The sequence below is a fragment of the Siniperca chuatsi genome, linkage group LG21 (assembly GCF_020085105.1).
Source record: "Siniperca chuatsi isolate FFG_IHB_CAS linkage group LG21, ASM2008510v1, whole genome shotgun sequence".
NCBI classification, from domain to species: domain Eukaryota; kingdom Metazoa; phylum Chordata; class Actinopteri; order Centrarchiformes; family Sinipercidae; genus Siniperca; species Siniperca chuatsi.
This window is the reverse complement of record NC_058062.1, coordinates 21,169,767-21,313,945: the sequence shown is the minus strand read 5'-3', so window position 1 is coordinate 21,313,945 and position 144,179 is coordinate 21,169,767. Positions and strand designations below refer to the sequence as shown.

The following is a 144,179-nucleotide window of genomic DNA, read 5'->3' as shown; positions in this document are numbered from 1 at the left end:
ACTTGAAGAGTAACTCCAAACTTTGTTTTGGAAGGAGGTAAAATATAGCTGCATTGGTCGCTATAGGTTTAAAGGTAGCCTGTAAGTCTGTTGCACCTCTGACCACACCCAACATGTCACCTGACTGTGGTCAGGCGTGGTCTATTATACTTGTGACCACACTATAGTGCAAATGCTTCACGAATTTGCATGCCATCCTTTTCAAAAGGGCCATGCTAATCTTCTCTGTATCGATTCCAATTTTTCAAATGTGCTGCCTGACCAAGCAGTACTATAGTGTCACACTACAGCACTGCTGCATACAACAAGTCCTCCAATTAAACGTCAAAAAACGACACATGGAAATGATATGCAGTGACACATAGAAGCATTTTTTGATCTGACGCCAGTATCGGTTAAGGTTACAATAAACATTAAGGTTAATGTTGAACAATCATGGTCGTGCTTTGAAAAAAAAACATTGACTGATGGTTGGAAATGGGAAATGAACAGAGATCTCCAGTGTTAAAATCCAGTGCTCATCCATCCGACCCAGACCTCCTCCCTCTGCGGACTTTATCACTCTATATTAACGTCAAGTGATTTCATTATTTTCTCTCGTCATAATTCCTATCACCGCTGGAGCGCTTTGTCACTTAAACCTAAACATGTCTTTTTAAGATTATTTTTGGGGCTTTTTGCCTTAATTTGATAACAGCTGAAGAGAGAAAGAAAATTTGGGAGAGAGGGAGGATGACATGCAGCAAAGGGCACCCCACATATTTTGTTTTGAGGCACTTGCTAAAGAGACTGATGTACAGGGTGTAGAAAAAACATGTCACTACTAGTTGGCAGCACAAGCCAGATTAAAAGACTGTGTGCAGTTACTCTTTTACAATTCTGCACAAGCCTAAAACTGAGACCTGAACCTGGCCCGTATCTTAAAGACCCAACCTGACTGAACTCAATGTCAGTGCATAGCAACTACAGTTACTACTACTAGCTACTAAAACACTTGGTTAGGGAAAGATCATGGTTACTGTTAATAAAATGGCAAGCGTTAATTGCAGGTCTGCAAGGGGACCTGAAGTGCAGTCTTCTGCATCATACGGATCATTAATATGGCCCTAACTTGATACTGGGCCTGACATGGCATAGCTACATGCAGCACATGACACACAGACACATGCAATTAGCACAGTCAGAAAGAAAAAGAGAGACTTTTTTTTATAAATTACATTTGAAAATACTGAAACCCAAACCCAACCAGAGATCGAAGCTTAATGCAACAAAACTGCTAGAACCCAACCCAATACTTGCACTCACTGTTGTAGCATTGTTTGTCCGGTCATGCTTATGAAAGAGATTTTTAATCTAATGATACATGATTAAACATGGTTAAATAAAAATTTGACTCCACAATAAAAGCCCCAACCTTTTTTTGTTTTGTTTTTTGGATTGACAGCACTGCTTCACCCCTTACTGCTCCAGCGCCCTATGTGTCCTGCCAGCTGTCTATCACATCATTTACCACCTTTCCCATAACCCCTTCCTCCTACACACACACAGAGAGAGAGAGAGAGAGAGAGAGAGAGAGAGAGAGAGAGAGAGAGGGAGATAGAAAGAGAGGGAGAGAGACTATTACTAAAATGGTGTCAGTGTTAGAAGTATCAATCAAAATGACAGAAAGACAGACAGGAATTACACAAATAACCACACACACACACACACACACACACACACACACACACACACACATAACTACACACACAGCTACACACTCTGTCTCTGTCTCTCTCTGTCATGCTCCCATGCAGACATATAATCACTCCCACCACCAAATACACAAAACGCACACACACACACACACACACACACACACACACACACACACACACACACACACAGACAGAGAGAGAGAAGCAGCCAGTGTGAGTATGAGTGATGGTTGCAGTTCGTGTCTATCCATTACAGCGGTCTGGCTGCAGACAGGTGAGCAGGCTGATACATGAGCAGGGCTTTATCTGCACTCACCGACTCCCCACGCCATTTCATTCAGCGGCTTGCAGCATTAACATCCCCCCACCCCTTCCCCCAACACACACCCCAACACCACCTTCATCTCTACAAAGAAAGATTTTAAAAATGCAGCTACAATTTAAATATAATTTCATTATCAGAATTTCATATTAATGGTAACTGAGGGAGAAACATGAGGTGGGTGTTATCTGCGCTCCACACTGGCCTGATCACTCACTGTTTTCTTTAATGACAATTATACACACACAGCAGGTGAAAAAATATATTTACGTGTGCAATTTGAGAAAAATAAATTAATTACCTTAAGTTCATAATTCAAGTTAAAGTATAGAGCACTTTCAAATACAGTGCTTGCAGGCAGGATGAAAAAGTTATTTGTTGGGTGTCACCTTTTTAAATGATCTACATGTCATACTAAAACCAGACTTTTCATTTATAATTTTTAATAAACTGGACCAAATGAACTGAACTAAACGTGTGAAAGTGCCCCAAGTGAAACTGGTTCTATTGGTTTTTCAAAACTTGATAATGTGAACATTATATGGAGGATATAACATTAAAGATTACAGTTTTACAGGGGTTTACTGTATGTGCCAGACTATTTCTTGGCTATAAGATATAGTCCAGCACATAACCCCATTAAACACACAAGATATAACATGTTAATTAATGATCTTTAGGTGCTTGTAGGCAAATTTTGTTACCTTTGGATAGAGCCAGGCTAGCTGTTTCCTCCTGTTTCCAGTCTTGGAAACCATCTCCTAACGGGGGCTTCATATTTACTGTACAGACACGAGAGTGGTATCTATCTTCTCATCCAACTCTCGGCAAGAAGGTGAATAAGAGTGTTTCCCAAAATATTGAACAAGTCCTTCAATGTTTTTTTTCCCCACAATGCATAAATTAATGCCCATTTACAATTTGTTGTTGTCAATTGAAATAATACAGCAGTGCGCTTGGTTATAAAGTATCTAATTGCTGAAAGCTTTTCAATATGCTCCTGTAAACATGTTCTGTCAGGCCAATTTAAAGGAATAAATATACATATTATTTTTATTAAATTTTGGAGGTAATTGTAATTTTAGATGTCATTGCAATCTATTATTAGAGTTGTGAGAAAAATTGCTTTTTTTATTAATAAATAATTAAATAATCGATTGGTTTTATTTTTGTCCCATTCCAAAATGACTCTGTGATCAATTCAATCAAAGCAGAATAGTATTTACAGTCTCAGAGAGACGAGGGAAAGAGACATAGAGAGGAGAGAATCAATAATCAAAGTATATATAAAGTAAGGGATAAAAGTGTGTGACAGAGCAACATACACTCTGCATGACTTTCAAACTAATGTGTTTCAATTGTAAGTATCTTTTGTGCCTGCACCACGTTTTTTTTTTTACCCAGTCAAGTTAGCAATAATAAATATGCAACGTCCTGTTAGACTTTCAAACTAAAGCTTGCTGAGTAACATTTCAGGTGACGGTCACAGTTCGGTTAGAGTTAAGGCACTGGAACTACTTGGTTATACATGTTTAGGAAAATATCATGGTTTGGGCTAAAACAAATACTTCCCTAAAACAATCAGCGTTGACTAATTTGGTTAGGTTTAGGCACCAAAACTACTTGTTTGGGTTAGAATATATAAACCATCAACGCTGACTATTAGTTTCACACGTTAATCGTTAACCTTCTCCATGGGAAGGTCCTGTGTTTGACTCATCCATCCACCTCAACGTCCTCCCTGTGCGGACTTTGCCAAAAAAAAAAAGGAAAATTCATGTCCACACAAATCTATAGATTAAATTTTCATGACTTTTTCACAACCTGCCCTGAGACTGGGTTGGACGGAGGGAGGGAGGGAGACCAAGGATCAGAAAGAGAAAGGGGGGATGAAGGGGAGGTGAGGTGGAGAGCAAGTAAAGTGACAAAAATAAAATGTTAATACACATATGACGCATGTACACACACACAGGGTCTGTGCAGTGTCAGGTTTTGGCACACACACTCTTGTTTTAGTGTAATGGATGGCAGTGTCACACACCAAGCACTGTTTAACTTCAACCACTCTGTACAGCACAGCAAGAGTGTGTGTGTGTGTGTGTGTGTGTGTGTGTGTGTGTGTGTGTGTTTACAAGCACTGTGCAGGTGTGTGTTTGTGCTTGAAGATTTATGAAAGATTGGTGAAGCTATATGTTTGTGTGTGTGTGTGTGTGTGTCATATCCATCCATCACACCTGAATGGCGCTAATTGCCAACGGGAAGTGGCCATGGCCCTCCTGCTTCCTGACTGGCCAGTCCCTGTGGGGCTACCAGCATGCACTGGGGTTAAATGGTAAGACTAAAAATCAGTAGGTGAAATGAAACACTACATATGAAAACAGTGTTTAAAACTGAAAAAAATATAGTCCTCAAAAGTCAAACGGCTACCAATTGCTGCTACTTGGGGACATCTATGTGAGAAGATATCTTGTAGATATTAACATTTTAAATTAATATAATGAGGCATCATAAGAGCTCTGGACATTCTAGGAGTTAAAAAAATCCTCCACCGATTTAGCATTATACTCCTACTAACCTTATGCGCCCGCCCCTTTGTTTTTTGTTTGTTCCATGTCTGGTTTTGTCTCGTAACTGCTGGCTATAGTTAACATAAGTTCAAAGTCGCTGTCCTGATTGTATTCACTCAGCCTGCTATATGTTTGTATTTATAAAGTTAAGAACACATGTCATATGACCTGACATCACCACATCCACCACAGATATCAGACTGAAAAAGAGGATCTTTGGCGCATTGGTTGGGGCTGAAGACTACACATTTGAAAAGGAAAGAAATCTGAGTGTGTGGAGTTGAAAGTGGTGAGATCTGCTGCTTGTGACCAGCCTGCACCTGTATTTTAGCAAATATTTGACCATGATAAGATCAGTTCTATGTTACTGATATAATAGTCATGGTGACTGGTCAGAATGTGTTGGTATTTGTGTCTTATTTTGTTTTTATAACAATATAATATCACAACGCAAGTTGTCTGAGTGTGGCCGTTTAAAATGAGTGTTAATACAATATTTCTCAGGACACATCTCAGGATCAACATACCAGAGCACTGACAACATTTGTCTCCTAAAAGTAACATTTTGTCACTCATTACACAATGACCTAAAAAAAATTCTTTGAGGTAGCTTTTATTTTATTTTTTCAGAAACCAAAATTCGATTACAACACAAAGAATGGCACCTCTTTACTGCATGGATTGTACTACCTTATAGTATTTGTTACAGAAATGAATCAGAAATGCTGCAATATGCTTCAGTAGGCTTTATTTTCTTGTGTTTCCCATGTGATACAAAACTAGACATTTTCACTTTTCATACTTGTATATGATTGCTACAGATATAGGAATACAATAGTGCTAGTCAGCCCTGTATTCTGCATTTTGTTACATGTAGATGTAGCAGAATGTAGCAAATTGCAGTCTAATGTACTGTAATTCTGTTTTATGTTATGTAAATTTACAGTATTTTACATTTGCTCACATTCATTTCTCTATACTGAGTTCACTTTTTCTTCACACAGTCAGCACAACAGAAGTCAATGTGGACTAAATTGTGGTGCACTTTTCATTTATTTCACACAAAATGCATTCAATAACCATCTTTCAAATTTTATGGTCTGTTCTCTCACTCAAACTCAACCACCCCTCGTAACTGAGCGCCTTTTTACATTCCTTGATGACCTTTATGAAAGACTTGTGCCAGGTGAAGAAAGTGGGCAAGCGAGGCAGACTCCAGGACGTTTTGTAATTGTATAGGACGATGTGGCATTTCACCGTTGCCTTCCAGGTAGCTAGTGGTTTACACTTATACTACTTTTCCTTCCACCTTACTTTTCATTCTGGAAGAGTATGTGCCTGGACATATCTGCAGAAGATTGCCAGGGATGGATCAGACATGCAAAACGATTCTTTCCCAGGTGTATTGCAAGAGAGGACACATAAGGTGTGATGTGGATGAGAACTTGTGGCCAAATGCAGAACGCAGGGTTGAGTAGCACTGTTGTATTTCTATACTGTATCTGTAGCTATTCTATACAAATATGTATAGTGAATATGTATAGTTTTATATTGCATTACTGGAATTACTTTAGTTTCATTTTGTCCACTTGGAATTACTCTATGCAAAAATGGCCTTTAAAAAAAGCCTACTGAAGCATATTACTGATTCATTTCTGTAACATATACTGTGACCTAAGGTAGCAAGCACATGTAATAAAGAAGTGACCGTATTTCTGTTGTAATAGAATTTTGGCTTTTGCTAAATAGATAAATAAAAGATACTTTTACAGAGACAATAGTGACACTAATTGTTATGTGACCTGTTGTTAGTGGTTTTTATGGTCTTTATATAATGAATGACAAAGTATTACTATTGGCAGACAATGTGTGTGTGTGTGTGTGTGTGTGTGTGTGTGTGTATCTCACTGACTCAACTCGCAAGCCGCTAAACCAGTGCCATAAAGGCTAGAAAAGCTGCTCCAGTTAAAATAGAAACGCTCTGTCAAAATTTAATAATTCTCAACAATTTATCAATTTATTCTCTACAGCAGACAGGGGAAAGCACGACAGAGGCCGGGTCAGAAATAAACAGAGTTTTGACCAAAAGTGCCTTTGAATGCTCATAAAGTTGCTTTTTTTTTTTTTTTTTTTTTGTTTCTGACTTGTTATTTTTTCAAATAAAACAAATCGAGTGTTTATTTGACAATATAACGTAATAATTATACATTATTTTAGAGTAAGAAAGTTAGAAAATGCCCCTAAAAATCAGTTCAAGGGGCAAAAATAAGGCTACCTTCTGAAAAAATATTGTATTGAAAAATGTGTTTTAACAATTGTAAGCCACAAGACTCAAACTCATGATCATATATTATTCACTAATTAAATGTGGTAACTATACATTTTTTGGTGGTTTGACATCAAACTGATCTATGATAATAAGAGCTTTTTTTAACAAAAATATTTTTATTCTATTCTATATTTATATTCTCTGCATCTATAGCAACTATATAAAGGTTTTCAGAAAAAGAAAAAGAGTGTTACGTGTCTTTCTGATCAGAATGCATCAAATTGAAAATGAAATACATGAAACATTGAGCACAAAGGGGTTAATTATTTTTAACAATACACAACATACTGACTTGCGATGCAAAGTGAAAGCATGAAAAATCACATTCATTAGGAACAAGCACACACACACACATTGACCTGGACCATATTGTTGCCTGGACAAACTACATAAATGTTTTATTGCATGATAGAGCCTGAAGCAATCCTCATTACCATAACAATTCATGGTGGTAATTTTCAGTGTTTTTCCATACATTTTCACTTTCAGTGTTAAGATTCTGCAAGAGAGACTACAGACACTCCTTGTAGTCATCCTCTGCATTTATCCTAATGTCCTCTCTCTGCTCTATGATTATTCTTTGTGTCAGGCACTGTGACCTTTGACCTTTAAAATCCATACAAAGCTGAAAGGTTATTTACTAAGTGATTTAATTACTACACTTGCAGAATTTCTGGTTTAATTTTGTGAAAGGATTGTTATTATTAATGACAATAACAATTTTTTACAATTGGTTCCTCACAGTTCACTTTTTCAAATCTCTCTCACAGTTAATCTCACATCCAAAATTCTCGCATAAACCAAGATTCCATTACAGCAAAAAAAGAGGCGCCTCCTCTCTGCATTAGTATACGCTGAGAAATGAATCAGTAATCCCAGTGAAGCTAAACTAAACAAATGTGTATATATTTACTATACATGCATGTAAAGGATAGCTACAGATATAGATATACAGCAGTCTGTCCTGTCTTCTCATCCACATCACACCTTATGTCCTCCCTATGTCCTCATGTCCTTTCTTGCCCCCTTTCTTCACCTGTCACAAGTTTTTCATGTAGGTCAGGAAATGAGGTGCTAAGTGTTGTGTGGCCCAATTAGCAGTTTATGTACTTTTGACGTAGATTTGGCAGAATGTAGCAAATTGCAGTCTTATTTACAGTAATTTCGTGTTATGTTTTGTCAAGTTAGCGTTATGTTAAGGGATTGAACATAAAGTTAACATACAGTTTTTATAATAGTATGTAATGTGGAAAATGGACTGTAAATATACAGTTTTGGTGGTGGTTGAGTTTGAGTGATCCACAGTTCAGTCAGCACAACACTGACTGCTGTGGTGCTGACTGTGTCAAAAAAAAAAAATGATGTAAATGTAGGCCATCAAATATTTTTTATGATTTTCTGTTGTGTTTTTCTTGGGCTAACCTGCACAGCTGATTAAAAGACCCTGCTGCAGCTGTTGACATTGTGAATGTGTGTGCTTTACCTGCCGGAAAACAACAAATCCCTTATTCTTAAGGAATGAAATCTTATTCATTCTTGAGAGGTATGGACCAAAATTCATTAAATGTATGAGCTGTCACCATATGTACTGAGATAGTATTCATTGTGGCATATTCCTGCTGTCTGTACTTGAAAAACCACTGTATACTGGTTATATACTAAAGGTTAAGCACGTTTCTAGAAATATTTAGAAATAACATTAAGGTTCAGTAACTTCACAGACAACCACATTGGGGATTATGTGGATACAATTTATAAATTGTAGCATTTTTCTAAATGTTGCACATGTGTTGTCCAGTTGGTGAAGATGTTTTCTTAATTTGCTTGTGTTTTGACTATTTGCATGTGTTTTTTTTTTAAATTGCAGTGTGTTGAGGTCTCAGGACCACCATACTTTTCATTTTACAATTGCTAAGTCACATTTCTCTATAGAAGTTCACTGTTTCACACAGTTCTCTTTAGCAACATGCAGCTCAGCACAACAGTTAATCTTACATCCAAAATGCACTAGTGCAACCAAAACACTTCATACACATCTCAGGATCAACTTGTGTACCCGAACACTGACAACATTTGTCTGTAGTAACACTTTGTCATTCATTATATAGAAAAATCGCTAACAACAGGTAGCATTACAATTAGTGTCACTATTGTGTCTGTAAAAGTATCTTTTATTTATTTATTTATTAGCTACAGATATAGAAATATATGCAATACAGTGCATATTGTGTTCTCATCCACATCACACCTTATGTCCTCTCTTGCAATACACCTGACCAGACATCCAGTATCATTGCATCCAAGAGGGACATCTGATCGTGTGATTGGTGGTGATAAACCTGCCATCTCCATGAGAAAAATAACTCCTCTATAGGGTTGAGGAATGGTAGAGTAAGGTGGAAGGAAAAGTGACACCATCCTGGGATGGGCTGTAAACCACTCTGTGACTGAAAGAGAAGGGTGAAACGCCACGTCATCCCATACAATTACAAAATGTTCTGGATTCTGCCTCACTTGCCCCCTTTCCTTACTCGAGACACATCTTTCATAGAGGTCATTATTTAGAGGTGGGATGGGACTTCCCTCTGGGACCTTTTTTGGACTTGTATAAAAGCAGACGGATTGGCTGTTTATATTTCAAGCATAGCTTAGAAACCTCTGTGTAAATTAGAGATTTTCTTTTATTGTGGACAGGGTGTCTCACTTCTGTATATTCTACTTATTTTTATTTATTTAAATAATTTTGTATATCCTACACCATGTCTTGTCTACTCCTGTAATCCTGAAATAATGTAAGATCTACTTGCTGCCATTTACTAACCCTTTCTTTAAAATCAATAAAAACTGTCAACAAAAGAGAAAACAAACAAAGAAATTACCCATAGACATATTATATTTTATTATCCATGTCCAACATTGAGCCAAAGCTGGTCTATTATTATGCAAATCACATCAAGTGAGCATGTGTGTGTGTGTTGTGTGTTTTATGTGTATGTGTGTTCTCACGCACGTGTTTGTCAGATAGCATGTAATGAATTCATTAGCCAGAATTTATTAACTGTTCATTTGCATAAGGCTACAAAGACAAAGCTGGGCAGCCAACCGAGATTTGATTTACATAAGAGTGGACCTCCACAGTGTGTGTGTGTGTGTGTGCGTGTGTGCATGCGTGCACATGATTTTATGCATGCATGCTGGCGCCTCTGCGTGCATGCATGAGAAACAGAGAGAGAGAGAAATCAGGAAAGAGTCCAAGGGAGAGAGAGATCTACATCTCAATCTGCTGCACCTCTTTAAGATGTATTATGTCTTGCGTGGTTCTAGTGTGTGTGTGTGTGTGTGTGTGTGTGTGTGTGTGTGTGTGTGTGTGTGTGTGTGTGCATGCTTGCCCAGGAAAAATCTGCTGTTTTTCCTTGTATGTAGATGAACCTATCCACTACGTGTGTATGTGTGTGTGCTTACAGAGGTAGGTGTGTCTGGACTAGTAAGTGTATGTGAACACTTAAAAAAAGCAGAATGTGTGTTGCTGAAGTCGAGTGAGGCATAACAATGGCCTGGATCTCACCCCATAAACAGATTTTTAAAAAAACATTTTAACCTCAACACTATGTTAATGTATCCATACTAAATTTTATATTATTATTATATAAAGTAAACAAAATGTTCCAATGTTGACAGTGCTTTAGCAGAAAATGTTACAATGTGTCCAACTGTGAGGCCCCACACTATTAAATGAATAAATAGGTAATCATAAAAAAAATGTTCATATTAATAAATTAAGCTATGGCTTAAAAGCTAGCTGAAGTAAAACCTGAAATGAAATAATAGTGTCATTGGAAAAAAATGCCAATATGAAATAAAAACAGACTTTTGAAAAGGAGCATTTTGAAATAAAAATGTCTAAAACAATATAAAAATGATATAAACGCTATTATTATGAAAAGAAATGTTGAAATAACATTTCATAATAATGAGTAGAGTTTTAACTTCTGTTATTCCACAAGGTTCAGTTCATTTATATATTTAATTTTTTATAATGTATTTTTTATTTAACATAGAACACTTTGGGGTTCCATATACTGTACACCTAGTAAAGTAAGTCAGTGCATTTCAAACTATAACCATGGAATACTACTACCAATTTCAAAATTTTGACTTACTAAGTTAGAGTTATGAGATAGTAAGTCAAAACATTTGACTTATTTTTATCATGACTAACTTTTAATCTATTTTTAAATTGTTATTATTTTCCTCGTAAAAATGGGCTTCCATTCCATTAACATCATAATCCAACTGACATTTTGAAGTAAACTTCATTTTGTTCATTTTTTCAACTGTGATAACATTACATCATGAGCATAAAGTATGCCTTTGGTAGAAAGTATATTTAAAGGGTGAGCTCACCCAATCATAAAAACATTTTTATCTTACACCTAAAGTATTCGAACCATGCAGATATGAATATGTTTTGATATTTCTGCCACTGAACCTTCTGCCACCACCCCACTACAATGGAGGACTAAATGGAATTTTAAAAAAGGAAGACACAAAAAATCATGGCAACCAAAAGAAAACAGAATATGTGGTCACTGTTCGACAGGTTAAGACAGAGATGCACTTTCTCCTACAATGTACAACATTCAATGAAATAAGGAACATTTACTTTAAACAGTTCAACTCTGTAATCTTAGATTTCAAACAGTTAAATGAGCTCTCAAAATCAAAAACACTCCTAGGAGAAGGACAGGGCATATCTTGCTGCCCAGTATGTATCAACGATACATATTGGGCAGCAACGACCTAGACGCACACACACACACAGACACACACACACACACATTCATTCATTCATTAAAAAAAATGTTGCAGTGTTTATATAGTTTTCACTTATTTGTATTTGTTTACTTTAACTGCAAGTCTACAATTATTATTAATTAATAATAATTATTATTATTATTATATTTTCATTTCACACTTGCTTTGGTAATGTTAACATATGTTTCCCATGCCAATAAAGCCCCATTGAATTGAATTTACTTTAATTTAATTTTGATTATGCTGCTTAAAGCATTGAAAAATTACATTTGAAAAACTAAAAAACAATGTCAAGAGTTAAGCTCTGAGGCTTTGTTAATTTGTCCTCTGATATCCACATGATATCACGTAAATGGTAAATGGACTGTACTTGTATAGCACCTTTCTAGTCTTCTGACCACTCAAAGCGCTTCACACTACATATCACATTCACCCCATTCATACACCGATGGCACGTGCCAACTGCTCATCAGTTCAAAGAAACGAACTAATGTGTTTATAAAATCTAACTAGTGACAAAACAGCGCTAGACAACTATAGCGCTGTAATAGTGCTTCACAAGAAATACAGCACTGTAGGGTCTGTCTAAAGACAGAAATAAAAGTCTGATGGACAGGTGTTTTGGTTGCCAGTGTACTTGAATATAATGAGCAAAACATACAAAATACCACAAAAATAACTTTTATGCTTTTATTAATATGTATTAATTAGAATAATACATGTAAAAGAGAAAAAAAAACATGGGCCATATTTTACAGAGCTATATTGACCTCTATGCAATGCCCTGATAACAGACTGAAGTTGTGGGCTTCTGGGATTCTGGGATTCACAAACATAAAGCTATGTGTAGAAAGTACAAAAACTATGGATCTGTATATAATGTCTCTAAGATCTCTGCAACCAGATTGTATTCAATATGTTTCAGCCATGCAGGTGGTGTGGCCCTATGGATGGCAATCTCTGTGGTAGACCACTTTTCTTCCAGACTAAAATGACAGCTATTGGATAGATTGCCATTAAAGGTAGGGTATGCAATTCTGGAGAAATCCAATACCATGACAAATACCATGATGATGATAGCTCGAACAACGACACAGCAAGTAATGTAACTGACTTTAGCTAGGTTGTGACTTAGCTTAGCTAGGTTGTGGGTTAGCAAACTGTCTCTACAGTTGCTGCTGCGAAGCTAACAGCCAGAGAGGACGAGATGGTTTCCCAGAGCCAGCACACCAGCTCCACACAGCGATACAACTCTCCTGCTACTACAGCAAACATCACAACAACAGCATATCTTGGCAAACTATAAAGTAAGCTGAATGCAAGTAATTTAACGTTACCTGACACACAGTAGTAGTAGTGTTGTGTGGCTCAGACGGTTTGTTTGTTTCCCATTTAGAGCCAGGGCTGTGTACAAACACCAGACTTTTTATCAGCGCACACACAGAACGGACAGCTAGCAGACCATGAGGAGATATTTGCTGAATTTGACAAAAAGACGTGTATTGGATTAGAGTCGCATACCCCACCTTTAAGTTTGGCACCAATCAGCGTCCGATGATGAAGTACTGGTAGTTACCTATGAGTGTGCCCTAACACTAGCTGTGCGTTACACCGTGTGTGAGAAGTGACTGTCGAAAACAACAATGCTAAAGAGGTTAGCGTATATGCTGCTAGCATCGGTTATATCAGTAGTGGAAAATATTTCATCAAGAAGCTTTTCTTGATGGAAAAGATGTTTTCGATCTTCTCCCGGCTGGCTTTGGTAAGAGTTTGTCTATGTTATGCTTTGTTGATCTGATTAGTTGAAATTAGCCCGTGACAGATGGTGATGATTCCAATGACGACTTCCCAGATAGTTCTGGCATCCCAGTGCCAGGAGCCCCGGCTAGAGGGAGCTGCTGCGGTTGCTAGCAGAAGGGGGCGCTGGCATCCTAGTGCCGGGTTCCCCTGCTAAGGCTGGCTGAAGTGATTGCTGGAGCAGGATGACAGGAGGTGTTGATGTCCTGGTGTAAATTGCCCTGGATGATGTGGATTACTGGTAGAGCAGGTCGTCCACTAATTGGAAGGTTGGCGGTTTGATCCCGTCTTCCCCAGCCCACATGTCGAAGTGTCCTTGGGCAATACCCCGAGGGCTGTGCCTTCGGTTCAATCCCGGCGTGTTGCTAGCAGTTATCATCTGCCATTAGTGTATGAATGTGTAGTGTAGCTAGTACAGTCCATTTACCATTTACCATGTAGGTGAACATTCGTGGAGACGCTGCAACCGGGCCACATATGTGAGGCCGTAGTGGTCAAGATGATGGCAGGGACTGGCGTGATTGAGGTGCGGCCCTGCTCCTGAAACGCTGCTAAATAGCTCCAAATCATGAACATTCCAGAGAGACACTGGAGTCAGAAATCATTGGGATACGCGTAATTTTTTTCTGCTAGTGCTAAAACAAAAACTCGCCTAGACACATCTTGGCGTCGGTTCTTGCCACCAAGAGCAAATTTCTTCTTCTACTCTTTGCATATCTTGGCGCCCCTGCAGTCAGTGAAATTTGTCACTTTGAGAAATGCACACAGTTATGATTAGCTACATTGACTTACAACAACGTTTTTGAACTTGAACTTGGAATGTCTTGGATCTCCCTCTTTTTTAAGAGATCACTTGATTTGTTTGATGAGAGGCGTTTTGAGCGTCTTTCCAAAGTGCTGGAATCTCTTAGTCCAATACAGAGGGGGTGGAAAGGGTTAAGACGAACAGGCACTCTTCACTTTAATCTTCATAATGGAAGCTAAAGAGGACTAATGATACCTTCTTTCTCCTCCTCCCATGCCTCCCTCTATCCCTTCTCTCCTTCCCTATTTCCACACCTCCATCCTTAACCCCCTGACTCTCCCTTCCTTACTGCTTCTGTGACTCTCTCTCTCTCTACCGCTCTTTTTCTCTTAGTTTCTTTTTCCTTTACCCAGCCATCCCTCTCTCTCTCTGTCCTTCATTACTCCACCCTTCCCTCCATTCTTGCCTCACTTCTCTCGTTTCTCCACCTTTCCATTAGCATCCCTCCATCCCTTCTCTTCTCTGACACAGCCAGGCTTTACTACAGTGACAAATGGATCCTTGCACGCCGCAGTGTTGCTTTGTGTGTGTGTGTGTGTGTGTGTGTGTGTGTGTGTGTGTGGTGTAAGGTGTGGATTTCTAGCTAAGCATTGTGTGTACCCGTGTGGTACCCATTTGTTTGTGTATCTATATCTATCTAGGCATGTGTGCACATGAGTACATGTATGGTCTTTGTGTGTGTGTGTGTGTGTGTGTGTGTGTGTGTGTGTGTGTGTGTGTGTGTGTGTGTGTGTGTGAGGGCTGTAGCTCTATGACAGTGACTGATAGCCAGTCATGGTAAACGATGCAGAACTTTCTTTAGTAGGAGATACAAGAGCTGGTTAAAAAATCCTGCTTAATGGAGAAATATGACAGAGAAGGGGATGCAGGAAGATGGGGGTGTAGATAAAGAGAGAGAGCAAAAGAAATTATATGGACGTAAGGAAAGATGCAGCAAAGGAAAGGAGTGGAGAGAGGCGAAAGGGATGATGGGACAAGATCAGAAAAGAATAGAAGGGTATAAAAGCAGAGGGAAAGGAAAAGGAGAGGTGGAGGACATGTGTTCTTGAATCAAACTTGTGTTTGATGCCAGAGTATGTACAAAGTGGAACTGTGACACTTGCTAAGTAGCACTAAACACAAAGTACAGCTGAGGCTGATAGGAATGCCATTAGTTTTGGCAGTATTTGGTCATAAACCAAAGTATTGGACAAATTAAAATTTTGGTGATGGCACAATTCAAGTAATCACCATAGTTATTTAATTTGAACATGAATAGACGTGAATGTGTGTACCAAATTTCATGTCTAACCATCCAATAGTTTAAATTTCACTCAAAACCACAAATGGTAACCTCATGGTGATGCTACAAGAGTAGTAAGAGGATCACCAAAATCAGTAGTATTCATCTTCTCAGAACCATGACTATGTACGAAATTTCGATCCATTGATTAGATGTTGAGATATTTCACAGGATATGTGAAAACTCTGACCTGGTGGTGGCACAAGATGAAATGTCAGAGAATCACCAAAGTCATTAAAGTTCATTCTCTGGGGACCATAAATATCAAAATGTCATGGCAATCCGTCCAATAGTTGTTGAGACATTTCAGTTTGAACTAGTGTTGGACTGGCAGATTGACATTGCAATCACTAGCATGTTGATATTGCTAACATTTTAGCGAATAATTACCTATCTGCACATCCAGCAGACGCAGCTCAACATTAGCTTTGATTTGGAGTTGTGTTTCTGATAACCTGATGAATGTAAGTCCAATTGTCACTCTCTTTTGATCTTTACCAACTCCTGAGAAGACCAGGAGCTGCTGAATGCTTGTTCACCAGCTAGTTGGTAAATGGACTGTACTTGTATAGCGCCTTTCTAGTAATCCGACTACTCAAAGCGCTTTACACTACATCACATTCACACACAGTCTCATCAGTCCAAAGAAAGTAACTAATCAGTCCAAAGAAAGTAACTAATCATTCACACACCGAAGGCACAGCCCTCAGGAGCAATTTGGGGTTCAGTGTCTTGCCCAAGGACACTTCGACACGTGGTGCCGGGATCAAACTGCCAACCTTCCAATTGGTGGACGACCACTCTGCCACTAAGCCACCCAAACTTTAGTTGGGTTTAGGTTTGTCACTACTAGTGACCCCCTTCACATAGCCTACAAGTACTCATGTGATCCATTGTTAATATAAAAATATTGAATATAGCAGCTTTAATGTAAAATCTGAATTTTAAAATGCTCCCCATTCAAAATCAACAATTAAAGTTAATCCTTCACCATTCAGATCCCAATAAAGCTCTTCACTGACTTGTTAAAGAAGCCATAGAGTCACATGACTGTCCACACTCTTCCCAGGCCAGCAGTGGGAGTTAAGACCTCAGTATGCTTCAAACGTTAGGTCGTACGACGTGACATGTTAAAAGGCAAAAATGTTTAGACTTTTTCTTAATGCCCACTCTTGACGGCAGTACAAAAAGCCTGCCTCCTCCTCGTCGCATCACATTGCCTTACCAATCATTGTCTTATCTCTCCAAGAATTCTGCACCTTTTATGTGTCTTTGTAGTCATGACAAGATGAATCATACAATGGGGATAACAGTGCATACTTTTGTACTGTTTCTTCTTGAAGGCATTCATGGTGTTACACTTACTTTATACACAAAAAGGGACAGAAATACTTTTGTGAAGAATGGAAAAAGAAAGCCTGAGAGAGAAGTTCAAATCCAGCCTACTTTCACACATCTGTACATCTGGCCAATAGCAGCATTCCGGGGGTGCAATTGAGAGACCTTTAATAGTGACAAACATTTTTACCGGTACACTTTGATACATTACATAGTTGTACTTTTGTTGGTACAAAAACAGACTTTCAAGAAAGGGTACTTGTATACTTCCCAGAAAAAAAAATTTGTTCTTCAAAAGTCACAATTCTTTGAGTCCAAGTGTGCAATACCTGGATGAACCATTGACTGTATATAAAGATGGACGACATGACAGCTCCCCAAAAGTGAAGCCAGAACATCTCGATCGCCCCCTGGTGGCTGGCTGCAGTATAGGTCATAAAACTCACCCCCTCCATGTTAGTGGAAGGGACATGGGTCAAACTAAAAACTCAAAGTACACGTCAAACAAATTTATACCCAAAGATGGTTTCTGTTATTTTAGGTAGTTCTTATCACACTGATGTATGTTCAAGTGTTAATTTTTCTGATAAGTTTGGTTCTAATTAGTTATTTGATGCTATAAAAAGGGGGTTTCAGGTCATGATTGACAGCTGAAGCTGAGGCCGGCTCGCGATTGAGTCGGCCGGGTGTATGAGCTGGACCTCGATACCGCAGCTCCAACCCCGATCGCTACTGTGCAGACTCTGGCTCCAAATGACGTCACCAGCGCAAGATGGCTGAGCCTGTATCTGGGATATTTTGGCTTCATTCTTGTACAGTGGGAGGAAGGGGAGAGGCATCGTCCATCTTTTTATACAGTCTATGGGATGAACTGACAGCTAAGAGCAGTCTACTTTCTACTTTTCTTTCATTACATTTTGGGAATTCAAGCTTATGCAGGCATAGAGGGGTGATGTACAGGTTTTAACTGGTCTATCTGTGTTGTATAGCCTAGAAGGGTTTTGTTGGATTATTGAGGTCTGGTTTGAATTGACCTGAGCTCACAACTCGATGAATAGATGTGAGAAATTGCAGTGATGGCCTAATTTTGCAGTTATATTCTTCTGATTTCAAACATTCATTCAAAAATTGGGGACTGAAAAATGTGTAAGACTCCATGATTGATCAGGACTGGTTCAATTTGCATTCAATTTGACTGGACAGTAACAATGTAGGCTATATACTGCTTATTTCAAATCGGTCTATGTATAAATATTCAGACAGTATGAAGTCAGAGGAAGAAGTGTGTGTCGTGCTGTCGTTATACAGTCCATTACATGTTTGAACCTATGTCTCTTTGTGTGTGTGTCTGCCTGTGTGTGTGTGTGTGTATGTTGATGGATAGCTCTCGTCACTGGTCCCCTCCCCTCACCACCTTCAGTAATGAGGGGAGGGATGCACAAGGGTGGAGTATTACAAGAGAAAGAGACAGAGGGAAGGCCACGAGTCCACTGTGAACATCATCAAACATTTTTAAAGCTGAAAGTCAGTACTTTAACCTCATAGTCACACTTCCATTTCAAATCCATTATGTACACATTCACACTGTCTGACTTACAAGGTTCAAATACAAAGGATAAGGCTTGTGTGGCAGTTTTAAATGTAATTGAAACCTGCAATAACTGATTTTTGGCCACTTGGGAGCAGTTGAACCTATAAACACTACACTGACATATTTTCATCTTTTAGGTTAATTTGGCTAACTTGTTGGCAAACAGTTGTCCATTTACACATCGAGCAAATATGGAGCAAAATTTGCATTAATATGAAGTCATGTTTGTGTCCACCTGGTGAATGTAAGTCCAATATTCATTGTCCTTTTAGCTCTGTTTTGATCCTGACCTGTTCACCAGCTAGTCTCTAACTGTGTCTGCCATTTTTTAGTGCTGGGCAGGTATAGTGTACAGTGGGTTTATCTGTAGCTGAAAACGATGCTGAGAGCGGTGAGAGTGAACCAAAACAATAAAGTTGTGGGCCAGAAAATCAAAACAAGTAGCTGAAAGAGGCTATAAAGCGCCATAGAGCCGAGGGGTACTGCAAAGTTGGTGATAATAAGTGGTTTCGTCACTACGAGTGACACCTTTCACATACAAGTGGTCATGTGATCAATTGTAATATATAAATATTGATTGTAGCCACTTTAAACATGCACTGCATTTCATTTCAAACTTAAGTTAGAATCAGGTAAAAATCTCTCTGGTCTGAGTATATGTTTGACCTGACTGCTGTGGATGTTAACATTTGTGAATGAGCTTTAATGACTCAAGGATGCACATGAACATACTGTATGTGTATGCATGCTAGAATGAGACGGTGTAGTCCCTCATTCGTCCAGGAGTGTTCTATCGTAGAAAAGGTTTCAGTCGTAGTCATCTGGACACTGTTTTCAGAATCAAGACGTTTCGGCTCCCATCTGGAAGTCATTCTCAATTGCTAGAATGAGTTGATTTCTTTCACTGAAACACGATGTAATGTCTTAGTTTATTCAGAGATCATGGTGTTTAATTCATTACATAAAATTATGGGTTTGCCATATGGCATTTTTCCCCAGGTGCAAACCCATTTTGTAATGTACTTTTTGCATCTTGCCCCAGATGTGATTTTTTCAAATTTTTATAATTGTTGGATTACCAAAATATTGCTCTGTTTCTGACTTGGACATTAACAAGATGGCACACTGGGCTCTTCCACCAGCCCCGCGGGGCTGCGGGGGGTATACGCCCAGCTGGTAGGTTATCTAGCATTACCAGTCAGTAAAACAGCCGAAGCACACTTGGGGCCACTGTTCACAGAACGTTATCGTTCATCAGTGTTAATTCTCACATTGCTATCATTATAGTTATTGTTATAGTTATCGTTCTTGGTGTGGACGGCCTTAGTGGGCATCTTCCTTTGGCAGTTTATGCAGGTTCCACACTTAAAATTGTCTTGAAGAGGTTCAGTTGTGAGCCTACTATTGAATACTTCTTGAAGTTGGCACGCTCTGTGTTGTGTTCAGTAATTGTTCTATTCTACATTACACCAATAGGTGGTGCTGTGGGCTACTGCACTACAGGAAGAAGGCAGGAAGTGATGTGGGTTGTTGTTATGCCTGTAGGCTATGATGGAGCTGGTTCCTAGTTTCCGTTATTAAAAATCAGTAACCATCCTACCTGATCTTGACTTCTACAATTCAACATTACACACTCTGACCACTCTATTTCTAATATTTCTTTCCTTTCTGAAACACTTGTACCGGTCCAGCAGGTGGTGGAGATGCACTTCACCAAATACACCACAAGATGGCAGTGTTTGAACTAAGCATGTGCACAACCCTTTACTGACCTGTATACATGAAAGGTGAACTGTGAAAGTGAAGATAATAGATTTGACTAATTTTATCTTTCTTTCTTTCTCCCTTTCCTTCTCCCCTTCATCCTTTTTTTTCTTTCTTCTCATCATCAGTCTATTGAAGGTGTCTTTATCAATCTCCATATGTCAGCATTATTAGAGGAAGTTGAGTTAGTTTGAATAGATTTGACTATTGGTGTGTGTAGTTTGTAGTGTGTAGTTTGCAGAAGAGATGGAAGCCACCTGACTCTCAGGTAGGATACTCTAATATGCCACAGAGGTCAGAATACTTCTCCTATTGCTATAATATGTGATTCAGTGATGGTAGGTGTATTTATTCCAACATATCTGAAATTCACTGATCTTAATAATGAAATGCTCCAACTGTTATCAGTATGGGTGATAAACTATCTGTGATTGCGTGTTCCTTTGTGGGCATATCTTGTATACATCTGTGAATACTTTACCAGCCTTATTTTAATACAGGAAATCAAAGACAAAGGAGCCAAGAGTAGCCTATTCTCTCATGAAAAACAGTTTAGTGGCCGCCACAGTGATGTGGATAAAGAGATGAGGGCATATGGATTAGGATCACAGCAGTGCTATTGTTCCTGATTTGCATGAAGCACTGCTGACGGAAACTAATGCATTTTTCTATCAGCATGTTCATCAGCTTCACCTCCAGTGGAGATTCAGTATCAGAATCAGAATCAGAAATACTTTATTGATCCCCGAGGGGAAACTCTTTTGTTACAGCAGCTCACTATCACGTCAGTGCACACAGGAATAGAAGTACTAAGCAAAAAATATAATACACTATAATGCAGGTCAGAAAATAAATTAAGTACCTAGTGGGTATAAGTATAAAACTAAAAGTGTGAAGTACAAAGTGGGTTTACCGGTTGATGATAATAATACGGTATAAAGTAATAGTGCATGAACTGTCAAGTATTAAGATTATAATGAGACAGAGGATATTGCACAGCAGGAATAGAGGTATGAATAAATATCAATAAATAGGGAATTTTAAACTGAAAAGAGTATATTGCACAGGAGTATTAACACAGAATATTGCACAATTATGTCAAGTATTGCAGAGATGTAATGATCAATGTCCAGTTTAGTGACTTTGGGTCATATAGACTTACAGGGAGGAGTTTTAGAGTTTGATGGCCACAGGCAGGAATGACTTCCTGTGGCGCTCTGTGGTGCTTTTTGGAATGAGTCTTCCGCTGAAGGTACTCCTTTGTTTGACCAGCACGTCATGGAGTGGGTGGAAGTCCAGCTCCACCCCCACAATGTCACTGGCCTTACGGATCAGTTTGTTGAGTCTGTTAGCGCCCGCTACCCTCAACCTGCTGCCCCAGCATGCAACAGCATACAGGATAGCACTGGCCACCATAGACTCATAAAACATCTTCAGCATTGTCCAGCAGATGTTGAAGGACCTCAGCCTCCACAGAAAATAGAGGCGGCTCTGGCCCTTCCTGTAAAGCGCTTGAGTGTTCTTAGCCCAGTCCAGTTTATTGTCCATGTGTACTCCCAGGTACTTGTAATCCTCTACAATGTCCACACAGACCCCCCTGGATGGAAACTGGGGTCACTTGGCCCTTCATAGATCTATAACCAGCTGATACTTCCCACCACAGCAGAGTCATCAGAAAACTTCTGAAGGTGGCAGGACTCTGTGTGGTAGCTGAAGTCTGTGGTGTAGATGGTGAAGAGGAAGGGAGAGAGGACAGTCCCCTGAGGGGCCCCAGTGTTGCTGACCATGCTGTCTGACACACAGTGCTGCAGACGCACGTGCTGTGGTCTGCCAGTCAGGTAGTCAACAATACAGGACACGGGGGGGCATCCACCTGCATCGCTGCCAGCTTCTCCCCCAGCAGGGCTGGCCGGATGGTGTTGAAAGCACTGGAGAAGTCAAAAACATGATACTCACTGTACTTTCCGGCTTGTCCAGGTGGGTGTGGATGCGGTTCGGCAGGAAGATGATGGCATCCTCAACTCCCAGCCGGGGCTGGTATGTGATCTGAAGGGGGTCCAGGAGGGGTCTGAACATGGGCCGCAGCTGTTCCAGCACCAGTCTCTCCAGGGTCTTCATTATGTGGGAGGTCAGTGCCACCAGTCTGTAGTCCTTGGAGCCACTGGGAGGCGCCGTCTTCGTGTCTTCACTGGCAAGATGTCTTCCACAGAACAGGGACACTTTGAAGACTCAGGCTCAGGTTGAAGACATGTTGAAGGACTCCACATAGCTGGGGGGCACAGGCTTTTAGCACCCAGGGGATAACTTCATCGGGGCCTGCAGCCTTGTTTGAGTGGAGTTTCATCAGCTATCCTCTCACCTGGTGAGTAGTCAGGCACACAGAGCAGCCAACGAAAGACCCCTGTGTTTAAAGGGGTACTGCAGTGATTTAGTGCTGGACTCCCAAGACACAAATTAAACAAAGAATGGTCCAAATCAAAGCAACAGAGGAAGAGATAAAATAGGTCTACCTCCAAAAACACTGGATCCAACACCTCCCATTTTGCAACAAATGGCATCTTTTCATTAGACCCTCCCTTCCCGGTAAATGCCCACATCTTTCAAATTCTATGCACTCAGTTTGTAGCATAGGCTTCCTATTAAAAATTTGAAGTCTCAAGTCCAATTCGAGATAATCCTCCTGAGGGTCTGGGGGCAGTTGCCTGCTTTGCACAGTTGGTAATCCTTGTTAACAGTAAAGATATACTATAGATATACTAAAGACTATAACACTGGCAGGAGCCATTCTGGTGCAAAATGAGTACTTTTACTTTAGATAAGAACATAAGAACATTTTGCTGATAATACTTCTGTACACCGACTTAAACCTGCAATAACTATTTGTTTTGTTTTTTCGGGGGAGATTAAGTTGATATGGCGTACTTGTTGTACTTGTGTTTCTGGCCACCTGGTGATTGTTAAATCCAATATTCACTCCCTTTTAGCTCTGTTTTTGGTCTCTACCAACTCCTGAGGGATATATCTGGCTCTTTAGCTGCTTGATGCTCCACTATGTTCACCAGCTAGTCTCTTACTATGTCTGTCTTCTGTTTGGTGCTGAGCAGGTAGTGTACAGTGGGTTTTTAGATATTTTTCACTAAAAACAGCTGCCTACTGTGGCCAAAACGACACACTGAGAGCGGTGCGAGTGAACCAAAACAGTCAAGTTGTGGGCCGGACAGATAAACAATGATTTCACATTGTCATTTGATTTTGTTATTATACAAATATTGAGTATAGCCGCGTAAGTAAAAGTTTGGAATGCAGGAGTACCTTTACATTGCAGTTGTGTGTTTTGAGATGTCAACCCTGTTTAATGTTTGCACCAAGTTCCCCTGGGTTTTGAACGCAGGACCTTCTGCATGTAAAGCAAATGTGATAATCACTACACTATGAAACCTGTGTGTGCAGTACAGCAATCAGGGAAACAGATACAACTTGTTGAAGAACTTTTTAAAAATTGGAATACAGTTTCTTGATGAGTCATGCATGTAAATGTCAGAGGTCTAGCTTTGAGATTGCTTTATTTGCTTAAGTTTCTACAGACTTTGACAGACAGAATTTACCTGTGTGACATGAAGATACTCTCAAAAACACAAGTGACCGTGCAGAACCTTGCTGTGTGTGTGTGTGTGTGTGTGTGTGTGTGTGTGTGTGTGTGTGTGTGTGTGTGTGTGTGTGTGTGTGTGTGTGTGTGTGTGTGTGTGTGCATGCTGTTGTGTATGACAAGGGCAGACGTACAGATAAAAGTAAGCACATCCCAGATTTAAAGATATAAAGCCACAATGTGTGTGTGTTCATTCGTAGTTTTTGTGACCATGCTGAAGATTATAACAGGTTACTTATTAACTCCTGTTCTACTTTCTGAAGCAGTCACAGCAGATATGATTACATACTCTTCAGGGGGCAGTTAATTCTGCAACATGGTCATTCATTCACAGCTGGAAAATCCCATGTGGAATCCATTTAGCAAAAGATGATCAATGTTAAGCCAAACAATGTGCTGTAGAGTTCTAAAATATGCCTAAATACCTTAAAAGTCAAACTTATCTGGGACTAAGACTATGTCTACAACAAGCCAAAACAATTTGCATCCACTCCAGAACACCTGAACAAAATGAAAACAGCTGCAACTCATCTTCTTTGCCCTCTTTTCAGTTAGTAAACAACAAAACTGTGCATCTGTGCCAATTTCTGGTAAGTGGTGGGACTGGCAGCCCAGATGACTAAATCATTATTTCATGGTTGGAACATCGTCTGACAAAATCAACATAAATACAGGTTAATGACAACAGCTGAGCTGTATGATTGGTTTTAGAAATGTTTAAAATGTGTGATCACAGAGAAAGTTAGAGAAAACAAAAAGTTGTCTTGTTAACTTCTCTGTCACACAGCTCCCGCCTGTGACTAGGCTACAGATGCAGCCAGTTAGTCTGCGGAGTGCAGCCTGCTACACCTCCGTTCAGTCTCCTCCTGCTCTCTGTGATCAACTTTACTGTGTTTTAAAGGCGGGGTATGCAATTCTAATCCAATACATGTCTTTTGGTCAAATTCAGTGAACATCTCCTCACAGTCCGCTAGCTGTCCGTTCTGTGTGCGCGCTGAAAAAAAATCTGGTGTTTGTACACAGCCCTGGCTTTGTAAATGCTAAACAAACAAAGTGGCTCGGACCGAGCCACACAGCACTATTCCACCCATGATTTGTGTGTCAGGTAACATTAAATTACTTGCCCATGGACATTCAGCTTACTTGCTAGTTTTCCAAGATATGTTGTTGTTGTGATGTTAGCTATAGTAGCAGGAGAGTTGTGAGCGTCGCTGTCTGGAGCTGCTGTGCTGGCTTTGGGAAACCGTCTCGTCCTCTCTGGCTGTTAGCTTCGCAGCAGCAACTGTAGCCACAATTTGCTAACCCACAACCTAGCTAACATTAGTTATATTACTTGCTGTGTTGTTATTGGTTCTATATCAAGGCTTTTGTCATGGTATTTGATTTCTCCAGAGTCACATACCCCACCTTTAATGCAGCCAAATTGATGATATATTTGTTCTCATTTGAATATTTTACTGTTTCTGTTGTCAGACAAGTCAACAAGTATGAACTGAAAACTGATCCGCAAGGCCAGTCACATTGTGGGGGTGGAGCTGGACTCTCTGGCAGTGGTGTCAGAGAGGAGGATGCTGGCCAAACTACATGCCATCTTGGACAGTGTCTCCCACCCGCTCCATGACGTGCTGGTCAAGCAAAGGAGCACCTTCAGCGGAAGACTCATCCCAACAAAAAGCACCACAGAGCGCCACAGGAAGTCATTCCTGCCTGTGGCCATCAAACTCTAAAACTCCTCCCTCTAAGGGTTGGTCTGTTTGACCCTAGGTCACTAAACTGGACATTGAGCATTACATCTCCGCCATAATTAATAATAATTGTGCAATATTCTGTGTACTACTTCCGTGCAATATTAGTTTTCCCTTGTTAGTTTTTTCTTATTTATTGCTACTGATACTATATACCTCAATTACTCTTCGACAGTACATGCACCTCCGCTTATTAATATTATTTATTACATAATTAGTTACATTGTATTTTATACTGTACCTTCATCATCAACCAGTAAACCCACTTGGTACTCGACACTTAGTTTATCTTATACTTATACCGACATGATACTTAATTTATTTCTGACCTGTTTTATAGTGTTTATAGTGTATCATATCGTTTTCTAGTACTTTCTCCTGTGTGCACTGACGTAAAGACGAGCTACTGTAACAAAGAGTTTCCCTACGGGGATCAATAAAGTATTTCTGATTCTGATTCTGATGAAATAGTTATTTAATCGCAACCCATAAACACTACATGTTAACCAGCAGTCATTCCGAAGCTGCTGCGCTGTGGTGATAGAACCCTTATTTTACAATCCATCATAAATCAATTATAAATCCAGGTTAATGACAACAACTCCTCTGTGTATTCGGTTATACAGAAAAAGTTAGAGGCAACTAAAGTTGCACTAAAAATACTTGGTTACGGTGAGGGAGAGATCATGGTTTTGGTTAAAAACAACTACTTCGGGGTTAAAAGAAACGCAGTTCTGCGTTGGCCAGTCACATTCCTGGTGGATTACTTTGTACATGAAACGCTGTATTTAGATTAAACTTTATTGTCAGTGCACACAGTAAGTACCAGTACAACAAAATGTGGTTTAGCATCTAACCAGATAGTGTAGCATAGGTAGAAATATATAAAGATAAATGGCTACTAAAACGCAAAATTTAGGGTTATACATGCACTGCCTTGTTGGAATAAGTTGCACTTCATTAACAATTTCTATTGTTCACTGTCAATCGTCATGACAAAAGATAAAATAATTGCTGCTGTGATAACTTTCCAGAGTTGTAAATTCTTGTCTGTGAGTACTACAAACCATTGTGCAGTGTTTTGGCATTTGATAAGCCTTTAAATTCATTAATCTGTTACTTCTACTAGACTTCCTGGACAAGATTACATTGTCTCACCGGTACCTGAAGCAACATGCCTCCACCAGCGCAGCCCCCTGTATTGTTTTAACTCAGGGCTGTTTTCAGTCTATTTCTGTTTTTGGTCTAACAACCATCTTGAGCACCTTAGCAACTGTCTATTGGCACCTCTACAAACCACCCTGAACACCGTAGCAACCAGCTACTAGCTACAGTACTTTACAAATGTGAGTGCAACATTTCATTAGAATTTAAGATCTATTGTAGAATACAGAAGTTCCCTCAAAAAACTGTGCCTTTTCTAGCCACACAGTAAGAAATCTAACTAAGGTGCAAACATGCCCTGTTATGCTTGAGTTGTGCTTTCTCTGCCTTCAAGGTTATTAACATTAATGAGTAAGATAACCTGGTTAATGTGTTGACATGACTGTTGAAATAATCAAAATGCCTCATTTTGACAATAATCAAGTTATCAGAGTGCCTTTTAACATGCTGAATGAAAATTATTAATAGGTTTGGATCATTATTTGTTCAGGGTGGGTTTGATGACGTACTGTAGCAACTGTCAAAGTTTCATATACAACCTTCAGCAACACTGTGAACAGCCAGGTTTATATTAGATTAAGTCAGGGATGGAGTTAGGGGTTAAGGTGGAGGTTACAGTAGTTTAGCGTTAGGGAATTAATTGGAGTCAGTATTGTGAGTTCAGCCAAAGTCCTCACAAGTATAGTACGGTTTGTATGTGTGTGTTTGTATGTGTCAGTGGGAAGGGCCAACCACAGTACCTGTAACTCAGCACCTCGGAGAAGACAGAGAGAGGAGTGAATGTGAACAGGAAAGAAGGAGGAAATATGGAGATGTAAGGATGTACTGGACAAAAATAAATGGCAAACCAGAGGGACAGTAACCGTGCTGTGGATTACCAACAACTCATCTTAGCTCTCAATTCTCAATCATGCAATAAGGTAGACGATACCAAGCATTTTACTACTTCTAGTAACCTGATTCTCTTTCAAACATACTCACCTTACTGCACTCTAAAAATGCCAGATGCAACTTCACTTCCACTTTAGTGTAGTTGTGGAAGAAGACAATGGATTATGGACTCTCCTCTGTGAAGAAACAGGGATTAAAAACTGTCAGGTGAGACTTAAGTTTTAGTTTTCCACTTTGCTGAGACAGCTTATTATTAACTGACCCCATGTAAGCACAGACCTTTCCAAGTGCTACTTTAACATAAACACATTTCCCGTCTCTGATAGAAGAATAACAGAGGTCAACAGGACAGTGAAAGTTGAATGCAGTTTCACCAAGCAGTTTTGTTGCTAGAAGGCTAAATTCAGGAGTTAAACAAGCTTTGGACTGGAGAGGCTGGAAATAGATCCTGAAACCTGCTGAAGTCAACCACAGCTGGAAAGAGACAACATCCGTTTCAAACAAGTGAGTCTATAGCATTGTAAATTAACTAAGTAACTAAGTTACATTTACATTTAAATTAAGTACATTTACTCAAGTGTTGTTCTGAAATAAAATTTGAGTTAAAGGTAGGGTATGCAATTCTAATCCAATACACGTCTTTTTGTCGAGCCGAGCCACATAACACTATTCCAGCCATGATTTGTGTCAGGTAACATTAAATGACTTGCCCACGGACATTCAGCTTACTTTCTAGTTTGCCAAGATATGTTGTTGTTGTGACGTTAGCTATAGCAGCAGGAGAGTTGTGAGCGTCGCTGTCTGGAGCTGCTGTGCTGTCTCTGGGAAACGTCTCGTCCTCTCCGGCTGTTAGCTTCGCAGCAGCAACTGTAGCGACAGTTAGCTAACCCACAACCTAGCTAAGCTAAACCACAACCTAGCTAATGTTAGTTAAATTACTTGCTGTGTCGTTGTTCGCTCTATATCATGGTATTTGTCATGATATTGGATTTCACATACCCCACCTTTAATTGTACTTGAGTATTTCCATTGCTACTTTACTGCTACATTTATTTGACAGCTATAGATACTAGTTTCTTTTCAGACTGAGATTTAGATTTGAATGTCTGTGAGTTGTTGTTGTGTAGCAGGTCCACCAAAGTGACATTGCCTCTCTAAACTTCTTTGATGTTTTCATTTAGTTCACAAATGAATGAGGTAGAATTATCCAATATTTTAAAAAAAAGCAAAGATTAGAGCAAAATCCAAAATATTTATATGAATTTGTGTATCAGAACTTTGTTTTTTCTTCTTTCCTCTCCCACTAATCATCTCACAACCCCTCAGATTGATCTGGTGACCCTTTGGAGGGGCCCAGCCCCTAGTTGAACCACTGGACTGAACTGTATATAAAGCTAAAGCTAAGCTAACTGTATATAAAGTAGTTAAAACTAGCTCCACCTTGACCAGCTAAAACAGTAAAATGCTGCTTACACATTGATGCATCAGTATTAATAATTTAAAAGTATATTGCTGCTTGTACTTTTACTTAAGTTGGATTTTGAATGCATCTTGTAAATTAGTATTTTTACATTGTTGTACTTTTGTACATTTGTACTTTGACCTAAGGAACAGAATACTTCTTCCACCACTACATTAATCTACATGGACAAAATACAAGTCGACGGTTTGGTTAGAAACATATATCTGCCACACAATTTTAGTTCCAATCATTGGTGTGGTGTGTGTGTAGACTCAGTAGGTATGTTTTTGGGATGGGGGTCATATCAAGTTGGCTGTACAATTGAGGACTGATACTGTAAGTCCTCTCCTTTGCCGACATATCAAATGATTCATTCACTGAACACTGTCATTGCCTCGAAAGCTGTTGTGGAGTTTTTTTTTTCCCAAAACACAAAATCAGTTCCTGAATACATTTGAGGCAGTAAGTGTGGCCATACAGTTACATAATCAACAATTGTGCTTAATTTTATATTTACAATCCCTGATTTGAGTAGATATTTGTGGCATATGAGACTTTAAAGAGGCAATCCATTTTCTCTCCCAGATCACAGTTCAAAGAATCACCATCATCTCTGGCTTCCCTGAGGGGACGGATGATGAAATAGAAATAGATGAAATGCAGAATATGAAAAATGGTACTAATTACCAGGCCCCTCATTTTTTATTTGATGGGCTTTTTATGAATCATCAAGAAATTATTTCCTGAGCTCCTGATATTTTCTCAATCTGCCTTCAATTGTAACACTAACTAGCCAACGCATAAACTCCACACTTTTTTACAACATATTTTTCATTGGTTTCATGGCTTTTGGTCCACTTGCGACAGGAAATTTGTTTTGATGGTTAATCAGTCTCTACAGACTACTGGTCAAAATTTCAATTACATTTGCTGTGTGTATTACAGCTCAGTATCCCTAGGATTTCAAGGTCCTTGTCTGGTAACATGGTTTGGATATTGATAGTCTTCAGATGGGTATTTGGTGATATCATGACCTCTTGCACCATCATCAGGACATACTGTATATCACCTGATATACAAAAATATTAACACCTAATGAGCAGGTTGCCATGTAATTTACTGGCCACATTTCCAGAGGAAGAACCTTTTCCATTTGGAAGAGCCTTTTCCATTTGGGCATTCTTTCTCCCTCAGAACAAATTTTCCATGGCAGAGCCACACTGGTAAGGACCTAACAGGCTGCCATCACACAATGCGTTTCAGCCATGATTTTCAGTCATTTTATGTGCAAGTGAAGGAACATATACAGTCCAGTTTTAATCAATACAGCTATCTACAACAGTCGTGTAGTGGCTATAGTTTTACCTAATCATCATTTTAGGCTTCAAGTTTCTTCCATCTAAAGGTCCAGTAACAATAGCATTTAAAACGGCTAAATTTCACAGCTAAATCAGTTCATTCTAATGGAATCGCCAAGATTAGCAGGGTTCACTCGAACCGGCAAGTACATTTGCATACATTTTTTGCATCAAGGTCAACTTTGGTGAACTTTGACCCACAAATTTGCTTTGTTGACCAATAGCACACTTTCTTGACATTGCTGTCCTTTGAGGGAATGGAGGGCCAGAAAGTCTGAAATGGAGGAAGCTATAGTAACTTATTAGCTGTGTTGCACCATCCACTTTTATTTAACCTCCTTTGTCAGAGTATAAAATGCTCCACAACAGAGACATAGAGACGTGGGTTGCAGGCAGTTATGAGACAGGAGTTGATGGTACAAATAACTTTTTTTGAATAAACTGTTAACTTATTGACCAGTAAGTGACAGAGCTAACAAGCTTGCTAACTGACAGCTACAGTAGTTCACCAACTTACCCTGCAAGTAGTCCCTGCGTCACCAGGCTTCTAGAATCAAATATTTCCTGCAGATGAATTTAACTGTGCCACTACTGGTGTGACAAAGTCTTTACTTATGCAACAACAGTTATTGTGTATTGTGTACAGCTCTGAGTGCTGGTAAAACAAGTCTGAGTCTACAGCAGTACGCTTCCTGAACACCTGTTTTATACTGTCCGATGCTTTCTTAATGCTGGAATATTGTATCCTCCGGGGTACATTAACAGAACTTTTGAGGTTTTGTCTTGATACTTAACATGACCGCATTTCTCTAAAGGCAAAACATTTCATTTTATCAGTGTTATAAATGCATATGTAAAAAAAAAAAAAATTATGGCCAGTAGGCTATCCAGGTGGCAGGAGGGAGTTTCCTGTACCCAAAAGTCCACAGGTTAGAGTCCTGGTACCCTCAAGCAGGGCACTGAATCCCAACCAGGTTCAGAAGTGGCTAATTGTAAAATCTGACCTTTGCATGTAGGGAGAAGACAGGAGAAAGTGGTCAATGTTTCGTCACTGAATAAAAGCAAACACACATTCACCTTCAAGTCAGTGAAGAATTCACACTGCTGGTTGTTTGGTCCAGTATTCTCCTACCTGCCAGACATAACCTTTTAACACTCCTGCCCCTCATTCACACACACACACACATACATTGAAATGTATTGATTATTTGTTTTAAGGCACCACCAACATATATTCTACTGGATTACAGCTATAATCCACCAAATTTCACATCAGAATATTTAGCATTTATACAATACTATAGTGATTCAAGCTGCATCCAGTTCATTAAATCTTTTGTATTTCCTTATGTAAGCATTCAGGCTCTTTACTGGGAAAATCCTATGATGTACAAATGTTTGATGTTTTGATGTTTTACTGAATCAATCTCTCTCTCTATCTCTCTCTCTCTCTCTCTCTCTCTCTCTCTCTCATTTCCTGTGTCACTTCCTTTTTTAAATAAATAACTTTGTGGTGGTGCTAGAGGAAGAGTAAGGTGATCACCAACATCAGTAGGATCCATGAATGTCTGTACAAAAATTCACACAGTTATGTGTGCCCTGCTGCACAGTCACCTTAAGTTGTTCCTGAAAATTGTCAGACTGTCTAACTTTGGACATGCTAAAGACTAATGTAATGATAAAATGTTAGTAATGTTGACTAATCATGAAAGACTTCTATTCACAGTCACAACAAAGACATGCAGCCATCTCAACAGTTTTTTCTTACTCTGCAGGTGCCCTATGCTTACATAGCACCACAAAAGGAACACTGATCTTAAAATGCTGTTTTCAAAATGTTCTTTTCAGTTGGATTGTTGGATTGTTTTCTTCACCACAAGCAACAAAATGGCTGCTCCCCCACATTCCTCCCACTGAAAGGCAGTCAAACACAGAGCGGCTAGGAAGTCGATACTCGGCATCACTTCAAAGTTATATAGAATCTACATCAAAAGGGACAAAGGGAGCCAAACAACAATCAGTTAGCTGGGCGTATCACGTCTTCATGAAATAGAGAAACAGAGAGAGCGAGAGAGAGAGAGAGAGAGAGAGAGAGAGAAAAGACACAATAAAACAATGTGCTTTAGTTTCTGTTTGCTCAGCTGCTATAAAAACTTGCCCCGGGGCCAGAAGGCAATCAGGAGCTGACCTGCAGCCAGTTTGCATGCCAGCTGGGACAGTTAACTGAAGCTGATCTTTTTAAAGCCCAAATAATGGAACAGTTAACCAAAGTGCAAGTTGATCTCACAAGATCAAGAGGTCAGATCTTAGTATTGGTGGATCATTTACACAATTTTGACACTGAATTTCCTTGTTGTTTGTTACTTATAATGTTAATATCCTAGTAGCAAACATACAACTTAGACACTATATGGTATGGTATACTATAAAGTAAGTGCATACCTCTGCATACTTTTGGGTAGTTTTGGTCTGTGGTTGTTTTTCATGGTTTGGACTTGACGAATTTGTTCCAATTAAAGGAATAGTTCGACATTTTGGGAAATATGCTAATTTGGTTTCCTGCCGAGACTTAGATGACAGGACCACTCTCATATCTATATACTAAACATGAAGCTAGAGCCAGCAGGTAATCAGCTTAGCTTACCATAAAGACCGGAAGCAAGGGGAAACTAGCATTGTTCTGTCCAAAGTTAAACAAGACAAAGAGTCTGCAGCCATGCTAATGGCTCTATGAGACTGCATTTAGTGGTGCTTTGACCTAAATGCTAACATCAGCATGCTAAAATGCTCACAGTTACAATATTAATATGCAGATGTCTAGCAGGTATAATGTTTACCACGTTCACAAGCTTAGTTTAGCATGTTAGCAAATATTTTCTAATTAGCACAAAACACAAAGTGGAATTGAGGCTGATGGGAATGTCATTATCCATCTCATAGGTGTTGAGATATTTCACAGAACAAATGAAAGCGTTGACCTGCTGGTGGCACTACAGGAAGTGTCAAAGGATCACCAAAGTCACAAGAATTCATCCTATGTGAACCATGGATACTTGTACCAAATTTCATGGCAATCCATCCAATAGCTGTGATATTTCAGTCTGGACCAAAGTGGTAGACGAACCAACCAACAGAACAACATAGAGCGCCACTTCCATGGACCAGCACCTCTAAACTCACCAATTAACATGTTATATCTCGTTTGTTTAATCCGTACAAAAACTGAAGTGTAAAAATAACAAGTTATGGTTTTACATACTGGAACTATTTCTCACCAGACAAAATCATAATGGCTCAGCATGGTCCCCACGTCAAAACCCTGCAACATCTCGCATTGTCCGCAACAATTCATGTCCACATGCTCACATTCTCATCCTTGCTGGAGTTGCGGCTCTAAGACACTGTAGTGGGCGCTTTGGGCAAATCTACAGCAAGCACACAGGAAGGCCGCTCTTGAAGTTGACAAAAGTAGGAAAAGCCACTCATGACTGTTTAAATTTTCACAATGGCTACATGTTGCCATTGTATATATAGTATATATAATAATAGTATATATAATATATTTTATTCCACTTGCTTCTCCATTTGTCTCATCTTTAAAAATATGTAGTAGAGGAAGTGATTCATCAAATTTTAGAGAACAGTGTGCCTCCAACTTTGTCTCAACAATTTGTTTTTGTCCCTTTCCTGTTTCAACATGAAAATGCCCTCGTGCACAAAGCCATAAAGAAATTGTTTTCCCAGTTTGCTGTTGAAGAACTTGACTGTCCTTCACAGAACACTGACCTCAACCCCATCCAACACCTTTGGGATGAACTGGAACACTGACTGTGAGCCAGGCCTTATCGCCCAACAGTGTTGGACCTCACTAGGGTGAATGGGAGCAACTCCCTGCTGCCAGGTTCCAACATCTGGTGGAAAGCCTGAAACCAGAAGAGTGGAGGCTGTCATAGTAGCACTTTAATGCCCATGGTGTGTAGCAATCATATGTTACACTATCACATATGGCTGCAATATCGGGTCTCCACATACATTTGGCCATATAGTGCAGCGTATTCTTCTGCTGTTGTAACTGTCGCTGTGATCCCTCTGGACAAGATTATTAGATGACAAAATGTCTTTTTCATTGCCTGATAATCTCTCAGAAGCTGATTTACCTGCCAAGACAGATCAGCTCTGTAAAATGTGATCTAACACCAACACACACACATACATACATACATATATAATGTACATACATACACTCACATATCCATTAGCCTGACCTCCTATGGGCTTCTCTTTCTATCTAACACAAATACACTGACACACACACACGGTAACCCGAGCATGTGTGCATCGCATTCACAGCATATGGAGATTATTGAATTACACTGAAATATTAAGAGTGTCATGGGTGGATAGATAGGTGCTCAGACACACAGGTGCTCAGACACACACACACACACACACACACACTATACCAAATACATAGAAACACTTAGATACTCACATAAAGACAGAGGCAGGTGCACCTACATTTATTGCATACATGCAGTGTTTGTGTGTTGCAGATTAATCTTTTTTAATCCAAACACTTTAACAATCTTCTATTTTTTCTCTTACCAAGCCTCCTCCTTTTTTTATTTTAACCTTTTTATCCCTTGTTTCCCTCTCCTCAGCCCTCCATCCATCCCACCATTCATCCATCATGGCGGAGCCATCACCAGGCTGGTGGAAGTTGACTTTCCTGAGGAGAAAAAAATCCCAGCCCAAGGTTCTGTATGAAATCCCTGCGGAGGTTGTTTCCAACACCACCACTGGCCAGCAAGGGCCCGGAGCAGCCACTGGAGCCGCCACCCACCCAGAGGACATGGTGCACGACTCTCAGCTGGACGCCCGACTGGAGAGGATCGTGGATAAAACAGCCAACAAGGGGCGCCACGTCAAGGTGTCTCACTCTGGGAGGTTTAAGGAGAAGAAGAAAGTGCGAGCTACTCTGGCAGAGAACCCAGAGATGTTTCCAGGAGGAGACCCCACAAGGAATGAGAACCAGAGGGCTGGGGAGTGACAGGACACACAAATATTCTAAAAATGAATGGTAATGCATGGTAATGCACACACATAAAGACATAGCTACATAAACACATAAAGACTTAAACATTCCATCACAGATGTATTTATAGGGAGAGTTTAAAATTTGGTGTTTGGGATTACAGCTCTCTGCCCTCCTTGTCAGCTGATGGAGCCATAATATCCTAATTTGGGAAAACCCTAAGCCTTAATATTAATAGGACAACAAATTACCACTAAGACACTCAAAATAAGTGAAATTTAGATTAAATTGTGGAAAAAAATTGCCTATTTAATATTTCTATAGAGAAGTTTGAGGTTTTCCCATTCACTTCAATAAAAGAAACATCTAGTGGCCACTAGCAGAACTGCACCTTGAGGCACTGATTTCAGCTGTGGTGGTTGCTGCTTCATCCACTTGCTGTTGATAATAGGACAACGGTGGTTGCAGAGATTGATCCTACAACCTTTCCAGTACAAGATCTTCAACAATTAGTCCACCATTTTGTCTAGATGCACCGGGATCAAATCTATGACCTTCCCATTACTGGATGGATTATCTAACTAGTAGACCAACCTGGCTGTGTAGGATAGCCACTATAACTACAAGACACTATAAAATATTTTCCCACTTACCCCTAGTGGTATATTTTTCCTTTTATCTGCTGAGATTTTAAGATATCTACTTTCTCCTGCATGTAGCAGGTTTATCCAGCCATGCCTCATGTATCTATGGGTCTTAAAATGAAATCATATTTTGAAACCTACTGAAACACATTGTCTGGGTTGAATACTGATATTTAACTATTTCTTACCTTTCAAAATAAGTACAGTCACATCCTGTCACTCTGATATGTTAGCTGAAATATTAGCTAGGATACAAACCATATGAACAGTGGTTTACCTTTTTTTAAATGAAGGCAATGTCCATGTCTTGTAATGATACTTGATATAGAGCTATGAATATCTATGCAATTTAATCTGAAAATTATTTGGGCATTTAGAAAGTTATGAGTCATTGCTTTATTAGTCGTACTGGGGAAACTGTGAATCTTTATATCAATGAGTGTTTACTGAAAATGACTTGTAGCCTGGTTTGCCTGAAATCAACATATCAGCAGTAATATCTATCTTCACACTCTCTACACTTCCATGGATTTGCAGTAGAAGACAAACCCACTACATGCCTAGAACATAAATACATCTAAACAGCCAACCTGCACATGTTGCTGCCAGTAAAACCCAGTAGATGGCAGCATTGCTCACCCCATATTAAACAGATTTAAACTGTTCATTCAAACACTCTTCTACTCTGGTTTTTGTGTGAAAGTTTGGCTCAGAAGCTTGTTTTCTAGATAGATGTCAATCTCTTTTACAGCATCTGGATAATACTCAACATCCAATCAATAGATAAACTGTCTCTTTAATACCACTTTCAGTTTTGATTCTGGGTGAAATGAATGTAAAAATGTTGATACTCTTGATACTGCTAAAGTGCTCCCACTGATATGTCAATGCTGCAAAAACTTAGGATATGCATTATAGATATTTTTTGTAAATTAATTGTTGTATAAATAAAACATGTCTGAATTTAAAAGTACATGATTTGTTCATGCAATTATATTTTAGACATATTTCTGTGGCAAGTGTAACAGATATCAGCAGTGCAGAAAGCTTTTTTAAAAATCACAGTATGTTCATTAACAGTTTCTAACACTGTGTGCACAGAGTTGCTGCGGTCACTTCAAACCACAAGGGGGCGTGCTCACTCCGTCTAAAAACCTCAGTTGTCATCGCAATGAATACAGGTGATACTGTTTGGTGAAATGATGCCCTCTAGTGGTCAGAGGAAAATTCACACATTATATATACTTTGGATTAACACAGAGCTCATAACCCAGATCATACAGAACAATATATTGTATACTGCTTTATTTTAAGGTAAAAGGTTAATAAAAAAAATGTAAAGTTTAAAGCAACATGAAAATGAAGGTTTTCACTTTCACTGCAACTTAGCTTGAAGCATAATGAAATCAATGTCATACTTTGTGGATATTTTACTATAATAAATAATAACATATGTGTGACACACATGTGTTATTTATATGCCAGTATATATTATTTATATATATTATATATAAATAAATTGTATATTGGTTCATTTTTGGGTGACAATTAGTCAACATTAAAGAAAAAATCTAATAAAAAATGTACATTATAGGGAACAACAGTAAGATTCTTAAGTAAGATTAACAAATAATAAAGGTCCAGCAGGGATATTTTAATCTGAAAATTAATGTAACAAAACACTTAGATGAACAACTATAACTTGCTTGCTTTACATTTGTATGATGTTCAGTTAATCAACACATAGAGTCTACTTACTGTGGTGAGTTGACCTATATTTTTAGAAAGTGTTATGATAAGTGTAAGATCCACTTCTACACTTAAATGTAAGACACCATGTTAGTTCAGTAAGTGTCACTTGTGTGGTTTTGAGTCACAATATAGGTAGGAACTTTCACTCAGGGGACAGGAGTTGCTAGACGGAGGAACAGAAATTGTTTTTTGACCGCTATGTTAGGCCTTGCCACAATGCTATATTGGTGATTTATGTTTGCTGTATGGAGATTTATGGACAATGGCTATGGATTCTTGCATGTAACTCTTTGAACCAGTAACAGTGAGCAATAAATATTCCATCAAATGCAGAAGTTGGACTCTTATTTCACTAGACACTACTAAGCAGTGCTATGGCGAGCGTGTCAACTATTAGCTTGTCTATGCAGTCCCTCAGTGGCTTTAAAGTGGTCATATTATGCTCATTTTCAGGTTCATAATTTATTTATTTTCCTCATACTGCACATTGCTGAGAGCAAGTTGAATAGGACAACAAGTAGGAAACAACAAACATGTCTCCTGGTGAGATACAGTGTCTATATTGCTCGTTTTACCTTTGTGATAAAACCATTCAAATGTTCATCTGTGACATGCTAAACCATAGCGTAACAGCAGCACAAATAGAGTCATAAAGTCATCGAACTGACTTGTTAATGTCAGTTACACAGAAATATCTATCTAAAGTTAGCCAACATTAGCCACCAAAAGCTAGTAAGTAAGGCTGTAGCAGCAAAACTCCTGAATGTACTGAATTGACTGAAGGCCAAGGCTGTACTTTATAGCTCATGGAATCCACTTTTCATTTATAAGAGGAAGAATTTGATACATCTTTCAAAGTTGCATAGTCTCGCTTTTACATAAGTTGTTTAAATATTTGAACAAAAGACTAACACTGTTTGTCTTGTGAGGATTGGTTCCTTGGGGGACAGGTCTGACTCATAATTGTCCATTGATGACACACCAGGGAAACACAAGGAGAGCAAACGTATGACTGCATAGCATTATTATTAGATAACTCATAGAAACTCATTCTGATCTCACCTAGGGAGACACAGGCCAGAGCTGGCACTGCTTTTCAACAGTGTGTGTGTGTGTGTGCGTGTGTGACCACATGAGTGCTCAGTTTCAGAAGCAGTGTTGGTCTTTCTTTACACTGGAGTTGATTATCCCTCCTCAACTAGACTCAGTTCTTAACTTAAACCTGAAAGCAGGATAGAGGGGTTCAGTGAATGTGCAGTGTAAGGTGTGGAGGTGGATCAGTGCATCAGAGGAGACTCTGTAGAAGGAGTGCCAGCAGGCCAGTCCAAATGAACTCCTACTCTGCCAGTGTCAAAGAAGGAGTGGTTGGCCCATGTGTCTGTTGTTCTCTTATTGGGACAGGCAGAGTAACCATTACCAGAACAGAAGAGACCCCAGGACTTGTTCTCACCAAGACAACATTCGTCACACTCTCCTTTCCTTTTGATTCCTCTGTATGTCACCCCGATATTAACCCATCCATTCCACCTCCCAATAACAGCTGCTACTCAGACTCTCTTTACAAAGAACCTGCTTCCAGTGGTGAAATCTCTCTGCATGATCAGGTTAAGGTTGCTCCTCAGACAGATAGCTTCCTGTTTGCTGTGTTTGAGTCCAGTGTGAGGTCACAGGCATCTGATGGGGAGAAATCATGATTCATTTGTTGATTAATTAGTTGAAAATTAACTCTGCCAAAGGGGTTGTGTTTGTTGTCATTGTCTGTTAGCAGGATCTTTCAAAAAATGTGCTATTTGAATTCAGTCAAATATGAAGAAAAGTTAAGCCATATTTAGTGTTTCATACTTATCCAGACTCAACAATTTGTTGGGTCTCTAATATTATAAAGAGTACGGTCTAGACCTGCTCTATAGGAAAAGCGCAATGAGATAACGTCTGTTATGAATTGGCGCTATATAAATAAAATTGAATAATGCCATGTGGCTATTTGTAATGTTTAGGTTTAGGCAAATCAGTACAGATCATATCCATTTTCACCTAAACAGATTTTTCCTTAGTTTAGAATCTTTAAGTTTTTGACTTTGTTTCTCTTTTTTTCCTCCTTTTAAAACAAATGTTTTCCAACTTATCAGTATAATCAGTTAGTAAGCATGATTTGTTTATACCTCTTGGCAGCTAGGCTGTTGTATATCTATATTATTTGATCGTAGAAAAGGTTTCAGTCGTAGTCATCTGGACACTGTTTTCAGAATCAAGACGTTTCGGCTCCCATCCGGAAGTCATTCTCAATTGTGAAAAAAAAATGGGACTGGAACTACAAATTTAAGATACTCTGTGTATCATAAGCCCTGCCCTCAGGAAGGAATCTGCCTGAGTATCTGTTAATAGCTAGTTTCACCTGAAACTGACCTAACAGTTTCCAAGATGGCCCAGTTATCAGTAATCAGGCCTATTGTTTTCTGGCTGCATCTACTTCATCACTGTTAAGTACCTGATTAGCATGTGATTGGCATGACCAAGGTGATAATACACTGTGATAGACTTTGGGCAGATTGAATCTCAGACCACCATTTCTGTTCAAAGAGGGGTTCTCTTTTTTTCACAAAAATGGCTTCCTTGACACCCCGTTCAAACCAACTCTTCTCTCTACTTAGAATCTTCACCTCGCTGTCTTCAAATGTGTGGTTTGTAGCTTTTAGATGCAAATGTACTGTATCTGGAGCTTTCCGTCCTCTCCTCTGAATGTAGAACAATCAAGAAAGGCCAAGCAGTTTTCTTTGGCGTCCTCACGCATGAACTTGATGTTGGGGTCCACAGTATTGAAATGCTCTGAGAAAGCTTCCAAGTCTTGTTTCTTGATTTTGGTGTCATCCACGTAGCGGTACCAATGACTTGGTGGTGTGCCTGGGAATGAGGATAATGCCTTCTTCTCAAACTGTTCCATGTACAGGTTGGCCACGATGGGAGAGACCGGAGAGCCCATAGCACAGCCGTGAATCTGTCTGTAGAAGTGTCCCCGGAATTGGAAGTAGGTTGTGTTGACAGATGTCTAATCGCAGATAGACGTGTAAAGGAAACCAACACATACGGATCAATACTTGCTCTTTGACTCACACCATCCATTACAGCACAAGCTGGTTCTAATCCGGACATTACAACATAGAGCCAAAGAAGTGCCCACCGGCTCAGAGGGTAAGAAGACAGAGGAAAGGCATGTCCAGAATGCACTCTCAGCCTGTGGTTATCCTACTTGGGCTATCAAAGTTAAAAGAGCCAAAAAACAGGACAAAAGTGTAACAGAACCAAGAAGGAACGGTGTCTCCATTCCTTATGTATCTGGACTGTCTGAAAAACAACAAAGGATCTTTAGACAGCACGATGTTCCTGTTTTCTTTAAACCAGGCAACACTTTAAGACAGAAACTCGTTCACCCTAAGGACAAGTTACCCACACAAAAACAGACCAATGTAGTCTACTCCATTCGGTGCAGTGAGGAAAACTGCAAAGAACGGTACATAGGTGAGACCAGACAGCCACTTCACAAAAGACTTTATCAGCACAGACGACATGCTAACTCAGGATTACAGAGCGCCGTACATTTGCATCTAAAAGCTACAAACCACACATTTGAAGACAGCGAGGTGAAGATTCTAAGTAGAGAGAAGAGTTGGTTTGAACGGGGTGTCAAGGAAGCCATTTTTGTGAAAAAAAGAGAACCCCTCTTTGAACAGAAATGGTGGTCTGAGATTCAATCTGTCCAAAGTCTATCACAGTGTTTTATCACCTTGGTCACGCCAATCACATGCTAATCAGGTACTTAACAGTGATGAAGTAGATGCAGCCAGAAAACAATAGGCCTGATTACTGATAACTGGGCCATCTTGGAAACTATTAGGTCAGTTTCAGGTGAAACTAGCTATTAACAGATACTCAGGCAGATTCCTTCCTGAGGGCAGGGCTTATGTAACACAGAGTATCTTAAATTTGTAGTTCCTGTCCCATTTTTTCACAATTGAGAATGACTTCCGGATGGGAGTCGAAACGTCTTGATTCTGAAAACAGTGTCCAGATGACTACGACTGAAACCTTTTCTACGATAGAACACTCCTGGACGAATGAGGGACTACACCATCCTATATTAGTTGATAATGACTTTAAAAAGGTGGTGTATGCGATTCTAATCCAGTACATGTCTTTTGGTCAAATTCAGCGAATATCTCCTCACGATCCGCTAGCTGTCCATTCAGTGTGTGTGCGCTGAAAGAAAATCCTGTGTTCGTACACAGCCCTGGCTCTGTAAATGGGAAGTAAATAAAGTGGCTTGGACCAAGCCACACAACACTATTCCAGCCATGATTTGTGTCAGGTAACGTTAAATGCCCACAGACATTCAGCTTACTTTCTAGTTTGTTGTGATGTTTGTTATAGTAGCAGGAGAGTTGTGAGTATCGCTGTCTAGAGCTGGTGTGCTGGCTCTGGGAAACCATCTTGACATCGCACACCACCCAGTCGACAGCGCAGAGCGACCCAATTTGACATCGCGCACCACCCAGCTGGCTAGCACCGATGGCCTTTCTGTCTGAAAGGCTTTAGGAAGTCAGGTGACATAATACAAAGAGCTACAAAGTCCATGTTGGAAGGAGGTTGGGGTGGATGAATGGGTCAAACACAGGGTTTTCATCCAGAAGATCAAGGTTTGATTACCATGTGAGGCTAATTTTGACAATTATTAACAAGTCTGGCCATGTCATATGCTGTGCAGTGGTATGTGGACCCAAAGGCAGATGACCAGGAAGCGGTATGAGGTGAAGAAGCCGGATGGCTATCGTGTTTAATGGGGGTGATGTGGCTTACAGGCAGACAGGTAATGAACAGACAAAAGGCAGATAGGTTACCAGCTGGCAATGGTGGAAGCAGAGGAGTGAGTCCAAGGTGGCAGACAGTTCACTAGGGAGCAGGCAAATTACAAAAATCCAGAATCCAATCAAGGTCCACGGGAGACAAAGAATCCAAAACAGAACTCACTGTAAAAATGCCGGGGAACTGGGCACTGGAACCAGGTACAACAAAAGGTGCACCAAACAGCAACACACACAAAGGTCAGGAACACTCACTAGACAGAAACAAAACTCAAGGCAGGAACAACACCATGTAAAACAACAATAACCCAACACTGAACAAAGACAGAGACACAGACTAAATACCCTAGGGGAGGTGAAATAACGAGACAGGTGCAAACAATCAAGGAAGGGCCAACAATCCAAACTAGAGGGAAAACAAAGACAGGACAAGTAAAACCACAAAACACACAAGGGAAGAAACACACTACAAAATAAAACAGGAAGTGACAGAACCTTAAACTATGACAGACCATTTATCAGTGTACCTACAGGGATATTCTCGAAGTTTTGACCACTTGCAGCAGCCTCAGGAGACCTTCCTCTGAAGCAGAGTGTTTCTTCAAGTCAAACCCTTCCAAGTCTTTTTCTGATGACAGCCAGAGCTGACCACTGAGCAGGAGAGAGTTTGTCTGGGAGAGACTTCCTGAACTCAAGTACAGTTGAATCTCCTCCACTAGAAAATGATCATTCAGCTCATCCAGACAGTGGAACAGATTTGTGTATCTCTCTGGAGATGGACTCTTCCTGATCTTCTTCTTGATGTATTTGACTGCTTCCTGATGTTGTCAGCAGTTCATGTAAAGGGTCTGATTTGTCTCCAGTGAAAAACCCAGGAAGCAAAGAAACAAGTCCAGGTGTCCATTTGGACTGTGTGGTCTTGTCCACAGCACTTTGGTAGAGCGGATTTACTTTAGATTTGTCCCTTAACAGCGGAGACCACCTGGATCTTGATTGTGGTTCTGACAGTAGGTTGACACCAGTGTTGATGAATGTCACAAACACATACAGAGCAGCCAGAAACTCCTGAAAGCTCAGATGGACAAAACAGAACACCTTTTCCTGATACAGCACACACTCCTCTTTAAAGATCTGTGTGAACACCCCTGAGTAGACTGAGGCTGCCCTAATATCAACGCCACATCCTATCAGGTCTGATTCATAGAAGACCAAGATGCCTTTCTGCAAATGCACAAAAGCCAGTTTTCCCAGAGACATGATGATCTTGCTGCTCTGGGTGTTCCAGAGTGGATCTGTCTCAGCTCCTCCACAATACTTGATATCCTCTACTTTGGACTGAACCACCAGGAAGTGAATATACTGTACAGCTCAGTTAGAGTCTTCGGCAGCTTTTCTCTTGTTTGTGATCCAATTATATCCTCCAGAACTGAGGCAGTGATTCAGCAGATGACTGGGATGTGGTACATGAGGCTTTGCGATGTCTTGATGTGGGAGATGATTCTGCTAGCCTGCTCCCCCTCTCTGAATCTCTTCCTTAAGTACTCCTCCTTCTGTGGGTCAGTGAACCCTCTCACCTCTGTCACCATGTCAACATACTCAAGAGGGATCTGATTGGCTGCTACAGGTGAGGTCACATAGAGGCGAGCAGAAGGAAGCAGTTTCCCAGTGATGAGGTTTGTCAAAAGCACATCCACTGTGGTTGGTTTTGTAACATAAGTCAGGATCTCATTGTTGTGGAAGTCTAGAGGAAGTCGACACTCATCCAGACCATCAGAGATTAACACAAATTTGAACTTGTTAAATCTGCAAATTTCTGCTTCTTTGGTCTCAGTAAAGAGAGAGAAGAGAAGAATAAGTTCCACCAAGCTGTACTTTTTTCCTCCCAGCAGATTCACCTCTCTGAAAGTGAATGGAAATGTGAACTGAATGTTGTGGTTGGCTTTGTCTTCAGCCTAGTCCAGGGTGAATTTATGTGTTAAGAATGTTTTCCCTATGCCAGCCTCTCCCTTTGTCATCACCATTCTGATTGGTTGATGATCTCTGCCAGGTAATGGTTAGAAGATGTCTTCACATTTGATCATAGTTTCTGGTCTTGATGGTTTACTGAATGTTCTTTCAATCTGTCTGATCCCTCCAATTCCCTCAACAAAAAAAAAACACTGGAACCTCCCCTTCAGATTAATTTTGATCTTATTTTGGCACATTACAGCAAAAGTTCATTCTCAGAAAAACAACAAATTAAACTGTATGAGTAATACAGTCATTTTGGGGCAAATGAAAACAACATGAACTAACTCTGCTCAGCTGTGGTGGGTATAGATGTTTTGATTGTATATGCAAATGGCGATGCTTTCTTTACTTTTAATGCAAATCACTGTGCTCAACCATTTACAACCACACCTGTACAAGATTATCCATCAAGATTGTGCTCATTATTTATGATATAAATTTGTTTAAACCCTTGACCAACCCTGGAGGTTAAATGTAGTCTACATTTATAGTAGTTTGGAAATCTAAACATTACTAATTTTTCGACTATTTTACCCTTCTATCATGTTAAACCTGTACAAAAACGTAGTGCTCTGCAGAGAGTCAGCCAGCTCGTCCTGCTTCATTCTCCTCAAGAAGTGCAGTGTGATCTTCAAAAGTGCCTATCTGCTGCTTTTTCTGTTCTTCCTCCCCACCATCCATCACCTCCTCTTCCTTCTTCTGTCTCTCGAAGCACTCTGGGTAATCTGGACAAAGAACTCCCTGGAGCTTCACAAAAAAGCACAATGCAAATACCACCTAGAATTTTAAAATAGTAATAATGTAATGGTAGTGGTAATATTAATATTAATATATTTGATAATAATAGGAATGACAGTCATAGGAATAATAATGACAGTATTAGTAACAGAGCCAATAACAACAACTGTAGTAGCAGTTGTCGAGCAGGAACACGGGGGCAACAGGCGGCCCACAACCACAGACCCAGACCCCGCAGCTTCCGGAGGCAGAAATACCTGCTGAAAGTGACAGAAGGAGAGAGGAGAGAAACGAGAAAGCACAGAAATACGGGAGAGAGAAGATGTCGAGTTAGTAACATGCAGTAATGGGATAAAAATGCATACAGATGGAGAGGGAGAGAAGGAGAGAGGAAAGAGGTGCATCATGTGAAGTCTCCCGGCAGTCTAGGCCTATAGCAGCATAAATAAGGGATGATTCAGGACTCACCCAAGCCAGCCCTAATTATAAGCTTTATCAAAAGGAAAGTCTTTAGCCTACTCTTAAATGTGGAGATGGTGTCCGCCTCCAGAACCCAAACTGGGATCTGATTCTACAGCAGAGGAGCTTGATAACTGAAGGCTCTGGCTCCCATTCTACTTTTGGAGACTCTAGGAACCACAAGTAACCCTGCAACCTGAGAACGCAGTGTTCTAGTCGGATAATATGGTGTTATGAGATCTTTAAGATATGATGGTGCCAGACCATTAAGAGCTTTGTAGGTGAGGAGAAGGATTTTAAATTATATTCTAGATTTTATAGGGAGCCAGTGCAGAGAAGCTAATATTGGAGAAATATGATCTCTTTTCCTAATTTTTGTCAGTACATGTGCTGCAGCATTCTGGATCATCTGGAGAGTCTTAAGGGACTTATTCGGGCAGCCGGATAATAAGGAATTGCAGTAGTCCAGCCTAGAAGTAACAAATGCATGCACTAATTTTTTGGCATCATTTTGAGACAGGATGTGCCTGATTTTTGCAATATTACGTATATGAAAAAAGGCAGTCCTTGAAGTTTGTTTCATGTGGGAGTTAAAGGATAAATCCTGATCAAAGATAACTCTGAGGTTCCTTACGGTGCTGCTGGAGGCCAGGACAATGCCATCTAGAGTAACTACATCTTTAGATAATTTGTCTCGGAGGTGTTTTGGACCAAGTTCAATAACTTCAGTTTTGTCAAAGTTTAACATCAGAAAGTTGCAGGTCATCCAGGTCTTTATGTCCTTAAGGCATGTCTGAAGTTTAGTTAACATGTACAAACTGAGATCGATCTGATTTAAACCAGCTTAGTGCGGTTCCTTTAATGCCAATTACATGTTCCAGTCTCTGTAATAGGATGTGATGGTCAATGGTGTCGAACGCAGCACTAAGATCTAACAAGACAAGTACAGAGACAAGTCCATTGTCTGACGCAATTAAAAGGTCATTTGTAATTTTCACCAGTGCTGTCTCTGTGCTATGATGCACTCTAAACCCTGACTGAAAATCCTCAAATAAACTATTGTTAATTAGAAAGGCACACAACTGATTGGCGACTGCTTTCACAAGGATCTTAGAGAGAAAGGGAAGGTTAGATATAGGTCTATAGTTGGCTAAAACCCCAGGATCAAGAGTGGGCTTTTTAAGAAGTGGTTTAATTACAGCTACCTTAAAGGATTGTGTTACATAGCCTGTTAATAAAGACAGATTGATCATATCCAGTAAAGAAGTGCTAATTAAGGGTAAAACAGCAATATCAGATAGATATCTAGAGCAAGAATTTTTGCCTAATGGTGTGTAGTCCAGTAATAGCAGTTCAAAAGTTATTAAATAATGGTCCGATAAAGAAGGATTCTGTGGAAAGACTATTAAATGTTCAGTTTCAATGCCATATATCAGAACAAGGTCGAGGGTGTGGTTAAAACAGTGAGTGGCTTCATGTACACTCTGACAAAAGCCAATTGAATCTAATAATGAGATAAACACAGTACTATGGCTATTATTTTCAACGTCCACATGAATATTGAAATCACCTACAATAACCACTTTATCTGTTTTAAGGACTAAACTTGATAAAAACTCTGAGAATTCAAATTAAAACTCAGAATAAGGACCAGGAGCGCGGTACACTATAACAAATAGAATTGGCTGTCGTGTTTTCCAGGTTGGCTGAGAAAGACTAAGAACAATCCCTTCGAATTTAGTTTAGGTTTAGGGTTGATTAATAGGCTTGAGTCAAAGATGGCTGCAACTCCACCTCCTCGGCCAGTACCTCGAGGAATATGAGTATTAATTCTGAGAAACCCAAAGCTCGATGGCCCTGCCATGCCTGGTTGTAGTTGCTAAGCTATGATTGGACAATTGCTGTTCTGGAGTAAGTTGAGCAAATGGTCAATTCACATTTTGGATAAATATTGGAGTAATGTAGTAATTTGCCGTTTGATATTTTTTTCTTGATTGCCAACCCGGAGTGTCCTGAATTTGCTAAAAATCTGACTTATATCTGGTATCTGGTACCAGATATATCTGGTATCTTCGGAGCAGAGGAGTGGTCAAGCCTGTGTGAAATAAAACTTACTAGACCTGCAAGCAGGTATTAATGGGGTCCAAGACTCCGGTGCAAGTCGCAACATGAGGCCCACGTACAAAACTAGGCCTATAAACAAGGTTTATTGGTTTAATGGCTCAGAAACCATCTATCTGCAACTGAGTTCAAGTATCATGGTTGTTTCTGTGGCTTTTGTGAGATCTGTCTTCATTATTTTGTTCAAAGATGCCTGTTCAAACCAACCTATATTTCAATGTTTTGTCTATAAACAAAATTATTTTCATGTTGCTCTTTTAGAAGTCATCTGGGATTTTTTTCAACCCTGATTGTCTTCATTCAGGCTTTAGCGCAACTTACAAGAGTGCCAAGTCTTTGTTGGGTTCGTTTATATATTTTACCTGAGGCTGCTGACACACACTCTACTCAACTTCACTGTCAAAGACTCCAAGCAACAGTAGGACATCAAACCAGTGTGTCCTCACGCCATTAATCAGTCTGTGTGTTCTACCAACTGTCCACTAGGTGGTGCACATCAACTGTGTCAACTACTGTGAAGTCAGCAGTAGCCTCAGCACACAGAGAGATGCAGTGCATAAAGGTGGAGAAATCTGTATTGCTCCCAAATTAAATTGACACCAGTGTTGATGAATGTCACAAACACATACAGAGCAGCCAGAAACTCCTGAAAGCTCAGATGGACAAAACAGAACACCTTTTCCTGATACAGCGCACACTCCTCTTTAAAGATCTGTGTGAACATCCCTGAGTAGACTGAGGCTGCCCTAATATCAACACCACATCCTGTCAGGTCATGCTTCATTGAGTACATTATAGTAAGCAAAAACAGGCCACACAGACACACAAGACAAAAAGAAACTGAGAAAATAAATAATATGCTAATCTTCCAACTTTACATCATAAACAGGCATGTCACACTATATCCCCCAATGTAAAAATACTCAATTACAAGGAGAGGTTCAGGATTTAAAAGTAAAGTAGAATGACAGACATCCATGTTAGTGTTTAATTTAGTCTCTCCTCTTTGCTTTTCTTCTCTTGCTGAATACTGAATATTTTTTATTATATTTTATGATAAGAAGTTTGCCTCCTTAAAGGTGGGGTATGCGATTCTAGAGAAATCCAATACCATGACAAATACCATGATGTAGACAACAACACAGCAAGTAATATAACTAACGTTAGTTACAGTATGTTGTGGGTTAGCTTAGCTAGGTTGTGGGTTAGCAAATTGTCGCCCGACACACAAATCATGGCTAGAATGGCTAGAATAATGTTGTATGGCTCGGTCCGAGCCACTTTATTTGTTTCCCATTCACAGAGCCAAGGCTGTGTACAAACACCAGAGGTTTTTTTCAGCGCACACACTGAACGGACAGCTAGCGGACTGTGAGGAGATGTTCACTGAATTTGACAGAAAGACGTGTATTGGATTAGGGATCACATACCCCACCTTTAATGTTGATGTAAGAAGCATCAGGTCCTCTGGTATTACAAACCCTTCTGCACATCCACAAGGATCCATAAGGCCAAACTAAACTGTAGAGATCTTTTCTGGGTCTTGTACATTAAGTTTGTAAAGCAACTTCAAAAGCAAAAGTTTGAGAAAGAAGGAAGTTGTGGGTGCTCCAACAAGAAACTTGTTTTATGAGTCAGTGAAATGACGACGGTAAGCATGCTGTTGCCACATGTTTTTTGTGGTTTAAAAGTGTTGGAAATGTTAAGCAGAAACACAAAGAGAGGGCTAGAGAGAAGCTCCTGAAATGACCTAAACTATTATTATTGATTTTATACTTGGAAATGAAGATAATAGCATGTTTATAACAGTTAAATTGTGTGTCAGCGTTACATCATTCAAAACACTGCAGTGGACACTGTATTTATTCTCCAGCTACCAGTCCACACTCCATACCGACTGGTCCATGCTGGACTTGAACCGGCAACCCTCTGGTTCCCAACCATGTAACCTTGGTACACATTGACATAGCATATAGTGTGTTATAATGCATCACAGTATAGAATCTAATTGGCGATATTGTGACATTTTACTCAACAGTTTACAAAATGAAGAACGTTTGCACAAAGTCTAATTGAATTTCTAGTCTCTTTAGGTAAAATTGTTGTCCTATTGCTGGAAATATTTGAAGCCATACTTAAATGAAGGCAATGTCTACACAAACAAGTTATTAATATAAGGTCAGTACACCAGTGAATGGGTTTATTTTCATATGAAAACAACAATATACAAACAATATTTGTTTTGTTATTTAAGAATTCCACATCCATATCTACGGTTAACCAGTTTACTGAGTGGGTGAATATGCAAACACAGTGCCATCTGGTGGATAGCAGGAGGAAACCCTGTCATTGATCAAACCTCTGCTGTGTCAGTCAGAGCCTGCTGATTTGGGTGTCAAGTTTAAATTTTGGTTTGCAAGCATTGAGCGTTGGGGAACTTGCACCAGCATTCCACTCACTGCACAAAAACAAAAAGCAGCTTCTCTGGTTAAAATTTTACATCTAGTGAGATGACTTCACATGAGCAGGCAGTTGCTGAAAATCCCCAAAAAGCATTAACTTATGCATGAACAAGAGGCCATTAGTTGCTGCCAGAGGATGCACTGATTGACTGCAAGCAAACCTGTGCTCAGTGTCCCTCTGAGGCCAACATCAAGCAGCAGATCCATCAATCCTTCACCCTCAATTCACAAAATGTCCCCCACCTTTGGTGCTGTTTTGGAACAGGAGAGGAACACTCCCTGAAAGAAACACAGAGAATCTGAGAAAGCTTGGCTGACACAAAACAACTACTTTGGATTGTTCTTGTCAAAAGTCTGCCCTTTGTCTCTGACCCATCATAGCCGCCAATGAGTTGGCCAAATGCATCTATGTGCCAAGGCGGTTATCCTGATACTCATGGGGAGACAAAGGGAGTCTAGATTTAGCTCCTCAGTCATATTTAGGAAATTTATCAAAAACTGCTTCCTCAGCCTGCAGAGCCACTGGACGCAGACCTTAGAAAAACAGACATTAAGTTAAGTGAAGTGCAGAGTTTAACTGAAAGGATCTGTGGTTGGTAGAACACATCTTCTGAAACATTTCTGGACAAGATCAAGTTGTCAGGACTGTTGCTGTCACAGGGTCACAGTTTGCAGGAGGTTGCCATGTCATGTGCCTCCACAGCTGCTAGGGCACAGCACCACGGTTGGAGTAATATTTGTATTGAACTTTTGTCCTATCTGTCCATTCAGACTGAACATGAAAACCTGTTACAGCTTAGGATGCCAGCTATCGCTCCAAGACATTTCCAGACAGAAACATCCGTTTCTTCAACGCAGCCACTCGCTGCTTCCCTGGAGCCACTGATTCTGATTGTCCATGTAGGGACAAACAATGCAGCTGGTAAGCAGTCTGAGCTGACCAAAAAGGATTTTAACGACCTTTTTAGCTTTTGAAGTACTTGTGGAAAGTCTTTTTATTTCTGGTCCTATTCCCACTGGCCCGCAGATCAGGGTGTTTCAACAGAATCCTCAGCCTCCACATTTGGCTCCAGCAGTGCTCACAATATAGGTTTTTTTGACAATCTTAATCTGTTTTGGGATCGCTCTTCCCTCTTGAGGACTGATGGAGTCCACCTCAACAAGCTGGGTAGCCAAATGCTAGCGGCAAACTTGCAGCACACTGTACAGTCCACTCCACGTGACTGACAGTTTACAGCCCACACCCCCTCCCCGGAACCTCCATCTCCGCCTAAAGTGGCACCTCGGAGCACTCTTCCTGCTAGCTCACCCTACCAGCCTCATGTGTCATTACCCCTCTCACCAGGAATTCTCCCCATACAGACCATTATTAGCAGGGGTGAAAGTAGGCCGGTGCAGTCTGGTACGCCATACCATTAAAAGGTTCAGTGCCACTGCGCAGTGCCGGGAAGAGGGCACAGCAGCTGCCTGCCAAAACCCACATACAACAACCCGTCATGATCGGATTTCCAACAAAAAACACATCTGCTAAGGTTAGGTCAACATAAACAACAGTTAGACAGTGTAGTCCCTCATTCATCCAGGAGTGTTCTATCGTAGAAAAGAGAACCCCTCTTTGAACAGAAATGGTGGTCTGAGATTCAATCTGCCCAAAGTCTATCACAGTGTATTATCACCTTGGTCACGCCAATCACATGCTAATCAGGTACTTAACAGTGATGAGGTAGATGCAGCCAGAAAACAATAGGCCTGATTACTGATTACTGGGCTATCTTGAAACTATTAGGTCAGTTTCAGGTGAAACTAGCTATTAACAGATACTCAGGCAGATTCCTTCCTGAGGGCAGGGCTTATGATACACAGAGTAGCTTAAATTTCTAGTTCCAGTCCCATTTTTTCACAATTGAGAATGACTTCCGGATGGGAGCCGAAACGTCTTGATTCTGAAAACAGTGTCCAGATGACTACGACTGAAACCTTTTCTACGATAAACAACAGTTAGTATTCTTATACATTGCTTCTAAATTTTTCCAATGCGTTTGTGCCCAGCACAGAACTGTGGGTTTTTTAATCCATGCTGGAGTGAACACCGCTGCCTTTCCTGGCTGGCTAATGTCAACTTCTGCTGCAGCTGACGGAGGCCATGGACTGTCTAATCTGTTGGGAGAGAAACTTGCCCACCTTATCTGAATGTTCATACAGGCTAGAGCGAGAATGAAGAAGAAGCTATTCTGTATAGCGGGTGGTCATCAATTCCAACACTGTCTGCAGAGTTGACCTCCCCCCCTAAGAGGTGTATGAAATAATCACTACAGGCAGAAAAGCCTTAAGGGATTCCCAGAGTATGGATTTGCTAACATCTGGCGTATCATTTATGGACAAGAAAATATCAGTTTGTGTATTGATACAGTTAACAAAGGCCTCATCAGCAAGCGAGACATTGCCAAAACGGCAAGGGTGCCGAGCTTTATTTGGATATTTGGATGATATTTATGTCCCGTCGCCGGCCCCCCGTCCTGATGTCCCGTCGCCGCCCCAGTCCTGATGTCCCGTCGCCGGCCCCCAGCCTTGGTCTTCGCCGCAGACCTCCATTGGGGCTCCCAGCCTTGGTCTTCGCCGCAGACCTCCAGGGTTATTCAACTACAAATTGGGCCAGATTTTAAAACCAGGAAATGTAGATGGGCCAGACATTTTCAGCAGCCTATTTAATACCTTTTTTTTAGTTTTTGGTAATGACAAATTTTAAACAAATGAAAATGAATGTAATAAAAAATAGTAGGCGTTTGGAGATGGCAGTAAAATGAATAAATACTTGCCAGTACAGGCAGGGTTAAACTGATGGTTTTCATTGTCAGTTGTTCAAAGAGTCCCTGTTCTGTGGAAGACATCTTGCCTCGTTCCTGTGCCGAAGACGCCACGTCCCAGTGGCTCCAAGGACGACAGACCGGTGGCACTGAGCTCCCACATAATGAAGACCCCTCCTGGACCCCCTTCAGTTCGCCTACCAGCCCCAGCTGGGAGTTGAGGATGCCATCATTTTCCTGCTGAACTGCATCTACACCCACCTGGACAAGCCGGAAAGCACGGTGAGGATCATGTTTTTTGACTTCTCCAGTGCTTTCAACACCATCCAGCCAGCCCTGCTGGGTGAGAAGCTGGCAGCGATGCAGGTGGATGCCCCCCCTTGAGTCCTGGATTCTTGACTACCTAACTGGCAGACCACAGCATGTGCGCCTGCAACACTGTCTCTCCCTTCCTCTTCACCATCTACACCACAGAGTCCTGCCACCTTGAAGCGGGAAGTATCAGCGGTGGTGATGAGACGGAGTACAGGGCTGTGGTGGGGATCGTTGTCTCATGGTGTGGTCCGTCTAGGTGGGTGTAGATGCAGTTCAGCAGGAAGATGATGGCGTCCTCAACTCCCAGCCGGGGCTGGTAGGCGAACTGAAGGGGGTCCAGGAGGGGTCTGACAATGGGCCGTAGCTGTTCCAGCACCAGTCTCCCCAGGGTCTACATTATGTGGGAGGTTAGTGCCACCGGTCTGTAGTCCTTGGAGCCACTGGGACACAGAGTCTTTGGCCCAGGAACAAGGCAAGATGTCTTCCACAGAACAGGGACCCTCAGGCTCAGGTTGAAGACATGTTGAAGGACTCCACATAGCTGGGGGGCACAGGCTTTTAGCACTCCAGTGTCGTCAGTCTGGATCCACGCGGCATACTGTATCTAGAGGTGGAAATAACAACAACTTACGTCCTATTTGCTGTATACCCATTTATTTTCTCTCTGCGCTGACACCAAACAATTTTGATCTTTTATCATTAATGATTTTATTATTTCTAATGATCTGGACTTTTTTATGATTACTGAGAGGTCTAGCTGGTCTTATGTGCCATCCTGTTACTTTTGGCAATTTTATTTCCTTTTAAAGTTTTACATTTCTTAGTCACAGGCCCTCCCCCCTTACTCTGCAATGTACTCTTAATTTATGGGCTCTCTAAGTCATTACGAGTCTTCTGAGCTTTTATCCATTCTCACGCCTAAATATGACAGGGTGCTTATTCATGGTGAATTTAATATTCATGTATGTTGTCCATCCCATTCCCAAACCTCTCATTTTTTAGATCTTATAGACTCTTTCATCCTCATTCAATCTGTAAAAGGGGCCACATATTCTAAAGATCACACCTTAGACCTGGTACTCTTATCTGGTTTCTCTCTCAAGTGTCTTGATTTGGTAGATACGCCTATAACGCACCATAAAGCTGTTGTTTGTAAAGTTCTACTACAGCTCCCTAATCCTAGTCCCAACCCTACAACACACTCAATGCTGACGGTGAAGGTAAATTCTGTGATGCTTTTAATTCTTCATCCTTTCATTCCACTATATCTCCTCTCAATCCAGATGCACTGTTAAATTTGAAAACGATTAGTGCCTATCCATCCTTGACCAGATTGCACCAAAAATCGAATAACCTCCACTGGCTGAACGATCACACTCGAGCCCTACAAGACTCTGTAGAAAATTTGAACGACAATGGAAGGTCAACAAATCTGAAATAACACATACCACCCTTAAAAACCAAATGTTAATTTATCAGAAAGCAGTTAAGGATGCAAAATTACTTACTTTTCTGAAGTTATATCTAGAAATAACCACAAGTTTTTTTTAAACTGACTGTTATTAGTGATTCCTTCACCTCTTTCCCTTTCCCTGAACCTGATGTTGAGCCATTCGAAAAAAATTTAGCTAATTTTGCAAATAAGGTGGAGAATATCAGGTCATTCCCCATGTTAATTTTGTCGCTTTTACCCAGTTTCAACCCATTAGTTTCAGTGTTAGAGAGCAGAGTCTCCCTTATGAACTCCTCCTGCATCCTATATATCATCCCCACTAAGCTGCTCTAGGAGGTATTTTCTACTGTTAGCCCTGTTATTTTGCAAATTTTTAACAATTCTTTGGCCTCTGTTTTTTTTCCAGAATGTTTTAAGCATGCCATTGTTGCTTAAGAAACCGAATTTGTACCTCCTGTCCTTAAGTAACTACAGACCAATCTCCAAATTGTCTTTCTGGTTCTGGAGAAAGTAATACTATCTCAATTGATATTTTTTATGAATGATAATAGTGTTTTTAACTGTTTCCAGTCTGATTTTATAGAGCACTTCATAGTACCAAGACAGCACTTGTTAAGTGTCAGGTTCAAGACACCAAGAACATTTAAATCATATACAAGGAAAGAAAGACAAAGGCACTACATTAACTTAAGTTTTTACTCGCGAGGAGAGTAAGCATAGATGCATTCAGTTACATCTCCTACTCACTCTGAAGTGCATCTATGCAGCCTCCTCTCTTTTATTCAGTTTAGGAGATTCCCTGTTACATAGTTCTCTAAGGGGTGGGGGAGGTGTATAATGCTTAATAAAAAAACAAGGTATGTTGAGACTGCTCTATCTCGTGAGAGCGGCCTTGGGAGCAACCGTGAGACTATCTTGGTTCGGTGTCAGCCTGCCCTGCCAGTCATGAGATAGCAGGGTGCCATTCCTGTAATTCTCACAGACACAAGTTTAATAACACACACTGCATTGCTGTGGAAGGAAAAGGCCACTAAGAACATAAATGGGATAACTTATATACATTTTATTCTAACATTTCCCTCCTGTTTAGCACATTTTGTGCTCAAATTCTCATATCACTCAATCAGTGTCTTCGCTACATTTTCGACTGCAAGATCATTTTTATGAGTCTGTTAAAATGTTTACACTCAGAGTGCATGTTGTGTTTACTTACGGGGGTGACTCATAGTCACCTGGATCAGGGAACAAATCAGGCCAATGGTCTGATTTTAAGGTTACTAATGACTGACTGCTGACTGCAGACAGAGGTGACTGCTCGATTTTAGTTCTTCTTTTTAGTTCAGTCGATCACGGTATCCTCTTACGTCTTACGAGACTTGGGTAGGAATCAAGTGCTCCGCTCTTAGCTTACACTCATATCTTTCTGACAGAACTTTTTCTGTCGCTCTGGGTATCAGTGGTGTTGTGGTGTCCCTCAAGGCCCACTTCTTGGCCCCTTTCTGTTCTCTATACACATGCTGCCTCTTGGGCAGGTCATTCAAAATCATGATGTGCATTACCATTTTTATGCCAATGACACTCAGTTATATACATGCCATTAAAACCCACAGATCCTTGCAGCCTAATAAATCTCACAACCTGCCTCTCTGATATTAAATCCTGGGTGTCCCAAAACTTTCTTAAATTTAACGATGATAAGTCTGAGGTCATTCTGTTTGGTCCCCCAAATTTCATCAGCTCTTTTGGCGCTAATCTTGGTAGTCTGTCAAATACTATTAATAATTAAGCAGGCTGCTTGGAATCTTGGGGTAATATGTATAAGTTGTACGTGCTTTTATCTACACCCGGCTTCATTACTGCAACGCACTTTATTCGGGCATCAGCCAGGGCTTCCTCCACCATCTTCAGCTGGTACAAAACACTGCTGCTCGACTCGTTACTGGGACAAAGAGACATGATCACACCACCCCTGTGCGCTTGACTCCCTACAGTGGCTCCCTGTTACATTTTAAATAGATTTTAAAATATTATTGCTCACTTTTAAGGCCTTAAATGGCCTTGCTCCTACATATATCTCAGATTTAGTGACCTGGTATGTGTCCTCTCGACCATTGAGATAGGCGGATGGAGCCCTAGCTGGTTACCCCCAGGTCTCAGTTTGTGACAAGGCTTTTGATATTAGAATCCCCACACTATGGAACTCTCTGCCTACTGAACTCAGACACACTAAGTCTCTAGCTTCTTTTAAATCACTTCTTAAAACTTTTCTCTTTGTGAAAGCTTTTGGAAATGTTTGATGTACGTTTTTTGTATTGTTTTTACAGTTTTTATTCCTATTAATTTTTTTCTTATTCATTTTATTGTCTTTATTTCCTCGTTGCTCATGTTCTTTGGCCTTATTCTCATTTTATCTGCCTTGTCTGGTTTTATTTCTATTTATAAAGCACTTTGTAACATTTTTAAGAAAAGTGCTATATAAATAAAATGTATTATTCTTATTATTATTATTACATGCTAGTCAGGGATCTCTCCAACACTGTTTCTTACTTTTCATTATTAGTTGGATTATCTCATTTACCAGAAGATGTGGTATTTTTCCTATAGCTGTCATTCTTATTATTATTAATTTATTAATATAATACTACAATTACAATTCTACAATTTTTTTTAAATTAGCATTGCTCACTCTCTTTTTGACATTAGTATTTATTCACTGGAATGCACTTTTTTAAGAGCTACACAGGTTTAAACCACTTGATAGTTTATTGTAAATTTTATAGAAACCACACACAAAGACCACAAGAAGGCGAGAGGGTCCGTTTTCTCATCTTTTAATAACACATTCATATCTATGCTCTGTTTTGTTTACAAGGAGTTTCAAACAAGTGTTGATGAGGACTAAAGGAATCAGGCAGGCAGAGAGTGAAAGTCCATATACTGTAAAGACCAAAGGCGCCATCTGGTGGAAGGAGAAAGACTCAACCCTTCTCACACTGCATCTCAGCAGCTGGGATGTGAGCAAACAGTCTCGTCATGGCTGCACGATCAAAGCACATGGAGATCTTAATTTTAAGTTTGGAGGCTGAGCCCAGATCAGATTAGTCTAGTTGAATCCAGCTAAAAGCAGCATGAGAAGGACAGAAATGACCCAGGGCCTCCCTCCTTCCACCTGCAGCTACACAGTCAGCTAAAACAACAGGTCCTTTTGCTTTTTTAAACAATTCATCAGAAGTGAAAATAGATTATCAATCAGTGTAGAAGGTCCTCACAGGGCGCTCTAACTCATGTAGGCTTTTCACAGAGAGAAAGAAAATGCTAAATGCACCCAAACACAAGAGATACAATCTGCTGTCATAAAAAAGTGAGAGAAAAAAATTAGAAGTCAACCAAAATGAAAATAGTTAAAACAGTGTGAGTTTAACGAAATGAACAAAAGAAAATGCAAATTGGATAAAGAAATCTCATTTATGTTGGGCTCTTTTAAAGAAGAAAATTAAAAACAGGTGGTAAGTTTTTGTCTCCCCTTTAAGATTATTATTCAATTTCATAATCCTTTGAAAAATAACTAAAATGGAGAAAGAAAACAAAATCATCTTTGGAAGAAGTAAAAGTTTTTTTCTTTTAATAGACTATCCACTACAGTATATGGAGATGCCGCTACCCAGTTATTCATTTACCTATATTTCTTTCAAGCAACTTTTTTTTTTGTTATTTTTGTGTGCTTTTTCAAAAAAAAATTACCATTTACCTATTTTTTTTCCCAAGAGGTAGATCAACAAAACAATTACATGATTACAGGTGTCGTGCCCCTTGATTCAGGAGGTGAAATCACAGGGAGGGGAAGTAGAGCAGCAGGGTGGAGCTGAAGGAGGATTGTGGGTAATTTTAGCGGTCGGAGGCAGGTAAAAAAGAAACTGCACCGTTTAATTCTGAGTCAAAGTGAGGTGACTGACTAGAATCAGCTTTGAACAGTTAAGTTATAAAATAGAAACTGTTCCCAGAGTGAAAGTTAACACCTCGTCATAATTGGGCAGTACGTGGATCAATTAGCTTATTGAATATTCTACCCAACACATGAAGAAAATCCTCTTCCAGGCTGCCCACGCCACCCTGCACACAATGTGTCCATATTGGGGTTTTTTTGTCTTTTTGTTGTTTTTTCTTATTTACTCATTTATTTTTACAGTCCCATCTCTAAGCTGGAGAGGTAAAATTTCAAAAACCGAAAAATAAATTAAATTCAAAGAGTGGGAAAAAAAACCTAAAATTGTGACCGTAACATAGACTGTCCATACTTTATGTCTGCATGTCTGTCTGACTGACTGACTGACTGTCTGCTCTTGTCTGTTTGTAATAAAAGAGAATAAACAATCTTCTGGCTGAGTTTGCTTATGTTTTGAGGTAGCGTTCCTAGTTATGTGTCAAGAGGTTTGTTTGTTTCGTCTCGGTAGGGTGTCCCTCTGCCGGGTCTCCATTTTGTTTCAAATTTGTTGAGACACGGAGCCGTCTCTGCTGAGGGACAGGAGGAGTTTGCACTGTTTTATTGCAAACTGTCCTTGCAAGAGCTTGGAGTCTGTCTGTCAATTTTTTACCATCTGTCAGAGCTGAGCTACATGTCGGAAGGTCTATAAAGCAAAGCTGTGCTCTGCTGCCACAAACAAGAAGCTGTGCAAGATAGTTTACTGAAAACTCTGAATTTCCATGCTTCCAGTCTTTAAATAAAAGGACAACACCAGTGAGTTTTTAACCCATTTACTGCATATACTTTACATTAGTGCTGAGCATTTTCTAAAGCATGTTTTAGATTTATGGGCTTTTCCATTACTTTCAATGCATTTCACTACACTATGCCAGTACTATTGTGGAGACTTAAAGGTGCTCTAATATACATATACACATATATATATATATATATATATATATATATATATATATATATATATATATACATATATATATATAATGGAACAATGACTATGTGTAATGTGTCACCCATAGTGATGAGTCCACAGAGAAGTATCACCCGACTCAACAGTTCCCCTCAGCTCTACGGAGTGTTTTTAGCATCTGTCAGCCCATTGTTTTGGTTTTACGGCCCATGGTTTTGGTTCAGTCTCACAGCTCTCATAACATCATTTTCAGCCACAGAGGACAGCTGTTTTCAGTGAAACAGCTCTCATAAACCCACTGTGCACTACCTGCTGGAGAACATAGTGAAGCATTTAGCAGCTAAAGAGCCAGATATTTTTCTCAGAAGTTTCGTGAACAGGTGGACAGAAACATGACTACAAAGGAATAATAATGTTGCTCTGCTCGATCTGCTCGTTTTTGTTACCCCCAAGTGGCCAAAAAACTCCACTATAGCAGGTTTAAAATTGGATGAAATGAATTAGGAAGGAAATGCATTCAACCCTTTTGTTAGACTTCAAGGATACACACAATGCTTTTTGGTGAGAAACACTGAATGTAAACGGAACTTTCTTTTTTTTGGGAGAAAGCTCCACGGGTACCTTTTAATTGTAAATTTGTTAGGTAATTTACATCACCAATGTATCACATCAAGGCAGGTTTTTGGAGAGGGGATGGCCTGTGGGACCCCAACAGAATTTTTTTGCCCAGGGACCCCTAACAAGTTAATGCAGCCATGTTCACGGTGAAGCATGATCCAACTCCAGTATAACTTGTCAAAGTTAATTTTCATATTATAGTGAAATGAATGGAAACCAATCAAGATTCACAAATCTAAATATGGTGGTATGTTTGGACATATATTGTCTATGATATGTTTTAGAAAATATACAGCAAAAATATTATGTAGCAATTTATAGAAATTGGGAAAAAACATGTACTGGTATGGTCCTTTAAACAGTCTTGGAATAAGCTTGATACAACAAAATCATGTAAGTTTGATGCTTACATTTTAGTATGTGGCAACTATAATGATTTTCTTACACTGTGTGGCACCTCACACTGCCAAACTCTGTCCAAGCTGATACAACTTATCAATATATCACTCAACTTGCATAAAAAAAGGACTAAGGGTTCATTTTTGGGCCCAGAAATGATCCAGATCTGATTCTCTTGCGGCAAAGAGGAAAACCAGATGAAAGGTCTAACGATTTCTGTCCCACTCAGGATGCATGCTTATATTTGTGTGAGTCGTTCTTCCTGCCACGGAGCAGGAGTGCTAGGTAGCATGGTGTGTGCCTCTGTTTCTTTTCGTGTGTGGAGACACAACAACCATATAATGCATTGTCTCTACTGTACATACAAAAACAAGGTGAGAAGAGTTCAATTCCAAGATGACATATCACTATTTGAATGTAGTAATCTTCACTCTGAAATACTACTTAAGGTATCTTAAGACCTTTTCTATGAGTTCAGTATTACAGGTTATTTGCTCAAAATGGCTCTATACTGCATTTTTGACTGAGCCCCTTCCTGTGTGTTTGGCACAGTTACCGTCATGTACTGAGCTACATGTTAGTAGTTCATCGTATTTAGTAGCTGTTTTGTTAATAGATTTGTGCATTCAAAAACAAAACAACAAACGATTTTAATTTTTCCAAAAAGCGAGTCAGAACATCGATTGTAAAAAATAAAATAAAAAAGATGGTAAGAAAATCAAAAGGTGTTGAACAGAGGTGAGCAAAACGAACACGATGGAGACCAGCGCAAGAGAGGGCGAGGGACCCTGATGTTCCCACCCGCTCCAAAAATGAAATGATCTTTTTTTAATAAAAGGAAATAAAAACATCTCACTCTTCTCCTGGAGTAAGGGCCAAAACAAACAAGGAGAACGCATTTAATTGTTTTGTCAAAGGACAGAGGGGGGAACAAGAAAGAAAGGAGATGGTGGAATTCAGTTTGTTGATGGGACTGGAGGGAGACACCTCAACACCTCATCCCAGACATCTGACCACCTCCCTTCTCCTTCCTCCCCTCCTCCCATCCTGCCTTCTCCTCTTCCCTTCACTCTCCACCTTTGTTTTTACAGAATTGCATCAGGTGTTACAGGAGGTTCTCAGTCGTTTCAATAGTTTGACGTTGTCGATATATTTCATCAATTAGTGCAACAGTACGTCCCCAGATGTCACGTCCAAATAAAGCTTGCTGTATTGTCAAAACTAAATAAAACCAAAAAATAAAAGAAATGAATCCTAATCAATCCAAATGGCTACAGGCTGAATAATGAATCCTAAATAGCGTGTCTTGGTGGTTGTGAACAGAGATCTATGGTTTGAAAAGAGGTGGAAACTTAACAAAGGACAACCATGTTGAACTGTGAAGTTACCACCTATGGACAACAATGGAAGCATACACATGATAGAATAGACTTTTCCCTGTTTGATGGTGAGCTGGTGGGGTAGCGGATGAAGACTGGCGATGTATGTCGCCAAGTACAGGTAAGACATTGAAAAGATTGTGAGTTATCTGGCAGTGTCCTTCAGTGACTTGGCTTGGCGCAATCTTTCTTCTCTCAACGGCTTTTCCCATTCTGATTTTTATGCTTTTTTTCTCCAAAAATACAAAAGTATCGTGATCACCTTTTTTTTTAACATCTTATGTACAGGTTTTAATCTATTACTCAGCTGTGTTAATGTTGTTTTTAAACTCTCTTGCTTTTCTTTTTTGCTCCCATTTTTTCAAAGGTTCTTGGATTTCTCCCTCCTCAGTCAGTTGGAACACAGACGGAGGGCCATAGGTTCTCGTCCTACTTTTTCTGCTTTTCTTAAAGTTTACCCCAACCACATCTCCTGACAAAAATGAACATTTAAAACCAGTGAACAACACACGCACACACCTGCATTCGCTTTCACACAAACATACACACATCAAGCGCACATGTAGCCAACAGGGAGCATCTGAGGTGTCGTGGTCAGTGCACAGGTAATAAATATTCACATTCAGAGAAGTCAGAGCTAGTTCAGGTGTGTGTGTTTAGGTAGAATGCTCTCTTCTGTCTCCATGTACAGTTAGGCTGTAGATGGACCACTACTGCTGCGTTCAACACAACTCTGATCTGACAAGTTCCCAACCCCCAGGTTTTAAGCCAGTTTGGCTTAAAAGCTCACTCTCACGTGTCTTATTTGTGGGTGAGAAACTTAACCTCTTAAACACTTTAAGCCCTATCATAATGTTTGGCGCTTCATGATGATGTCATCACAATAAGGCAGGAGAGGGAGGTCCTTCAGGGCACAGGGTGAGCCAGTAGCCACAAGATTGGGTAGTCGCAGTGTCACAATGCGACCTGAGGAAGAGGTTGTCTGGATGGATGACAGTAAGAATCAATAGTATCAATCTCTCTGATGACATGGGCTCAGAAAAAAAGAGTACCCAGTGGCGTGTGCACTTTAGGACCCCCTCTCGAGTTAACACCACTCCCCATTGGCCAATATTCCGTTTCAGACAACGCCTGCTCCAATCACACTTCAGGAAGACAGAGAGCATGTTTTCTCACCTAAAAAAGGCAAAATGGTACTCAACCCATTTCCTCTTTAGATCAGCATTTTATCTCTCTCTGCTTTGGAAAAAAACACAGCTTACTCGTCATCCTGAGCTCATTCAACCATCATCACACCAAAAAACCTGAAAAAAATAACCAAAGCAACAAGACAATACCTAAAAAAAAATACTTTTTCTTTAAAAAAATAAAAAATATTCAGGACTATCAGCTCTTCTTTTCTTTTTTTTTCTTCTTATATAAAACACCAGCAAGCAAAAAAAAGTTAGGAATACTGAGGTAACTTTACCCTGAGGTAGGTTTTTTCTTTTTCATTTCTTCTCTAATCTTTTCTAATCTTGGCGGGAGCGTCCAGGCGTAGACCCCGGCCCTCATTATCATACGCAGGCAGGGTCTGGAGGCTCCGCCCACAGGCCTTTGGCAGATTGGGAGAGAGAACGAGGAAGCTGCTCCCCTTCAGTCTGATTTTACCTTCTCTGAGCAAGGAGCTTTGGAAGACTTCGCCTTTTTGGTTCCCACGCTCGGCCAAGGCCAGTCTTAAACATTTTTTTTATTAATACTAGCATTAAAGGCCATGTTTGTTCAAATGAACAAAGATGACTTTAATGCAGGGATGGTCTTAAGGACCCCAGCTCCTCTGAGGAGAAAGCCATCCTGTCCAAAACTGGCCTTGAGTATCCAGCGCTGGAAGAAGGCAATGAGCAGAAAGTCTCAGACACACCTTGTCTGTCTGTCATTGCAGGACTTATTCATACAGGTGTAGCAAAACCTCACACCTGACTCGCTGCCTTCAATACATTCACCGGAGGGGCCGGGCTAACTCACATATCATATATATATAATATATATAAAATATGCCGTTTAAGGTGCGGGCCGCTAGCCAGCTAGCATAGCTGCTGGCTGTTTTTCTAAAGTTGTTTTATAATGGTTTCACATGTGTGAGCTAAGTCGCTGCAATAGAACTGCAGGACCAGCTGCGACCTCCGCTCCCCTAACTGTCTCTTGCTGCGCTTTCCGCCACACAACTAAACGTGAAAGGGGGAGCTCAGTGGCTCCCCAGCCCCGGCCTTGTTGTAGGCTACATTATGCTACATATCATAGACAAGGGACTGGGAAATATACAGAAGACCCCTTTTAAAAAAAGGCAAGGCGGCCAGACACAGCATTTCTTAACATTTACATGAAGATTATATATTTACAACCTCATATTTTCTCCATTTTTCCATTTTCCTAAACTCTCCGCTATTCAGAGAAGTCTTTAAAGAGCATTGTTAACATCTGCGGCCCCTCTTCTAGACTCTCATTGGCTAGGAGGTTAGGGATGGGTGGGGGTAACGCCAGACCCAAGACCTATCCCCCTATGCTGCTGCAGCAGTTTCCCTGCTCCCTCTCCCGGCTCCGCCTCACTGCATTCTATCAATAATAGCTCTGAATAAAACATTTCTATACATATATCTCTATGTTTAAAAAAAACCACCCTTAAAATATAGGACTGACTGCAGATGGTTGGAGAGGTCTGTAGGGGGTGACTGAGGAACAAACAGGCCCCTGCTAGTGTGTCTCAGGGAACAAAGATCTGTCCAGCCAGCCTCTTCCCCTGCAGTAGATCTGAACCCATGTGGACAGATGTAAACAACAACAGTAAGGCTCCATCCTTACAAGGAGAGTAATGTCGGCCATATTGTTTAAACCTGTCTTATGCAGGATGAGGAGCTGGCTGCAGCCCTAGAAAGGCACACTAGAAGGACACCACCCCTCCCTTTCTCCATCCCTCCTTTCCTTCATCCCTCCATCCTCAATCAGTCTCTCTTCTGGCCTGGCATCTGGTTTCTGTTCTCAAGTTTCTTTTTATCCTAATCCTCTTTTTTTATTCATTTCATCTTTTGATTTTATTAATCTTCCATCTTTCTCTCTAAACACTGATCTTTCTCTCTGGCTATCGGGCGTACTGCCTCCCTCTTTATATCTCTCCCTGTCTATCGCTGGGTCCGTGTGTCGCTCTCCTGTATCTGTCCGTCCGTCTGTTTATCCGTCTGTGCATGTGTCTGTCTGTCCGTCCGTCAGGCGGGGGGGCCCACGGCATATGAGGAGGGTGCGGGGACCCTCACTTCCTGCGCGGCTGGTGGTCCTGAGTCAGTCCCTGCGTAGGGCTGCCCATCTCTGTGAAGCCCTGGGGGTTAGGGCCGGCGCCCATGCCCATCCCACCTTTCTGTGGCTGTTTGACCTGGGTCAGGATGTCCCGGATCTTCCTCTGAGCCAACTGAGGGACAGAGGAGAGATGGTTTGTGGCAAATTGAAAGCTGCACTAGTCAGGATCAGTGAGTAAAAATATACTTGTTATCTATACCAGCACCAAACTGTAGACAGACAAAGTTAGCGACTAGCTGGTGAACATAGTGGAGCATTTAGCAGCTAAAGAGCCAGATATGTTTCTCGTGAGATGGTGGACACCAAACCAGAATTAAAAGGAGAGTGAATATTGGACTTATATTTGTCAGGTGGACAGAAACAGGACTCAGGGTGAATGCTAATGTTGCTCTGTGTCTGTCGGATGTGTAAACAAGCTACTGTTCACCATATCGACTGTGTGTGTTTACAGCTTGTTACAAGCGGCCAAAAATCAATTAATGCAAGTTCAAGTTGGAGAAAATTACAAGTATAGGTGAGGTTGACAGGAAGATATAATTGAGTATCATCTACATAAAAATGTAATAATACTCTAATTATGTGACATGGGGAAGCATGTATATAGAGAAAAGAGTGGGGCCCAGAATCAACACATAAGGTACACCACAAGTAAGTTTTGTAGACAAGGTTATTTTATTTGGTTTGTTATCGTAACTTTTTTTTTTGGTTGTTTTTTATTTTAATGTTAGTAAGAAGTGGTAACTTTGGCTTATGGTGACAATTTCAGAGTAGTTTGACAATAATATGAATTCATAGGTTTGTTACTAAACTACTATGGCTGTAACTTTTCATAAGATATGAATATGTTTTTGATAAAATAATTTATGACACTTTAGTTACATGCAAAAGTTATATGTTAAAGCCTAATGAGGCAACAGAGTAATAGGAGTACCTGGCTGGCGTAGAAATGGCCATTGATCTTGACAATGACCTGATCATTTTCATCAGGTGTCTGTTCCCTGGGGACCACCACCTCAGCTGCTGTAAGATTCTGCAGCTCATTCACCTGGAGACATAAATGTTGGTTACTTTAGGAGAAAGTAACAACCTTATGGCAGAACGTTGTAGGTTTGACGGTAAAAAGGTGGGGGTTAGTTTACAAAGTTGAGAGCTGAGTGTTAAAGACACTTCAGTGGGCAGAATTCTTGCTGTGGCAACCAATGCATGCTATGCAAGCAGGGACTGAAAGTAAGGTTCAGGTGGCTTACCGTCTTGCCTCCCTTGCCAATGACCCTTCCTGCAGCGGCAGCGGCCATCTTGATGTGAGTCTCCAGTTTGACCTCCTCCTTCGGCCCAAAGAAGTTTTCCTCCTTCAGTTTGCCATAGATTCTGCCCTGAGCCTGTAGGAGGGCAACAAAGAGGTTAATAATCCGTTTCAATGTTGCCTCAACAGCAGTTTGTTACACCAATTAATATACTATGCAAAATAAATGGGATTAATATTTATCAACTGGAAATGTTAGTTTACCTTAAACTGAGCCTCAGGGGGCCCTGTCACAATCACCATCCTCATTTTAGAGTCTGGAGTTTCAGCTGGGGCGATCTGGAGGAAAGGAGACATAAATGACTGACCTTCAAGGGTTTGGTTGGTTTCAGAAGTGGGGGGACACAATGAATTCATGGGTTCTTCGACAAAACTATTATTGTGCTTTCCATAATAACTTAACACCGCATTTAGTTTAATTGCTAGAGACCTGATTCATAATTTTGTATTTACATCTTTGCTGCCTTATCTTTGATTGATTAATTCTAGCGTAGATTAAAATTAAACATTTTCAACTGCAAATTTAAATTTATATTAAATGGGTTTTTTTCCCTGAACATGCAGAGGAGGTCTCTTTATGTTTTTTCAGCCCTGAGTAGTGTCTGCAGAGCTTCTTATCAGGCTTTATACTTCCCTTAATTTTTATGGACTGAGAGCTTGTCCCATCTAGATTTTAGCAGTTGGACAGTACGAAAATACAGAAAGTGTAAATGTGGGTGTAACAAAAATATAATTTTGAAAAGTCACCGTGGAAATTATTGTGATATGTTTCCTTAATCAACATGTAGCATGTCTGATAATTTTGAACTACAGACCTTGATGGAGGCCCCAGCGAAGCGGCTCAGCTGTTTGATGTGCTGTCCTTTCTTTCCAATGATGGCTCCCACTGCCTGTGCTGGGATGTATACATGGACAGTCTCCTGCTCTGGAGCCTGAAAACACACAAAGGAAACATATAATTACATAAACTGAACATCTATTATTGCACTAATATATTGTTACTGGGACTTTAGTCATTATTCCCCTCAAGTCAAAAATGTGTTTTGTTTTTTTGTCCCTTAACTGTGATGTTGAGCTTCACTGTGTAGAGTGATGTATGTGCAGAGTTTGTTTTCACATTGATCTGCTGAAGGGAGAAAGTTCACTTGCTGTGCTCACTTTAAATCTCAGTTTAACACCTGGACGTACCAGCAGGATTTATAATCGTAACAACTAGTTTATAAATTAACCACAAACCAGTATGCAACTTACATAAGTGTGATGTGGAAACTTAGAACCTTTAGTGCACATGTACTGAGAATGGACTTTTCAGTGGAGACATCGTGAGTCCAGCAGTTAAATTTCCGAAATTAACAATATTTGAATATTCAAAGATTCTGGAATTTTCATTGTGGTTGGCCAACTGATATTCCCTCTGCATTTGTCTCTAGATGACATCATCAATATATCTGTGCTATTCAGAATAAGCAGAAACTGGTCCAAATTCACTAAATAAAACTGATATGTACAACATTACATTAAGAGGGGATAGTGGTTTTAGTTTCTAATCAAGGAACAAGAAACAGTGGGCACCATAATCTGCTGTCTACTCAGTACTCATTTCAGAAAAAACAACCTTAATTTTAGTTTAGGCGCCATACATTTTTGTGTGTATCAGAGGCGTTTTAAAGATTTTTTTTGCCCATTTTAGACTTTTCTCAACCCACCACACCTTCAAATAAAGTAGACACAAAACCAATGCATTAAACAAGGTGGTTTGCACTAGTGATGGGAATTACAGCTCTTTGAAGGGAGCCGGATCTTATGGCTCTGTTCTGAGAACCAAACAGCTCATCATTCTTTTTTCATTAGGGGCGGGGGTTTATCTGCAAAATAATCACTAGGATAATGATAGGGTAAGATTTTGATCAGATTCAAACTTATACATCCCACCAATATAAAATCGCATGTGTGGACTAGGTTTAGCAGCATTAAATTACATCAATTATGTCAATTATCTGCACTGTAAGCATTACACAAGGTGAAGCCATATCCCTCTGTCAGTGAATTTACCCTCTGTATGAAATGTAAATAAAGTTGCCTTGCCTTGAATGCAATTCATATTATAATGCTTTTAAACTCCGCCCAGCTGATGCAACACCAGCCTACGTGTGTCGCAGACAGTTTGTGACTAGAGTGGTAACGTTAGCAGTACATTGTTAACGTAAAGTGTATTTAGGGCAAGCACTGAAATTTGAGCACTACGATGAAAAGAATGGCCCTCACCGAGTACAACTTGCTTCCTTTTGCTTGGTACAAAAGAGCCTTGGGAAAGAACGTAACATCACTAGTTTTTAAGGACGTCTCTCTAAGGGTATTTACAGAGCAGATATTCTTACCCCAAAGCAACCATAGGGGGCACCAGCGGCCGCGTTCCCAGGCGGGGGTGGGGGCATGTTGGAGGAGGAGGGGAAGAGGCCCAGAGCACCCAGGTTGAGCCCAGGAATCAGGTGGGTCTGTTGCTGTAGAGAAGAAGACTGCAGGTTAGAAACCATCTGGTGGTTTACAGGTGTGTGTCAACAACTAGCTACTGCTGTAAATATACATAGTACAAAGACGCTGTAATTAACCTCTCCTTTTATTTACTTTAACAAAGTACAAACATGCTACCTACCTAGCCAGCTAACTAGCTAGAATGGTTTATCAACTTGGATTATTACTGATGTGAAAAAGAAGAGCTGGTGTTTGCGGTTACTTCTGCCACATTTTGATTATAAAAGATGTTCCTCAGAGAAAGACACAACTCTGTGAAGATCTAAAGACAGACAGACTTTCTCTGTTGTTACTCTAGCCAACAGAAGCTAGCTAACAATGCTAACACTGGCTCTTCACTTTGATGCTGTGTAAATTAATAATCTAAACTCATAACCTAGCCTAGCTAGTTAGCCAGAGAGTATGTAGCATGTGCAGCCTTGTTAAGATGAATAAAAGGAGAGGTTAGTTCCCGAATTTATTTACAGCAGCAGCTAAAGCTAGTTGGTTGATTTAGAATTACTTTGGCATTGTTATTGACAGTTATTGAGCCTGCTAAAAGAGGCTGAAAGCATGTGATTGGTACATGAAAGATAAGGGGGCGGTGACTAGTGACAACTCCATAGTCATGAAAAGTGACATAATGAAATAAAGACATCTTCATCTTTCAAACCCCGACTGAATGACTAATTTTACTACACTAAATGTATCTGACTGCTGTGCTTACTAGTTACTTTGCAGAATAAGAGTTTACATGGAAAACAACATGTACTTTTGATACGCTTTAATTTTAGAAAACTTTAACAGTGTCGATTTAATTTACTTCTACTGTTGAGGAGGACTGAGATAGTGCTGTATATCTGTACATCTGTCTGTGATGATCTGGGATGTGTGTGTGTGTGTGTGTGTGTGTGTGTGTGTGTGTGTGCAGACTCACATTCATAGCAGCAATGTCGTTCTCATAGGCCTCTCTGACCTTCTTCATGACCTCCACCTCGGCCAGACAGCAGGCTTCAATAGCGCCTTTGACTGTGATGGTTCTCTCTGGATTGTACAGTGTCAGATCCTGAAGACTGCATTGCACACATTACAAGAGTAGAGGAGGAGTGGTTACTGATACATATAGCTGATCAGTGATCAGTTTATTTTAAAGTGACTGATCAGCTGCTATAAGGCTTTGAGTATCTTGATCTGTTATGTATGAATTGTATTATAAAATCTATATATTTTTGTATCCCATACAAGCACCACCAAAATTATCTTGTGACCCTAATTCACAAGGTTGAATCGGGTCTTTAAAACTTACAATGAGAGAGCTCAACGTGTGTGTGAGTCTTACGGGGAGATGGTGATCTTGGTGTCTGTGTCCTGTTCAACTTTTTTCAGGTTGCGCCCCTCCTTCCCAATCAGGCGTCCAACAAAGTTGTTGTGAGCCAGAATCTTTAGAGGAACCTCATCAGCACTGCAAACAGAAAACCACTGGTCATTTGGAATGGAGATTTTCATCTACAAACAAAATATTCCAAATATTTCACTGCTAGATAGAGCCTTCATTAGGGTAACTGTCCAGGATTATGTTATGCTGCCTCATTTGAAAACACGATGTTGGACTGTTGTTTAAAACCTACGTCTTGGTGTCTTTAGCCTCCTGGTGCATTATGTCCAGGATCATGCGGCAGGCAGCTGAGCAGCCCTCAGGGGTGGAGTGGATGCTGATCGGCTTCTCGGCAGCACCTGCATTCTCCTTGCGGTGCACGTCAATCCTGCAGCAACAGAAAAAGACCAGAATCTCTTTATTAAGTTACTAGGTTCAGTACTTCCTGAGTTCAGTACAGGAGTTATGGTAACAGGGTCTTACACATCGCTATATAAACACATAAATCTGCAAATCAAGTGACTATAATAATAATAATAATAATAATAATAAAACTTTATTTATAGAGCATTTATCAAAACAAAGTACAAAGTGCTTCACAACAAGAGAAATAAAATACCACAGTGAATGATGAAATATAAAGGAAAAAAATACACAAAAGCAATAAAATAAACAACCAGTTCAGGTAAAATCAGGATATGCTTTCCAATAAAAATGTGTTTTGAAGAAACTTAAAGAGACTTTAAGAGACTTAAACAAAGACACTGACTCAGACAACCTAATTTCTTCGGGCAGGTTGTTCCAGAGCCTCGGGGCCCTGATAGCAAAAGCTCTGCCCCCCCTTAGTTTTCATCCTGGACTCAGGAACAGACAGAAGACCCCTGCCCGAAGATCTCAAACTACGTAAAGTCTCATAAGGGATTAAAAGGTCTAAAATATAATCTGGAGCCAGGCCACGAAGAGCCTTAAAAGTAATCAACAAGATCTTAAAATCAATGCTAAAACAAACAGGGAGCCAGTGTAAAGAGGCTGAAACAGGTGTGATGTGGTCGTACTTCTCGGTCCTGGTTAAAACCCTAGCAGCTGAGTTCTGTACAGTCTGCAGTCGTGTCAAAGTTTTTTGATTAAGACAAGTGAACAGGCTGTTACAATAATCGAGGCGTGAGGAGATAAAAGCATGTACAACAGTTTCTGCATCACTAAGATTTAAAATAGATTGGATTTTTGCAATGTTTCTGAGGTGATAGAAACGTGATTGGACAAGCTGAGTGTTATGTTGCTCAAAACATAAATCTTGATTATGATTATCAGTTACAAATGGAACACAGATGCAAATTACATAGGAAGATTGTGTGTAAGGGAACTGAATCACAGATGTGTTACAAATCAATGAATAATGTTGGAGCAGTCACTTTCTTGTGAATCTGTCATTGCTAGAATATTATCTAAGAGTACCAATACACTTAAGTTCTTGTTTTGCAGAACAAGGCATTTCTATGAAGAAACTTCTTCTGATCATCATTGATTCAGTGTCATTTTGACTATGCCTCTTCTGTGTAGCATAGTGGGTTGACAGCAAAGTTGGATTGGTATGTTTTATAGATCCATAAATATCATCTCTATTATAGCAGTGAAAAATCCCGGTAGGCCGTTACTGTTTTCGGGCAATACTTTGCGCTTACATTATTGAGCCTTTAGGGAGCTGATAATGAATAAATGAATTGATGAAGTTAAAATGGTCAGGACAAAACTGGCCAGTAAGCTTAATTAGGATTTTTTCAAATGGGCAACTGGCATAGACTTAGCCATCAAACAATCAATGTCACAGTTTTTGTGACAAACTGTGTGCTTCAGTAATCCAAGTTTATAAGCGTCTATTTCTGTTTGCTCGTATTCTTAATGTTGTTTCTTGCTTCCACAGAGACAACTGAGACAATGGCAGAAGGTAACAGACAGATAAAAGCCTTTATTTGTCAAGATCTGTTTTTTAGGTTACAGATGGTGTGACTTTAGAGTCCATGTAGGTTGGAAGTTTTTTTCTTTTCAGAAGCCATTTTTGTGAGTGCGCTTTGAGCAGCATGCAGAGGAGAACACATGCTGTCTCTGTCCTCACAATGTTAAGCGTTTTTGTAACAGGGAAAATGTTGTTTTGCAACGTTGATGTTTCTGTCCGAACCACCAGTTTCAGTGATAATAAATCAAACTTTGATCACTCTTACATCTCCTCATAAACATATTGTGCATGACTCAAGGACTAAATCTTATATTCTGAGCACACTCTTGTTGTTACAGTGTATTTCCCCAGACTGGGTGACATTACAGAAATCAGAAGTTTCCATGTTCTTCACGGAGAGGTGACCACAGTCAGAGGGTTTTCAACAGGATTTCATGCAGCTGAGTCAAATTACATATTATTTAAATTTGCATATACAGTCATTTTTTTACGACATGCTAGTGGCTTGTAAGTGTTTACTTAAAGTCTGCTATGTAATTGGCATACTGGTAAATAGTCTACCATTATGAGATTAAGCGGTCTATTAATTCTGGCATCATATTTTTCATATGTTATTTGTCTATACACATAAAAATGTTGCAATTTCTTCATTTTGATATTTACCCTTATCTAATACTTGAAACCACAACTGTCAGGAAAACCGCAGCATATCATAATTTCTACTCTGCTGCTTTGAGTGTTGTAAAACAGTGACGTCACACTCTCTCCTCGCAGTAATCCTTCTCCTGCTGAAAGTCAGCGCAGGACACTTCATAAATGATTCTCAGTTCTACTCTGAGGTAGGAGTCTTTACTCCTAGGCGATTCCTAGGGGTGATTCTGAGACGTTTGATAAATACAGGCCCAGAATATTTTTTTGTTGATTTTTAATGGAGTGTTATGCGTATTAGTCAAATTGGAACCCTGTCAAATTAGTGATTGTATTTCCTCCTCAGCAGCCTTTTCCCCAACTGAGGTGGACAACTCTGCATTATTGAACTCCCAGGCCCTGACTCTATGAGTGCGTGTGACTCTAAGAGTGCGTGTGTACATATGTTACTGAAAGTGATTTACTATTCTTGTTTTCATTCTGAAAAAACAATAACTATAGGAATACACATGTGCACACAGATAAAGTGGGCACTCACTTGCTCTGTGTCTGCTTGGTGATGTTGCGAATGGTGGCTCCCTCCTTGCCGATGATGGCTCCGACATACTGTGTGGGTACCAGCAGTCTCAGAGGGATGTCGGCGTGCGGAGGTTTAGAAGGCATCCCAGAGCTCGGGGACCCACTGCGGGGCCCACCTCGAGGCCCATAACCAGGGCGCCGGCCATTATCGGGCCCTCGCTGGCCTCCCTCCAGCTCGGAGTTCTCGTCTGGGATGTAGGAGACACGCAGGGCGTTGTTCTCAAACTGGTATCCATTCAGCTTCTGGATGGCTCTGAGAGGGACACAGCACATGAGCAGAGGGTCATGTATAGCACATCAAACTGAAGTGACACTGCTGGACTTTTTCCACTTTGTTATCTAAAATATTCTCTTTACATATCTGTACAGTCCTAGTTTTGAAAAGAAAATGCAAACACAAAAATGGCTTGTTTCTTATTATTGCTAAGACAGTGGTGGAATGTAACTAAGGGTATTTACTCAAGTACCTTACAAGTTTGATGTACTTATATGCTACTTTATACTTCTACTGCACTACACTTTATAGGCAAATATTGTCATATTTTCTCCACTTAATTTATCTGACAGTTATAGTAACTAGTTACTTTAAAGAGCAAATGTTTTTTATACCAAACATACAATCAGCTGATAAAATATGATACATTGCTATAGATTAAACTACCCAACAGTATATATATATAAAGTTGTTCAAATTTGCTCCAGCGCAACCAGCTACAACAGTAAAATGCTGCTAACACCTTTTAGAATATAACACTCCGATAGGGACCATTCTGTTGCCTAATGAGTACTTTCACTTTGATATTTTGCTGCTAATACTTTTATACATCTACTTCTAGTTTCTAAAATTTTGAATGCAGGACAGTCACTTGTAAAAGAGTATTTGTATGATGTGGTAATGCTACTTTTTCTTAAGAAAGAGATCGCAATACTTCCTCCACTATTGTCATGACATGAGATAAGACGCACAAGCAAAGCTTGAGTTTCAAGTTGTAGTTCCTTAAAATGACCACTAGATGTCACAAGTGGAGCGTAGAACATAAAATTTGCCGAAAACCTCACTAAATACAAATATATCTCTCACATACTAAAGTATTCTGTAAAATATCAAATAAGGATGCAATTTTTGAATGGCACCAAAAATAATCAGAATAGTTTTTTAAACAATGGAAAAACAGTCACTTTTAGAGAGTTTTAAAAAAAGTTTTTTAAAAAAGGAGTCTGTGTGATATTAAACAGGATATTAAAGGGATGGAGGAACTTACTGCCTGGCATGCTCCCGGGATGCATATGTGACATTCACCACTGCAGTCTCACTGTCTGTGTTCACTGAGAGAGAAAGAAAAAAGAGAGACTCTTAAATACAGCATGTATTGGTTTATTAATGAGTCAAAAAAAAGATTTGGATTTCTCTGACTTCTTTGGGTAGCTTTGGTACTTGAATTGTATGAAAAGCCCAGTTGTATCAAGCTAAAATCACAAAGTGGGCTGCTGGAGAAAGAAGATTGCATCCTCACATTGACTCAGATGCTGATTTGCCAAAATTAAGTTCTGGTGTCACTGAGGTCAGTGGTGGGAAATCTTCACTGTACAGTACAGTGCTTTTGTCATCAGAAACTGCTTTAGTTTAAACCTCAGTACATTTAATTGTGTTTAATTAATTAATTAATTAATTATTAATTCTGTTATTGCTCATGGCCATGAGTAATAACACAATAATATTAATAACAATGGAAGCAAAAAATTGAAAGACTCAAGGGTTAATGGCCAGACCGTAGCTGGCCGGCAATATCCAACGCCACAAAGGCACATGATGTCAGAAAGTGCAAAACGTGCAGGTGCATTTATCAATCTATACACAAGGTAAACTGACCTCCTCTTGCACTGTGGCTCGTCACAAGTCTAATGACTTCTGGAATAAAACCAGACTTCCTTCTGTTTGTTTTACATACAGGCAATCTACAATGCATTCGTGATGGCATCAGCTTAAAATAGTCATAAAGGAAATATGTGGGGTGATTAGTAATCTTATATGCCTTTTTGAGGACTTGTTCAGTACTAAGCTGTACAAGAACAAGTGATATTTGTGTTTTGCCAATCATTTTAGAGCTGAGCAATCGATTCTTGGCCTTTTGACAAAGGGATGTAAACCAGTAAATAGATGAAAAAGTTTCAATACTTTAAATAGAACAGGCATGAAAAGCTGTCAATATTCTACAATATACTGGAAAAGATTCAGAGATGCTGCTGAGCCTTTTCCACAATCACATCTATATTTTCACTAAATCTCAATCTGTCATTAAACACATGACACACACTGAAATCCCCAAGTGTTTGTAGGTCTGGACCATTTCAACACTTACTGTGTATTGGAAGACTGTCTATGTCTATTGGTGAAATGATCATTTCTTTCATTTTGGATGCATTGAAATCTAAAAAAATATCTGTTGCACCAATCCACAAATTCTTGCATTATGTATCCATGTGATTCATGTGACTGACTGAGAAGAGACATAATAATAATAATAATAATAATAATAATAATAATAATAACATACTGTTTATTATTAGTAGTAGTAGTAGTTATTAGTAGTAGTAATAGTATTGTGTCCTGAGTGTGGCGATCTTCTCAAAGATTTCTGAAACAGTAGCATACAGCCTAGTGCAGTCTCTAATTGAATCTGAGATTAATAGCCATCTGAGGGATCCAGTGCATCAGCTAATTCTGCTTCTTCCCATCCTCACTCCTCCCATCTCCAGCCCGAGATCCGGAAATCAACCGAAGTCAGCCATCACATCACTGAGGGACTTCCAGATCCCTTAAATGTGTCTTGAAGGAGACAAGGAGCGAGGAAAGAGGAGGCTTCCAGAGGAACCACAGGTGTATCCTACACAGAAGTCTTTTACTGGACAGCAGCACCCATCAGAATCTGTTTAGTGATTGGCCAGCTAATTGGACAGTGACAATATTATTGCATAATTCCAATAGGGTAGAAATCTACCCTATTGAAATGAACAATCAACCGCCTGTGTTGTTATAGTTACAGTTATTATCAGAGCATAAATCATGTTTATCATACAATAACATTTTTAGATGAGTGTGTAATCCAAATTATGAACACATCATAAAACGCGCAACTTTGTCTACTTTTTCTTCAAAAAGGCCTTTTCTTTTCTTTTTTTAAAGCTAAAACGATTAATCAATTAATCGATTAGTCATTTTTCAAGCCAAGATGCCAAACTTTCCCTGGTTCCAGTTTCTAAATTAGGATGATTTGCTGCTTTTCTTTATCTTATGTGATAATGAACTGAATATCTTTGAGTTTTGGCCTGTTGGTCAACAAAAACGAGACATTTGACGTCGCCTTGGGTTTGAGAAAACAGTGACGGGCATTTTTCACTATATTCTGAAATTAAAGAGACCAAACGATTAATCGATTAATTGAGAAAATAATCAGCAGATGAATAAATAATGAAAATAATCGTTAGTTGCTTTTTTTTCGCTCCAAGTTCATCTGGGCTCATTTAGAAAAAATGGGGTCCACATATCTGTCCTAAACAGCTGCACAATAACAGTTATTATCAGTGCTATAATATCAGCCTAACTGCAAGTATCAGACAACAGTACCTGTAGCCTTTAACGGACAAATTCTAGATTTTATTTAGAAGATTTATAGCTGATTTTATTGCTCCCTCACATCCGTTCTGTTCTTTCAGTAATAAACTAATTTTAATTGTCTATTAGTGTTATTTCTATCAATCACATTCTGTGACGTTCTCATAAATCTATCATCAGTTTTAGAGCAGCAGCCATTAGGTGTTATGTGTTTTCCTTTTAAACTGTTACTTTATTATTTCTACACATTATAGAACAGTCAGTGTCCTTGGTCCTCCTTCCTTACGTCTTTTCCTCGCATCTCGAGGAGCCACATAAGCCAAATGGAAAGCACCATCATTCTGTCAATTCAATTCCATTGTATTTATATAGCGCCAATTCATAACAGAAGTTATCTCATTGCACTTTTCCTATAGAGCAGGTCTAGACTGTACTCTCTTTTCTTTCAACTGCAACCTAAAGCTCATGAGCACAGGTGTGGGTTGTGACACAAATTGACAGGTAAATCAACTACTGTCAATCTGCTACCAGGGTCAGTCCCTCTTCACTGTGACAGAAATACAATTATCATATATTTGCTACCACTTGTAATGTAACTACAATATGGCCTGAATAGGAATGCTTTGAGGTCTTTACTCGTTTGTACTGTTTCTGCTCTTGAGTTAGCATCATTTAATGTAAAAAAAAAAAAATAGAAATGGGCCATATATGACAGAAGTCAGTGGTGTACACAAACCAGAGCAAAGATCAGATAGGCTGGAAGTTAAATGAGGGTAACGCTCAGAAGTCTTACCTTGTTCACAGTTCTCTACAGTTCCACACTGGGCCAACAGACCATCTAGCACCTGACCCACAGAGGGGGGGAGAAATGGGAATAAACCAGGGGGAAGGAAAGAACACTGTCAGTTCATGTGGGAAAAACAAAACATTTCAGAATACAACCCTAAAAAGAAACAAGAACAGACACGTGAACTTGGCAAGATAGTTTAGTTAATTGTCTTCTAGTGCAGTCCAACTGGATGGATACAAAACAAGCACTTGCAAGACATGACTTCCAATTTGATCTTGTAGGTTTTTCATCATCATTACAATGAGCAAAGATGAAACTAAAGAGCAGCCACTTATATATGAAGAAATTGCTCTAAAATAATATCCACATTAAGAAATAAATGCAAATACACTTAGGAAACACTTGACAATACCAGTAACGATGATACAATATCTGGAAATTACAACCAAAAGAACACTTGGCTTTTAGAAGGGTGCTTATTGTTGCTGCAGATGACAGGATGGATGGACAGAGTGCATCACAATGACTGGAACTACCAAGGGAAGAAGGCTTAACATATTGCCTGATTAGCATAGTTATTTGTTGTTTGACTATTTTTTGTGTCAAAAATAATCCCCCCCCCCCACTGAGGAAGAAAGTCCACTGAGACTGCATTTGCACAGTGCCCATATTGGTATGCTATAGCCCTGAGAACCAAAGTGGAGATGCAGTCAGATTCTAGCCAGGCGCCTAAGAATGACACTTCAGAACTTAGGGGTAAAAAGTTCTTAAGTGTGAGCAATAAGACACATTTATCAAGCAACTTACTCCTACTTACAGTGAAGTGTAAGAATAACCTTTAAGAGCAGCTCTCAAGTGATCACATGAATTATCACACGTATGCTGAGTAGGAACAGCCAATCAGAGACAAAGATGTAACCTACATCTTCCTTGTTGCTCATTCTTTAAAAAGCTTTACTCAGTAATATGTAATTCTGCAAAAACGTCTGATTTTAATGTTGAATTAAATTGTATTTGTGTGGAATCCTTAATATCTCCAGCATCATTTAACATGTGAAACTGACAACATTTTAATACCTTTATTATATGCAGCATAAATATAATGAATAGGGGTGAAATAATTGGGAATGGTCTACTCTTAACCAACTTCAGAGACCTCTGCAGTATTTTTAAGAAATCAATTTGAGATTTTAAGTTTGCGATTACAAGTAAAAGTGAAGGATTTTTTTTTTTTTTATCTTTCACTTAAGTCCAAAATGTAACTCGCTGGACAAATACAGGCTCAGGTTCTCCAGTTTAGCTGTAGAACAGGCTGATTCCAACTTTAAAGAGGTTACTGCTTATATATTATCATATATATCATATATACACACAATAGAAAACATATCTAGTTTGGCACCTGTTTGTATTAGATGAAAACACAATGAATACTTAATGTAGATTAAAGCTGTAAGTCCACAAACATTTTGTAGAGCAAATGTCTAATGCAAAGAACTGTCTGCGATTTCTTCTCGTTTTGCTTCTAAAATGGTATGCAAATATATGCAAAAACTATCACTATATATGGTTAAAGATGGTGTGTTGTCAAATGTGTTTTACCCAATTATGAATTTAACATTTACACATTACAATTACAATTTTTTTATATTTTATTCCTGATCATTCTACCACCTTTGCCTCCTCTAACATGCTTTTATTTTGAAGTATGTTTCCTATGTCCCTCCTCAGTGTCAGCAGTCCTGTCGTACGTGATTATTCATTTATTGTCGGGATGCTGTGACCTCTCACCCTCATTACTGTTCAGAGGCATGTAATTGACACGTTTCAGTCAGTTTTGCGGAGAGACGTCGCCCTCGTGTGGACACGCCACTGCAGGAGCAGAGCAGCGGAGAGACGGAGGAAGAGAGGGAGAGGATGTGGCACATATTCAAATGACATGCACACACACACACACACACACACACACACACACACACAGCCACTCCCACAGGCACTTGCATGCCAGAGGAGACAGCGTGCCACACCCTCACAAAAACAATAACGGTGCACACAGACCTACACACACAAACACACACCACATTTACGGAGCCTATTGTTCCTCCCACATTCCCATCTTCTGCATTAAATCTTGTTTGATGAATCAACACATTAAAGTGAAGTGAATAGATTCAGCAGAGATACAAGAGGGGCTAGTGGGAGGATAAAAACAGAGAGATTTGCTGTTCTAAACACGGTGTCTTATAGTTTTACCCAAGGAAAAAGCATCTTCATTTCATTTTTTGTTTAAATATAGCATGTGTTTGTTCAAAGCACTTAACTTTTAAAGTCTTCAGAAATGATGATATTTTTGGAGACATTTTGGGGGGTTGACAGTATCACAGTATTTTCATAGTGCTTTTTGTGTTTTGTCAGCAATCTATTTGGAGTAGCCCTGTGGAGAAACAATTAGTCTTTGATATTCATATAGTATTCCACTAGTTTTAACATTGTTGCCTGTGCTTGCTACACAGCTTTACAGTCTCTCTGGACCCGTTGGGATTTAATTTAATTTTGGTTAAAAACATCTTTTCAAATTGTATTCACTTAAAACTCTGTGATAGTCTGGTTTGAACTTTGATTGCAGCTCTTAAGTCCTAAAATCCTAACCACACTACAATACAATATATATAAAAATCTTATTAAAGGTTTGGTAACATCAATAATGTCTGTAAACAAAGCAAGAAAACAGGTGTATATGTTCAATTTTGGCTATTTTCATTTGTTAGTCTAACTCTGATTATGTATATGAACATAATATCTTTACAGTTTAAAAAGGACAGATTGGGACTTTAAATTTCCCCATTATCCTCGTAACTTCTGTCTGTGTGATAATGCTTGCTATGGTGCATAATAAATTGAAAGTAGAAAAAGCTGTAAACCTAAAACTGCAGGTATAACTGAGTTTAGATGGTATATCTTTAATTCGAGAAACAACTTCATCTTGAATTTTGGTTTGTCCTAAACAGGGGAATTCTAACCACATCAATTCAGATAGATGGTTTTCAAAGTACAATATTTCAGTGCTATAAATTCAGTATTTAAATATTACCATCAAGTTTTCAGAAGTAGTTAAATTTCACTATTAGTTGCTTGTGAGTGTCAAATCCGTTTGGCCTTGCTTTGCTTCCATATCTATAGTGCTGTTTTGACTGTGCATACTGCCTGCTATATAGGGCTGCACTGTGTGCACAGAGTGCATGTTTGCAGGCTCAGATGTTCATGTTGCTCATATCCCTTTTGTTTTAATGTTTTGAGTGTTTATTGCATAGCTCTTCAAAATGCATTTGTATGAAATTGTGTCCTGCAATTTGAACTATTGTGTTGTACAGGGCCTCGTACATCAAGTTCACCCTGCGAAATCCTGCCTTCCTCACTGTGGCTACCCAACCAGCTTCTTGTGGTTGTTAATTGTTACTGTAGTTGGTATTAGGCATCCAGCTGAATTAACAACATAACTGCATCAGGACCTACAATAAACCGTTAGAGCTTACAACTGTTAGCCCACAAGTTGACACATGAGCGTGTTTACATGTGCATTAGTAACCTGGTTTTGAGTCTTATCCCGGTTTTGATCTTAAATGAGAAACTTGGTTATTCATATTCCTGTATACATGATTTTAACAGTATCCAGGTTTCTGATTGCCTACAGTTGTGTCTTAATTTCTCACCATCTCAGTCACCATGTCCTGTACCAACAAAGAATGATCATAAACCTGGATCAGGTGTTTACATGTCACAGTCTCCTGGTTTCATCTTTTGGTTTAGAGTACTCCAGGCAGCATATCCAGGTTTCTCAAAACAGGGATAAAGCCTTATCCAAGTTTTTGACAGGATATGATCTTTATATGCGAAAGGCATAACTTTACTCCAAAAACCCAATCATAACCAGGATACTAGTGCGCATGTAAACACACTTCATGACAATTAGCTAATGTTCGATTCTAATCACTGCGCTCCCATTAGAAACAATGTTCAACCTGCAGCTTCAACTGAAAGTCATTCATTTGCACACAAAGCTGTGAGTGGTTTTTGGTTTTAGGCATCAAATATGCCCTCACCTAGATTTGTGGTTTCCAGCACATGATTCACAGTCAGCCCACTGAGGTAAAGGCAAATATGACCCAAAAACAACCCCCCACCCCACCACCACACACACACACAAATACACACCTCAAGTGGTGCAAATATTTGCAGTGAGGTCAGCCTGGGTGGCATTACACGTTTTAACATCCAAACCTCCCAGTATCAGAGACACTGGGCAGCTAGCAATCTATCTGAGCCAGTTCAGTTCAATTCCTCCAACCAGAGAAACACTGCCCAGTGCAGGTGTGCCTGGCCGCCAGGGTTATTACTTTTTTGTACGACTCATGTACAGCTCACATTTTCGGCCATCATTCCGATACTGATGCTGCTGTGACTTTATGCTTTATGCTGCAAGTCAGCCTCGATAAGGCTTGTAATGCTTACTTCATTCCTCTCCCTGCACTTCACGAAGACAGATTTTGACTATCACTTGAACATCTCACTGTCAGAACTCAGTTCATCGGTTGTACAAAGCTGTTTTTTTCTTGACTATCTTGAGTGGGACTAAGACTCCAATTAAGACTCTTTTCCAACTACTACAGATTCAAGCTGCTCAGGTCTGTTCACTCCAAAAGAACACTTGTGGCTTCTGGTAGAATTATAATCATTTTACAAATTTGTGATAATGAAGCAATACCAGAAAAATAAAACATTTCTGAGGGTTCCTGCAGTATAAAATGACTCTTCTACAACGTGCTGTCCGACCACGTTGGACATCCAAAGTGTTTATAGTTGTCCGAACGGTCTCACTAGAAAGTAGAATGAAAAGCTGGACGTCATAGAGAGGGGAGAGACGTGTTATTGTTTAAATATAGGGAGCACATTTTCAGACAGTCTCTCCTGTAAGACATTCATAGTGATACACTCGGTCGCTCACGTGACAAGTGACAGAAATAGTTTTGTCAAGAATGAAAAAAAGAGAGCTAGAGAGAGAGAAGTTCAATCCCTGCTTACTTTCTCACCTCTACCCACCTGATCAATCACTGCACGAAGTGCGTGTGAATGTCAGATTGTTGGTTTCAGAAAGTAACAGAAATGGTGGGATGCAGCCCCTCCTAATCCAACGTCAAAAAAAAGTGTGGAGGGAGAGGGTTTCCAAAGCTATTAGACCACCCGACAAGCAGTTTTGATGGAGTGTACTGGCCTTTTAATGCCCACTCCAGAACATTATAACAAGCCCACCCTTTTTTGTACACAAGTCTGAAAATGATATAAACAAAATAAAATGGTTCATAAAATGCATAAACTACTCATAAACTGTGAGCCTGTGAGGTACAAGAATGGGACCATACACTTTGGAAACTAAGTTCGTTTTTTGCGTAAGTGGAAACCTGCTTTGCTGTATATTGTTGAGCTCGTAATGTTATTGGCTAAAATGCCTATCACTCATCCCTACCACCACAGCCTGTGACTGGCTGGGTGTGGATAGGGGAGAAGTTAGAATGTCCCTCTTGGGTTTTAGCTCATATTGGAGCCGTTATTTAGCTTTACTGACTGCAGTCACAGACGCCAGCATGAGGGCTTGTTTTTTTGTAGCTGTTGTTATTGTTATTTTGAACCTGCACCCATACAGCGAAAGCAACTAATTTCACAAAATGTTAAATTACAATGTTGTGGGTGGTAGGGATGTGATGTGTGAAGTCACAGTAACATTTAACTGTGTAAATTATCCTAGCAAGAAAAGTCATAGATGAACTAACCTCCCACTGCAGGTGAGGTGGAATGTTTCTGATCTGCAGTTTCCTGGTCCTGTGGAGAGAAATAGAAAGGAGAGGATATTAGCAAGTTCAAAAATATGACATCTAACATCTAACAGAAAGAGAAGTGGCTTGTGATGTAAATAATCAAGAAGAAACACACCAGCCAGCATATCAGATCAGTACATGTGAGAAATACTGTGTGCGTGCGCGTTGAAACTGGACACCGATGACAGGTCAAACACTTTCTGTGTTAGGCTGAGGGTTCAGGGATGAGAGCGAGTGAAAAGTAGAAGAGGCCGCTGAATGAAGCCAGAACGTGATGTGTGAGACAAACAGGTGGAGATTGGAAGAGAGTCTGTTTGAAGTGACTTCCTTTGATACAAACACTAAATCCAAATGGTGTACTAACACTTCATCCATCAGCTCTGACTGGTTCAACTTACACACACACACACGAGTCCAACCACATTTGACTTGGTCATCACCATTCGCACAGTCTGCAACTGTAGCTCCATACACATCACTGCTCAAACAACAGCATTATGCTGCACCAAAATAAGTTGTTGTCCTTGCACCATCTGTCCCACTATCTCTCTGAACCTAGATAAACTGCTAGAAATTTCTTGTTCTTGGCTGCTGTGTAGATTCTGATTCTGACATGACCACCAGAACATTTCTGTTGGTAGGTGGGGGGCAGGAGGGCCCCACAATTTCCAACAGGTTTTCATCTCCCCAACGCCCCTCACCATACTTTCCCAACTGCTATAGTCCGCCATTATGGGGCCTGAGCTCCAGTTGTTGGAGAAAACCACTGAGTCAACAGCAAGTAGTGGGACAGCTTCCTGCTCAACCGCCCACACACACACACTCAGTGGGGGAAGGGTAGTCCGTTGAATAGAAAGGGTGACAGTCCTGTATGTGTACAAGTGCATCTTAATCCTGTATTTTTGCCAGTAAACATGTTGGTATCAGTTTTTTGTGTCCGTGTGTGAGCAGATTTGGTTATGCGTGCTTGCTGTTATCACTCTAACCATGTATGTATGTATATTTTCTTGGCTGTGTCTTGTCCTTACGTGCATTTACGTGCTTGTAACAGAGTTGCAACTAAAAATGATTCTCAAGAATTGGACAATGTGTAATGGTTCTTGAAACCCAACCCTACACAGGACTATTTTTCCATCTGTTGCATTAGTGCTGCACCTTTGACCTTTGGCCTTCTTACTGAAGCTGCTTGTATTGAAATGTAGAAATGTGAAACAGTGCAGTGTTCCATCTTTACCACCCATTACCATCTTTACCGCTCCTTATCCAACCCTGCACCCAACCAAACTGAGAATCAATGGCCCTAAACCGCAACAATAACCTATCTCCATCTCCACCTCCCATATTAAACCCCACCCAAACCCCCAGTAGGCTCCAGCACAGATGAATAGTCTTTTGTGCATCCAGAATACCTGACATCCCCCATGCAAAAAAATCGAAAAGCCCTTCGATCCTCGATCAATACTCAGCAATAATCACTAACTCCACCTCCCAACCTGCTCAGACCTGTTCTCCACACTTCCCCATGCATAACATCCACCATACACATCAAAACCTTCATGAACCCCAACACACACACACACACGCAAAGTTCCACCTTATCAACACATCAACTTCCCATTATCCTCTCCAATGCCCCAGTCCATCCCCACATACACACATATCCCAACCCCCATCAAGCCACCAACAGTGAACTTGTTTGACCCCTACCGTTACCGCCTGCCATCCCATAGCCTTCCCCATTGGCTGAAACCATGGCAACAGGTTAGGAATGAGCGGGCAAAGAAGATGGATGGGCGGGCGGATGGACAACAGAACAACATGCTTCACATTTGCTAACGCATTCGTTCACTCATCTGTTAAATGTTTTCATATTAAACATCTTTGCCTTTTACCTACATGGAGGTGACCTGCCTTGTTAGGTCTCCCACCCTCTGTCAACCTAAGCTAAATGCTATATAAACACGTAAAATTACTACACTTTTTATTTCCAAAAAACATAATTGTATTCATTAACATATATATATCATTGTTAATATCATTAACATCAGGTGTATTAGTAGCACATAATGCCTCATGGAAACAGTGACTATCAATATGTTGAGTGAATTCCATGTTTTAATTGTACATATACCTGAAAAATGACAATATAGCTGAATAGAATTGGAAGTGAATAACATAATTGTCAAAAAATAAATTTGCATCACTGAAACAAGAAAGAAATCTGCTCCAAGAACCTCATCCCTGACTCACTGTTGATATGCAAAGATGGAAACACATTGTCAATGAAGCTTGAAAATGTCTTAGGTCGAACGTAAAAACTGGAGCTGTTGAGGTTTCCTCAGCTGTGAAGGCATTAAATCCACGTTCAGCTCCAGCCTCCAGCAGAACAAAGGGCTGGAGAGAAAGAGGAGAAGAAAGAAAAGAAGCCAAGAGAATGAAAAGAGTGTGGTCCTCAAGGAGGAGGTGGAGGAGAGAAGCAAGAGGACAGAAAGGCTTTGTTTCTAGGAAGGGTCAAAAGCCAAAGGTTAGAGCTCTTCAGACCAGACAGAGGGGGCCCTGGGACCACAGCGAGGCATGTTTGTGTGTGTGTGAGGGTGTTATCCTACACTTTCATAGCCAAAAAAATTCAACAGAGTAGAGCACAATATGTATATCTTATCAGTATGATCTTTTAAGAGTGAAATCAGAATCAGAATCAGAATCAGAAATACTTTATTGATCCCCAAGGGGGAAACGCTTTTGTTACAGCTGCTCACTATCACGTCAGTGCACACAGGAAGAGAAGTACTAAGCAAAAAATATAATACACAGACAAATTAAGTACCAAGTGGATATAAGCATAAAATTAAAATAAGTGTAAAGTCAGTGTAAAGTGTAGAGTGGATTACCGGTTGATGAGAAGTATGTACGGTATAATAATACAATGTAATAATATAAGTAATAAGTAGTAGTGCATGTACTGTCAAGTTAAGTGTAGCTTATTATGATTATTAGATTATTATTTATTATTAAATCAACATCAACATTACTTTCCTTTCAGCTCTTTATACTTTATACTTCAAAAGTTTATGTGCGCCCTTCTACATCCACACCTGCCCCTAAACTTAGTCATGTCCACTGTCAGAGCGGCAACCCCAACAGGTTCCAACGAGTCACTCCTCTACCTAATGATCTGCAGAGTGATGCACACTCATTACTACAGTGACATAGCGATATGGAGCTAACTGCTAATTACACTTACACCAGATTAGGTGATACTGCAAGACTAATTGCACCAGCAACTGTAACTGACACAAGACATAGATTGTTGCACAGCGACACCCAATGAACGAGAACCTTCCCCTTCCCAATATTAACATGCTGCCCTTTTGATTAGTTGAGAACTGCTGTCAGATATTAACAGGGCATTCATGCAGCGGGTGATGTTATTGATGTGTTGTTCTTTACAAACTGCATTCAGGTGGTCTTGGTCAGCTCATCAAGTCTCAAGGCATCAAATCACATGTATATGTAGTTTTAGGATATTTTTACAGGTGAAAGAATTTACATAATACAGACACATGTGAAATATAATATTTCACATTTGCAGTGTAACAAAACAGTGCTGCCCTGTGAAAATCATCTATACTGTATGTATATATATATATATATATATATATATATATATATATATATATATTTTTTTTTTTTAACTAATCTACAAAAAACATGCCTGTTTTCTGCTTTGTGACAAAGCATTTTTCAGATAATCCAATGGGTTTTTAATAGTTTATTTTGATTAAGAAGGGTGAAAATTTTCTCAAACCATAATCCTTCCGTTTATATAAAAAAAAAAACTTAAATCTCCAAATATGGAGATTTCACTAGACAGTGACGAAATCTATAGTTGTTGTAACTAATGACGATGAAAAGATGAGTATTTCTGTTCGCTCAGCACTGTAGGAACTCTGGTGACTTATTGATTACGTCGCCCACTATGAATGCCTAGTAAGGCAATAGCAACTGCTTGCAGAGGTTTACTGCCTCTCCAATAACCACTTGGTGCTGTGTAGCTTAATGAGTACAACGTTAACATGAAGGTTTCTGGGAAACCGTGTGTGTGCGTGTTACAGTATGGTTAGCAGTGCTTGTTTTAAAATGATGAAATCTGAGAAAGTCAGACAGAGACAGATTACGAGCTGAAAAGTCAATGAAAACCGCTCCCAGCAGTCTAATCGGGTAATACACACAGACACACACTCATATAATAACACACACAGTAACGTGGGCATGATGCCATTCATAGCCACACAGTTTAATGTCATCCAAAGTCTTGGATCAAATAAGACTATGAAATCAAGGGATCGTGTGAGGATGTGTGTGTGTGCTGGCATTATCTTACCACTCCCAGTGGGAATTTTCAGTTTTCAATTGTTTGATGGATTTGACTGACAACTTTTTCAGCAGAGCATATGCAACCCAGATGGTAGGTGTTGACTACTAATTCCATGTTCTAAATCAGGTAAATATGCATACATATTGATGAGACATATTTGGAAAGTCCTTAGTGTACAAGGAAAAGAAGAAGCGGGGATGCGCTGAAGTAGGAGAGAATTTTTACGATGTGTCTTTTCATTATTTTCAAAATTGCTTTATTTATTCCTCATTATTAAATAAGGTAAGAATCTGCTGCATCAAATCAAACACATGGAAAGAGGGCAACAGGAACCCACACTGAGTTCACTTCAAGTCTCCAGATAACAGGCCTCATATTCAGTTAAACAGACGTCAAGATGATGCAGCTGGGCCAGCCTGACTCTCAAACACTTCCAGTAAAAGGAAAACAAAGTGCATACAAACTGTTTCAACTGACTGCTACACAAGAGCTCACAGATACATCACAAAGCCTTTTATCAACAGTTTCACTGCACCGAGCATTAGCTGCCATCTGCAAGTGTCTCAAGTGACCTCACCAACAAACAACGTGATAAACCACAGCACCTCCGGACCACACTAAACAAATCAGCATAACAGACTCAATAATCAAAGTGAAAGGACTCTGTGTGGGTTAAGGCGTCTCCAGCCGGGCTCTGCCTGATTTCAAGGTAACCTTCTTCTGTGAATGACGACACCTTCCCTGTTGGTCACAGTTTAAAGTTGAGGGTGTTTATCGTCCAGGCTAGACATTAATCAGTACACCAATATCTACCAACACAAACCAGATCACTCGGGCCACATTTGGAGGTGGGCAGTGACACAAGTGACCACTTGAGTTATATAATGCATCCCTGACCATACTGAAGGTCAGCCACGTCAACTTCATGGAATGCTGGTACCTCAAGTAACTTCATAAACACATTTGATTTGCTGATGCCAAACAACTCTGGCTATGTTGAAAAGTCAGTACTCAAGATAAGATATCAAATGGCCACCACAATCCTCTTCTCTAGAATGACCAAGGACAAATACATATGCAGAGTAAACTAAAGCAAACGTGAATAATGAGTGCTGTTTCACAGACTCCCACTCAAAAGCAGGGGGAGATGGGCCGCCCACCTCTGATTAGAAGCGTTAACATTCTATTTTTTTATATGTCATGACGTAAATTAGTCCCAAACGGTTGACTCTATGTCAGCATTGGCCTTGCAAGGTTCAGGGTGATTTAAAAGAGCAGATGGCGCGTTGAACCATTTTCAACTCATGAAATGCATCATAATTTGGCAAGAATGTCAATATTAACACCGGCACTGATGTGTATCATCGCAGTACAGTTATATAATTTAGTTTACAGCTCAAAAAACACTTCTAAGTGTGCAGTACCTCTTTAAATGGACAGTTCACCCCAAAATCAAAAAGTAGTGCTATTTATCCATCTAGATTGTTTTGGTGTGAGTTGCCGAGTTTTGGAGATATCAGCCATAGAGATGTCTGCGTTTTTTGAATATAATGGGACTATATGGCACTTGGCATGGGGTGCTCAATGTGCCAAAAAAATGCATCTGACAAACTGAGCAGCAACAGAAATCATGACCCGGTTACTTAAGATAAACCATAGATTTGTTTTGAGCAGTTTCATGTAGGAACTATTTCTTTCTACCGATAGTTCCTACATGAAACTGCTCACAGCAAGGTCTGTGGATTATCTTGAGTAACCGGGTCATGATTTCTGGAAAGAGACATTGCTGTTGAGTTTTTCAAATGTATTTTTTTTTTTTTGCGCTTTGAGCACCACAAGCCGAGTGCCATTATATTCAAAAAATGCATCTCTAAGGCCAATATCTCCAAAACTCGGTAACTCACACCAAAACAATCTAGATGGATAAATAACACTACAGGTAAGAGGAAAAATATGTATTTTTGATTTTGGGGTGAACTGTCCCTTTAAGGTGATCAAACCAAACAGCCAATCAAAGGTCATGGTTAGTATTCAAAGTGACCAAACAAAGGAGGGGAGTCATCAGCCACTGTCTATTCCATCCCCGCCTCCAAAGTCTCAAAAGTCAACTTGACAAGCGCGCGAGTGTTGAGCAGTTGCGAGCGCGTAGGGAGAGTCGAGCTCGCGCTCATCACAGCCTCGTGCTTGCGGGACCGCATTTGTGCACGCGGAGCAGAAATGCTCCCTAGCAAGGATGCTTTTCCGCTCGCGGATACTGTTCTGTGCCCTCGTATCACGTGCACGTGCCTGGTTTTTATGTGCGCGGATTTTGAGACTAATTAAACGCCATATCTAACTCTCGGCAAGAAAGTGAATATGTGAATAATGTCGAACTTTTTCTTTAAAACTATATCGACATGGTGATAATTTTTAAGAAGCAGTTAAAAGATAATTATGTGACTGAATTTTTTTTTTACTGCTCTGGTCTTTTCAATTGTTTAGCAAGGCCCATGAAACACATAGAGACAGGGGTGCCCAGTATAGCCATTACTTGCTACCATTACAAAACCCCTACAATGCAGCTTGCTCTCAAATGTCCCCTAATATGATGCAAACACTGGCTGCAGCCTAGAGGAGCGCAAAAGTGCAGGGGGTTAATATTTTATAAGAGCTATCTAGCCAGCATAAAATCACAGATGAATTTTTTATTGCTAATGGTGAGGAACAAGTGGGTTGAGGCAACCAAACACCATCATCCAGCGTGCATACTAACCTCTCCCAGCCAAATTCAAACTATCATCTAATCCCACCTACCATCAGCTAAATACTTTCATAGTTCCACCCACTGACCCTTCCAACAATCACCACCATCATCACTGTGGTTTCTGGACTGCTGAGCTTGCCATTTCAGCTGGTAAATTAGATACTGCATGGATGAATATTGGTGCAGAGGAGAGAGTTGAGGTCAGGTAAAGAAAAGCTGTAGGATGAGCCTCTGTTTGATTCTACTACAGGTGATACAGGTGCAAGACATCGATCAAAAGTCTGGTTTATCATTAAGTCACTTTTCATTCACCTGTTTAGAAGAAACCTGGATGCAATTACTTCGGAAACAGCGATGATACAACACAATACACCACCAAGAGGCACAGGAGGATTGTTAGCACTTTTTTTTATTCAAAGAAACACGTTTTATTTTTGAATTTTGCACATTCAATTCCACAATTTGGAAACATGAATTGAAAGTGTCCATCATAGTTGCTCAAGCAATAGCTCCAACACATATTTTTTAAATTGCTGCACTACCAAGAATCTTGTTTTCCTCATGTCCAGTGTGCAAACTGTGTCCAACCGTGTCCCATCTCTCTCATCCATGTAACTTCTACTCTCTTTCTCTGTTGCCTCCTCCTACTGCCTGTCTTCCTTCCCCTTTCTGCATCTCTCCATTTTCCTTTCTTCCATTCCTCCCTCCACTCCATTGCCTCTCCTGGAGTTTTTCCTCAAAGCCTTCCCCTGGTGCTGAAGGCTGGAGAGAAAGTTCCAATGGATGTAACACTGTATGAGAGCTTTAAATAGACAGCACAGGCAGGAGATGGAAGGAGGGAGGAAGGAGGAGGAAGCCAAGTAAGAGGAGGTGGTGGGATCACAAAGTGCAAGGGAGGAGGAAGCACTGATGCTGGAGGACAGATTTCATGCTGGCTAACCTGAGCGGAGCATGTCAGTCAGTGGAGGAGAGTGTGTACTAGGCTGTAAATATGTGTAAATGCATGACTGTGAAAAAGAACTGTGAGAAGAGCAAGTGTGTTTTAAAGGGCAAACCCACACTGAATCACACAGGGAAGAGAACTGCTGCATTGCTCTCTATGGGTTAGTGATGTCTGTCAGCTGATGTCACAGCCAGTAAACATCAAGAGTAAAAAGTAGTCACTACATCCCACACAAGAGATGGCACAGTGGGCTGGTTGGTGAGTTTTTTTTAAGTTGAAAAAAGGAGGGGTGCCCATTTCACACCTCTGTGCAACCCTTATAGGCAGTGCCATTCCCTGACATCTGGACCATATACCCCTCCACTATCAGCCAATCAGAGCGCCGCTACATCCCTTGGACAGGCATTTCTGAAGTGAATGAGAGCATTACTCATTGAGCTCCTGCACCTGCATCTTCTCCTCAAAACAGTGACAATCCTCTCACAACACCTACACATTACCACACCAGCATTAAACGCTAATCATGCTTCATATGAGAAATGTTACAGCCTTTCTAACTACTCTGCAAAAATGGAAAATATAACAGAATAAAGAGACAGACAGAAACAGAGGGAGAGATGCCCCATCATAGCTGTCATCACTCCCTGATTGGCCCAGATTTATAGGGGAAAGGTCATCTCACTCACTTGCTGCTATCTCATTGGTCCACTAAACCCTACTTAAGGGTGAATCTTGTCCAATCAAAATGTTATACTGATGCCACCATGAGCATTGTGGAGTGGGCTGACAGCTTGGATGTTATCTGCAGAGACACCCAAGTATACAATATTTGCGTGTGTGTGCATGTGTGTGAGTGAGTGTATGAATCATTAATATCCTTCCCCTGTTTTCTGTACTTCCACTAACTTATTAGTACTGCATTATCTTCATTTTATGATTGTTAATTTCTTTTGGCTTAGTATCATAAAAAGAAAATGAAAAAGAAAAGATAAAAGCAAAAAATCTCTATTTTCTCTTAAAACAATATATATTAAGCTGTATTTATCTTATGTATGTTTTTCTATTGATCATATTCAATATTATTTTATAATAGTGATTATTATTATTGATGCTCCCACCACAGTCACATCAGGGAATTACATAACGTGTCTTAAGGCTTCTAGGAGACATATTAATAGTTTCTAAAAAAACCACATGATGATATGGATGAATGCTGCTTGTGTGTTTGCAGACTCTTTTAGCAGCATACACACATAGACATACATAGAATAGAATACGCACGCATAGAGAATCTTGATTTGTGTCCCTCTTTATGCAACTTTATTATAAAAAATAAGTTTAGACTACCTCTGTACAAAAGACATATGAGAGAAGTTTCAACATTTTTTAAGATTTTACATAGGATGGGCAACATGTTAGAGAGGGAGAGGGAGGCCTCAGTTCTGGAATTCATTTAGGGTAAAAGAGAAGAGGGGGTTGCAACAGTGCGGGTTAAAGTTCAGGTTCTGTTCTCCACTCTGACCCCGCCTGCAGCTTCCATTTTTGGAGAGGCGAGGATCTCCATTTTGTGAAGTTGGAACTGGCTCAGCCCCGGCCGTTATGTAGCCTAATTACAGCGATATATTTTTTTTAATCATTTAAAAAAAAACAGAAATATACACAACATCCACTTCACGGTACATTGTACGACGTTATTACCGCGAGAACATTGGGAGAAGACCAGGTCTTATTCAGCGAGCGGGTGTAGCTCATAGGCCTGCGCCGATATCTAACCCTCGGTGATTGACTTAATTACACTTTAAAAAAAACGATGAAATTATGGATTGTAGACTATATATATTCTGAAGCCTATTAACTGAGAGGCGCTGTTGGTGAGGTGCTCAACACCTTCACCAGCTCTTTCCTCAGCTGCGTGGCGCCTCCTCCCCTCCCTCTCTCGCCATTTTGTGATGCCTATAGCCATTTCATGTTCCGGACACACTGCTGGGCGGGGGGAACAGCAGGCCCACGCGAAGGCAGTGCCATGAGTCTATATGGTTGTCATTTAAGAACGGAACTTGTGGAAACTCGGACTTAATCATTATGTCTGTGTAAAATAGCGTGATGACTTCGAGGCTTTCTGTTGTGTATTTTTAGAATAGCTTAGACGATGAGAGGAGTCCCAGTTGTCCTTTTCAGCCAAAATTGTATCCATGCAATGAAGTTTAAATTGTGGCGTTAATGCGCGTGGTTATAGCGTGAGCCTTCATTTTGCAAAGTGACCTTAAAACGGCACACTAGAGCTGCTAAGATTTAATTTCAGGAAATGTGGGTGAACAGTCTGACGGAAACGAAACTGTTGCAATTAATGGCGTGTAATTGATCAAAAGAACCTGAATGGCGAAGCTGTTGAATCGCTCATTACAGGCCAGTGACTCGGGCCATACTTATGCCCTTTTCGTCTGAAATAGGTTGAACGTCTTCATGATTCATACTTTATTTAAAAGTGACTGTAACAAACTGTCCGCTGATTAAATCTCCACGCGAATCCCAGACGAAGAGGAAACAGTTTCAATTACAGGTTGCTCATGTCGGCTTGACGACGGTTAACGGCCTATAGGCCATTTCCATATGTGTTGTGTTTCCAGACTGTTCCCCGCATGAACACAACTGTGGGCAAAGCCAGATTTTCTGGTCCAATAAAACGCCCTCTCTTTGTTTCTCACACATACACATAGCCTACATGTGAGAGCCAGTAGGCGGCCATCTTGACCAACGCCCATTTACTACAATGAGTGTGCAGTCACATGACAGCGGAGAATTCATCAGAGCAGAGCACATAACTGCACGTAAGAGGAGGACGGTGATCAGACCACGTGCGCCATTACATGAACATGGATCATGCAGGCGGTTTGTTGGGCTGTGGGTCGTCTCAGTCAGTGTAACAGCACAATAAAGCCGTATCCGTTATGCATCTATAACTGTTTGGCAGGGTGATAGATAGATAGATAGATAGATAGATAGATAGATAGGAATACTATTATGGGCCACACAATTGCTCGATATAATAAGTCGCAGCTGCAGTCTACTGGGCCAGCACGAGAACATGCACGCCGTCAAGACAGGGACACACCTTCCTCTGTGTGTGCGTTATTTTAAACCTCCAAGCCACACACACACAGCCTGAGATACTCCACAGCTAGAAACGGTTCACATAGCTATAATCTATGTGAAACACAGGAGCAAGTACAACTTGTATTAAAACGTGTTACATTCTCTTTAGTTATCTGGACACGGATATCTTCCCTAGCGCGCGCTGCACGTGCAGAGGAGCACGAGCTCACCCCTCCATTCACAAAGTGCGTAAAAGCTACTCGGGAGTTACTACAGCGGCGCGAGGGATGGGAGGGGCTGGCCGTACCGCACAGCCCTCCGCGAGGGAGAGAGAAAGAGGAGGAGGGGGTTATACTATAGAATGTGTGCCATGAGTGCTCACGCCTGAAATACAGCATGGGGGTTTTGGTGTTGTAGTATGGCAGCCAGAAGGGGAAGAATAGCTATAAGCTTTTCTCTTCTGGTTTGAGTGTGAAGTGTCGGGCTTTCCACTTGCTTTTAGCAATGGGGGCACCGGTTAAATCCCTGCACCGCTTTCCGTACTAGGCAGGTAAAGGTTGTGGAATAAATAAGGATTAGGTTCCTATATGAATACTTAGATTTTAACACTGAAAACGACGAGCCGTTGAATTAAACCCGAAGCTGCTGGAGTACATTTGTTTCCGATTTGCAGGCTCAACCGATACAGCTGTGATGTGGCAGAAAACTGAAACGCCTGTCGGTTAAAAAGAGATTAAAACAATGTAGCCTAGTGGAACGTTCTCAAGTCAAATTTGAAGGCTAATTGTCTGTGTATCTTACAAATGTTGCCAGAGACATGGCTTAACCTCAGCTGTGATAAAGAGATCGTAAACTCGAATGAACACCAGAAATTGACTGCAGCATGGCGGCTGAGGTAAAATTGGTTTGAACTAATTAGGCAGAGCCGTGCAAAATACATTTTTATAACTTAATAACAGAGTGTAGCTTATCATTTGGTGTCCTTAATGAAAGGAAGAGTTTAGGAATAAATTATTTGAAGACCGGTAAAGAGTGATACAGGAAAATTAAGCGTTTGTCATTGAAATAAGTCAAAACTACTTTCTTAATTAAAGCAACAAGGTGAACAGTATGGCCTCGTGGTCATTCAGTAGTCCAGGCAGGCCACTCCCTGCTGTAAGAATTACTAAATCATCAAGGGAAATGTCAATATCTAAATGAAATCAATAAGATTGTTTCCTAAATGAGATTCTGAACATGTGATTAACACATTTTAGAAAAAGGAAATAGCTTTATCTTTTGAAGAATATTAGAGTCCTGAGGTAATTATCAGTGATTCTGATTTCTACAATGGATGAACAGTATTTTACAAATAACATTCCAGATATTTCCTGTCTTATTGTTATTTATGTCAATATAATAAAGAACATTTTCCCTGTATTGCAGTAGGAAACTCTTTTTAAAACAAAGTGAAGAAATTGGGGTTTTTTTTATGTAGGCCTATTGCAAGAAGGGAAACAAACTAAAGCTCATGCCAAAGCAAGAATGACAAGAAGAAAAAAAAATGTTTTTTCTCATGAAACACTATTAAGATGTCTTACAGAAAAGCCAGTACCTAAGGATAAAAACAAACAGAAATAATAAGTAAATAACAAGGGGAAGAAACATTCAGGGACTAAAGCTTGAAAAATCATTTTAACTGTCCAGTGAATCTTAGTGCAGTTATAACAGAATTACAATGGCATTACCCCACATATTTTGAACGAAAGGACACTAACAAATTATTTCAAATTAAACTCTAAACAATTTTTTTGATCACATTACCATCATAAAACAATATTAAGACACCCAGCATAGCCACTCGATAGAAAAAATACAGAAATGATGACATGTTTAGAAGACTGAAAGGAAGTTAACTGCATTTATGAGAGGACAGTTTTCTAGACGTATTGAAATAAAAATTCAGTTTTTCAGATATGGTTATTTTAAATTAAATATTCAAATGTGAACAGTAAGGTTGTCGTATTGATAGATTTTAGTTAAAACATAAGTAACATCAAAGGTATTTTAGGGCGTTTATGAATAGCATGTAAAGCTGACGATGAATCATTCAAAAAATATTCACAAAATGAAACGAATATTCATTATAAAGTAACATAAGTTTCATTTAAGATTTTCCGACAGACAAATCTGTAAGAATAACAAAACAAAAATCAACCATTTTATTGAAGTATTAAGACCTTTACTAAGACAACAGTAATAACTTAGAAACAATGTAATCATATGTGTTTTTGATATATTAAAGTGACTGACTGATTGTAATGGATATATATCATTTTTTCCAAATACATTTTAGAAGCTATTTTGTCTGCAGAATTTATTTTCAACATGCCAGCTGACTTTATGTGGTTTCTGTTCGTATGTGATGGGGTCAAAGCTGAAACAGTCATGCACTAAATTGAAGAGGAAATATGCAGGAAAAATATTTTGCAGTTCGGAATCAGGGAATAAAAGTGACATTTGAGGATGTTTTACATCATTTTAACGGCCAGTCGTTTAAGCCTTTACATGTACAGTTTACTTACTGGCCTAAGGTTAACTTTTCTGCAATATCAAGTGTGTGATGAACTGTCAAGAACTGAACTCAAATAAAGTCAGAATAACAAACAACTAATCCTCCCAGTTCTATACTGTCTTCTAACATAGAGCTAGATTCTGCACAGTGAAAATGTTATAAATCTTGATACATAACTGATCTTTATCTATTTAACAAATTCATTTGTGTAATTTTCTAACTGACTCACTTAGATTCTTAAAGGATTTCCTGTCGGTCAAAAAATATTATTTAAGGGCAAATTCTGTCGGATTTCTTGATTGACTATTAGAAGTCAGATCACTCTAAACAGACATTAAAAAGCAAACACAAACGCACTCGTTAATAGTAACACAATTACTATCATTTCAAGCTGCTTTTGTCAAATTTGCTCCCCTCTTAAAAAACAAAATGGGGGAGAAGGAGGAAGATGGGAGAGAAGGAGGGAGTTCCTGCTTTGTCTGAGAGCCAGTGTGTGTGTGGGTGTGTGTGTGTGTAAGAGAGAGAGAGAGAGAGAGAGACGTCAGCCTCAACTTTGTTTTGAATTGGTGAGGAACAGGGCGGGACCAACAGCAGCCTATAGAAGAGCAGCAAAGAAAGGGGCCCGTCTCTATTCCACACACACACACACACATGCACACACACACCAACCTCGCCTTCTTGGATTTCATTCCCTTGTTTGCTGCTTTGAACAGCAGAGGGCTGACTGAGTCACTCTGTTCCTCTCTACTCTGGTCTGACTTCAGCAAACCAAGTTACTGCAATATTTCTGAGGAAATGCATTTTGTTTTTGTTTTTTTGGGGCGGGGGGCGGGATTAATACTGATATACAATTTTTAATTCTAAGGAAAGTCTTCTTCAGTTCATTTACCTGAGCACACCAGTGAAAAAAAAATCTATACGTCTTAATACTGCAACTACTGCTACCACTATTACTGCTACTATTGCTGCAACTGCTACTACTACTGTTAGTACAGTGATGATAATAATAACTACACGAAACATAAAAACATACAACAACATAAAAGTGTACTAGAATAAAGTCCCTGTTTTTGTATCAATTCAATTCAGTTTTATTTATATAGCGCCAATTCATAACAGACGTTATCTCATTGCGCTTTTCCAATACATTGCTGAACTCATGCAGGGTCTGTCTATACTTTTTTGGGGCCCTTGGCAGATTTTGAGGGCCACCTTGCCAGTGTCACTGTAAATACGTTGTGTCATTTATACAGCCACACAACAGTCGCTTAAAAATCTTAGAGGGAACTATTATTATTATATTATATTATAAATTATTCCCATTCTTGACAAAATAAATTGCTTACTAACTTTTTACAGGAGTTCTAACCAGCTTTCCTCAGTGGATGGAGTTTGCTCACTTGTTGTGAAATCTTTAAGAACGTCTAAGCTCATTTTTCTAGCTGTACGTCTTACGCTGGTTAATTTTTTTCTTTAGTGCACAAGTCTGTGACTTGCCTGCAAATTTTGCTATTTACATTTTTTCTGCCATTTTTCCCACATTGTTTTATTAATAAAAATATGTATAAAATTAAAGATCCTGTCCAGACATGTTTTAAGACATATAAAAATACTATATATAATAATAATAGAATACTAATTTGTCTTATGTGGTTTTTGCACAAGAAAGTTCTCATAACTAGTACAATTATAATTACTTCTATTTCTTCTCCCTCATTAAGAAATCCGGACTCTATGAATATGTGAATATTTTGTGTTTCAAAAACAGACAAAATGTCTTCACTGAAAAGTCCATTCTCAGTGTATGTGCACTGGAGGTTTCAAGTTTCCACATCACACTTGTGTAAGTTGCATACTGGTGATGATAGAGAAGGTGAACATAGAGAAAGGTCTCCCTCTCCAGCAGATCAATGAGAAAATAAACTCTACACATACATCATTCTGCACAGTGAAGCTCAAACATCACAGTGAAAGAACAATAAGAAAAACACTGGTGGGAGAATTTAAATAAAGTTTAAACTAAATTTTAAATAGTTTTCTTTGTATCACATTTTACTGTATGCACAAACCTGACTTTGCATTCAATTGTCAGATAATTGCTCCCTTTGTATCTGCTGTACGGATTTAATAATTCCGTTGACTGAAAACATTGACTCAAATTGCATGGGGCAAGTTTTCTTCTTCACTTATATCGACACGAATGATGAGGAATTTGTAAAAATCGAAGCAGTAACTTATACAGTAGCTGTAACTTCAGAGGCTTAATACTGTGACTCTGGCAGTGTGTGGTGCACTGAAAAAGTAACACCAGAAACCATACAAGTTGTTAAAAAAAATCCCTGTTAATGGTTTTAAAATCAGCCTTGAAATGAGCAAATATGTCGAAAAATTACAATTAAAATAACTAGAAAAACAGAAAATAAATGAACTTTGTGCTACTTAAATAACTAATACATTTATTTAATTAAATGAAAAGTAAAATGCACATTTATGGTTGATTTGTTTTGGGGCCCCTTGGTGGGGGCGTGGCCCTAAGTAGCATTAGGCTGGCAATGCCATATGCCTCAAACATCTCTCATTTTTCAATTCAAACAAGGAAACAAAGAAAAAACAAAGTTAAAAAAAATGCCCACGTGAATTTTTCTTCATCAATGACATTTAAAACCTGTGACAGGAAATGCTATTTTCAGCAGCAAGTGGGTCTGACACGATGAGAGGAGCGGAGGCGGCAGCATCTAAACTGAGGGTGGCTTTCACCTTTCTTCTACAAAATTGGGCCATTATATCGACTGGTGCTCTGCTCGCTTTCAGAGTCCGCCGGCTGTTTACCTGCCAGCTCAGTACCAACACGTAGAAGATTAACTCTCACGTACACTTGGAAATCAATACCATATATTCAAAACTGCTAAAATACACAGGATTTAGTCAGTAAATATGCTGTCATTTTCTCTATCGGGGACTTTACTGCCTTAGTGGCCTAAAAATACATTTGTGGTAGCTGTCAATCATCTTGTCAGAGTAGGTGGCGTTTGTTTATTTCCCTCCAGAAATAATGAATCCTACTGTTAGACGCGATGAAAATGAAAGGACTTCTAAGTGAGCCCATCAAACTGTCACCCACGCACTGTATTTTCTCGAAGGCTCTCACCCAATGTACAATGTACAACTACAGCGACACCTCCCTCCACACACACACACACACACACACACACACACACACATACATACCTCCCGACCACGTGAGCGAGTGCAGTGGATGTGATATGGCACACCCCCGGCTTGCACACACCCACTCCGGAGAGGGAGGGAGGACGGAGGGAGGTACAGCACATTACAACGCTGGGGGAGGGGACTCATCACTCTCTGCCTCTTGCCCCTTCTTCTTCGCTCTCTTTCCCTTCGTGTCCTCCCTCTGCAGCTCGTAGTCTACAGTATGTCTGCATGTGTGAGCGAGTGTGTGCATGTGTGCAGTATGTATGCGCGTGGCCGAAGCACATACCTGTGTGTCAGACATGTGACCAGCAGGCATTGCCTCCATTTTAACTCTTTGAGAATCCCAGTGCAGGAAGAGGAGGAGAGAGAAGAGAATCATGGGAGGAAAGTTGAGAGAAAGCAAACAATAAGCTAAAAAGAAAAGGGCCCGACACTTTGTTGTACTGCTTGTCACGGGGCGAAAGTGATTCACCATTAAAGCAACTATTCACATTGTGAAAAAGTATGGCTGCTCAAATCTAAGAATATGCATCTAACACAGCGTTTGTCAAATCATCTAACAGTGGTGATTTCTAATTTCGGCGCTTTCTGATGGTGGAATCAGGATGGCTGTATGCAACAATTTTTGGAACTTTCCAAAGCAAATTACACCTGCTTTACACAGCGACAGCCAGATGTGTGGAGGTGTGAAAGTGGGCAGGTTTCAAACGTCTCCCTTAAAGTGTCACTATGTAACAGAACAGCAGCCACAGCTCAATTGCTAACCTATTATAACAGTAGCACAAATGGAGAAGAGACATAAAGTCCACCAAGCTACTGGTCATACCAGACCAATTAAGGATGTAGCCAAATATATATAATAAAGCAGCAGTATCTTGAAATGGTGCGTTTTATTGCTTGAAAATTCAACTTTTCATTTGTAGCAAGTACAGGAAAGACATGTCTTTTGGCCCTATGTCAACATTAATCTGGCATTTTTCACATGTAGTTTTTCAAAACCTGCTCTGCAAAGTGGATACATCTGAAAAAAAACGTGTGTAGACTGGGAAAACACAAAAAACAAAAATGAATTTAAGAAGACAACTTCCCGTTGCCTCTAACCCCCTAACCCTCTCTAAAAGTCAGGATATCTCGGCCTCTGCTGCTTCGATTTTTACCTCCTTTTTTGTGCGAGTCCCCCAATTTTATGAAAGTCCAGTACTAAATCATTGGAGGGCGCCTTTAGCTATGTTGATTATGTAAGACAACAATGTGATCATAAAATAGTGGACTTGATCGTCATCTCAACGCTGGAGTTAGTGTTCGCCTTAACAGGCACTGTAGCACTTATGAGCCGGAAACAAATCACTCATTTAGTTTACTGACAAAAGAAACAGGAAAATGTGTAAATGAGAACAAGTAAATTGTGAATTTGGCTGTATTTAATATACTATACTACTGTATTGTGTATAGGGGACCACAGAGAGCAGGAAGGGCAAAAACAGGGGTAACCAACCGGTCTATCGCACTCTTGACAAGATGTTGGCTTGGGAAGCACAGTTTTGTTGTTTGCCAACCAAAGTAGGAGGAAGATGAGATTTACCCATTTTCCTGTTGTTTAAGCATTTTAGAGTCGACAGAGATGCTTACAAAAATGACTTGAAAACGCTGCTGTAGATTCACACTTAAAGGTGGGGTATGCGATTCTAATCCAATACAGGAAAGTAAAGTAAAGTCTTTTTGTCAAATTCAGCGAATACCTCCTCACGGCCCGCTAGCTGTCCGTTCTGTGTGCGCGCTGAAAAAAAATGTAAATGCTAAACAAACAAAGTGGATCGGACCGAGCCACACAGCACTATTCCAGCAATGATTTGTGTGTCAGGTAACGTTAAATGACTTGCCCACGGACATTCAGCTTACTTTCTAGTTTGCCAAGATATGTTGTTGTTGTGACGTTAGCTATAGCAGCAGGAGAGTTGTGAGCGTCGCTGTCTGGAGCTGCTGTGCTGGCTCTGGGAAACCGTCTCGTCCTCTCCGGCTGTTAGCTTTGCAGCAGCAACTGTAGCGACAGTTTGCTAACCCACAGCCTAGCTAAGCTAAACCACAACCTAGCTAACGTTAGTTACATTACTTGTGTCGTTGTTCGCCCTATATAATGGTATTTGTCATGGTATTGGATTTCTCCAGAGTCGCATACTCCACCTTTAAACTGCCTTTCAAAATTAGCTGGCCACAAAAATTAATCACCATCATCATTCAGCTTTCCTCATCCACTTCTACTGTAGCATTTCTCAGAAAAATGCAGACTCCTTGCTTGTACCACACATGTCTTACAGCACTGCATTCTGGTCTACTTCCTGCACCTGTGGGCGTATGGCTGTTGTGTGTCATTTCTAAATGGTTGTACTTTGATTCAAGAGACTGACACCTTAACAGAGCCACAAATACAAAGTTTTAATCACCTGGCATTTACCAGCACTGATGTGTCTTAGAATGGATTTTTCTTTGAACTCTATGCAAATATAGTGCATGCTGTCATTATCTGCAGCATGAAGGTAGTCAGGTATAAACTCAGGTAATATGCATGTAAACCATGTTTTTCTCAGTCTTTACAGAAAAACCTTACCAGAGATTCCGTCTTTACTCAAACAACTTTGCTCAGTTTTGCTCTCCTGTTCCATCTTGTAAATCTAAAGCTGATGAACCTTGTGCTCATGCAGACGCTCACATGCTGGAGACAAGGAGCAGACAGACAGTCACGGTGAAACCATGTTGGAGCAGACAGACTCAGTCAGTGAGTCATCTGAAAACGCAGGCCTCCATGCTGGAGCCCAAAATGCTACACGTCCATTTTGGACTAAAGAACACATCATTCTGTCTAAATATAGAGCATCCAGTCTGTCAAAGAATTTTGTTGAGCAAGGACACAAGTTACCTACTGCTACATTACATTTATTTGACACTTTTGCCTAAAGAGACTTACATCTTCTCCTATATACACACATTGGGAGCAATTTGTGGAGAACAGTTCAACAAGTGGACAGGAGGAACCAGAGATTCATCCACCATCTTTTTTTAATTTGTCTCGTGTGAGTTCCCCAACTTTATGGAAGTGCAATAATACAATCGCTACAGTACCCTTTTTAAAACATTGTCAAACATCCCTTCATTGTAGTGACTTCCAAATACACCTGCTAAGCTATTCCTGTTCTCACCTTTTCAAACTAAAATAGATCTTACTGATTCATTCTCCTGCACTGAACCACAGACTGATATGACCTCCTAACCATTACTAAAACACTTTCAGTGTTTGCTGTCCGTCATTGAGTAAAAAAAAAACACAAGTGGTATTTTGACAATGTGTTGTTTCTAACCCAGATCACTGGTTGTCACAAGAGTTGGGGGTGGAGCATAAAGCAACGAGCATACAGTCAAAATGTGTTAATCATGAAGATAACACTCTGCTCCGGGGGCAGGGTTTTGATATAAAAATACAATAAAATCGTATCATTTTGGTGAAATGGTTGAATTAATTAATGTTTGAAACTGTTTATTGGTTGATAATAATCTTTGCATTATAAAATGTGTAAAAGTAATTATTCAATTGTCATTTTAAACATACACAATCCTGCAGTGTGATCTGAACAAAGCAGTCATTTTCGAGTCGTTTTGGCCATCAGGCAGGAGATCACCACAACATGTGATCTAGAAAAAAGGAGGGGAACTTGAGAAACTGCATATCTTCAATAAAAATGAATAGATGTCTTTATGTCCTGCAGAAGCTCTGTAATTACAGAAATCACTCAAAATGGATTTTCAGGCTTCAAAGCAACAAAATATACTTTATTTCACAGGCTGACAGTTCCTGCAGGCAGAGCAGAATGGAAAAGCCTGTTGACTATGGTGTTCATGTTTGCCTTTATGTCTATGCTACGGTCATGTGACTTGTTAGCACTTTCTTTGTGTATTTGTAAGGTATGATGACTTTGTTTGGCATCATTTCCACTGGGGATGGTGAGGACATGCCCCCCTCACTTTTCTATTTTTGATTATTAGACTTTTTGCCTTGGGCTTCGCCTCTCGGGCTAAATAGCGGCTGCAGTGACCTTCTGATTGGTGGAGCTTGTTTGGGGCTGTACACAGCCTCATGCGAAACTCTGCAAATGCTACTAAGGATTCAAAGAAATTCACTTTCCTCTGCATGTTCTTAGGAAAAGAATATTAAAGGTATTAAAGGTATTAAAGGGGCACTCCCCAATTTTAAACACTAAGATCAGTATCCTACAATTGATTTTTGGAGTCTAAAACTATACTTCGGTCTTATTTTTATTTTATTTAGGGGTTTTGTTTAGACATGTAACTATGGCATTTTCTCTCTGAGATTCAACAAATACAGTTTTCAGAGTAAGTGCATAAATAATACAAAAATATAAGCCACATTTCTAATTCTTGTTATAGACTTATGGAAGGCATGAAGACCAATTTAATTATAATGTGTTATTTGGTAGGTGAAAGCAAATGTATGTAGATTCACAATCGCACATTTAATATAATTTTTTATTGTATTTTTTATGGGAGTTTTTCTGGTTTGTTCGAAGAACCCCAAAATACATTGTTTCCCCAATTCTAAAACCCCCCTGATCATAACAAATGTGTTCAAAATGAGAAGCGCATTTGTTTTACAAAACCATTTGAACACACACAAACTCTTTTCATCTTCAGCTCATGTTAAACACAACTTGTGTGTTTCTTTTCGAGGTATTAACGCTAACTGTAGATAGGATTGGATTGGATTGTTTTTGTTTCAATTTTTATCAGGTTGATGTCATCAGTAGTGAGGGGAGGAACTAATATCCTCAAGAATCTAAAGACATCGAGACCACAAGAGGAAAAATAAACAAAGACAGTCAGTCTGTGTCAGAGACAAACTGCGGGAAGGCTGACAGTTTAGTCACTCAACTGTTCACACACACGCAGAGGAACCAGGAAGAGGATGGGGTTGGAAGTTATATATGCAAAAGAGCAACTATAAAACTTCTCCCAGCCAGTCAGACAGCAGCGTAGTACGCCTCCTGGCCAATCAGAAGTATCATTTTGCTACAGGCTCCTAAACCTTCAGTTTCTCATTACTGCTGAAAAAATGTCAAGAATTTACTGTAGGTCCAAGGTGCAATGCCCTCGCTCACACACACACACACACACACACACACACACACACACACACACATCCCCTGAAGTGTTGTGGTGGTCCGACGAAGGCAGAGGTAAAGGGTGAAAGGTCATAAATAAAATAAAGAAAGAGTAAAGAAAGAATGAAAGACAAAAAGGAAAGGAAGGGAAACTGTGAGGAAGAGACAAACGCACACAGAAATGCTGGAAACATCTTTAAAATGAGCATTTTAATTCTAATTAGAGAGCAGTTTTCCTAAATCTCCTCATTTGTCAACAACTAAGAAAATCTTTTCTATCTTAAAAGGTTTTTAAAAAGCAATGTTAACAATTATTTTAAAAGGCAGAGTGGGCTTTTATCAGCAGGTATCATGAGCTCTACATTGAAAAAAAAAACTCCTTAAAATAAATTGCCGGCATAAAAGTTTTATCCGAAAGCAAATACTATATTTCTACATGGTTTTGTCAGTTTCCTTTGTGTAAAATCCACCTAAGTCCAGAGAGTGTGATTAAAAGTGTAGCTTTGTCCTCTTGTGTGACAGTTTATACAAGAGGCCTGTTGTTCTCGAAAAAAACAGAAGCAGAAGTGGAGGAGCTGAAGGAAAATGCCTGCAATCAATTCAGCTCAGTTTTTCTTCCATCAACAGGAAGGAACACTTCGATTTCGGAGATGCAGAACATACATGAAACTGTGACTGTCAGTTGTAAATAAATAGTAAATACTTCCAAATCAGTATATCTACTTTAGGGAAGAAAAAATGAATCCTGCAATTCCTAATTAAGTGGAAAAAGTAGATGTGTTTTCCTTTGAGTAGTACTTTTTTTTCCTGGAAGCTCTATTGTTTCACCTGAAATTACTTTCTATACAGGACACAGAAATACGAAAGAACACATTCCTCCAAATGAACAGAAAGTCTAAATGTTGAGGCAGTAATGAAGGCATCTGTTTCCACTATTTGTGTATATAAATTCAAAAATCTACTTTGACTGAAATTCATCCACCAACAAAATAGTTCCGTCTTCAGTGGTGTTGCTTTTTACTAGTTAGATGTTGTGAAACTACACCTACTTTTCAAGATTTATTTAGGTAGAGATGATGGATGAAGGTTTGCTGTCAAGTTGCTTTTATTTAGTTCAAAACATGAACAGTTTTATGGCCAATTTACTGCTGCGAATTAAACGTTTACATGACCATGATTGATTCTTCATTTCTCTAAAACCTGGTTCTCTAACATAGCTGCTTTGTCACTCAACATTCATGTAAGCTAAAAAAAAAAAAACTCTTAACTGTTCTTAACAAATGTAATGATTTGAATTACGTATGTGTAGCTGTTGAACTTAAGTTCATCCTTTTCTAAATGTTCTCTGTGTAAACAGATGCCACAAGATGAAAAAGCCTCTGATTCAGGGTCTGGATTTTTAGCTGAAACATGTGCCAACAAAGACAAGGAGGATCAAGTGAAAGGAGCAATCCCAATCCTCCATGACAGGAAACAGAGTCTGACAGCTGCTGTGAAATGAACGTCTACATTCTTATTATGTTGGAATATTTTCCATGCCGTTATTTATACAGTTGTTTTTTTTATTAGTTCCTTTTAAATCTCATTCCTTCATCTTTTTGAAAACATGCTGTTCCCGTAGTTTGAAATGAAAATTCCAGCCAATGAAACCAGCTCCTCACTGATTTTACAACAATCCCGCCCCGCCACACGTCCAATCCAATCAAACTGCTTCTTCCTAACTGATATCCTATTGGTCCATACTTTTGGCTGATTCCTGCTCATTTCTCACCCCATCCCTGCCTCCTAGATTACAGCGATACACAGTAACAATTTACATTTAGCACAAAAAAAAGAAAGTAATATGACAATAATACGAGTACAGAGAAAAGTATCTGGTCATGAAGATATTTGCAGCTGAAATTCACTGCAAACCACAAGTTAACTTTCATTACAATTTTCACGGGTAGGAAGCCAGTGAGGGTGTCCTTGGGTGTCCCTGTTTCTTTCCCCAACCCTGTCCCCCAAAATACAATTATGCACAATAACTATTTACATTTACTTAATGTATTTAGAGCAAAGAAGTCACATGTTTAAAATTCCAACATGTTCGCAGTTGGGAAGCCAGTGAGGGATCATATCCTTGTTGCTGCACTAGGGACTCCTCATTAGTTAGTTAGCTGCCAAAACCTAACCACACCATAACTATGAATTGAAGAAAATGAAAAACATGAACATTTTGCAGCTATGAACCTTTTCTTTGGTATGTTGTTTCAAGCAGCATTTCACAAAATTGCTACCTGATATTTGTTTAAATATTTGCTCAATATTTTTGAGATCAAGTTTAGATCAAATTATGTTGGTTTAGGATGGTTATGGCATTGTTTAATTTAATATAAAACTGTCAAGTTAAGAGCCCACTCAAGCCACTATTTTTTCACTCCTATTAAACTAAATCAGGTTTTTGTACAGTTAAGTGAGAGATCAGGCTACCACTTAAAAGGTATGTGGGTGGAATAACTGTTAAAGCCATGAAATATGACATAAGTCATTCTGACATAATTAGCACAATATAGAAAAGACTCATAGTCATGATGGGAGTGTTTAAGGGGAAAAGCAGATATTCAAAGTTTCCTGAACATATAATGGACTTGACTTTCAGGCAATAGGAGATTTGTACAAGAATTCTTAGATATCCACATATAAAATAACAATATAAATGAAAGATAATTTAACACACATTTAATCCTTTCAAAATGAATGCTGATAAGAGGGAAAACATGGGGAAATTATAAAGTGTATTTAATTATTTCAAGACTTGGTTAACAAAATGACACTACTTTATACACTGTAGATGTGGTGTGATTAAATGTTTAGTAATGTTCTTTTGGAAATAATGCAGATAGTTATTCCAAATTTCTCTTAAAATTCTTGAAATCAAGGAGGTATGATTTTTATTTGAAAATAGGAATTTGGTGATTTCTAGTTTTTTAGTTAAAAGGTTTTAATAGCACCAGAAACACACTGTTTTGCAAGAGTAGGGGACTGATTTCTAATATTTGATCTTGAACTGACACTCTGAAAACAGAAAAAAACACAAGTACTAAAGACTTTTTACCTGAATCACATGACTCCATCTAAAACCAAAGTCTGATACAAAACTTGACAACATTTTGGTGATTTCTAAAAGGATTGGGGATAGTTCAGGGTTGACTAAACAAGACGCTTCAAAGATTGGATCCTTTTTACACAAATGGAAAAAACTTAAGTGCACACAAAAATCACACATACACCTTACACCAGTGTCTCCCATTGGGTGACATGACTATGGATGATGACCAGAGCAGGGCTGCAGGGAGGCTCTCTCTCATGTGCATGCCCACATTCTCTCTTAACATACATACACACACACACACATATGCACGAGGGGCCCCATCCACCAAGCAGACCCGATCCCTGGGCCCCAACCCCCCAACAACCTTCCCTACCCCCTCCTCCTTTCTTTCTTTCTCTCTTCATTTCTTGGTCTTTCCTTCTTCCCCCTCACTGCTCATCGCTCCTCATGTATGTGCCGGTGTGACATGCATGTACCCAGATGTGTGTGTACACAATTTATATTTAGTGAGCGAAAGAGCGAGAGACAGTCGGAATGAGGGAGAAAAGAGCACAAAGGGAGAGTAGGAGATGGGGAGAGAGAAAGAGAGAGAGAGAGAGAGAGAGAGAGAGAAAAAAAAAGAGGACAGATGGTTTGAACCAGAGAGAAGAAACAATCAGAAAGATGGGGAGGAGGAGGAGGAGGAGGGGATTGGAGGGTCTTCTTAAAGAGACAGGACTCACTTACCCCTTCACCTACATAAGGCCTCCATGCATTTCCTCTATCCCGTGTCCTTCACTTTCTCCTCTATGTTCCATTTGTCTGAACATTTTTTCACCCTCTCTTTGTCTTATTTTGGTTCTGGGATAATGGTCCTTTGTCATCACATTTTTCCTTCAATTTCTTCTTTGATTAGGTTGGACTATCTGCCCTTTTTCTTTGTGGCTATCACTGCTTATGCTGACTACCAGTTCTTAATTTTAGGTTAAAAATACTCAGTGTATCTGCGTTCACTGCCATTCATCAACCATTACCATCTATCCGTCACTGATTAAAGGGGTACTCAAGCAATTAAGCACTGCATTTAAAGTTGGGAAACTCACAAGAGAAAAAGAATGGTCAAAATCAAAGCAGCAGAGGTCAAGATATCCTGACTATTAGTCCTTAGTTTGGGTCAAGCTACAAAACCCTGGATCCTACATTTCCCATAATGCAACATGACTTTATCTTTTCAGTAGACTGTCCCTTCCTGGTAAATTCCCAAGTCTTTCAAACTCTGTGCCCTTAATTTGTAATGCAGGCATTCTGTTATAAATATGTAGTTCAAACCCTAATGACATCACTATGACAGCATCAGGGTTATTTTCTCAACAAAGCTCCTCCAGAGCCACAGAAGACATTCTACAACTATTTTCACAGGCCGAGTAGTACGCCAGACTAGTAAACTGAACTTTATGTGTAAAATTGGTGGAGTGGCCCTTTAAAGTTAGGGAAAGCTTATTCCATGAGGTTAAAGAATAAACATGTCAACACTGACTTATTTCTTTGCCTTGTACTAAACACGCGGCACACTCCTCTCTGTACTGACACTGAATGCTGCTTGGAACTGGATATGTAATAGCAAAACAGACATTTGTTTATAGATAAACGCATTTTCGATGACATTAGATAACTTTATTTCTCGCCAGAGGGGAAACTAGTTTGGTTGCCAATGCACACTGAAAAATAAAAGAGACACAAATCAGATAGGTCACAGCAGGCAACACATGAAAGACAAACTGCCACTACAGTGATAATCAGAAGTGATGCACCTAAAAACAAGACCAATAAAATAAACATATTAAAAGGAAACCATTTAAGGGATGCATTAACACAAGTTGCATTTTAATGCTGCAGCTGGTTGAGCTGGAGCAACAGCTTTATACAGTGTTGGGCATTTTCATCTATACCGTCTAAACCAAAAATATTCATATTACTATTATAAGTGACTAAGAAAAGAATCAAACCCTCACTTTTGCGAATTTGGAATTAATTGATTAGTCAATTAAACGTTGAAGGCCTACATATCGTGTTTCAGCAGTCTGAGTTAGCCAAATCAGGTATCTTCCAAAGTTATAGTCTTTTTAGAATGAAATTCCCTCTTTGTGTGTCCACAGATTGTGTATCCTTGGTAAGCCATGAGTGATACTTCCAGGTGGTTGTTATAGTTTTGTTGCCGGCACACAAAACTGGTGACAAACCTACACGCAGGACAAACATACCCAGTTGATTTGACTAACTCAGACTGCTGAAGCCTCATATTAATGTCACTTAAAATTTAGAATGCACTTTTACACAGGACTGTGGATTTTGTCCCGTATTTCTTGTAGTGTAGTTGTGTTAGGAAGGGATCTTTTTCACGGCCAGTATGGACAGAGGGAATGATTACATTCACAGTTTGTGTACTTCTCAGTACACAAACTGGTCAGTTAACGGTGGAAAAACAAAGATCTTCTATGGAAGCTGAAAAACACAGCTGGAAAGAAACGACCCACCCTGTCCTTTTCACTGTATCTCACAACTGCAGCCCCTTCTCTCTCTGTGTTCTGAGACAATTGATGGTTTAATGCAAATAGAGGACACAAAACCAAACCACAAAATACATTCAATGACCACAGACATGGCACTATAGGCAAACATGTAGAGCAGCAGCAGGCTGTCTAATCAGATTACAGCTCAGCTATCTCTGAAACAGTTTGTCCAAGACGCTCTAGAAATGCTGTTCAGCTGACGTCAAATTTAAAACACATGCATCTATGTTTCAGTCACTCTCACTGGATCCCTTCATCTGTCTGTCTGCCTGCCTTTCTTTCCATCACTCGCTCTCGCAAAAAGGCTGGAATGGTGCAGAGAGCATGGCAACATGCCAAGGGAGCGAGAGAGAGAGAGAGAGAGAGAGAAAGGGAGGGAAAACAAGAGAGAGAGGGAGGGAGAGAAATGAACATACTGTACCAGAGAGAGTGAGAGAAGAAAACAAGAGAGAGAATGAAAGTATGAATACACGGGGGTAAAAGTCAGAGCATGCGTGCGGGAGAGCGAAGCAGCAAGGGAAGGAGGACCTATCGGCTCCTCTCATCTCAGCGCTGAGCGACCGCCTCCCTTGCTGCTCGCAGGTGCTGCTGCCATACGATTGGTCGCACCCCCTTGCCTCCCCCGCCCAATGTCCCCTCCTCGTCCTCCTCCTAGCCAGCCATGAGAGGAAAGGAAGACCAACCATGGCGTGCTACTTCTTCTCTGAGCGTCTCTCTCCCTCTCTCTCTTGCTCTGTGCTGCTGTGTGAAAGCCCCAGCTACACACACACACACACACAGTTCCTCACATGCATGATACATTTTGAGTGCATTTAAAGTTGCAACAGATTTTACACAGAAAGGGAAATAAGGAACGCGGCTGCAGTATAGAATAGAAAAGTCCTAGTTACAAAAAGGCTACAAAATACAAACTGAAATATGAGGAAAAAATAGACAAAACAAAAATCTAACAAAGTGGAAAGAGGAATTCTAAACTGCATGAAAAATAAAAATGTGAAAGCAGTGAATGTAAAACATGGCTGCAGACCAGTTCCTTTAAGTGAAAAGACGAACATATTTCTGAACTGCTGACTGGTGCATTTCAGCCAGATTTGAACTTAAATTAGAATGGCTTTTTTTTTTTCTATTGCTAAAGACTGAAATATCAAAAAATACTTCCTGCACAGATGTTAACGTGAGGGAGTCGGCCCACATTAGAGAGCAGAATCTTCACTATGTTACAGTGTGTGCAGTCAAACATAGCTGGAGAGCATTTTGATAACAGAACAGACACAATGATGTTGTGAAACCATGCAGATGGAAGCTAGTCATTATTATGGGCATCATCTGGGAATTACATTTATATTTTCAATCCCATTGTCTATAATAACAGCAGACATACTGTGGTTCAAACCCTTCAAGGCTGTCGAAGCTTGACTCGTATGCTTTAGTAGGGATTTCGTCAGATTCTATAGGATTCTATGGCTTTTTAACCTGGGTTTAAGCTTTTGCCCTGTGAGGTGTCCTTGAGCAACAGAGTGAATCCCCACCAGCTCCAGGGGTGAAGTGAGTTCTGACCTTTCTGCTGCAAACAACACAGGAGCAACAGTCTCCATCATACTGGAAGACTGAATGAGTGTCAGTGAGGATGGCGTGTATATTAACCAAAAGAACGAGGGTCAAAATAAAGGACCAAATGAGCAAGTTAACAAAAGAGCATGGCAGTGCATTAGTAGTGTGTTTACTTGTTGCTTTTGAGATGATACATTTTTTTGCAGGGTTGAATAACTGCCAATTATGTCAATTAGAGCGTTAAAACTAAGGTTGCAGGTGAGTGAGGCCACCAGTTATAAATCACGTGAAAAGCAACCCAGAGACACTGACTGTGATGTGTACAAAAAGGCAAGTCTGCCACCGCTGTGTTACACAGGGAAGGACATTTTCTGCAGCGCTTAGTGGCAATAAATAGTTATTTAGAGGCATTCCTTGATGTCAATTAGACTCGCTGTACATTTGCATGGGATTTTAGGAAATGTGGGATGTATTAAGTACAGCAAAGCTACTATCTGCATCTGTATTTATGTCAGAAAAATGTCTTATTTGGATTTATGACTAAAGTGGGCTGGGCATACACCAGAAGGTGTTGGGAATCATTTAGAATTTAGAATAGCATCATTTTCTGTGTTAAATTCCACTGCCATTTACACTCCTCATGTATATGTTTAGCTGCTGATTTTGAATAAAAGCTGTGTAACTGTTAATGGTCTAGGGGGGCATGAATAATGGAAAACTGCATTGGGCTATATTGCATGATTTTTCTTTAAAAACTGGAGGTTGTGGAGGCCCAGATGAATGTAAAGCTGGTTTGAAGTGTCTATGTAAAAAATTAGAAAGTTGTTGACAAAAATCTGATCACACTCTCTTGGCCATTTTGCATCCACTTTTGAGAAGGTAAACAAAGCACCTGTGCAACATCACTAAAACTTTATCCTGCACTGAACAAAAAAAAAAAATCTTTCAAACCTTATCTGCGCAATAATGATAAATGGAGGTTCTTGAGCAAAAGCAAATACACTCATTTAGGGGTGTGTGACAACAAACAGGAAGCATTTTTGCTCTCCAAGTAATGGTGTGGAGGTTGGCAGACACATTTACCTTCAGTGTAGGCTGACACAATCACTGACAGGATTCCTCTGTGCCATCTTGAGCCACTGTTTACCTAGCAACCACAGTCCTACCTTTGGTGATTACTCGCAGCTCAGATCTTACATCTCGCTGCTATATTGATCTCAACTGTTTAACCTAACCTGTTTCCCCCTGACCCTCCAAAGTAAGGTCCAATCCGACCAAGAACCCTAACCCTTAAATACAGAGAAACTATCTTTAAGTTTCTGAATCAAAGTTTAAAATAAGCGTATATTGTAGTGGACCTCCCAAGGGGTCCCAAGATAAATTGGAGGGTGTTGCAAGATGCTTGAAGGGATAAGATATAAAAAGTATTTGTCAAAAAAAAAAAAAAAGTTTTTTTCTGACTTTTCTCGGCTTTTCCCAGGAAATACTTTCCCCACACCAAATCCACAATCTATGATGAGGGCTCAAAAGCAGACATTCATTTTAGAAGCCAAAAAGGTTGGGAGCCACTAGTGTGTTGGCTTGTCTTTATCGTAAAATTAGCAGCTATACATCACTTGATGATGCATGAGCTTCGAGCAGACCTATCAGCAAACAGTAACTTGATAGCTTGCATCCTTGTGAAAATAAAGTCTCTAGCTGACTTGGAGAGAACAAACAGAAAAGCAGAGCATGAAAGCTAATGGTCATTTCCTCTTCTACCCTGCTTCACACAGTGGTGTGTTATTCGCAGATGAGCTGTAGCTCTAACTTTCACAACTTTTTTTTTTTTTATTGAAGAGGAAATTTTGTAGTTTCTAGAAATTCCAATATATCAAACTGAATTACTGGTAAATTACTATAAAATGATGCCAACAATATCAAGAATTGGCCATTCACTGTGATGGTGCAACTGTAAAAAAAAAAAAAAATGAAATCTTGGATTTGAATGTTTCATTCAGCTTAAATTACATATACAGTAGCTTCACTATTGCTGGAAAAGCAGAAACTAAATATGTAATATCATAATATACAGTGTGAGAAAATGACATTTAAAATGTTGAAAATACTGTGAGAATATCAGGTTTATAGAGAATATTTCCAGCTGGTTAACATTATAAACTGTCACACTGTCACTGGCTCAACCAACACCAGCATCTTTTTCGTTGGCAGGAAAATTTGGATCTTCATCTGTCCTCCATGTTTCTTTTTATCAAACCACCGCTCATTATAACGGACACAAGAATAAAAATCAGGAAGGATCCTCAGACAGTGAAGTGATGACAGTCGATATGTTGACATGCGCCACGTTTTAAAGCTCCACTGGCACACAACACAAAGCTCCAGAAGAGCGACAAGCGGGCTGGTTAAAAAGTTTCTTCAGAGGAAAATTAAAAAGCAAATACATCTCTCAACTTTATTTCAAGAGTGAGAAAACTACAATTACATTTAACAGAAATAACAGTGACCAGACTGAGATGCTCTGAAAATGGCGTCAACATGAATGTGACAGAATCTATCTGGCTGGAAATGATGGAGGGAGAACAGAAGGAATGGCTCGCAAAACCAAGTGCCATTGCTTCTGTTCATGATGAAGTCTGAGTGATTGATTGATTGATTGATTGATTGATTGATTGACTGATTGACTGATTGGGAGGTGGGAGGGGGCTTCACAGAAACATAACTGTCTTTTCATCCGTACATATATAGGGAACAAGAATGGGATAGGATCGGATTCTGTCTTTTGAATTCCCACACACACACACACACACACACAGAGAGTCATGGGAAACTGTTGTATGCATAGTGACATTCGGCAGGCTTTAGGATAGCTTGGCAATGCAAACTCAGGCACCTTAGATTTACTTTTTTTTTTTTTTTTAAATAAAGCATGTTTTTGTCTGAGCGTACTGGAAGTGACAACTAGAACACATGAGGATTAACACAAGAGAATTGGTTGCATAAAGCAACTAAAGATGCTAGACAGTTTTTCAGTGTTGAGATGAGAAAATATTAAATCCAACAGCAAAACTGTTTGGGGTTTTTTTGCAATACAAGATTATCAGCATTTATTTCTTATCAAGCTCTAAAGCAAAAAAAAAACTACATGTGATTTTTTTTTTTTTTTGTAATTTTGCTGAAAATCATACATTTTTTATTTAAGTCAGTGGTAGAATGAACATCAGCTCCTATTTGTCTCCAAATGCCAGTACACTCATGGAGACTAGAGATCTGGAGAAGTTAAGGAATTGATGCCGCAAATAATCCAAACAATGAAATCCAAACTGAAGACAAGAGTTAGTTATAGCTAATAAATCAGGGGGAGGGAAGTTGATTTGCAAATGAGTCTGGTACTGTTTTACAGCAAAAATAGGAGAAAATGAGACAGTGTCTATATTCTATTAACCAAACATAGAGACACAGAGAGATTACTTGTTTCAAGCAGTATGGATGAGAAGGGGGAGGTATACAAAACGCTTTCATGCTGGTAATCATTCAAAATATTCTCCCATCTATCATGTTCTAAAATCAAGTCACAAAATTATTATCTTGGTGTCAATCATATCATTACACAGCAAATGTATTTCAAATGCGATGTTGTGGTGTATTCGGTTTTCAAAACAAATGCTAGTTTCTGGTTTGTGGATATGCAAAACTTAATTTCCAGTACTCCCCTAACCCTTGAGTTTTGTTGAGATTGGCTTCCTCATTGTTTGGGCCCCACAGACCTCACTGCTGTATATGTCAAATTAATAATAACTGCAAAATCAACATTTTTTTCCTGTAAATTTTTCTTATTTTCTTCTAATGTTTTCAAACCCCAACATGTAGAAAAGTACTGAAGTGGTAACACTTCACTTTGACACAAACTGGGCAGCACATTTGATGAAGGTGAATCACAGAAATCCATCAACACCAATCACAGATATATAGCATTCAAAATTTAAAGCAGGTTTTACAGCTGGGGCCTCTGTAACCCCAAACAGAGAGTAATGCATCATTTTCTGTAGTGGACTTCTGAGTATCAAGCTGATAAAACAAATTGAATTATGTGTTTTGATAAAGAGGGCCTGAAAACTGCTCAGTCCAGCTCCTGGCCAGGTGCTTTCTGCTACTGTGTTTACTGTCTCAGTGTGTGTGTGTATATAGGCACAGCCATTATAAATCAGGTCATATGACAACATTCCTTAACCTTTTACCTAAAAGGTACAGGTACTTATAAAAAAAGATTATACGTTTAGCATGTACAGAAAACTGCAATTACTAGGGCATTGTTAATGAAAGTGAAGCTGTACAACGTGGAAAACAGCAACAGTCTTGGTAGATCCGTGTACATATGGGGCGTGGATTCAAGGGATGGATTTCTTTCTTGGAACTGATTTATCTGAGTGTCACAATCATTCCATCTATCGAGTGCGGGGTCGCAAATATGCCAATTTTTATTCTTACAGCAGGCTGACAGCTAAAGGTAATAACTCTATTTGATGTCAAAGGTCATACCTCGCCATTATCAACTCCCAAACACTGGTATAAATTCCTGTACACCTCCTTAGCAGAATACACACTACCAAACGCATACCAAGACCACAGAGTGAGTGCATATGCAAGCACACCCCTAACTCTGGAAATATCACCAAAGTTTGGAGGGGGAAGGGGGGATTTGGAAAAGAAGAAAGAAAACACACGAGTTAAGCAGTTAAAGTCAAAAGGCCATGATTGTAGCTAATAACAAAATCTAATTAGAGGGGAGTCTAATGAAAACTCTGCAAATTAAATAAAATCTGTTTACAATTTTAATTAAATTAAATCTGATTTAAAATGAGTGTAAAACACTTATTGGATTTTTATGAAATTATTTTAATAAGTATTTTCTGTGAGTGTTTGTTGTGTTGCATTTACAATAAAAAAAGATGTGATTATTTTGGCACACCAACTCTGACCAACCCTTAAACAAATTATAATAGAAGGTTTTTTTTTATTATGTGCTTTGCAACAAAATTTGTTTTTGCAGGCTGGATAAGATTTGTATTGAATTAAACACTGAAGATACTCTTCTAACGGACGGGTCGCGGGAAGCTTTGTTTCTCTTTCCCTTCCTTCCATTTACATTCTAAAGAAGTAGAAGTTTTCACTGATTTTTGGTGGGTGTTACTGCTGTTGCACACAAAAGTTCAGCCCCCCAGTCCTGCACCCGGGCCCCCCCCCCCCTCTTCCACTCTTGCTGACCTCAGCCAGACACACATTTCAGTCAACTTCATGATGATTACAACTGTCTCTGAAATTTAAAACCCTTCTATCTCCATCTTACAGCAGTCATTTTTGATACGTACAGACACACATACGTGTCCACAATGGTGGTCAGAGGTCAGGGGGCAGCCGTGGGCGGCGCCCCCTGCAGCCTGTAAGGGTTTCAGCACAAACACACTGAATAGAAAGAAGGATTTGAACCCTAGAGCTTCCCGTTACAGGACTGCCCCCTCCCCCTTCAAATAAAGGGTTTATTCCCTCTGAATACCCGCCCCTCCCACACAAACACACACACACCTCCATTGATGTTCCATGTCAGAAAAAAAAAAAATCAGAGCAGCTTTATGGCATTTAAGCAGAGATATAACAGTGGTGTCTTTTAAATACTAGGACTACACTGACTTTATGAAAGCCATACACCACCCACTACACACAGGCAGCAGCAACAACAGACCTGCTATCTTGAACATACTTTCAGAATTTGACAGACTACAGTCAGATTAAGGAAAAGGGGATTAAAATGGTATGAAAGACAGGAGCAGTTTAGTTTATGTGACAAAACATGTCACCATTAATTATTTTTGCTTATTTATTTAATCTAAAAGCAAAAACCATAAAGTCGCCTGCTTGCTGAAATTAACGTTCATTAACGAATAGGCATACATCGCTGCTGTTGTTTAGCAACTGGGATATTTTTTGAACGTGTACAAAATAATGTAGCAAATTTGTGTAAACTCAAACGTCACACAAAACGCGTGGAGCTACTGTAGCTGAGCAGATGTTAAACACAATAATCTGAGACATAGTTTTGAAAATTGGGCTCTCGCTGGCTGAGTATATGAACGGCCATTTTAAGATGTGGGGCTTCCAAAAATTGGTTTCCGTGATATTAATCCACTCCTGCTGCATTAATTCCTACACTGTAACACTTTAACAAATGAACTAGGCCAGTTGTGCTGCTACAGAGAGAGCCGGGCGCTGAGGAGACCCGGAACTACACACCGTGAAGAAAAAAAAAAAAAAAGAAAAACAGCAGCCAGCACAGTTTATACTGCTTCATTCAGAGCTTCGCCATTTTGCCCTCACTGCCTGACGTGGTGTGACTCCTCTCTGCGTGGACGCACCACGTGTTGTGGAGCCACGGAAGGCCTCAAGCTCGCCCACGGTGGCCCCCCTACTCACAAATCATTTTTATCATTATGGCTCTTCAAGGTTATCACAGAAGAGGTGTGGCACACTCTTCGCACAAACACAGCGCCCTCAGAATAATTCACCGACCCGCTGGGAGATTATTAGAAATTACAGCCTGCTGCCATGTTGGTTCTCTAATCATGGCGAGTGACCTCTTTCCGCAGTTTGACAGTTTAACTGAGATTCAGCCTCACTGTGTAACGCCATTCATCTTCAGAAAAGACCACGCTGCTGGTATTTTTGCGCCACAGCCATGTTGCAACATTTCTTCGTGGTGTGCTCTTGCGGGCGAGGCAGGCGCCCCAAACCAGCTGAAATTCAAATATTTGGCCAGATTCAGCAAAAAAAAATCACGTGGATACTGATTACACAAAACGGTCAAATTTATTTAAACCCAACAATGAACCAATAGGATGAAATCTATGTTCACTGGGCCTTTTGATCATGGGACACACATGTACGCACGCGTGTGGCCAAATGGCGGAAAATGGAGAAATGTGCTCACTGCTCACCTCGTATCTGTGCCAAAGGTTACAGGCATGAAAGATGGTCTATAGGCGAATTCCATAATACTGCACAGAACAGCTGATCTACAGTGGACCCCAGTTTATCCTTTGGACCGAGGAAATAGACTGAAGTCTAAACCACAGGTTCATTTTTTTCCATTAAAATGCTTTGGAATCAGGATAAACCAAATGACTTTTTTTATTCTGCAACTATTTACACCACCATCCTATTTTAATTTCACAACTGACTACAAAAAGAAAAGAGCTCAAAATAATGGTAAAAATAGTACAATTATTATCCATAAAACTCAAAAGACGCAGCTGTGTTTTTGCAAGAAATGAAGGAGATTTAACAGAATATTTATGCTCACTTTATTCAACATTTTGAAACAATTAGGACTGCGTTAAGTCACATAAACCTCAACAGAGCTATTTTACCAGACAAAAGAACAAATAAAATAATTATCAGACTGCATGTAACGTGAATCCCTCATAACAAACTGTATCAATTTTTTTTTTTTAATGATTTGCAGCCAGAGGTGATTGCGATCCAGATATTCACATGAACACACACAATTACCAAACCAATTTTCAAAATCTACATGCATGGAAATAATTTGTAGGCTATAGCAAGTAATGGGCTATGAATTCCGAACTCAAGAGTTTATAAAGTTGACGAACGTAACCATGAAACAACCACAGGACACACACATTTCCCAAGTGTAGGCTATTTTAAAATTCCGTTAAATAAATAAAGTGTAGCCTGCTAGGCTATATAAGACGTGCTTACAGCCTTTTGTGATGACTTTGCAAAGAATATTATTTCTACATGCTTACTGGATTCACTCGACACCACTCAACCAACACCAGCATTTTCAAATGAAGAGGAAAAACCCAACTGCACTGCACAGCACGGCAGGCAGCTAGCTAAAGCTGTCACAGTATAGTTTCACAGCAATGGCCGACAAAGTTGAAGTTCCACAGTCACACCAACACCAAATAACACAACCAAAGTAACTTCTATAGTGCCGAACACAACCTTCCAATTGGCTTTTAACACAAGGAAGACAAGTGGGCACGTTTCAGAATACCACTTATTGCAAATTAACCAGTGTAATCGTTGTATTCAGTTTGAACTCCATTCAGGAAAGGCCTAGACAAAGTGATGCAACACATGAAGGGGTTGTAGAGAGAAGGGGGAGGGGTAACACAGTGCTGCATTGCCCCCTGTTTAGTACCTTTGCTTCTTGGGGACGGAGTGCTCGACCTCGATACGTTTCCCATGAAGCTCCACTTTACCTGAAAAAAAAAAAATAATAATAAGAAACGAGGGTTCAAAACACACTGTGTCCACATGCTAACTGTTTACTAGCTATTGCAGGCCCATGGGGGAAATATGCTGTATTCAGGGTGCATAGCTAAAGTGGAGGTCCCTTTACAGCTAACTTTTTTTTTTTTTTTTACCAAATAACTAAATAGAAACCAAACCGAGCTGAGAAGAAGGTGAGAGGCGGACAGGCTCGGGGCCCAAAACAAGGACTAAAAAGTCATAAACAAGTGAATCGTGTAGGCACGTCACTTTTGTCCCATAATGAGCTACTTAAAATATAAGAAATACTGTATGACAGCCATACGAATCTCATTTTTTTAATCTGTGACTGGCGGTCTGTCTTTTCAACGATTTCAAGTCCACATGCTGTATAAAAGGGATGTCTTGGGAGTTTTTGGGGTTTCATGTAGAAGAAGCAGAGGGAGCTGACAGGCATGGCGACCTTGCCTCCACACGGTACATATGTAGGAAATCACAAGAAATAGGCTACAAAGCACAGAAGCCACTGGTGAATGAAGCTTTAACAGCAACGGTGCTACTCGTCGATAATTTTGGTGGTGGTATGAGGCCTGTTTTGGCATGTACACAGGGTAAGATATTTTTCTATCTTTGTCATAGTGGACTGTCGGCTTAAAGGGGGAGGGGAGCCAGAAAGGCTTTCATACTATATCACAGGAGAGAACTCAATCTAATGCTAGGCGTGCAAGACATCAAAATACCACTCACATGCACACATTAGCCTGAAACGCCCAAGCCACCGTTATCACAGGATTATAAATGATTTCATTTGTCAAATAGCAATGTTGTGAAGTAGTGCTTTACGTTCGCCACGGGTTCAGGCTTCACTGTATAGCTTTACGTTTACACTACGTGTGCTCCCCACCACCACCACCACCACCACCTCCCCCCCTTGCAAAAGTTGAATGGCTCCCCTGGGCGTGTAGCTCCCCGCACACCGTTAAGCTAGCATCAATAAAATAATTGTGTGAATTTATTTTATCCGGCATGTTCATGTAGCTAGAAGCCTCGGAGGTGGAGGGAGAGTGAAACTGGGGCACACCGCTGAAGGTGGGCATGCAGCCGTAGTTGTAGCCTAGACCGGCGTCTACCGCTTCCGTTTATAATGAATGAAACTAAAGGTGGAAGAGGGTCGTTGGCGGTCAGTAGTCCACTTTAACTCACCAGAAAACGTCTCGATAGCCTTCATGGCCCACTGATCATCAGGACAATCCACAAACGCATAGCCGGTTTTCATTAGAAACTGTCCGGAGTATGGGATCTTGTGGTCGTCAAAGGTTTTTCCTAAGTCCTCGGCAGTCACGCTGTCGCCTAGATTCCCAATGTATAGCTTGTGCATGGTGGAAATAGTTTTTCCAAGTCCAAAAACGAAAAAAAAAAACTAAGTCCGGAATAACTAAAATTGAAGCCAGCAAAGAAAAGTTTCTCTCCTGAATTCGCTAATAGCGCAACAAGATATTGTCACACTTGCCACACTAAATGAAAGTGGAAATTACGCTGGAAGGCAAGAATATCGAAAACGATCTAAAACAAAAAAATAAAAGAATACAAAACGAAACTAAATGTTAATTTTCGGTAGCAAACTAAAATAAAAAAAAATGATTTCAGACGTGTAAAAACAGATGATAACGTAGAATTTAGCTGTAAATCCAGTTGAATAAGTGGAGCAGGGGAAGAAATGAAATCCCTTGACTTGCAGCCGGCCCCAGCAGACGACTAAAGCAGCAGCCTATTGCCTCTATCGCACTGTGGAGGGGGTGGGTTGTAGCCTACTGGGTGGATTTGGTGATGGGTCTATGGTGGAAGGGTGGGAAAAACTATGGCGGGATCAGGTCGGGAAAAATGTTTTCCTCTCTCTCCGCCTCTCTCTCTCTCTCTAGTTTTTCTACCCGTCCTTCTTTCAGCGATCCGCCTGCTGCCGGCAGAGGGGTGACGCCGCCCCTCCACCGACTCCAATTCAGTTTTTTTTTTATTTTTTGTTTGCAAAGAGGAAACCACGTGATATATTTGGAGTAGGTTAGAGAGAGGAGGAAGGGGAGGGGGCATCCCCCTCTCATCCTAGGGTATTCACCAGATGAGCGCGTGTGTAGCCTACATGTGCGCGCGCATGGTCACACAAGCCGAGACCCCCAGTTCCGTGCCGTGCTCGCTCCATTCTGTACTGTACACGTGCGCGGTGCAGTTTGTGTGCTGTACGGGGCTTTTATGCAACACTACGTGGTCACACATGCGCTTAATGCGCTTCTGCTCGTGCGGGTGAAGATTAGGCTATATAGAGAGGCAGGACTTCCTTCACGACACAGTAATAAAGCTAAAAGCTATAAGACCGGACCACATTTGGGCGTCGAATCGTTTTACTGCCTTAACACACTTCGCCCAACATACTGTCTTGAATAGCTGAAGGCCTAGGCGGCCAAAAACGTTCACATTTAAATAACAAGGCACTGCCTGCTAATTCTATAGCCTAGCACCCCCACCTCCCTGATGTTACCGCCCTCTGGATGAATATGATGCGTGGTAAAGAAGTTAGTCGTCATGATGTTACATAAATGACCTATGGTGAACCTCGGGCTGTTTGGAGAGGGGGAACAAAAGGTCCAGGGCCCCATTTTGCCCCAGGGACCGCAAGGGTGCTTCTATTGGAACCTGCGGAAACCCTACTCACTTTGATACATTGTTACACCCAGAGCCCCATTAACTGAAACAATGTATCAGATATGGCGGCGGTAGTGTAACTACAGCAGAGTCCGGGTTTTTGTAGCAAGGCGGACAGGGATCTCCGTAGCTCATAGTGGGCGTTAAACTGCATCACCCTTCTTCTTTTAAGAGACTTTATAAAATTGTTGTGGTTGTAGCCTACTTTCTTAGTAAGGTCATTGCTTCCAACAGGCGATACCCAGAGTTAAAATACAACTTCAGCAGTGTGCCCCCACCCAAGCAGGCGTGTTAGCTTCTATTTCCACAGTTTTATCATATTTCTCTGAGTGTGGCGCAGAGGAAATGACAGTATGGTGCAGTTATTGGGCTACGGCACCACACACACCGCGCGCCCCTCTGCGTGGATGGAGGCTTCTCAAAATGGAGGCAGTGAGTGATGCACCCCCCCTCCTCCTTGGAGTTTTGTGGTTCACTTTGGCGCTCTGTGCGTCTAGTGTGTGCCTATGTCACGCTTTCCTGTTTTGGTATGAATTTCGACAAGTCTGGAAATGGGTTGTAAAAGGCTCTATCCTCCTTGGTCGAGACTCTTTAGACTTTGTATCCATATAGTAGGCTACATGCCTGGAGGCAACGTGGCACTCTCATGAGCTCGCTTGGTTAGAAAATGGCTCCTGTGCACAAAATGGATCCAAATCCTCAAACTGCTTGCACAGTAACCATTGATTCATAATTGGGTGACATTAACAAACAGGGACATTTTATTATCTGCATATAGCAAGAAACCTGCTGTTGTGTCCATATTCACATTAAATGAAATACTGTCAACAAAGCTTCTATTCTCAATTTATTTGGCTAATATCTATTGTGTTGTTCTACAAGTAAAGTACCTCTGGGTTTAAGTAATGTTATATTTCATACTATTGTATCTGTATTAGCCCATATATTAGTCCTGAAAGCATATGACTATAGCCTGTTTGGGACATAGTAGAATAAAATCAACAAATGGAGTAAACATTTTACCATACTATATGGTAATCTTAAATTAATCTAATAATCATATCAAACATTAAAATGATAAGCATGACACATCTTAGTCACAGCAATATCTTTATTAGATTAGACAGCCTGCAGTGCAGTGTGAAGTACAAGAATAGGTACACAGAGTAATATTGTAATTATGCAGTAACCACAGCTTCAGTATGGTTCAATATAGCTTATGATATTTTAATAGTAAAGCCTTAATATATTCTTGCTATACAGTCAACTAAAAATTCAGAGCAGCATGACGTTTGATTCTCTGTTCATTGCTCTAAATCTGCTACAGATTCAGTTTCTTTCCACCCTCTGTCATTATTTCCCACCCCTCCTACCTCTTTTACCCCAGCTCTTTGAGAACATACAAGTGAAGCCTTTCCCCTTTTTTTTCCTTGTCCTGAGATGGCTTGAACCCCTCTTCCCAACCCCCTTTCTCTCTTTCTTTCTCTGAACGAACACACACACACACACACACACACACTGGTCACAGGGAGCTGGTGAGGTCACAGGCTAGGGTTTCCAAGGGTCACATAGGCTGCAACATCTTTTGAAACTTTGGAACTTTTGTGAGTGACCTTTGTAGTGTTGAAGTGTTAAAGCAAGAAACAAAGATTACATCTGTTTCATTAAATTTACTGAGATTAAAATTGAAAACTAAAAACATGAATTTGGCCTATTAAATCTAAGGTTTTAATATATTTTCACAGGGTTTTTTATATCCTACAAAAACAATGCATTTGTACTTTAGTCACATAACTTTGAAATTGTAATGACACTGGTTTGGTAAAAAAAAAAAAAAAAATCTTCCAAATGTTTGTATATACGTTATGAATAATGACCAAATGAAAATAGTTTTTTCTACAAATGTTTTTTCCACAAAATGTCCCTTTTTTTCCAGACTGAATGTTTTCACAAATCCTTTCTTTGTGGCTTCATTAACATGTTCAATTCAATTCAATTTTATTTATATAGCGCCAATTCATAACAGAAGTTATCTCATTGCGCTTTTCCTATAGAGCAGGTCTAGACCGTACTCTTTATAATATTAATTACAAAGACCCAACAAATCCCACCATGAGCAAGCATTTGGCGACAGTGGCAAGGAAAAACTTCCTTTAAGAGGGCAGAAACCTCAGGAACCAGACTCAATGGTGGGCAGCCATCCGCCGCTGCCGTGACATGTGTACTGAATATGATTGAATAACATGTTCACAAGTGGACCTGTGATATTGCACATATACAGTGGTATATGTGCAATATACCACTGTCGCCAAATGCTTGCTCATGGTGGGATTTGTTGGGTCTCTGTAATTAATATTATATAGAGTACGGTCTAGACCTGCTCTATAGGAGTGCAATGAGATATCTTCTGTTATGAATTGGCGCTATATAAATAAAACTGAAATGAATTGAATTGAATAGTGTTTTAGCTGGTTGAGGTGGAAAGATTTTTTTTAGGCTGCAACTAAAGATTATTGTCATAAATGATTCACCTGCTAACTATTTTCTTAATAGTTTATTCTATTACACATCAGAAAACAGTGAATAATGGCCATTAGAATTTCTTAGAGACCAAGGTGATGTCTTAAAATGTCTTGTTTTGTCCAACTAACAGTCCAAAATCCAAAGATATTTAACTTATTATAATGTTAAGACAAAACAAGGGGCAAATTCTCACATTTAAGTAGCTGGAACCATTAAATGTTTGGCTTTTTTGTTTGAAAATTACTTAAACTTACTCAGTTATCAAAATAGCTGCAGATAAATTTGCTGTTGATCGACTAATCGATTAACCGACTAATCACTGCAACAAATTTGAACTATTTTAAATACTGTTGGTTCAATCTATAACAGTGCATCGTATTTGTCTTGCATGTGAAAATCTTCATCTGTAAAGTAACTAATGAATAAAGTTATCAAATGAATGTATTGGAGTAAAAAGTTGGATATTTCCCTCTGAAATGTAGTAGAATAAAAGTAGAAAGTAGCATAAGATGGAAATACTCTACTAAAGTACAAGTACATGAGATATACTGAAGCACAGTACTTGAGTAAATGCACTTAGTCACACTCCACCACTGCACATAAGTTCTTCTTCTACACACTTTGACACCTTGGAGGAAGATGAATCAGGAAATGACTTTTTTTTTTTTACCCTGTCAACAGTCTTCCCTTGTGTGTGTGTGTGTGTGTGTGTTTGGGAAGGGGTGGATAGGTCAAAGGCCGAGGAGAAACAGGGTGAAATGGGCGGGAATGCAGAAGGAGGAGACAAACTGCCTCGGGAAATGCAAATTTGTTAATGTTCATCTTTTCTTCTACTTTGTCTTCTTTTGTCCTCTGTCCTCCTCCTTAGATTACTGTATTGCATGTAATATTATTCTGCTGACTAAATGACTTTGTTGCCTCTTTGAAATGTTGTATGATGAGGTAATAATGCTTTTCCATATTTATAATACTCTAACATTCTGTGGCGCTGCAAACCAACAGAACTACTCCAACACAAAAATGTCACTCAAAAAAGTAGTTTACACTGTCACTTCTGATTTCAGACATGGTACTGCTACTTTTATTTCTTATATTTGAATTTGAATCAATCAAACAATCAAACTTTATTTCTATAGCACCTTCCAACAACCGAAACTGAACCAAAGTGCTGTACAACATTAAAAACAAGATTAAAAAAAATAATTATGATAATAACAAATAATAATAAAAGTACAAATAGGTCAGCAGAGCACATTACAACATTAAGATAAAGAGAAGTGTCACATGGCCACTAAGTGTTAAAAGCTATTCTAAATAAGTGGGTTTTAAGTTTGGCTTTGAAGACAAGGACAACTATTTTAATATGATATTTAAGATGGAATCCAAATCCAAATTATGGGTATTTACCTACCAAAGAGGCCAGTAAAGCAGACAGAGAAACAGTGTGGATTTGTTTTGTTTGTTTGCTGATGGTCATTTCCCATCTTGACTGCCAGTTAAGCAACATAATCAAATCACATTTCTCACAGAGCTGAGCCATTAGGGAAATGTAGTATAAGCTCATAAGCCATTCAAAGTATTCCAGTTATGTGAAACTTTAAATTGAAAGATTAGAGGAATCAGAATACCTAGAGAAAAGTTACATCTGTCTCTGAAGTTGATCTTCTTCCTCTGTGCCATAGAGCTCCTTTGTTGTCCAAAAACTACTAAAAACTCATCAGTGAGCCACACTGTTGCACTGGGTGATATGTTCCTTCATTACCATGAACACACACACTGTAGCTTATTTTGACTCAATCCCATATATTAGGGAAACGATATATTTGTTAGGTGTTTTTAAAAAATTACTTGATCAGCAGGAACCAGGGCTGAGAGCCACAGACACGGTAGGGAAGTCAGAAAGTATTGAGAGACAGACTAACACGTTGTTGGTTTTGGTCTTTTCATGAGATTTGACTTTGACAAAAAGAAAAATAAAGAATAACACCAACCTTACTCTTTAATTATAAGATCCCTGACAAGATGAGCAACGAATGGCAGTGTAACGGGTTAGGGCAGGGGTCACAGCAGCCTGTCAATAGATGGAGAAATATTTTTAGGTGATGGTGTCTAAAGTGTTTGGTGAGGGCATAGCAAAAGTGAAAAGCAAGAATTTTTGTCATTTTTTTCTAAAGAAACACTGTTTATAGTGGAGAGCTCACAGGAGGGTCTTCCAATCAACTGATTCTCAATGAAAGATCTACAGGTCAAAGTGTAGACTGAAGCCAGAATCGCCTGTTCAGACTGAAAAGTCACTGCCTGCCAGGAGCTCTTGTAGGGGTAAAAAAGTAAGGCACGTTTTTGTTTTTTATTTTACTCATAATGAAAAAAAAACAAGAAGAGCCTTGACTATCATTTAGAAATTGCCAAATGGCTGTTTTTAGAGGCTCAAATGGTCTTTACATCCTTAATGCTTTAAGTAACTGGAAATTCTCAATTCAAATTTTCCCTCGGTGGCATTCCTAAGCATGGTGTGCCTCTCCCAGAGCCAGAGCAGGTAGAAAACATCTTGTGTAACTTCAATGCCTTCCTGCAGAAACAAACAGACTGAGAGGAACGGTCCACATTAAACAGCCTGTACTGTAATGATGAGGCTGCTGAGGCAGGAAAAAGTCTCCTATAGTTAGAAAGAAAAGCCCTCGTTCAAAACCAGATAATGAGATCCAGGCATCATTTGTCCATAACTGAACGAAAACAACTGACAATAGATTTCCATTTTCTATATATAGTACAAACCATAACATGTATTTTGTAGTTCTGAGGCCCACGGTTCACTAAATTGCAGAGATCTGCTTATATACTGGCATCTTTGTTATTTAATATAAAGAGGTTACTTAAAATATTGTTTGATTTCAGACACGTGTGTAAACCCAATATTTATGGTCCACATCTGCATTTTTTGATCATCTAAATGTCATTCCTTGAAGTGATAATTAAGTGTAATGTGTGAATCAAGCTGATTGCAGGTAATAGTTTCATTTATACATCCAGACTCAACACATTCATTTATTTGCTCCCAAAGCAGCCATTACATCCCCTTAATGAACTCCCTGTTTTCTCCACAGATCGTCTTCTTATACTGTGTCAAATGTTAAAAGAGAACCAGTTGTCAGTCATGTGTGAACGCTCTTCCTATCTGCTGTTAAAATGTGTGGATTGCATGTATTCAAATTGCTTTCCATGCATATTTGCTGTAATAAGAACAGAAACATGATGTCTGCTGCTGGACTAATGAGATCCACCATTAGTGTGCAGAAACAGATTGTTAGTACCTATGGTATGCCTGTTTATTTGATCTTTTCCCCCTATTATTTCTTTCTTCTGACATTGCTCTATAATGTGACCTCAGACGTACAGACCGCTGTTGATTGCTTGTAATGTTTACAGTCTAGAAAATGAAGCTGTTTCACCTGTTGCTCAACTAAGAGTCTGAATAAGAGTTTGAGCTGAAAATGTAAATGTAGAAATTCCAATGGAAATACAGTATTTACTACATCAATTATTTGTGAGTGTGTGGGGGTGTAAGTGCTTATTAGAAAAACCAAAAAGCAGTTGTGACGGATGACTTCTTTGAAGTGAAAGCTGGCCAGATGTGGGCCCCCAGGAATCAGTGAAGAGACTGAAAGTGAGCGAGTTTCATTACGCATGTGCTCTTGCCATCTGCTAACACCTCAAAAAACCTAGTTCTGATAATGGGCGTTCTCTTCTTCGTTACCGTTCAGAAAAAAATGCTTTTGACTAACCTCCTTCATTAAGATGGGTTTAAAAAATAAATGACCTCATTAACTGCAAATTAAGAACATCTATTTTCAAGAACACCGAACAGAATTTCAAGAGCTGGAGCTTTCGATCATATCACATGATCTTCATCAACACATGGAGATGACAAGAAGTCCATTTAGTGCTCAGAAAAAATGGAAATTCAAACATCTACATATCAATGGCAACTGGGCATATTCTGATGAAGATCTTGTGATATGACTGAAATCTCCAGAACAGCTACTAGATCTTGAGGTAAGATTGTTTTGTCAACTTCTGTTTCCAAGGTCAAAAATTGAACTCACTTAGAAAGCTTAACTCAACATTTACTTACTTGGTTTTTCCAGAGCTTTAAAACCCACTTCTCAGTTATTTATTCAACCATGTGACCATGAAACAGCAAGCAAGCGGACTTTGAGTTAAGATTTTGTTTTGGTCAAAACTGAACGAGTGTTTCCATTGTCCAAGTTCACCTTTGTTATGTGTTGACCAGGATCTACATGGAAAGGGGAAAATAAGAACATATAGGAATATGAAAGCTAAAATACAAACATGCTTTGTCAACCTCTCAACCTCATTACTTTTCTTTAGAGCCCTTTGAGACTGTGTAAATACAATTTGTGATTTTCAGCTATATAAATCAAATGAATTTGAAATGAACAACAAAATACAAAATAGTGGGAGAAGGGATTTACCATACTTTGTGCTTTTGATTAATAGGATGCACAGTCAGTCGACACTGCATTGGTAACACTCAAATGAACTATGGAACAAACTTGAAAAGTCTTAATTTTTTTTTTTACCAAAGTCAAAAAGTGCCAATTCATTTTTTCCATCTTCAACACCAAAAAAATAATTTTCATATCATGAAATGTCTAGATAAATGATTTTAAATATCTAAAATCTGAACGAATGCTAAGTATAACAACCACTTAAACACTGGCTTTAGTTATAAGGAGTAACTCCTCAGTAGACTTTATTAACCTCAGGGATGATTTCTCACCTTCAAGAGAAATGTATGAAAAACTTTTTTTTTTAAATGAACTAACTCATTGCTTTATGCCTAAAATTGATTCATTTAAATAATGTAAAAACATGAAATGATTGCAGGAATGTAGTTCACTTACTTTTCACAGTGACCTAGCATTGCTGTTGTATTTATGTGATGATCCATACAAGGCCTCCCGGTCTCTTCCTCATTTTATTGTGCTGGGAATAAAATTGGAAAGCAATAAATTCATCAGATTAAAATGAACGTATATGCGACAAAAACAAAATTTAACAACCAGGATGACAAAGAGCGTAAGAAACAGAGCGGGGCAAAATAAAGAGCAGTTCCTGGATAACACTGGACAAAATGCCCGCACATTGACAAAACAATAGATGAGGTACTCTAGATTCAAAAATGGATCAATTTATTACATATCCAAAAGGTGGCAAAGTGAGCAGCCATAGGAGCAGCTTCAACTTACATGGTCTGTTGTTGTGCTGACTTATTTTACACCTTCTGGATATGTCATACACTGATAATTTTCTGTATTTAAAGCATTTTTTTTTTGCTATTTTATGGGACTGTTTACCTTTGCTACACACACATGAAACCTTTTCACGCTTTACTTTGAAATAAAGAGCAGGAATTCGTTTGTTCGTCATCCAGTCTTTTCTGTTAAATGAATAGCCCTAAAGTTATGTCCGTTCTGATGTGTTTTAAGCGTGACAAAAAAAATGCAGTATCATTCTGTTTTGAATAATAATCTACATCTGATATTGTTTTTCCACAAAAAAAGTTCAATGACCACATAAAAAAAATTACTAAAATTACATTGCCCTTCCAGAGCCTCTCCAGAATCTATGAAGTTTAACTGCTGGACACAAGATGTCTGCTACCTCACTGAAAAGTCCATTCTCAGTTTATGTGCGCTGGAGGCTTCACTTGAGTTACATACTGGACCATGATTGGCTTCTAAACTAGTTGTCACAAAATCCTGCTGGTGCGTCCAGGTGTTAAACTGAGATTTAAGGTGAGCACAGAGAAACTTCCCTTCAGCAGATGAATGTGAAAACAAGCTCTGCACAGTGAAGCTCAAACATCACAGTTAAGGAACAATAAGCAAAAAACACATTTCTGACAGGAGAGGGACTTTAATATCTTAATGTAAAAAATGTTTTTCATTCAGGAGAGGACGACTGACCTTTTTCTTTGAATTCACAGCAGGGAGCTGAGCACAGTCTTCAGACCTTGTTCACTGGGAACCTGGATAATTGCGGCTGAAGGAGGAGAAAGTTGTTTATTCATGTTTCACTGTAATTTCCCAAAATTATTAAGTATAATTTTTTTCTTCTGTTGTAGTTATTCAGAGGTGACAAGTGTAGGACAGTCAGTGAACTGGTGGTCGAGACCGTTTCAAACGTTGTATAACCCATGTATGTATTCATATGCACGAACATGTAGAAAAAAGAGTGGACAGTGTGGGTTTAACCCAGGTGTTTGTTTTTTACAGATAAGAGAGTAAATTCATAAAACCATACTTATAGTAATTCGACCAAGGTAAACTACTCTATAACTTAAACCTAAAAAAACAAAACAACCCTGACTTAAGGTCAACTTACTATTTTTTTTTTCCTGAGCTTTCAACCATATCACACAGTCTTCTTCTTGATGCTGTTAAAAACGCCCAGAAAAAACTGGAAAAGTGGACCTTGAATTGGGATAGTTTTTGTCAAACAACAATTTCGCGGTCAAGAACGAACTTTCATGCTTAAAGAAATTGACAAAAAGTACAAATTCGTATTCATATTAAGAAAATGAGGCCTTCGCATTTCATATATGTTTAAGTTTCATTGCACTAACTGGAGTTAGACTATGTTAAATATGTCATGAATGTGAACTGACACCGGCTCAGTAGGAATTCTACACTCTTTGGTTAAAATAGCCGTGTTAATTTTGTTAAACCCAAAGATTTTATTCCACAGGCCCAGGTTTCGTCGGAGATTCTAAATCATTACTGTAGCCTCAAAACCAAGATTCTTCATTTGAAGATCCAAAACACTGGCTCTGTTGCTACAACGGATCTGAGGCCTAAATTGTTCTAATCGACAGCAATTCCACCCTTAAGTTTCCGAAAATGCGAAATCTGTCAGGACTGTGGAGTACTGTGTACAAAATGATTCGAAAGTCGTGTCGAATATTTCCTGAGACAAACTGGGCAGTTCGGAATAAAAAAAGTTCACCAATTCTGCTACTTTAAAGAATTTTGCCTGAATACTAGAAACATTTGAGTTCAAGTAGTTATTTAACAGCTTGGTGGGGCACGTTTCAAACCATTTTAATTCTGTCATGGAGTTTAAATGTTAACATCTCACTTTCAATTAAAATACACTTGGCTACACTTCCTGTGCTGACATCACGGAAACAGGATGTGCTCCTAACTGGAGAGTGAAGCAGCCTCACTTGACAGATAAAGATGTTTTAGTGAATGACTGTGTAACTCTGCAGAGGGCTGACAAAAATCTGTTTTCAGTTGAGTGGATTTATCATTTAATTGTATGCTTTATATGCTGATAAAATCTGTTCATAAAGGGCCACAAACAACCATAGAGGATAGAAATGTGAATAAATGTGTTTCATGAAACCAATGGTGAGTAAAGTATTCTGATCTGTTACTTCAGTATAAGTAGAAATACCACAGTGTAAAAATATTCCAGTTCTGCATTGAAAATGTTACTTAAGTGAAAGTATTATCAGAATAAGTAGTATGTAAGTATTACTTAGGGTATCAGAAGTAATACTCAGTGCAGAGAATTGGCCCCTTGTGAGTGTTATACTATTACCTATCATATTATTGGATTATTATTACTGACTCATTAATATGTAAACATTATTTTTACTGCAGTAGTTAGTCCAGGTGGAGCTGATTGTCATGATTTTAATTACTGTTAAGTGGTTTAATCTGTAACAATGTATCATATTTTCTAAGATCATCATATATTTTCTAGTACAATCTTAATCTGCAAAGTAACTATACTGTATTAGCCAGATAAACGTAGTGGAGTAATAATTATAGTATTTCCCTCTGAACTGTAGTGGAACAGAATTCTAAAGTGGCATAAAATGCAAATACTTAAGTACAAGTACCACAAACTAAAGTACTTGAGTAAATGTGATTAGTTACGTTCCACCACTGCCTGTAATGTATTGATCGGTTGTTATAATACATTTGACCAATCCAGTGTGTTTATTTTATGTAGCCTATGAATGATGTTTGGTTTGCATCAGTCCAAAGCACTGACTTCTCATCACATCCTGAAAAATCTGTGTGAGTCGAAACGATTTCACAGCAACACATTTTCACATTCAGAATACTTCCATGCTCAAACTGTGGTAAAGTTTCACTTGTTACCAGACGACTTTTTGCTGGAAAACACATCCGTTGCTATCTGATGTGAAAAGTTTCACTGTTAGAACATTGTGGGCTACTTACATTACAGGGCAGAGAAGGTTTGGTTGGTGAGAAAGTTTCTAGTGAGGAGGTTTCGTGTGGAGTTTAAGGCCTTTTTCAGTAGAGTCAACCGGAAAGTCGGAGCTGAAACATTTCACACAGCAAGTGGAGCCACTGTGATCCAGACAAGAAGGAAATACAGAACAAGAAATCTGTCAATCAAATCAAAAGTTCCAATTTTGTAGCCACAGTTAGCACATGAGGACAACATCAAAACTAGCCTTATGGAAAAGGCAAATTAATTCAGGAGTAAGGACATTTTATTAAAGTGTGTTCCACAAATATCCAACACAAAAACAGCAACATTACAACTTAAAGCATGTTCAAACACAAGTGAGACTAATTTTTCCCATGAAACAGCAGGCAAATGGGACTTCATTATACATAACATATGTGATAACAGCTACATGTGAATTATAATTAGTATTAAAGCTCACTGGTGAGCTTTGTGAAATAACAAAAAGAGGCTAACTGAAAGGAACATGAAGCATTTTAACTAACAATGAATATACTGTCAGCTGTCGACGGAGAGAAATGTAATTAATTGGTTCGATTCAGTAAAATATAAATGTGTTCTACAGCAAGTGAGGAGACACAAAATCCCTGATGTGTTGTTTTTTTTCTATTTCAGGCTCCATTTCTATAATTTTCCACATTTTGAATCCAGTTCACTTAACGAAGATCTGGATTCCCTCGTGCAGCCCGGATCCCAGTCTAACTGCGTGTTTTCATGACGGCCGGTTAGGACTGGATGAACGAATTAAAAAAAAAAAAAAAAACACCATTTCAGGGAGTTTAACCATTTGTGAATCGGACTCACCGACGAGCTCGATCAAAATAATAGTCCTATATCCCTCATGTGGTGGACAGCGAGAAGACTTGTGCTGCTTTTACAAAGCACACAAAATGGAGAAAGAGGGGGGGAGGAGGTGGTGGTGGGGTGGGGTGGGGGGGTTTCCTCTCAGGGGACCCGCTGATTCGGAGAAACAAAACAACAACAACAACAACAACAAAAAAAGAAACATGACAGGAGAAAAATTCCACATTCTCCCTTCATACAACGAAAACGAGGCAGCTTAATCCGCTCAAACAGAGAAATGAAAAGGTTTCCACGATGACAACAAGAGACAGAACAATTTCATAAACGAAAAAAAAAAAAAACGTTTGTAATGGGTTGTAAACATGAAGAGTCCGTTTTTTTCTTCTTGTAGCCTATAATTTGTTTTAAAACGTTCACGTTTATAAAGGATGGACAAGAAAAGACAAGAAAAGAAAAAGGAAATGGGAAAATAGTATCCTCTTCCATCCGTACATGTATTAAGTATGAATGGAAGAGGAACAAACTGGATTGTTATCCTAAAAGATAAGAAGAATCAGTCGACTTCCTACCTGTACATACTTTTGACAAATTAATTGGATAAAAACATTTTAGTTTCCGTTAATGCTTTTAGTTCATTTAATTAGTTCATTTAATGTTTGCATCTTACTTTTTAAACTGCTTTTAACGCGCTTTGAACTTTTGTTAATGATGCCTAAAATAGCATCAGCTGTATATTCCGGTTGCGGTTAGAGGCTGTAAAGTAAATATTAAATAGCCTACAGTGAATTAAACGACATGCTCCTTCTCTGTTCCAGTCCGGGCCACTACCGCCACCCAGCGGCCCAGGCGGGCCACTACACCCGGGCCTGCGATTCAGCATGGGGCGGGAAGCCGGGGCCTTCAGCCGGGAGGCCTGCTGAGGCGCAACAGTAATTATTCGGCCGTAACAAAATCTAAACTTTTAGTTTGAAGCAAAAATGTCTTCAAAAATCTTTTTCATTCATGTATTAACTTATTATCTTCTTATGACAGAACGGTCATGCTCGGCTTTCATTTCTTTCCTTGTTCTTATCTGGGCTAACATTATGTTATCAAAATTAATACGACCAAAACACAAATTTTCACCCCAAAATAATTTACTTCTATAGAAAACAGTCGATTTAATTCGTGGGCTCTATTGGGAAGCAAATAAAATTCTTGTTTTGACAAAAATACCGTTTCCGGTTGGTCACATCCAACGACTGTCACTAATTAACGCAGGCTACTCGCTATGTAGATTAACAGCCGTCAGAAATCATTTATAGCATGCTAGTCTTGGTCTTGTGTTCAGCGAACACCCGCCGGTTTGGAATCACCGCGGCTGGATCAGCAGAGGCCCCGAAACGCCAAAACCGAGCCTGGCCATCGAAAAGGCAAATGATTTTTTTTCAATAACGAGCGTCGATACTGAACAAACGCTCCGTCCGCCAACAAGTCGATATTAATTCATGGTAATCCTCACCCGAGTCTCGCGCGGCGGAAAACTTCAAAGCCTTTAATGGGCCAGATAACGGCGCGCAGCTCGGCTCATTCACTTCCTCAAAGAGTCGAATTATGGCGCGCGTGCCCGCCACGTGCACGCGGCCTGATGGATTACATTGATGCTGTAGGATCAAATGGACGACTCCCGTTGAATTTAGGGTGACACGTATGAAACAGAACCATATGCCGTCGTGTCATTTGATAATAATTTAATGTCATAATAATAACTTTAAAAAATAATAATAATCACTGGCGTTGAACAGTTTGATTTAAAAACCAACCCAGTCTCTCTCAAACAGCCTACTTAAGTTTTTAAACTTTAAAAAAAAAAAAAGTAATAAATAAAATAACTCAGGAAGTGTGGATCAGATGAAATCATATCATGAAGGTTCAGTACACCTAGAGGCCATTGCAGTGGACAAAATCCACTATCCTATTTTAGAATTTTATGTAACCCATTAGATTTAAGTCGATTTTGGATCTACTTTAAAAAAAAAAAAAAAACTGGGTGTGGATCACAGCTACAGCATTCAATCTTAAATATTGTTTCTCTCTTTTTTTTAAAGCCTCAGGAGGCAGCTGGGTCCCGCAGATCAGGATATTACTGATCGATGTGGGGAAGATTCGGACACGTGGAAGGCTTCTGACAACAGCTACGGGGGGGGGGGTGCAAAGAAAAGGGCCTTTATATATTGGTTGAAACTTCATGAATAAAGCCTAAATGTATCTTTAAGGGTTTACAAGACAGTAAAAGTAATATCTAAACACAGAAAAACATAAAGTCTGCGTTGACAAGAGGAGTTTTATCATTTCTCGTAGTGCCCTACATATCTCACTGACAAGAACTATGGAGAACTATGTCATCAGCCCTCCACCGAGTCATACAAATTAAAGTCTGTTATCGACAACTCGCCGTGTGACTGAATATTGCTTGCATGTGGAGGGTTGCTCTTTCTGACAATTTATGGGAGAGTGGCGAAGCGAAAGGAACTCTTAAAAAAGTCTCACATGAGATCGCGGCTACAGTTTGTCAGAAGGCACGCGGGAGAGTCTGGAATCAGCTGGAAGAAGCTGCTATGGTCAAAAATGAATAAGCGCCGGGTTTGGACATCAACCCAGTCCAGCTGTCCACTCACGATCCCCATTTAACCCGACTGAGCCTCAGCAGGTTCGTAAGAACGGACGAAATCTACTAAATACTATATACTTTATAATTAAACACACACACACTGTATATACACAGTCGTGCTCACAGCCGCACCTTTACCTGAGGAAGACTATCTGTGGTGGAAATGTGTCATATCCATATATTATAAAAGTGTGTACACAAGTGTTACCCAGCACCTGCAAAAAAAAAAAGTATGGATGTGTGTCTGTGTGAATGCGTCTCCTGATGATTGCCTGTACTTCCACTGTTATTTGATTGAAAGATCAGAATCAGAATCAGAAATACTTTATTGATCCCCAAGGGGAAACTCTTTTGTTACAGCTGCTCACTGTCACGTCAGTGCACACAGGAAGAGAAGTACTAAGCAAATCAAAATATAATACACTACAATACAGGCAAGATAAATTAAGTACCAAGTGGATTAACCGGTTGATGATAAGTATGTACGGTATAATAATACAATGTAATAATATAAGTAATAAGTAACAGTGCATGAACTGTCAAGTTAAGTGTATCTTATTAAGATGATTATGAGACGGTGGATATTGCACAGCAGTAATAGAAGTATGAATAAATATCAATAAATAGGGAATTTTAAACTGAAAACAGAGTATATTGCACCGGAGTATTAAACAGAGAATATTGCACAATTGTTTCAAGTATTGCAGTGACGTTAATGGTTCAATGTCCAGTTTATAGGGTCATACAGACTGACACTTAGAGGGAGGCGTTAAAGAGTTTGATGGCCACCGGCTGGAATGACTTCCTGTGGTGCTTAATTAATATACTCATTGTTTGGTCATCAACAGTAAAAGGTCTCAACTGTTACTCCATAAAGAATCACCAGCGGTTTAAAGTCCAAATGATTTTATTATTAAGATTTATTTTTTGACTCAAGGTCTATTTATAGTCTATTAGAAATCAGATAAATGGATATGTCGCCCTCTGGTGGCTATTTCCAAACTCTTCACTGTTGGGAAATGAACATAAAATCATACAGAACTACAGATAAGATTAGAGCTGAAAATAAGGTATTTTTCGGTTGTCACTCAAGGTCTACTTACTTGCTTGTTCTGGAGCTTTTGCCCATATCACACAGTCTTCATCAGCAGATGCGGTGTCCTCAGTTGTCGTGGAACTGCAGGTGTTTAAACTTTCCATTATTCTGAGCACTTTTGGAACTTGTTGGCTTAAAAGTTGACAGTTCATTCATGACCTCGGAAACAGCAGCTGACAAGTTGTTCAAGTTCAAGATTAATTTAATTATAATGTAATATATCTATACGCATCTTTTTAGTTCTAAGAAATAATTCTGGTAAGGATTGTTTCATAAAAAAAAATACTATAATATTGTCTATAATATTGTCTTCTACATAAAAAAAGCAGCACTGATGGTGATAATAATAAAACATTTTATTTGTATAGCACTTTTCTAAATACTCAAAAAGACACTTTACAAGGAGAGAGAAAGCAACAATGAAAACATGTCATGAATAAAAATAGAAACAACTTTAAAAAGAGATAATACAATGTCAGTAGAATTGAGGGTATTTCAATGAACACCATGTTAGCGAGATAACGTAACAGAACTACATACTGGATTCATGATTAAACTGTTATTCATCAAATTGACCGTTTACAAAATTCACTTCATCTTGTATGTGTTTATTTGGAGTTATCCAGCCAACTGTGATTGGCTGCTTATTGAAACACCCTGCAGGTAGGTGTTAACTGAATCCATCTCGGGAGCAGTGAGACGCAGGCATGACGTTTTCTACAGGAAAAGCAACACTGGAGGGTGTGTCCGAGCCGAGGTGGGGGGGAGGGGTTGCAGACCTACTGTGTCCAGAGCTGCAGATATACTGTATTTTGGCCACTGTAGCTTCCAGATGCAGCCATGTTATGGGCTCAAACCTGGCCCAGTACTGCTGCTAAGTCACTGGTGATCATGTGAGTGAGTGAGTGATGATGAGGGGTTGATGTAAGGCAGTGTTACATCTTCACAGCCGATACAGCTCTAGATAGAGGGCGGGGGTGGGTGGGAGAGACAGTAATAATTATACAGCACTTGTCTTAAAGTGCTTTAAAGTGAAAGGAACAAACATGTTAACAGTCATTTTGGAACAAAAGGGATGGAGACTTGTACTGATATCTTCTAGATTTGACTCCCAGCCAACAGATTAATAAAACTACAATAACAAGCCACCAGTCAGATGCAAGTTTAGAAAAAAGTGAGCTTTCAGTTGTGTGTTAAAAGCAGGTAACTGCGCTAAACTGTCCTCGTCGGTGGTTGTGGCTGGGGAACATCGAGGTCCTTTTCAACAGCAGGGCTTCAGTCTTCACAACACAGAGAAGCCAAACTGGCATGTACATGTCACAATGTTTTGCAGAACAACAGTCAGCTGGGTTTTTTCCGTTGTGGTCCTTGCTGTTGGTGCTCACAGACGAGAGGTGTAGGCGCTGTAACGTCAGAGAGAACGGAAACAGCTTTCTGAAATAGTCATGACACCTCCTAACGCACAATATAAACAATCTTCATTCTGGAGCATGTTGAAGGGGTACGTTAAAAAAATAAAAGTAAAAGAAAATAAAAGAAGACAAAAGTTAATGTTTCCCCTTCTCCTTTCCAGAAGCCTCATTTGACAAAAAAGTTGGGTTTTATGTTCAAAAACATACCAGACTGAAGGGAGAATTTTGTCACATTTACTTTGACAACTTGGCGCCCTGGTTTGGAACACACTCTTGATAAAAATAGCCTTTTTCATTTAACATATGGAAAAGGGGGGCTGGGGGAGGGGAGAGACACTATTCATAATGGGAAGGATAGATATTTTCGTAACTAGAGCGGGAGAGGAGGATGGGGAGATAAATTCTTAGTGAGAGGACAGACATTTTAACTTATATCCAGTACATGGCATAGATCATACATGAGGGTCAAGGCAACACATTTTTTTTTAAACCTAACTACTCAGTAATCAATCTCAACTAGTTCTCAATGGTGCCCTTCCCCGTTCCCAAACACAACGTTCCAAAGGAGGAGTGGGGTGGTGGAGGGGCGTCCCAAGTCCTTCCTCCTTGATGCTGGGTCCAAAAGGGGTGGGGAGGAGGAGGAGGGTGTGTGTGTGTGTGTGTGTGTGTGTGGGTTGGGGATGCGATGTGAAGGGGGGGCGGCTAGTTCCTGGGGGTCTCATTGATTGTAGAGGGAGCGCTGCTCCCAGGGCATGGCCTGGATGGTGCGTGGCACGGGGGAAGGCTTGAGCGTGGGCGCTCCATTCGGATGGAGGGAGTGGCCGATGGGGTTGATGGTGGTGAGGGGCCGCTGGGGGGCCAGAGAGAAAGTGTCCTGGTGCTTCGGCTGTAGGGGGAGGTGGGGGAAAGAAAGGGAAGAGAGAAAGAAATCGGTGAGAAAAAGACAGAGACAAAGATTGGGAAAGGAGAGATGGGGTGGAGAAAAAAAAGAATGGGCAAGAGAATAAAATATCAGTGACAGCAGAGTGACTTCTCAGATAAAATAACACTGTTTGATGCACTGGTGAAGTTGAGATGGATGAGGAAAAGAGGAGTTGGGAAAATGCCACGCTGCTGCCTAAACAGCACAGCATGCAGCTGTGACGCGCACACACACACACACACACACACACACACACACAGAAAACCAAGGGCAACACCGCAGAAAGCAACAATGAAGGCGTTGTGTAGAGTTAGAGACAGACATGGAGAACATGGAGAGCTGGGCTGCACACAACTGAGCAACATCTCTTTATATTTTCCTATCTGTTGTGTCAATGATTCAAATCTTTCTCTGTGGGCTTGACAGGATGTCTGAAGGTTTACTCAAATCATTATCAAGATACAGCAACTGTCATGGAACACATAACGTCGATATGTTACAATATTAACTGAGGTTTTCAAAATCACACACTATTAAGTCACATTCATCTGATTGAGCAGGATTGTTATGTTGTGTTTTGATAATTATTGTTTATTACAACATCTTATTTTCGTTGTCTTGGCCATCATTTCTGCAATATCAACACGAGGCAAGAAACACGAGCAGTGAGGTGATCGGACAGGTCTCAGTGGTGTTGCAGCATTCCCACATCTTAGCAATTAACTCGGTGAGTCCAATGTTATTATTGCAGATAGTATTCAAGGCCAAAATGACAAAAACAAGACCAATGTTTTAATAAACCAGAATTGTCCTTTAAGATCTTTGTAAGATTTCTATTTTATTTTAATATAACTTTTTGGGGGCATTTTATTGGTTAGTGACAGTTGAGAGATGACAGGAAATGAAGGGGAGGGGCACCTTATCCTTAGCCCAACTTAAGATTTTTCTAGAAGATATTATTGTAAAGCTGAATATCTCAATATGGCAATTTGGTCATCAGTAGACTCATGACATAGACCCCGCTGTATGTAGTCCACAAATTGTGGCAGCAAGGCATGCATTTGAAAAACTCTGATGTGTAATTTGTCTTTGTTCTAATTACTTGGCCGGTGTTCTTCTCTTGAGCTCTTTTTAAGAACTACTTATGGTATTTCCCAGATTTAGTTATTTATCTGGTAAAAAAAAAAGCCATAAAACGAAGGGAAAAACATATATTGGTCGACTTCAGCAGATTCTTAATAATGACTCAGATCTGGATCAAGTACTAGTTCCCTAGTTCCATTTACCAGCATTTAAGACCTCTGAGATGACTGAATATCACCTCAGATTTTGTTTTGAACACTTTTTGGACCTGCACACTCCATTTTCCACATTGTTACATTAAACTTGATGCATCTTGACCATTTCACCAGAGAAGGCATTATAAATAACTGCTTCAGTATTGACAATATATGATGAAATATGATTAATGTGCAGTCCCAACTACAACATCAACATGTACAACACAGAGTTGAGTGAATGATTAGTGTCAAAGTGGGAAAGGCAGGACTAAGTTAGCAGCACAGCCCCAAGTTAGTAGTGTCCTACCGCCAGAGAGACTCCGCGAGCCCCAGTTAAAGAATGACCCCATCAACTGGATTTTAGTCTGTTGGTTTTCTTTGCTGGGCACTATGAGCATTGTTGGGAGGAAAGCTTCAACCATTATCCTCAAACTAC

General features: G+C 39.7%; 3 protein-coding genes, 1 long non-coding RNA gene and 1 other non-coding gene across 18 annotated transcripts in view; 1 reads left to right on the top strand and 4 right to left on the bottom strand.

Annotated features, from left to right (window-relative positions):
- Positions 1–161: 161 nt before the first annotated feature.
- LOC122869613 lies at positions 162–272 on the bottom strand. The gene has a single exon (XR_006376370.1). It is a non-coding gene; the product is annotated as a U6 spliceosomal RNA (small nuclear RNA).
- A 27,157-nt stretch (positions 273–27,429) lies between these two features.
- Positions 27,430–38,336, top strand: prr15la (proline rich 15 like a). Of its 7 annotated transcripts, XM_044182119.1 has the most exons (4): positions 27,431–27,960; positions 28,083–28,257; positions 34,351–34,545; positions 35,235–38,336. In XM_044182119.1, exon 4 carries the CDS (start codon positions 35,264–35,266, stop codon positions 35,621–35,623), a length of 360 nt encoding a protein of 119 aa, XP_044038054.1. In that variant the 5' UTR covers positions 27,431–27,960; positions 28,083–28,257; positions 34,351–34,545; positions 35,235–35,263; the 3' UTR covers positions 35,624–38,336. The 7 variants fall into 7 exon arrangements, with proteins under 7 accessions (XP_044038057.1, XP_044038053.1, XP_044038054.1 ...); XM_044182121.1 differs by lacking the exon at positions 28,083–28,257 and having other exon boundaries at positions 27,431–27,782; XM_044182120.1 differs by lacking the exon at positions 28,083–28,257.
- A 19,701-nt stretch (positions 38,337–58,037) lies between these two features.
- On the bottom strand, positions 58,038–123,994 carry igf2bp1 (insulin-like growth factor 2 mRNA binding protein 1). Its single transcript, XM_044182114.1, has 15 exons — positions 123,253–123,994; positions 121,979–122,039; positions 84,430–84,478; positions 78,611–78,662; positions 75,467–75,530; positions 74,164–74,457; positions 71,277–71,411; positions 70,988–71,110; positions 70,586–70,721; positions 69,516–69,638; positions 67,953–68,069; positions 67,342–67,416; positions 67,082–67,213; positions 66,766–66,879; positions 58,038–65,946 (listed from the first exon to the last, which is right to left on the bottom strand). The coding sequence occupies exons 1-15, from the start codon at positions 123,425–123,427 to the stop codon at positions 65,791–65,793; spliced, it is 1,806 nt and encodes a 601-aa protein (XP_044038049.1). The 5' UTR covers positions 123,428–123,994; the 3' UTR covers positions 58,038–65,790.
- Positions 123,995–129,264: 5,270 nt separating this feature from the next.
- LOC122869290 lies at positions 129,265–136,535 on the bottom strand. 4 transcript variants are annotated; one of them, XR_006376284.1, is made up of 6 exons: positions 136,384–136,535; positions 135,546–135,677; positions 133,257–133,332; positions 132,192–132,273; positions 131,399–131,560; positions 129,265–129,852 (listed from the first exon to the last, which is right to left on the bottom strand). It is a non-coding gene; the product is annotated as an uncharacterized LOC122869290 (long non-coding RNA). The 4 variants fall into 4 exon arrangements; XR_006376283.1 differs by having other exon boundaries at positions 129,265–129,337; XR_006376282.1 differs by having other exon boundaries at positions 129,265–131,560.
- A 3,929-nt stretch (positions 136,536–140,464) lies between these two features.
- Positions 140,465–144,179, bottom strand: part of LOC122869260 (zinc finger protein 646-like) — a 19,628-nt gene continuing 15,913 nt past the window's right edge. For all 5 annotated transcript variants that reach the window (XM_044182072.1, XM_044182074.1, XM_044182073.1 and 2 more), the window contains one exon: positions 140,465–142,427. In XM_044182072.1, coding sequence (XP_044038007.1) covers positions 142,260–142,427 — 168 coding nt within the window. In that variant the 3' untranslated portion in view covers positions 140,465–142,259. The remainder of the gene's footprint in view (positions 142,428–144,179) is intronic.

Bases quoted from the DNA above. Each gene is read 5' to 3' on its own strand.
- prr15la (XM_044182122.1), top strand. From the start codon at position 35,264: ATGGCGGAGCCATCACCAGGCTGGTGGAAGTTGACTTTCCTGAGGAGA.
- igf2bp1 (XM_044182114.1), bottom strand. From the start codon at position 123,427: ATGCACAAGCTATACATTGGGAATCTAGGCGACAGCGTGACTGCCGAG. The intron at 122,040-123,252 runs GTGAGTTAAAGT...TTTTTTTTTCAG, and splicing joins GGCTATCGAGACGTTTTCTG to GTAAAGTGGAGCTTCATGGG. The intron at 71,412-74,163 runs GTGAGTGCCCAC...CTGTTGCTGCAG, and splicing joins ACCAAGCAGACACAGAGCAA to GATTGACGTGCACCGCAAGG.